We start from the raw sequence: 121,896 nt of genomic DNA on the forward strand, positions 1-121,896 counted from the left end.
GAAAATCTACCTTAGCATGCATAAGTAGATTTACTGAGACATAAAACACTCTAAGAGGAAGTAATTTGGTTTACGATTTCTCTGACAAGAATATCTGGACTGTGAAATGTGGTCTTCATGGTAAATAAAACATTTCACTGCACTTTGTAAAATACATATTATTTAATATACTGGTCTTTGTGTTTTCCTTCTACAAAGACTGTTGCCATTGTCCAACATCCAAAAGCACCGGGATGGGTTTGCTATGGCAAAGCACTGCATGAGGCTCTCAGCTGCCATAGATTGACACAGATTTCAAATGGCAGACACCTGCATTTTCCAGCAGAGGGGCTGGCACAGATCTAGAGCTATCATTTCAGATATAAATATAGACAGTTGGTGTAAAAGGCAGGTGTCTATATTTGAGTTAATCAGCTTATGCTTTCTGTAGAGCAGAGAGAGAAACAAGCCACAGCACCAGGTGATTTATCTCACCTCCCTTAGATACTGCTCCTGAACTAATATGAATCACACCCTAAACAAATATGTTTCTTTCCATGAATTGTAAAAAGACCTAGAGATGCCTGAATTGAAAAAGAATACCTAATTTTTATAGCTCTAATATTAAGTAAATTGAATCCTGACTGTATTATACTGAAAACACACCACATTACTTCTGCAAGGATATTATAGATGTGGTGAGATTCCCATAGGTAAATAAGAAAAAGAAATCAGGTTGATTGGAAGAGTACTCTAAACTTAACCCTAAGTGCTTGAAGTGAGTAAGGATTTTCCAACACAACATAGCTAATTATGGTCATCCCACTGAAAGTGGGAACGAACAGGAAGGAGAAAAAGAAAAGTGGGGTTTTTTTTCAACTATAGAGGTTTTGTACCCTTTATAAAATTGGCTGGGCAAAGCAAGAGTGAAGAGTATGTCTAGTCTTCTGAGCTGATCAGTGCTCCTTGGTGAGGAAGAGTGCTTTGTGCAGGCATGTACGTGCAGATGAAATGAATGCAAAGGAAGAATGAAGTATTGCAGCTTCAAACAGCCAGATTCTATACCCCCTGTGCAGAGGCTTAAGTGAATCCATAAGGAAAAAAGCCAGGAGTGATTTAGGTCAGACTAAAGCTATTATTAAGACAGGATCTCTGTATTAGTTCTGCCTTTAAGAAAAAATGTACATCTATGCAAGAAGATATTATACCCAGGCAAGATATGCCCTTAGTAACCTTCAGAATAATTTCAGGGTTATCTAGATGGGGTGAGCAAACATCAAAAGATTCAACACTTCTATTGACACTAGAGGCTGCTCCAATTTTTATTTTTTTTAATGGTTTTGAAAACAGCCTGGAAATTTTACAAGCGTGGGGGTTTTTTTCCACAAGATGGAGAAAACCCTGCATTTGATTTACTTCACCATCACCACTGCTAAGAAAATGTACTTTGTTAAGGAGAGGACTTGAAATTATTAATCAAAAAAAAAAAACGAAAGGAAAAGCAGGTTCGTGTTTCTGTTCTCTGTACATGTTCAATTTTACAACTCTTACTGCACAGAAACAGCTCTACTGACACTGATGAGAGAATTTCACTCACTGTGAGTGAGCTCCGCAAATTTGTGTGATGTGTGTAGGCCTGATTTGCAAATGCTAACTGTTACGACTTTTAACTTAAGAAAAAAATTTCAAAGGTTTCCATTTGGAGCTGCAAGTTCAAACCATTTCAATTCATAAACAAAACTAAAAACTTCTTTGAGATAGAAGAGGCAGCAAAACACAAACTTATTTTTTATTTACATTCCCCTCTAAAATAAATATATATTTTTTTATTTAATGTGGTAAAAGGCAAAATTAATACTCTGTGCCAAGTTTCAGACAAGTATGAAATTTCAAGACTTGTTATGTTATTACGCTTCTGAAATAAGGATTTATATTTATTAAAGAAGTGCTGACACAACCTGAACTCTGAGCAGTAGTAATGCCACCACAAGAGCATGGTTCACATGCAATTCAAACAGCTCAGATTACCTTAGCCTAATAAAATGAAAGATTTAAAACAGAGGAAATAATTGCAAAGTATCATATTTCTAGTACTGTCATGTTTGCAGTCACATTTGGGTTTAAAAAGATGGGAAAATGTGAATCTATTTATATATTCTCAAATTACACTCACAAAACAGGATCCCAGAGAAATTCTCACAAACAGGGTTTGCAAGAACACAACAGGAGTGTGTGGAGGTAGATGTGGGTGTCTGGATGGATTACATATGTAATCAACATGTAAAGCTCTATAATACTGAAAATAATAAATTGTTGTGAAGGGGTAAGGGTGGAAAGTGCATATTACATGGATTATCTGCCCTAGTTCCTGTTCTTATTTTTGGAAAGCAATCAGCTCTTCGTGAGAACTCAGCACCACGCTGAGCCACCCTGGGGCTTTTCATGGCCCAGCCCTTCACTTTGCATTATCATCTGTTAGCAGCCACATCCTGTGCAGACTGATTCATTACAGCCAAGAAAGGCTGCGAGAACAGGAGACCCTCTGAATCCTGAGGTCTGAAATCACACTAACATACTTCTCTCAGTATACTATATAAAATAAATCTACTTTTTCGAAGGCATTTCCTGTCATTTTTGTAATTATTCAAAATAAAAGCTTATTTTAAGACAATGTTATTTTAACTCAAGATCTTTGCAAATCACCTTTACTTGAAAATACTCATATGCCTGATTTGGAAGCCCATATGTTCATCCCAATTTAATTTAGACATAATACCAAATAATTTTGACCACTTTTGCTTAATAGCTATGGTCAAACGCAAACAAAAATCAGGTAATCATAAACTGATACAGTTTATGAATATTTGTTCATTGATGTATATGAAGTACATTATTCTTTTCAACTATGGTAATATTTTTGTTTTCTGTGAAGCTGAAGTGCATGCACTCAGAGATAATACAGTATGTTGAACTTGTATTTTTAAACTCTAAAATGCATTACTTTTGAAATGGTATGATTTCCTGATGCATAACTACTGAACACAAATACATTGCAAGTCAATTGAAAAATCTGAATTAATGTCGCAGTCTATTACTTTCCTCTTCACTGTGTTTCTAAATATCCTAATATCTCACAGCAGCTTTAACCATGAATTTAAATGTAAGAGCAATTATGAGATTCTTGTTTTACATGTAGATAAAGAAACTTCGGGAATAAAATGACCAATGATTAGTGGCTGGGCTGGATGTACCAATCTTCAGTCTGAAACTTCCAGTTTCCTGCATTAACTCTGGGACTTTAAATTACATTCTTTGGTGTATTTAAGTTTCAATGTACAGCTGAGTCTTTGTGTAGAATTTTTTCTGTCTCCTATCATGATTACAGCAACAGCAGGACATAAGCAAACTCTGTACATAAGCCAGTTCTATGACAGAGTGGCAGAAACAATTGCTGAACCGTGTAGAAGCAGAGTTTGCTGGTACCAGTGCTACCATAGCACACAGTGAGGGATGTATTGATGTGGCAATAGAAGAGCTGTCAGAAAGCATCAGTCTGGGTGCAGTCCATGAATCCCATTTGTCTCCAGTGTAACATGACTGATTACAGCTAAATTACAGTGACTTTAAATGTACAAGTCAATTTTCTAAGGTAATTAGAATCAGGGAGACTAGTACTTCGATGGTTAGCAAAATTCAGCTCCTATACAAAATACAGTATAATCAAGGACAACGGAATATATATACATATCTGATTCAAATAGAAGTTAATTGGCTGGAGTTCAAGGGAAACAGTGCTATTAATAATCCATAGATTGCCATTTTACTGTATCCTTTATAAGAGGAACCAAATAGGAATAAACTGTGTTTGCAGATATATTAATATATTGTGTTTCCCAAAGAAGCAAGGTTCTATTAGAAACTAAACTGACCCACAGGAATACCTCAAGACAGCTAAAAACATACATCATAGATATATATATTCAAAACCACTGTGGAGACTTTACACTCATTGTCTGCAAACGGTTGAAGGCATCTTAGAAGTCATCATGCAACTGGTGTCAAGAGAACAACAGCAGCCAATGGCTTCAACAGCATACAATAATTGTAAGACTAGTGTAGTTCAGTTCTTGTTAGAAACAAGAAGATATTTTTTGAAAATTTCCCTCTTTAAGGTCATCTCCATCCCGTTAAGCCTGCTTTACAAAAAGATTCGTTTTATGTAGCCAAGTCATTGAAGCACAGGTGAACACTCTTTCCTGATCCTCTCCATTCACAAACTCATCCTTCTGACACCCAATTCATTGATGCTCTAATATCAAAACAACCTGTTAAAAATTTCAAGGCAAATGACATTGAAACAGGAAAAGGTTGAAAATGTTAAACTCCAAAGGAAAAAATCCTAAATTATCAATCCTAAACTGGTAACAGAAGATAAGCAGTTACAGGGTTGGTGGTACCTCTGGACTATGTGCAGTGTCTGAGGTACCAGGCTTCACGCCTTTACTTTGTCTGACCTAAATTCTACCATTTGGTATTTTTAGAAAGAGCCTTGAAATACAGCAGCTTGTGAGCCAGCCAGGAGCCCTCAGCACATTCAACAAGGCTCAACAACCTTGCTTTCTCTTTTGTCAATTGAGATTAATGCAGTGATTAGGGGACTTTCTTAAATGAGGTATTGTTTCATTTCAGCAATAGGAAAACTACAGTGTATAAAATAATAAAGATTTTGAACCAATTAAGCAGTCTAAAATCATATCTATTTCCCTAGGGCTCAATGTGTCTTGAAAAGCTAGGAAAACCCAACAGTTTCAAATCCTCTCTCCGTCCACTCACCCCACAGGCAACAACTGTACTTGACCTTCTCCTTTCTAACTATTCTGTCATCTTTTGCTCTTAATTCAGTGGAGCAGCTTTGTAAATATAGCTGGAACTAAGAAACCGTAATCTTCAAAGCTCAGGGATTATTCTCTCTTACTTTTCTGAGCTGTTTGCAGGCAGGTATTTAGCCTGGAAGTACTGTCAAGCCTCCCTGCCTATTTCTTCTCCTTAGATTTTGGGTTTGCCTTTGAATAAAATCAGTGTGTGACTACTCAGCCCTGCAGTGAGCAGGCAGGCAGCATCACCCACTCACCCAGAGGTCCCTCTCTCACTCCCAGCCAGCACCAATAGAACAGGACACTGGCAGGGAGAAAACTTAAGTCCTTCATTTGCCGTGTGGGTCTTTTGTCAACTAGGTCTACAAAACTGCAGTTTTGCTTCTTTACAGCTGGTTTAAGAAGACTAACTAATGCTTTAAAGAAGGACAAGCTACCAGCTATGTATTGGCGCTTTATTTTGTTCTCAGATAAGCAGAATGGCTGTGGGAGCCCACATGACAACCCCTAGCATCATCCTGCTGTGAAGCCAGGCTGTGTATTTCCCTCCAGTTTATTCACACAGCTCTGCAGTCTCATACCGCTCCTAAAAATAATCACAGCCTGCAGAGCAGCATGAGGGGCAGGCCTTCACATACCTATGTCAATCAGGATTTAAAAAAAAAAGAAAAAAAAAGCCTTCCTCATCCCCCAGACTAAACAAACAGCTCCCTACACATCCCTTCCAGCAGCAACAAGGGTTGTTTTGGCTTGGGGACACAAATCTATCAGAGCGGGCTGTAAACTGTGACCCTCTCAAAAGATGAGTCAGTAAAGTGAAAACACTGATCCTAAAAACACTGATTCATGCCTAGATTTCTCTCTCAGAAGTTAGGCAGCATTATGAGCACACATTTGCCAGCCTTCATGCGCTGCAATCTGACAGCTGACTCACGACTGCATGTTAGGACTAGTGCCTTATATATAGTGGATGCAGATTGCCTATGTTTTCCACACTCTGCCTTACCAAGTCCTTTGTAGCATCAATTTGTAACATCTAAATCCTCCCTCCATGTCGAGAATGACACTCACCTTTCAACAAGTTTCAGCCAGACACTAATTAACACTCTGCTATTAGTAAACAAATGATCCAAGATACAGACAACACCCCCCATCAAGAAGACAAAACTGCCTTCAGTCAGACCTGCTGAGGTCCAGAAGGGCTTAGCTAGCCCCCACCTGACTGCTTTCAGCTCCTTGCTGGTCTCTGACCGAAAAGTCCTGGGTAATGAACTCCTGCAGGACCAGAGTGCTGCATCAAAAGGTACAGGAGCACCCAAGTCAGGCTGGGAAGCATGGGCTGGCTGTGGGTATTGCTTTCTACACAAAGGATCAATCATGTCTCACTAAAACATAAAAACTTGAAAAGCGAGATGTTTAACTTTTTTTTTCAAATATAAATGCACATTTAGTGCAATGCAACTTAAAAGTGATGTTAGAACCTGAAGCCTCATCCCACAGTATTTTTCCTAGTTGACAGTCCTAAGCTAACACACTCACAGCTAGAAAACAGAGACCACATCCTGAAGGCTGGTTAACTGTAAACGACTGCATGTGCATAAACAGCTGAGGCAATGCCATGCCAACTTTTGTAAGCTAAACCAAGTGATGAGGTGACAAGACCTTGTAGTTAGTTCAATAGCTCCAACTCAGATGCAATTCCTTACCTCCTTAAAGAAGCAGCTTAAGACAGTCACCTGAAATCTTGAAGAACAGAGTGTTTATGTGTAGCCCTTTTGGCAAAAAGTATTTTCAACTTTAAGATTTGTAACTCCAGCATTGTAACAAAATGACACCTGCTTATTCAGCTACTCTAAAGATTTTCTTACACCAGTATTTAGGCCCGAACAATTAATCATATGGAAGAAAGTGATCCCAGGCTGGCAGGACTGTGCCAGCAGAAACTCAATCAGTTCAGATACCAAATGCTCTCCTTGAATTGTTGTTTTGTTCATAGCTGGAAGACTTTGTCATAGTAATACAAAACACAGTTTCAGAGGTCCAGCTACATTTGTATACTGTACTCTCAGAACTGTCACTGTAAAATCCCAGCAAAACAGTTCTAGTATAGATAAAGGCATAGCTTGAAAGTAAAACTCATCCCTTAGAGTCTTCTACTTCCAAGTCGGTATTAACACAGGAAGAACCATGACATTTTAGAAACAGTGCTCTCTACCTTCTCTCACTTTTTCCTCCAGAGTGCTAGAGCACAGATCTGTCAAGTCTTTGTAATTAAAATCATTCAGTGCTGTTTTTATGCATAGAAGAGTTTAGGGAGACTGCCACCAGATAAAACACAAGCATGTTTAATATGCAGAACAAAACACAGTTCTTTTTTTTTCAAGCAGTATGCCTTTTCACCTATTCCCAATAGAAGCCTAATGAGTACTGAAAATGAAGCAATTACTATTTGGTATCAGTTTGTTTACTGGGTACAAGGAGCCAGCCTGCCATCTCACCTTCCTTAGCCTAGGAGTACAGTGCATCCAATAAGAAGGAAAATATTAGCCAGATTATACCAGTTATACACCACATTCATAGGACTCAGCATCACTAACATAGCTTTTTCCTCAGGACTACGAGTAACCTACATTTTGATGTGCCATCAGTTACATAAACAGAAATCAAAATATCAGGGTTTTGAGAGAGGATTGGGTATTCTTGTTCAAACTCAGCCATTTTCATTTGCAGGCTAAACAAAGCTTTTCTTGTCTATGCTTGCGTCCTGAAACTAATTAGAAGCTTCCCGTATCGACACATTCTACTCATTGCTGTAACATCCCAGAAGATTCACCCAAGGCTTAACTGCAGATGAATCCCTCAGACAGCTTCAGACACACGAACCTAAAGACACTAAACCATGTACCACCTGAGAGTACAGGTGATATATACCCAACATTGCCTATTAAGTGTTGCACATAACACAAAATAGGTTCAGCTATATACAAGATTTTTCAAATTATGCAAGAGCCATCACTTTGGAAAAGAGTCACTACAGCTGGTACTTCTTCCGTGAATATAGAGACGTACCATTGATCTAAGGTTTTCAGTGAGATACCTCCAACTTCTAACACCATGACATTTATAAGCCTCACCACATTTTAAGACTTTGGTTATTCGACAGAAATACTGATTCAAATAACAGTAGAACTATGTGCACAGAGGTTGGTAAGAATGTACCACTGCAGTACAAGAAGTCAGACGCCTCTCTGCAGGCTTGTTTGAATTGTTTATTGAGGTTTAAGAAGTCATCCACATTTCTATAAATATAGACATTACTTGAGTAAGTGACTTACAATGTCACCAGTGCAGGTACATATATAACCAACATACAAAAGCTCCACTGGAAGCTACTTCAGTTTATTCAAAAAGGACCAAGATGTCATTAAAAAAAACAAACAGCTGTCACTTTCAGTTATTGAAGACACTAAAGTGCATTTTTGGTTACCTCCTGGTCAAACAGCTGCTGGTTAAAAAGTTTGATTTTTTTTTTTTTTTAAACATAGCTAAATTACATCGATTGACATTCAGGTTTGTAGCTGTCATCCTCCTGATACATGGCAGCAGGTAAGAAAAATGTATTTCTTTGCCGGTTGAGAGGAGGAAATTGATTTTTCTATTTTTTACTTTTTTTTTAATCTGGTATTTCCAACAAAAGTTTAAAGATAATCTAACATTCTGATTAATTTCTACAGCACCACTAAAGTTAGTTTTAAAAATCCAGGCTCTGCTTTAGCCCTTTTAATTGCTAACCAAGTATCTAGAAAGTCACTTGAAGCTCTGTACCAGTAAGAAAAACTACCCTCCCTTTTCTGTCAAGCACTATCCTGCCCAGTTAACACTGTTTGCACACTCTGTAAACAAGAACAGCTTAAAGCGTAATTAAAGCAGAACACAGGCCCATCTTGAAAATCTTCTTCCCCCTTTCCCTCCCCCCCACCCCCGCACCCGGTAGTGTCTAATGTTTGAGTGTATAAAGCATTATTACATTCCTAACCACAAAATACTGTAAGAGTCACAACAAAAAAAGCATACGTTGAAAGTGACATAGCAATACCACTTTAATAAAATGGGGTATTTTGGGGAGATACAAGATGTGCTCTGCTAATTTTAACTCCATCTTTACTTCATTATAAGTATGTTATATTGCCAGGAAAGTCACCAATAGGGCAAAGAATGCTGCACTGGTTAGAACCACAGCAGCCATAGTTGTTCTTTATAGCTCTTTTACTGAAATTCATTGACTTTTGATACTAGGAGGACATAATACTCACCATTCAGAAATTAATTACTAATTTTGAGTAACAGTTTAAACCTGATTAGCACTGTATAATGATGAATGGCTACTTCTAAAAAATAAAAACCTTACATACCAAAAAACATGCTATATGTTGGGAAACCACTTTTTCATGCTCCATCGTGTTGTTTAGAGTTTTTACTTGTCAAAGTCTTTCTTTTACCAGTTGAAGAATCCACAGCACTTAAAGTTTCAAGTATATGAACTGAACATGATTCAATTTCAAAATGTGCCAAATTAAAAAAACCCTACACATGTAGCCAAGCTTTCATAGAAATCCTCAAACAAGGTAAAAAACCAGCCTCAACGAAATTACGGGTTACTAGCTTCATCCATGTTTTTAAAGCTGTATAATGTTCACCTAAGCACTCCACTTACGAGCAGTAGAAGTTTAAAAACACAGAACACCTCCAACGCAAATTGCTTGCAGAGGGCATCCTCAAACATATGAGTACAACACTAAGCAGAAAACCCTCATTTTATTTGGCTATTTAGACATCCATGTCACATATACCCACCCATCCATTTCCTGATAGCATTACATCATCTATTAGGGCATCTGAAATAATACAGAGCCAAAAAACTCAGAAGAGACTAGTTTAAAAAAAAAAAAAAAAAAAAAAGTTCCACAACTGCACAGCCTTCCTCCACACAGCAAGGTTGTGCAACTGATTGTTTAACATAATTAAGCTTAACGGCATCCAAACAGGCAGGCCTGGGTTTGGAAGCTGTCTTGCGTCAAATTTTGACCATATAACTACTTTAAAATAGATGGGTCAAAAAAGAACTCATCTTTTCTTTTTCTGCTGCCTCAACATTTTCCTTCGCTTAATTATCATATCATGTAGTTTCTCCAGTCCCTCTTTAAGTCCATCTCCAATGATTGCACAGGTAGGCTGCAAATGCCAGGGTGTTGAAGAACTCAGCTCACTCATTGCTAACATTTTCTCGATTTCAGAAAGGGAGAGAGAGTTCCTCAGGTCCTGCTTGTTAGCAATGATAAGGACAGGCACTCCTTGATTCTCAGATATCCTAGTAATCTTATGAAGTTCTGTTTTGGCCTCCTCCATCCTCTCAACGTCGACGGAGTCCACCACAAACACGATGCCATCGGTGCACCTTGTGTACGACTTCCACAGCGGCCTCAGCTTCTCCTGGCCGCCCACATCCCAGAAGTGGAAAGTGACCGTCTTCGAGTTGCCCAGCGTCACTTTGATTTTCTCCGTATTAAATCCTTTAGTGGGGACAGTGTTGACGAACTCATTGAACTGCAGTCTGTAGAGCACCGTCGTCTTCCCAGCGCAGTCCAGCCCTAGGATGACGATGTGAAAGCTCTGGAAGGAAGGCAGGCTGGAGAGGATCGGCGTCTGGTCCGAGAGTCCATTCCCCATTGCCAGAAGGGAAGGTGACAGCAGGCTGCCACGAGCAGAGGCGGCTCCCGCGGCTGCGCTCCGATCCTGCCAACGACACAAACGACGTAAGATCCCGCTCCGCCAGCACCGGGGCTGCGCGGCCGCAACGCGCCGGCCACGGCGCCGCCGCCCCGACTGCGGGGGCGGCCGCGGGCAGCGCGACGCGGAACGCCACGAGTCCCCCGCCCCGCCCGGCCCGGCGGCTGCGGCCGCTCCCGGCACTGCGGCTCGCCCGGCACCTGCGCGCCCGCCACCCCTCGCCGCGCCCCGCGCCTACCGCTGGTCCCTCAGCGCGGGGAGGCGCGCGCTGCCCGCGACCCCATGCCCACTGCTGCCGCTCCCGATCCCGCCGCCACTGCCACTGCCGCTCCCGCTGCTGCCGCTCCCGAGCCCGCCGCTACTGTCACTGCCGCTCCCACCGCCGCCGCCCGCACGCCTCTCCTCTGCATCTAGTGGTGGGGGCGCCTCCCAGCGCGCGCCTAGCCCCGCGCGCCCCTCCCCGCGGCCTCCCATTGGCCCCACCGCGCGCGGGGGGCGGGGAGCAAGGCGCGCTCCGCCTCGCCCATTGGCCGGTGGCGCCGGCCACTCATGGAGAACCCGAGGCGTACCGTCCGCAGCCGAGTGCTTCGGGCCGAGCCTCGCCCACGCCCTGCCTTGAACGGCCCCCGCTCCTCCTCTGCCCCCCGTGAGGCGGAGCCCCTGCCTCACGCGGGGTGCCCGGGGAAAGCCAGCGCGGCCGCGCCCTCCGCCCACGGCAGCTCCTCCCGCCCCGCGGCGGGCGGCACCGCCCCTCCGGCGGACCAGCGCCTCGCCCCTTCTCCGGGAGAGCGCGCGCTCATTGGGCGCGAGTGCTGTCACTCCATCGCGCCCGCGGCCGCCCTGGGACGCGCCGGGGCTGGCTCTGCGGTGCCCCGCCCCTTCCCGGGAGAGCGTGCGCTGATTGGGTCTGGGTGCTGTCACTCCATCTCGCCCCTCGCCGCCCTGGCGTTGGCTCTGCGGTGCCCCGCCCCTTCTCCGGGAGCGCGTGCGCTCATTGGGCGCGGCTGGTGTCACTCTAGCGCGCCCCCTGCCGGCCCGGGCGGCCGCCGGGCGGTGCCTCCTCGCGCGCCTGCGCCGCTGCCGGGGGCGCGCGACCCGGCCGGGGCGGGAGCGGCTCTGTGGGCGCGCCGGACGGCGCCGCTGAGGGCTCCGACAGCGCCCTCAGCACGGGCGGCCTCGCAGGTGCTACTTAAATAAAAGTGCCCCAGGCCCGGCTCTGTGCTGGCATCGTACGTGTTGTATGTGCCTTTGGCCTGTCCCCGCGAAACCGAAGACACAGACCGGGAGGGGCCGGGTGTAACGTAGTGGATGACACCGTCCTGATGGACGCCTGGCGCACAGGGATGGCAGTAGTGCTCGGGTCTGAGTGAACATGCAGTAATACCTGGCTTAGTTACAAGAAAGGTTTCCCACAGCACAGGGAATATGTTAAGTAATTCTGCATTTTCATATCTCAGACTGATTTGAGCAGTAAAGTGTTTCCCAGAACTAATTACGAGTGCCTGATAACACATTTACTACATTTACTGTTTCCAGAGCATACAGGTGTTAGAGGAGGCCTGGAGGAGTATTTTATCTCCACTCTTCTTGCTGTCTCACCGTGGTTCTATTCTTCCCACTGCTCTTTTCGCTTCCCACCTTTGCCACTGCCGTTTGCACAGCTGTGGCAATGCAGATGGTTACTTTTGCATGTGTCAGATGTACCCTGGCTCAGTGTAAAATAGCACACAGAAGGATCAGAGCAGAGCATATTACAAAAGTACACTTCATCTATAACCCTTAGATAAAAATTTAATAAACCAATGTTTATGATAAAAGCATATGTTTAACTGTTAGCTAAAGCTATTGTGCTGCTCTAGTCTACCAGTCCAAGTGTGTGTTTCTCTACTCGGTATCGCAATCATAGAGCCATAGAATAGTTTGTGCTGGAAGAGACTTTAAAGATCATCTAGTTCCAACCCCACTGCAATGGGCAGGGAGACATTTCATTAGACCAGGTGGCTCAAAGCTCCATCCAACCTGGCCTTGAACACTTCCAGGGATGGGGCATCCACAGCTTCTCTGGACAACCACCTAAATCTTCGACCAGCTGGGTTTCAGTAAAAGAGATGAAGCAGCATTTTCAATATTAGTCTTACCTTTTTTTCTAGAGGACTTTAAGATTTCTTGATGTGGCTGATGAAAAGTGTTAAATTATAAGAATATTCAGACAATCATATTTACTTTTTTTTCCTTTTAAAGTATTGTACTCCATATTTTAAATCACAGAGAATTTTGTACAAAAGAGATGTAATTTAATAATAACGGGACATATAATAGCAACAAAAATTCTACCGTGTGCTGTAGGCAATGTTTCCTATTATTAAAGTAAGATACCCATTCTAGTCCTACTAAAAATAGCAAAATTCTAATTTGCTTACATCTGAGATTAATATTTCACTGCTTTTATCTTTGTTAGTTATTTACATCCTGATCTTGCAGCTGATTCTCTTTGGAGGAAGTGGCCTGTTTGTATAGGAAGGTGATTTTACATCTATGGAAAGGAGGGGTAAGTTACTACCGCTGAGGCCAACTGGTACCTTTCTGATTTGGCAGTATTTTACACTACTTTTGCATAACATAAAGAACTGCACAGCATACAGTGTAATAGAAAAACATTTATAATGACAGTAAAAGTGGGCCTTAATTATTTCATGGATGGTTTTCAGTAATTTAAAATTGGAGGAAACCAGCTAGAAATACCTTGTTAAGGAATATTACTGCAGATAATAGATTTATTCATAAAGCTTGACAAGCTGAAATAAATCAAATTGACCTTTATCTCCACCTACAAAATTAACTATCCCCTGTTTTAAATGGAGAAATAAGCCAATTAGATATTACAGTCTTCTAAACCTTCATGTCTGATTGTTACCAAGATCCGTTCAAACTTTAACGCAGCTTCCTAGTAATACATTTTACAATTAATTCCATGAGGATGGATATTGGCTAGCTCCTACCCTCCCTGAAGGTATTTTGTTTTTAAACATAAAATGCATAAGGCTTGTTTTTAATCTCTTGTTCTGCTGAAAAGCAGTCAGTACATAATACTGTGTTGAAAAGAGAGGGATACAGAGCTGGTGTTTTTTTTTGAGGTGTAGCATATCCAGCACAGTAGGTGGAGAAGGAATCTCATAGATTACGCGTTTCTTTGGAAAAAGAGTTTTATGACATCAGGGAGGTCATTTTAAGACAGAAATTAACATCTTCAACAACATGAGCATACCTGTATTTGTAAATATATACATGTAAATAATCCATGCTCTCCAGACAATGCTTGGACACTCTGTACAGTTAATTTATCACATTTACCTGTTGTAACTTGCTATGAAGTGACTTATGATCTCTCTGGGGCTGAGACTATTTTTTACTGCAAGTCTTCATTGCACCTTGATCTTAATTAATGCCTGTAGGCACTTCTGCAAAACAGCTATTAAATAACAATCCAAGTGGATCAGCTCCTCCCATACACTTCCATGCTACTTTAGAAGTCAAACGTGCAGACTGGGCAGGTATTATGGAGTAATGGTATCTAAATTAGTGGGAGTGTAGTAGAGTTGACACATTCAACCTCTGATAATTGAAGGTAAGGTTAAAGCAAGGCTTTGATTATCCTGTAGAAGCCCTGAATGGAGGTGTACAGAAAGAAGTGTACTTACTTTCTTTTCAAGTGTGTAGCTAAATGGGGGGGAGTGGGCTGTTCTTAGATGACAGCTGAAAATAACTGCAAGATGCATGTAAGAGGAAACAATGGAAAACGGCTCAAGCCATGTGCAGAATTTTTAGTGCAAAATAAGGAGGTGCCTAACTTCTGTGTTGGGGTAATTTCGCATTCTGATACTTTTCTCATTTCCAATCTAGTGTCTACAGATCTGAGCTCTTTCTGGCTCAGCATTCCTTAGCTCATGAAAACAACTGCAACTTCAGATTCTCTGGGCTAAAAACCTTCTCCCCTTTCCTGGATACCAGTTTGCCAGTGTAAATCATAATATATTATTTTCTACACAGGTTTCATACATATATGCTGCAAGTATTTTCCGCACAGAAGAGGGCCTGGGACAAATCTTTGTGTTTCAAGAAAAAGAAGTAGTACCTGCATAACATGCAGCTTTTTCACTATGGTAAAGTAGTTTGGTTTTTGTTTTGTTTCGGTTTTTTTTAATTCCTTAATGGTCCAGGGGTAATTTTGTTTCAGGGCAAGTTTGAGAGGGCCAGGCTTCCAATGCCTTTGTGAAACTTAGATAAGTCCTTATTAGGGATATGGACCTTGAAATTGGTTGAAGTGTTGCCAAGAAAGAATTGGCATACAGTGGAAAGATAAGATTCTTGGAAATTTTAATATTATTACTCAGCATAGACTTAGATTACCTTTTAATACATATCACCTCCTTCACTGCAGGAGCTGTCTCACAGTACCCAGGTAACAAAAATGCAAAGGATCATCAAACATCTACTTGCAAGGCTGCGTGTATTCTTCACAATAGATTGTCTTTCATCTGGAAATAAAAATTCATGGAAATTAAAAGCTAGCAGTTCATGAGAGGTTCACTGTAGCAGGACATTAAATCAGAGCCTTCACTTGTACTGGTCATTTTAAAGTTAAATTCCACTCAAGTAGATATGACTGTTGTTATACAGCCACATCTAGTGATGCAGCAGATGAGAAATTCCTTCCAAAGCAAAGATAGTGGGCTTGAATGTCCATGGCCGGATAAGCACAATATTCCTTATATTTTCATTAAGTATCATAATTCTGAAGAACAGGCTAATAACATTTATTATCCAGGGCAATAGCTAATCACCTTAGAGTTGTTTTATAATAGCACCATGTGTTGTGTGTAGCAAATCTGATGCAAATCAAATGAAAAATGAAACATCAGACAAATGATCCTGAGGCTGCATAGTGCAGATGCAGAGGGATATGGCCGGCCAGAACTATAGAACAGTAAAAGACAGAAGAAAATGTGAACAAATGCTGAAGGAGGGATAGGAAGGAACCTGCTGAGTCAGAGAGCTGAATTAGTTGTCAGACACAAAGGAATGAAGTCATAAGAAGAATGGAATTATTGCAAGGACTGTGCACTGCCGGCTACTGGTAGCTGACATATAGCAATGGGATCCCAACGCCCCATCTTCATGAGAGAGATGTGTTAGCAACCTCTCACCACCAATTATTGCTGCTCCATGTGGAAATCGAGCAGATTTCTCAATATATATGAAAATCAGTTGCATTTCAGTACAATGACATAGCAGACCTAGGCTGGGGCAATATGTGTTAATGTTTGTGTAATAGCAATAATGTTTATTATTACAGTAACCAATTCTCTCTCAGTTGTACATTCAAAAATTGAAGTTACTTCTCTTCAACTATACCCTAAATCTCAAATTAGAGCTAAAAAAGTACTGCTTTGAATTGTCATATGGTTCTGAAATGCTTTGTTATATGGTATATAAAATATTACAGCAGTTTCACCATGAATTTTGAGAACCCCCTTGAATATGAACAGTAAGAACGAAATAGCTGACAAATTTCAACACATGAGGTTTTGCTCTTAAAAATTATCTCTAAATTGATGTACAAAATGTTTTGCACAAAGAAGCCTTTTATCATCTTTGCTACATCTGCTGAATTCTTTTATAACTTACGTGCTGCATGAATTACTTTGCTTTGATTATTAAAAAGTAGTTGGTGGTAGAAAATATAATTTATTTCCTCACAATAAATAACAAAGCTTAGAGCAGTAGGGAGATGGAGTCACTGTGTGTTACGATTTAAGTTACCACTCTGATTAGACCAGTTAATTAAACTTACTCTCATTTCCTACATACCTTTACATGAAGTCTAACATCTGTGTTTTGCTGCTTTCATTTTCATAAATAAACATAATGCCACATAGCAGGCTAACAAACAAACAAAAAGCCTCTTCTTTGATACTGACAGTCAGACTTCGTTGCATCTTCAATTCTGTTCAGGTGTGTTAGCTGAAAGGAAAACTGTAGTAGCTCATTAATGTTCTTAGTCACCCTGTGCAAGTGCTGGCTCAGGGTAACTGAAATTGTAACCTCCACTTTACAAGCTCTGTGAATTTCGGTTGTTTCATCCTCTGATGGGATGGCTGTAGTGGTGGTCACTCCATGTCTGCAGAACACGGGGAACAGTCTGACCACTTTGTGTACATGTGGTTGTGCAAGTAATGCAGCTTCTTCCTGTGACAGGGTGGGACAGCAGAAGGGTCGTCCCTGACAGCATCTTTGTGTTAAGGACTTGAATCACAAAACTCTCAGCCACACTGATTGTTCATTTAATAGCAGAGTGTAATTAATAAAGGTTAAACATAGATCCACTTTTCATATGATTCAAAGTTTATAGTCACAAAATCCAAATCTGGTCATAGGACTTGTTATGGGGCAGTTTTAAAGAGTAGAAAGAAGCATTTTTGTTACAGGAACCCCTGGTTTTCACCCCCACTTCACTAAGCAGCTGGTGCTAAAAGAACCCCATCAAATATGTTTATTTAATAAATGGATAAAATATGTCGTACTTTAATCCTTCAGTATATGAGGTAAGACTTCTGCACTGTGAGCAATTCCAGTGTTCAATGTGTGATACTACATACGACCTAGCCTTGGCTTGCATGTTTTCTTCAATGGTTGTATACTGGTCAAAGACTTATATTCACCTCAGCAACAGGTTCCCCACCTCCTGCCCCAGGTTTGTGACAGCACTTTTATTTTTATTGCTTTTTTTTTTTTTTTTTTCCTCTGGAACTACTGACTTGAGTCAATCTCACTCTTGCTGAGAATGCAGTACTACTTAATGCTACTGTTTGAAAATCTTGTCAGTTAGAGAATGGCTTCCAAGATCTTTATTTTCCCCCAGTATTTTTTCCCCCAGAAAAGCCACGGGCACTTTAGAGGTGGGGGTTTTTTTGTACGGCAGAGTAATTCTAAACAGTTTAAAATTCTATCAAGCTGAGATTTCAGTATCAGCTGCCATCTTCTCACATTGCTCCCTTTGAAAAGGGTTGCAGAGCTTTTAAATATATCCCTTTCTTACAATGGGAGCAGTTTGCAAGCAGATTAAAAGTACTACAAAATTACAAATACAAGAGCAGCATGTTATATTTTGCCCCTGCATAAGCAGATTTAATATATGAAGGTATTTTCCCAGCTCCAGAATAATAATGGAAATGTTAGTATAACTACTGCTGTTTGACATATTGCTAGCACAGAGCAACAATGAAGGAAAGAAAAAACTGCAATTAAATGTTTTTTCTTTTCTAAAGAAATTTATAAATATTATATAACTCTTTCGCATGTATAAGGGTGCTGATGTTTGCTGGAATTGTAATAGATAGGAAAAAACAAACAGACCTTGGACATCAGAATGAAGAAAGTTTTTCTCTGATAAATTTGTATCTCAGTTGATTTACTGTAGTGGAAAAAAAAAAGATACAAGTCCTGACTGAAGCTTCTGACTAAGTGTTTATGGGATGAAACATTCATTTAAGCCAGTTATTTCCTAACAATCCATCTGTTTGCAACAGTTACTTATTTAAAAGCTATGCTTTGTTCTTCAGGTGCTACATATATCCAAAAGGAAGTGCCAGGACAGGAAGAAGCACACAGCACTCCGTTCACAGAGTGGGGGTAAGTATAGGGTTAATTAAATACTTAAATGGCAAGTATAGTGCGCTGACACCTGCCATGAGAGAATTTCTAAGACAGTCACAAAAGACAAAGCACTGAAGCTTCACTAATTTGCAGGGTCTGGCCTGTCCCTATGGCTGGCTGGAGCAGGGAGCCTGTGCCTGTGTGGCGTGCACAGCTGGCTCTTGGATGTGTTCCCACACATCCCACACATTTTGGCAACAACTGAGAGGTGATGCCCACCCAATGTACAGGGTTCACTGTGAGAACGAGCAGGCTGTTGATCTGTAATAAGTTTTCGTGTAAATCAAGTTAAGTGCACGCCTTGGAGAGGAAATTCAGTTGCTCATCTCTCCTAAAAAGGCACAGCAGCAATAGAAACAGATTTCACAGAGATTGCACTGTATGGAAGTAAAATTTTATGGGAGATATGCCTAAGCTCTCAGGAGAGCTGTGAAAAATCTAAAGTCTCTGCTTCAGTGTATAATAGTGTACGTAATACAGTGATAATGTCACAGCTCCTTGAGCCTGGTGCTCAGAGGCAACAGCTAAGAGAAGTCCCCACTGAGACAATGACATAGACCACAAACAATCTGTTTGATATTCTCCAACCACTGTTTGGTAATTTATCAGTGTTCCTAATAATAGGAGTTTGCAAGTGCTCCTTATAACTCCTGGTCACATACAGAACAAATACTATGGAGTATAACTACTCTCTGGCTTTCTGAAAGCATCTGTTTTATAGATGAATGGAAAGAGAGACCTGCTGGCTCCCTAGATAGAGAGAAGGGTTTTATTTTAATTTTTAAAGAAAGAAACAATTTATTATTAATTTTAGTCAGATAACTGAGCTCAAATGTAATATCTTTAATGAGGTAATTAATAGATTAACAATGTTCTTGAAGAAAAACAACAAATGCATGCTTTAACAAATAAATTAACTTGGTCTTTTTAAACCACAGAAGTCTGGTAAAGCCCACTGAGCATCTGTGCAGTCCACTGTTCTCATTCTCTGCAGTGCTTGCTTCACTTCCTACCAGAAGTCTTTCCCAGGCACTTCATTTTAGCTCTATAGTTGTGAGGCATTTGTGAGTTTTCAAAAACTGTGTCACTGGATGGATCTTTAACCTGTCTTTTTAGTCAATAAGCATCTGAAGTGCACAGTGAAATACTTAATGTGGCCCAGCAAAATAAAACATAAATTTTCACTCAAAATTATATATGACCCAATTCTTTGCTTGCAAAGAAGGTCATAGTTCTGAGTGGATTTCAGTTGGAGACTCCCAAGGCACTAGGAGTTTTGAGCTAAGACTTACCTGCATTTGCCCCTATTCCAACAGCACTCCCAAGTGTAATACATACAAGCCCTGTTACAGGAGGTCCTACAGCTTTGCCAGCTGTGTGGCAACTGCATCCAGTCCCTTTTGGATTTTGACCAATACATTAAATTCTGTTTTGAAGCAAGAGAGTGTTAAAAATCAGCTTTACAGGAGGGAACGGAAAGAGCAAATACTCCTTTGCTTTGATTTCTGGTATGAAAAGTAAACTTCAGTCCACAGAATATGAGTGAGAGCTAAGCATTCTAGATTGGATTTTTCTCAAGCCCCAAGAGAGTTTTTTGGCTGCCAGTGATAAGAACTACAGAGTTTCAGTGCCTTCAAATGAGTTCTTTCCTCCAGGGCCATGGACAGTTTCACCAGCTAGCCTGAAATGTGGCATGAAGGTTTCAGTCTCTTCCACTGAGAAATGATGGACATCTTATACTTAAGTACTGGATATTTATTGCAGTTTCTAAAACTTAAGCCAAGAAAAAAAAAAAGTAATTCTTCTCAGTTACAATACTTACGAGTTTCAGTGTGAAATCTGAGCCTATTACAGTGTATTGTAGCAAAAGAGAAACCAACCCTTATCCTAGGGAGGTCCCAGGTTTGTATTTATGATTAGATGAAAAAGGGAAGAAGAAACAAACCAAGGAGAGGAGGATGAAAGAATAAGGTTTCGGGGAAGACAAACATTGTGTGGGTGGGGAGGAGTAATTTCATCTCCTTGCTCAGCTGTAGTCTAGATTTTTTAAATCTTATCAGCTCACCATGTCTTCTTTTTAAGTTAACAGTAAATCTCAAAATGACTTTAGTGATTGCAAGATTAGGCCTACTGTTTGCTAAACGTTAAAAGCTAAGTCACTTGAAAACTGATTTGAAAGCTAATCATGGGGGTGCTAGGCAGAAAGCTTTCTTTCACACTCCTAGGTTTCAATTCTTGGAGGGAAGCAACAGTAAACTCACTTTGAAGGCCTTATAAAACCTGTCCCTACAAAATTGTTTTTGCTTTCCTCTCCCAGGCAATATGATTCAAACAAACCACATCATACATTCCAATTCCATAAAACTGAAAAAGAGAAGCCTTTCAGAGAATTTGGCACAGCTTCTGCCACTAAAATTGTAAACTCACATAAAACTCTGCCAAAATATTAATTTTGAAATGCTTTTTTAAGCCTTTTGTTGATATCACAGCATTTTATCAGAATATAGGTTTCCTCTTCTCTGGCTCTCATGGCCACACCACACTACTTAGCAGGCTTTAAACAAAGTAAGGAAGGCAAATAAACAGACTTGTGGAGGAACAGATTATTTAGCTGAGATTTTAATTGTGTTACTGAACCCCAGTGAATGGAGGCAATACTGCAAGAGCCAGTAGCTGAAGTGCTGCAAGGGTAAGCTCTACGGTTTTCATCGCATCTTTGAAGGCCTTCCTCTTCACCTGTACCAGGACTGATCATAGATTAGGGAAGAGTCCGGGCAGGACTCTAGGGAGCGGAAGCAGCAGTAGGATACTATGAACATAATCATTTTTTTTTTCTAATTGAATTATTCCATTCAAAGCCTTTCTACTGCTGGAAAAGAAAAATAAAACAAATAATACCTCCTTATGTAAGATAAAAATAAGCATGGACATATCGTAAACAGAAAGAATCTATTTAAGGAAGTCTGCATGCTTTGAAAATTTTGTATTTCAGATTGCAAGTGATATGATAAATATGTGATACGTTCAGCACATGAGTAGATGCAACCCCAAACTGAATCTTCAAAGGAAGCATGAGAAAGCTTTAAAGATGACAAATGGTTATATCCCTTCCTCCTGGTTTACTGATGGAATGCCTCTGAAGCCATAGGTCATTCTGTGAAAGCCTTTTACTAAATCTGAGAGATCCTGCCTGCTGAGGGTCACTTAAAGAGCCCTGCCCTTCTGCTTAGGGACACCAGCATCTGTACAGTCTTTCATCTCAGCACAACTGCAGATACAGGGATTTTTAGGTTAGCACCGCTGTACTCCCTATAAATCATTCATCTTTGAGTCCTTGCTGAGGATTGATTGAAGGCACAGCAGTCTGGCACATAAAGCATATATGTGTTTCTGTATTTTTCAGACCTGTGATAAGTCAGAGTTGAGATAAAACAATAGCCATTAGCAGTCACCACAGAGGCCCTAACTCCAAGTTTTCACTGGGACAGTGATGAAATTGTGTGAAACCAACAGCAGCAGCCAGCAGATATTTGTTGAAGAATGGAGACAGCATTTAAATGTGAAACCAAAGCCTCAAAATAAACAAGAAATTTGGTAATCTTCATCCCTCTATCTGTAATCAGTGAGTACTTTTTGTTTCTCTTAGTTCATACCCATGACTGTGGACAGGACCCCTTATGCTCAGTCTCTGGATTGAAGCCATGTCAGTGGGTGTCTGTTACCCAATATAATTCAGTAATAATAAAAGAAAGATCTAGTACCTTATCAACAGCCACAGTCCTTAAGTCAACCACGAAACAACACTTGCCAGAAACAAAATGAGCTGTACTGCAGAGAGGCCTCCTGTCTTTAATAACAGCAGCAGAAAAATTTCAGGACATGGGAGATCAGACAAGATGCCATCCCTTTTAAAAGCAAATGTTCTCACTTTCCAAGCTGAAGTAAAGAAACACCTGAGGATTTTGCTATTTCTTTGTAAACACAGCAGAGCCTTCTCTTTGCTTCATACTTATAATCCCCAGAGCAGTTGCTCCCAATCTGGAGAGGAATTTTTATGGACCTGATGCAGACATACCCATAGCTACAGCTTTGATGGAGTGTCAAGGCTGAACAGCACTGCTGTGTGGGCGAGGGATCAATTTTAGCTTATATTGTGTTATAATATAAAAGCTTTACTTCTCAGTTGAACTGGCCTCTGCCCTTCCTCTGCTGCCCTAATGTCACTGCTGGTGGAACTGCACCCATTCTTCAGCAGGTCTCTGAGGCATTGCACTCGTCTAATCCTGCTCTGAGCAAGTCTGTGCAGCCTGGCACCAATAACCCGGGCAGCTGTCTGGATTATGAGCAATACCTACAAGACGACAGTGTTGAGAAGTGACTTCACTAGGTCAAGCGTTGTACAAACACACGGTAAGAGACAGAGCAGCTTAAATAAACAGGGAAAAGATTGAAGAAATCCTCATTTAATCGGTAGAGAATAGAAGCACTGAAATTCAGTGATTTATTTCACACTGACAACAGGAAATACAGGTATCAGAATTCCTGTTTGCTGCTTTGAATATCAGACAAGTCTTCATCACCTTTCCTCACACAATCTTAAAAAAAGATCACTTTGAGCTTTAGGAATTCACACATGAGATTATTTGGACGGTGAAGCACATCTGCAAATGCTAGGATGGGACAGTCTGGCAGCAGAAGGCTACCTGGGTGTCTTGTTTTGAAAGACAGGTGTCTGCTAAGGAAGGCAGGAGCCTCCCTTGGAATGGCAGATGTAACCTCCCTTCCCTCTAAAATTAAGGGGCTTTTAGGCAAAGATGTGGGAAATAGGAATAACAGTTCTTTACTATGATATATCTATATGTGTATAACCAGTCAAACAGACAGCAATAACCACGGCAGTAACAGCGAACAATCACAAACCCAGTGCCAGCCTTCTCGGCTGTCGGGCCCTTTCCCCTCGGGTGCAGTTCCGCTCGCAGCCGGCAGGGGCGCTGGCGGCTCCCGGTGAGCAGGGCAGGTGCGATGGTTCCCCCGCGGCTGCAGGGGGCGCTCCGGAGCGAGCTCGGGGAGCACGCGGCACCGGTGCCCTGGGATCCCGGGAAGGGATGGGACAAAGGCTTCACAAACCCCTGGGCAGCCGATCCTGCTGTCCAGCCGGACCCTGGGGAACAGCAGGCTGGAACAGCAGGCTGGAACGGCAGGGACAAGCACAAATCCCGGGTGGCAGACGAGGTGTATCCAAACGGAGAACACCCCCGGGGGTCTGGGCAGGCAGGACGAGCACGGCTACAACGCAGCGAAGGCTCGGAGCAACGGAGGGGTAGGGCGGCCACAGCCCAGCTCTCACTGGGGCAGGGAAGGCGGGCTGGGGATCCTGGGATTTCTCTGGCAGAAGGAAAAAGCAGCTGAAGGAAGCAGCTTCCCTCTCTGTCCAAACAGCCAGGGACCAACTGACCGCACACCCAGGTGAAACAAAAGAGTAGCCAGATGCACCCCTCCCCCAGTGGCTAGGTCTTTGTTTTTCTGAAGTATCCAGCAATTTGTCCCCCTAGCAACACGTATGGGGAAAATTCCTTTAACAGAAAAAACAAACCAGGAGAGCTCCTAAAACCCCAACACTGGGCCTATCTAGAAAGTGAGTAGGGGATTGTTAGAGTGGGCTTCTTGCCTGTCCTTGCTGGTAGGACATCACTGCCACTTCTTACTCAAGTACAGTAGGAGAGTAGCTGGTTAGTGTTGGAAAGGACAGCAATTTTTGGTGACATTAGAGATATCTGCAGCCCACTCAGCTGGTTAAATGGGGACTCTGATTGTGCTGCAAGGCCCATTACAGGAAACCTGTGACCTTTCTGAGACACCGCTGTGAAAATCTAAGCCCCAAAGGAAGTTTGTAATCTTCCAATCAGTGATCTGTTTTAATCACAATTGTTTTTGTCGCTGCTGCTGCTTCTTCTGTAGCAAGGGCATCAGACAGCACAAAGCATGGTCAACTGTTGGGCAAATGATACTAAAATCACCTGATTGCATCCAGCCTTGATGTTAATATTGCCAAATGCTGGTAAATCACCCTGAGTCACCTCATATCTGTTGAAGAGCAGCAAGGAGAGCTATGCTCTTCCAGCACTGGTCAAGAGGCTTTTTTTTTTAAATAATCAAAGCATTGTTGCTGCAAAAGCAAACATGTCTGTCTCTGGGCCTTTCAGTGGGATACTGTTCAGATTGTTTCAGTCTCCCCTGCTTGCTTCCATGTGGCTAAATTTTGAGGCAATGATCTGCAGTCTAACAAACAATAAAAATCAATGCCTTCACCTAATGCTTTAATTTCATGTGCACAGAGGCCCAGATTTCACTGCTGACGGATTAAATGTGGTGGTAAAATGTACAGTGTTGTGGTTCTCAGTACACTCATAGAAACCCTTTGAGGAGAGAACACTCACAGGGTGGTAGTGTGGATGTGTTTAGGAAGAAGCCTGGTATAGACTGTTTCACCTTTTGCTTATGCCCCTGGAATAATTCTGCCTACTATTATTTAAAAGTAGAAATCAGCTTACATATTCTGTTCTGTAGGGGCAATTTTTTTCCCTGCAATGCAAATATGCTTTAATGTCAAGAGGAAAATGACATGCAGAGGGAGAAGGGCCAAAACAATCATCCACTAATTTTATGCCATGGTGGGTCTCCCAGTTCCCATTGGTCAGCCCTTCTCCTCCTTGCACATTGATAGCTTTAATTGAAGTGAGTGTAGTATGTTCATTTTTAGCATAAAGTAATGGGCTAACAGGCAGAGAAGGTCAAAGTAACTTTAGGCCAGTCAGGAGAGGATGTATTTAGACATCAAGGACACGTACATAAAGATCTGATTGTGTTTTCAGAAGTTCCTTTGATTTTAGCATCAGAACTCCTAGCTGTAAGACTGGAAAAGTGCACTATTTCTTTATCTAAAGACAAAATTATTGTCTTTAAAAAAGAAAATGCAAGGATTTGTCAAGTCAGCCCAGCAAAGTATTATGCAGCTCTGGTTTTATCAGATAATAATTTTTTGGCTTATATACTTGCACTTGGCTCAATTAAGCCATAAAGGCAGAACTTCAGTGAGATGCTGATGAAGCAGCTATATCTTAAAGCAAAGTTTGAAAGTTTTTTCAAAGCTTTCCTATAGAGAAGTTGACTCTGCAGAAGAACTTCAGTCCATGGAAAAGAATAGGCTTGTTTAGGCCATTTTTAAAAAAAAATTCTTTTACATTCAGTAAAAATGAAGACAAGAAGATTACAAAGTTCATAACAAGAAGTGTTCCTGTAGCCTATAAAGATGCCAAAAGATGTCTGAGAGCATCTCCTGCTACAGTCTAGTGAGCAAAATATTTTCTGTATGATTCCTCAGTTCTCCTGTGAGAGATAGTACCATAATCCCACTGTCTACCATCTTCCATCTCCAGTATTTTCTTGCTGCAGTTGAAGCCTGTGTGAGTCTGCACTGGCAAGAAATCATACCATTCAATTTAATTCAGCTGCATTTAACATAATCATTTACAGCAGATGTAATTCTTTATAGCACTATGTGCTATGGTCAAAATGGGTATTTAGCACTGGTTCCAGAAGCTGGCTCCTGTCCTGTGCATAATCTGTAGTTGTGCTCTAAGATTATGGTATTTTGTGTAATATGAATACTACCTAGTACTATGATGTCCTGTTAGTTCTAAGGATTCCTAACACCTTTCTGTTGCAATGAAGTAAAGATGAAAAATGATGCTGTATTTACAACCAATAGAACATGAATGCTTTCTGTTTGGTAGTAGCATAATGAAGCTCCTAAATCAGGGTCTAATTTTGCCATTACAAGTAGAGTGAACATACTATTACTGTGTGATAATACTGCAAGACGTATCTTATTCTTGAAGGAGCTTGACTATATATAGATCTGCACAATTTTTTCTATTATGAAAACAAGGCAGATAGGTTTGCTATGTGTATTCCTAAAGTTATGTGCTTAAATACTTTCTTGAAAACAACTTAATCTTTAACATTTCCAAGCCCTCATAGTCTGTCTTCCTTCCTTCTTTTCTTCTTGAGAGAAAGAAATACATCTTTGTGTGTACTGTGCATATATGTATGAAAAATAAACTTCCTCACTGGCAAGTAAACCCAAGAACAATGTTGCTAGCAGCTGTTGTGCTTAAAGCCTAGTGGAGAACACTGTTCCCTTATGAGCTCTCAATGCTCTTCTCAACATCAGTAATCAACATGCCAGAACAATGTATTACGAACTCAAAAGCCCAGGCCAGGAGACCACAAAAGCTCCTCTGTCTCATGTGAGGGAACTGAAAAGAGGCTTTCATAGTGCTGGAGAACATGCTGGCAGACTGTGGCAGTTCAGAGCCCTCAGTGTTCCGGAAGATGTTTATGTACAAGAAGGGCAAATCTTGTCTAATCCTTGGTTCAGAAGCTACTATAACTGTTATTATTTAAAAATGAGAAGAATCATATGTATGTGTTGAAGACGACAATCAGATAATTACAGGCTACTCAGTGGCTGAGACATTGAAAAGGTCTTTGTGCTCCTTCCAGCAGGAGAAGGACATCTTATCTACTCTCACAAATGAAAAGCAAGACGTATCCTTTAAAAAAACCCATAAATCTATTTCCTCCTATTTTATAAAGTAGTTATTTCTGTAGTCAATTATTTTTGCAAGCAAAAAGTTATAAAACCGAAGAGTTGGATAACAACAATGGTGTTTTTTCTTAAGGATGAAAATAACAACCTAATAAGCACCCAGTTGTCAGATTTTCACTTAGGTTTGTAACTGTCAAGTTGCTGAGAAGAGTTAAGCTTCCATTGCGTAAAATGGCACCAAAGTAAGAAAAAGTAACTTCTCACTGCATTGTCCATCTAAAAAGGAAGGTACCTACTTGGGTTTTCAGGAAGTCTTGCTAGACACCACTGCCCTGCAATATGTCAGAGAGAGGAAGATCAGCTTGGCATATAGAATACTGGTTTTTGTAACTTTATTTTAAATGAAATTACATTCAGATACAGCTCAGCTATATTAGCAGACATTTAAACAAATGTTTAAAGCTAACTTCTATGATTAATCTCTTAGCTTCACAATTCTTTTGTCATTGATATTACAAGCTCAGACTAAATTCACTCTTTTGCATTACCCTGATTCAAAATCCCAAGCATGTTAAAAAAATACAAAAATGTCTAAAATTTCACTTTCCAACCTAACTTATAAGAATAATAAAACTACTAAAATGCTGTCATTAAAAAGCCCCATTGATATGATTTACAGATGTACAAATTGTTTAAAACAAGCATTACTGGATAAGTGATCAAAGCAGTGCTAAAGATTTGAAGAAGTTTTCCCACTGCCCTTAAGCAGACTTTTCTGGCTAAGTTACAAATAAAAACCACTTTGAAAATGTATTCTTAAATTCACCAGAATAAAAAAAAGCCCAAGTGTGCCTGAGAGAAAAGAGAAGGCCATATTCTATAGTGCATATTCACACTCCAAATTCCCAGAAATACTACCGAAACCAGGGATTTCCTTCCCTTTGATGTGCTTGATATTTGTCTAAGACCTGCACAGAAAATTAGAAAGACATCCTGCACCTGACAAGGTGAACAGTCTTCATGCTGAAGAAGAACTGAGTACTGCTGAGTAAGGCAACTGAGGTGAGGTATGGCTTAAGAGCAATCTGGTTAAGGCAGAGTATGTGTTTTTGAAGCTGTTACTTTTGCTTCCACTTCAAAGCACTAGTGCACTACAACGTGTTTAAGAGCTTTAGTTAAAAAGACCTGGTGGAGCTGGAGCTGGTTCAGAGATAAACCTAAAGGAATTCATTACAATACGCTAGAAAGTCCCTCAAAAAAACCTCTGTCGATTTCATACTCTAACGGTATTCAGTCTACAGCTCCACACATATATGTATTAACAAGGTAAACAAAAATGTTAAGCACAGCTTTCTCAAAATATCCATCCATTATTTGCCGCTTGTGAGCCACAACTCCTACTGTGGATCAGACATTATCTGAAATTTTCAGTGAGTGTAGCAATATGCGGGCCTAGTAATTAAATCAGGTGCTTTCTTTGCAACAGATAGTCCTCTATCAGGCCAAATACTGCACGGTATTATATCGGCCTTAATCTAAAGGAATTTATGTGGCATTAGTTTGGATTTTTAAGTGAAGAGAGAATTTGGTCCAGTTTAGCACATTAAAATAAACTGATCCACAGCTTCTCTTTGAAGAATCAATAGATTAAAGACAGTGTTTTTCTTTCTTTTAAGATTAAAGATTGGCAGCACTTTCTGTATTTACTACTAGGAAAGCCCACTTACCCCATTTGGCCAGTTTACAATTATTTATCCTTTCCAGTGCTAAGAATTTCTAGGTTATTCACAGAAATACATCAAAGCTCAGGAAAGTGTAACAACAGATGCACCGTATTGTTGCATAAGCTTATGCTTAAAAAGACTAGAAAGTAGCTGGGCTCTGATCATTCTTTGGCTTGAAGCTGGAGTCTCCTTGGAGAGATCAGTTCTTCCATTTGTTGGAGTCCCAAGCCAGGAACCAGCCTGTGAATGTGGGGGGTTCATGCCCTTGCTTCACAATTACAATGGGGGTTCCCTTATCTCTGCCAGAAGGATCTGTTTCGATATAGCGTTTGGCTAAAAACAGAGAGGAAATAAAACATGGACTATATTAGTTCATTCCTTTGGTATAAAAAATCCATAGTGAAAGAACATAGGGCTGCTATAATACAGTATTCATTTAATTATTTCAAAGGCAATGAGATGATCAGGTAATTGCTGATTTTTCCCAGCTGGCAGTGAAGGAATTTTCCATGAAGTTAAAACAGAGGGATTGCTCTTCTGATCAGTTCGTTGCCATACAGGTGGGTTTTGCCTCTTAAACAGGAGAAAGCATTTGCTGGTGCTGTGAGGATGCACGAGCTTCGTTCCCATTTCATCCATGTAAAAGCCAGTGTAGTTTCCCTTGACATCCCAACATGACATCAATACAGAAACACAGCCAGGTAACCCTCGCTGCTCCAGGGAAATACATGCAAGGGTTTTCAGCACAAACTTCGTCAGAATAGCTCAGCTATGTGAAGTCACACCAAGGATGACACATGGTTTTTCAAGGAGGCACATGCCACTTAAGTTGTCTTGATTTGTTTTGTATTTGTTTTGTAATTGGAATTTCCTCCTGCAAATTTAACTTAGTGAAGGGTGGCACTAAAAGAACTTGCTGGCAAACCTTTCTCAGTATACGTTATTGAGGGTGGAGGTTAGTAGGGACCTCCTTTTAAATTCCTTCTCTTTTCAGTGCAGTTACTTTTCATCAGGCTTTCCTACATATTATTTAAAAATCTCTGCAGCCCAATAATGCTATCTTGATTCATTTTATCCTTCATAAACTTACAGGGTTTTAAAGTGAATTTAAAGGTGAAAATAATCATCTCCTGTATTAAATCCTAGTAAGCTCAGTAACACTTTTAGACACAGTAAACATAACTAGATTTCTTCTACATCATATTTTCCTCTTTGTTAAGTAATATTGATGCTACTTCACTCAGAAATCTGCCAAATTGATTTGATTTACCTGATTTAAAGGATTCCTGACGCTCAGTTTCATTAGCATCCTTCCCAATCCAGATGAAAACCTGCAAACAGATGAAAGATATAACGTCCCTGGTGTTATAAAGATATTGTGTACAGCTGGTAAAGCACGAAATAGTTGATTCCACTAGAAGAAAGAATATACACTATGAAAAGACTGAAGAGATACAGAGCTCTCACAAACCACAACTGATGTTTTTTTTCTCCCTTGTGAGAAAGTGTAGTTAATGCCCTCTATGACACTGGAAGACCAGACCTTTATTCATTCTGATGAAAGGAACTCCAGTTACCTTTTCCATAGATATCTTTTATACTTTGCCAAGGAAATTGCTCTTTAGGTGCCGATAGTAGTACTGTCTCTGGTTTGAGCTTTGTGTGCACATCAACATTTTTGCTTTGTGATCTGTGCTACGCTGGGTGACTGCTAGGTAGCCCACTGAAAAACCCAACACCCAGAGCCTTGATCTGCAATCCCCCACATCCCCTTTTTTTTTTTCTCTGAGGGATTCTCTTGGAAACCAGCTACATGTCCCAAGACTTCTTGAGTCAGTATGTCCCAGCTATCCATCCAGCTCTTCCCCCACCATCTCCCATCACTCCTTTCCACATGGACCATGGACGTTCCTCCTTATTTCCAAAAACCTCAGCCTTTTGTTCGTTAAGGGTTAGGCTGAAGAAGACAAATAGGGCATGGGCCTTCTCCCCTTTCCCTCCAAGAGGAGAGGAGGGGCAGAGACAATGTACTGTGAAAACAGATGCATTCCCTAAATCTGCAGTGAGTTTGCCTGTCATTCAAAAAGCTCTCCACATTTTCAGTTTTCAGTGAACTGGGAAACGATAGAGATTATTTCTGTCACCCTCCATTCAGTTTCTAGTACGGAGTAATTTTTGTAAGGGTCTAGTAGGTTTCCCCTTTCTCTCCTAGGGCTTTTTGTAGGTGCTCCTGCTACATGGATTTAGTGGATTCTAAATACCTTTAATGCAATAACTTTTTAAAAAAATCAATACATTTTTGTGATAAAGTCAAGAAAGCTATTAAGAACGCAAAACACTGCTGGGTCTTATATACTTGTGCAGCCTCCATTGGTTTAAATAAGAAGTGCCTGCCATGGCCTCACATTATGCTTGGAAATTCAATCTCATGTGTGCACACTAGCACATCATATAGCTCAAAATGTATAGCTCCTTTTGGTATAATTTAAAGAAAATAAAACTCTTTCCATTCTGTCAAGATGATTGTTCCTCCCATCTTATGAACTAAGTGATTAAGAATAAACTATCCTTGTTATCACAAAAAGCAGTGCTCAAGTACACAGCTCACCTGCTCCCAAGCATCCAGCAACATGACATCATCTTCAGCCAAATCGTCCTGAGTGAATTCTCCTGGGACCTCTTCAATCTAGAAAGGATAATATGTTTAGAGGGGCTTTTTTTGTTGTTTTCAATGATTTATCAAGACATACAATTTTGCAAAGACCTAAGATATTTTTATAATGTGCAGAGGCTGATGAACCCTTCTTTTCACTCCTACAGGATCAAGCCCTAAACTGATTTGATGAATGCATTAAGGCTTCTCTGAAAGAAAACAAATCACATAATGTCATGTCCTATAAAATCAGCTCTCCGTTTCTCAGAATTGGTAAGATATCCTAAGGAGAGGCAAAGACTTACACTGTAATTGTTGACTACTGTTAATTGGGACTGAGGTCTGCCAGAAGAAGGAGACAGGAACATTTCCATAGAGCACCTTGAACCAACCAAGCTGATATCAGCTGATACATTCATGCAGTTTACATTCATTAATTAGGAAAAGAAACTGCTTTGAATTTGCAGTGGGTGAGCTCAGTGATGAAACTCACATCCAACCAAGCTTCCTGGCCACTTGACAATGGGACATTACAGTTGACTAAGCCATTGAGGATTAGTCCCCAAAGAAAAGGCAGACTGCTTGCTTCTTCCAAGGGTGTACATGCAGATAAAAAGGCAGTTTATTATTATTCGGTATGAGAAGGAGAGATAATAATGTAGCTAATGGTTCCAGCTCTTAAAGGATTGTCAAGGGTTTGGCTATGTGTGGTCATGTGGGAGTGCTAAAGGGACAATAAGCAGATGGTGAAAAAGACATTCCTTTTCCCCACCCTGTGTTATGGTGGCCAGAAAGTCAGAGTGGTCTGACCTGCCTCTTCTGGGACCTCTCACGGTGGTGATTCAGTTACTAGGGAAATGCTACAGGAAAGAGGGGATTTCACAGAATTTGGAGGGAATTTAAAATAAAAAGTACGTCCATAGCTCCCAGCAGACTACTACAGAGAGGTTGGTTCCTATTACTGTATTTCCCAGGAGTATTTTAGAAGCTTGTTAGAATACACTTTGCTATTCTCCTAAGATTTTAAAGTCCTTATTAAAGGATCCTATTTGTTTTATCCCTCTCCAAATGACTGGGCTGTGCCTTAAGGAGACTTCCAGCTATGTCTCCTACCTAAAACTGAGCGTGTCCTTGCCAAATGGTGACACAGCATTGCCCTCCCAGAATACAGTAAGTAATTAAGCCTGAATCACAGACTTAATATCCAGTGCATAGCTCTGGGTGTTTCTGCCACGGAAGTAGGTCTTCCTAGCTCCTTGAGCACAGGCCAATACCTTAAAGGCATAATTACACTCTTAAATCTCTATGGAAAATTTCAGACTGCTAGAGATTTTTGGCAAGCAGCATTTATTTTCCTTGCCACCACTGTCAAATGCATAAGGGGCAAGGCACTGAGCTGCACTTCCTCAGCAAATTGATAGCAATCTGGTGATGCTCTGCAAGAATTAAATTGCTTTTGACTGGGAAAATACCTTATCTTTTTGCATCTGCAAGCCTCTATTTCCAGGCTGGAGCAGGCTCTGCATGCAAACTTCTGCTGTATTAATTATTCTGTTCATTCATTGCATTTTGACAGTTTAAAGCACCAAATGTCCACTCTCTAGCTCTTGCCAAGCCTGGCTAACTAAGCCAGTTCCCCAAATTCATTTAATGACCACTTATTTCCAAGGCAAAATACACCAGAAACTATATAATTAAACAGAGAGGAAAGTACCCATCATATACTCACAATAAATCTGCCAGTCTTATTAGAACAACCATACAAGCGAGGGGGATGATCTTCAGCCTTTGTCAAGAGTTGTGCTGAAGTCTGGTATTTTTTTTTACCTCCAAGTGCTTTCCAGAATTCCTCTAAAATACAGAATATATAATTTCTTCACCAGCTGATTTAACATTTGATGTTTTAGCTTGTTAGATAGTGTTCCAGAAATTCCCAAACAATCTCAAAGATGAATGCATTTTCTTACAGTACTTCCTGCAGTTTGTCAAAATACCGATATCAGTCGCATACCTAGTGATGCCATGAAAATTTTTTGCCCTTTTCTTTTATACCCCTTTTACACCTTTTTATAACTTCTGTATTCTTAGTGCTTTTTGCCTACATTCTTGGACTTGTTTGTCAAGCTAAGAGATTAAACATTTTAGAAGCTCCGTAGCTAGGGATCAGTGTGCCCCAGACCCCAAGGTCCTCTCCAGAACACATTCTGTAAACCAAGATAGAACCATCCAGGAGAAGGTTCCTTGGGGAGGGGGGGCTCACTTGAGCCTCTCATTGGGGAATCTTTGATAGATATGCTAATTAGTAAAACCTATAATATTATACCTGATCTTTTGCAGGTATACTCGGCGGGGTGCATCTCAATGCATATGACCAGGAAGTGTGCACCTAAGGATCCTTAAAATAAATACCAAAGTAAAATCCCTTTTCCCCTTCTAACCGTGTTTGACTCTTGATTTTAAGACCAGGAAAAGGCATCACTAGAAAGATCATAGATTTTAGAATGGCCTGGGTTGGAAGGGACTTTAAAGATCATCTAGTTCCAATGCCCCTGCCATGGGCAGGGACACCTTTCAGTACACCAGGCTGCTCAGAGCTCCATCCAACCCAGCATTAAACACTTCCAGGATGAGGCATCTACCACTTCTCTGGGCAATCTGTTCCAGTGCCTCACTACCCTCACTGTAAAGAATTTTTTCCTAACATCTAATCTAAACCTACTGTCTCCCTGCAGTGCTCTGTATTCTCAGCTGTCTATTAGCAGCTACGTGGCCTCATACGAACCTGGTTCCTGGCCTTCATTAATCTTAGCAGTTTGGCATTTGAGAACATTGGCAATGTATTGAGCTCCTTGTTCCTCTTCTTTGCTTGCTCCTTTTCCTACCCAGGTGTAGCCAGAGTTGTTTGGCAGTTTCAGAACAAAGACATCATTAGAGTTTAGTGACATTGCGTCAACATCAACCTAGATTAAAAAAGAGATTGTTTTATTCTTCAAATTTTCAAATAATGTAATTACTATTTTGCATGTTTATATAAAATGTGTAGACATGTGTTAATCTGCTATGCTTTTGGTCTTCAGTTCTTCCCTAGTTTTATATTGATACAAATTAGAGAAGAACTTAAGTCAGGGAACTGACTTGCAGGGCAAAACTTGGGACTGTTTGCAGTAGGAAAGACAATCTCATAGGGGTTGCTGACTTCTTGTCTATTCTTTGTCAACTGACTGTTCACTGTGTGTATTCTTACAGTTCCTCTGAACGATGTAGACTGGTTCCAGCCAGCTACAGCATATTCTCTTTGGTTTATTGGGTGGGTTTGTCAACTAGAGCAGTGGATTGGATTTGGAGTTCTGTGTTCCGAACAGATGTGACTCCCCAACAAGATTAGTTAGAGGAGCTCACGGCAGCTGTATCATTTCCCACTAGGAATGGCTGGTTTACTTAGCAGGTGACCTTACCTCTGCAATCCTAGTAATGGCTGCTAGGTTCCTGCGGATTTGGAAGAGTCGTGTTGGTGGAGCAGGTTTCTGACCTTCCTTCTTGGATGTCCCATCCTTGTAGACAACAAGTGGTTTGTTTTTGAACAAGCTCAGTAAATGTGCAGGCTCTTTGCCTTGACTGACTCGGATCTGTACGTATGTAGAGAAATGCAGTAAAAGAAATAAAAGGACACAAGTGGTTATTTTTGGTCTTTGCTGAATAGCTTAGGGGATCTTAGCCAACAATGCTAAGTATGTTAGCAAAAATGAGAAATAGCAAGCTGAGGAGATCTAAAAATATAGTTACAGACATATAGAGTTAGAGCATTTGTGAGATTTTTTTTGTCAATCACGCTGACACAAAGACGAGATTCAAAATTCTAACAAAATATTTAGCTGATTAAAATGGCTGCTATCTACTGTAATAAGAACGTCACTCATTTTCAAAAGAACTGTCATTTTATAGTGTTTTATAGAATTACTTAATTCTCCTGAAAAACTATCTTGGAAGTTTAAGTGCCCTGTATTTAAGCAGAAGAGAAAGTTTGTTCATTTTATTCATTACTTCTGTATGTATTTTATCTGCAAGAGGATGAAAAAGAGCAGCATAAATTTCTCATCCAGAAGATAACGTGGATGATGAAAATAAACTTCCATTACAGATGTAAAAGATGTTGTGCCATGAAGAATATGAAAAATGACTATTTTTAGGTTAATGTATGGTAAAAGTTATTTGTATGCAACCATTTAATCTTCCTTTGTAACAGTGCCACTGGCCAAGGTAGAGGGCTGCAAATCCCTGCCTTTCATTCCCAGAAAGAAAAGGAAAAAAGGGAATGAGACATGCTGTGTAGCCAGCAGACTAGGAGATGTGGAGAACCCTCAGTGAGGCCTGGGGCAGCTGAGAGCCAGGGTGCCCAGAGAGGTGGCTGCAGGTGGGCAGGAGCAGGTGCTTTTACTGATTTCACAGGCAGAGAGACTGCTACAGTTCTCTGGTAAGGATAACCTAGGATACATATACTTGTAAGGGACAAACTGCAGCAGGATTTTACAAATGGGAAAAAAACCCTCAAACCACAAAAAAAGCCTCAAAAACCGAAAACCCAAATAAACTCAAAAAACCCCAGTTCCCCCAAATTGCAGTGAAACATTCCTGCAAGCCCAACTTTTTAATAGTCATTTGTACTGTTGTGCCATCTAGTGACCACACAAAACAGCACACTTAAAGCTTTCAAATAATGCTGATAGAGATGTTAGGCACAGGTAATATATTCTATTTATTTGCATAAAAATACACACATACATACATACATACATATGTGTATATATATGCACATAGGGATACGTACACATATATATTCCTAAGATCATTGCAGGCTAAAAGTACTTTTAGGTATCACATCTACTGCAGTGAAATGGATCTTCTTCAGCTTTGATAAAAACACTTTTTAAGCACTTTAATATTGCAGTTGTTAGTAGTAATAATGTTATTACTTTAAGATTAACACTGGCCTTGGGTATGAGACAGGACCACATTGTGCTGGACACTGTCCAAATATAGAACACACGTTAGGAATATTTCAAACAGTAATTATCTAAAAGTGTTCTAATCCTTAATATAATTTCAATCAGAAATCATAACTGATTAGAGGCTAAAAGTATGGGCTGCCATCTGAATTAACTGTACCTTGGTGGGTGGGGGAAGCCTTTTGCTTTTGTAAATAAGAAATGGGAATCACAGAATTATCTCCTGCTGCCTAGAAAATCTCTGCTTGTCCCTTGTCATCTTACAGTTCAAGCTTTTCTGTGAGAAGAGACCTCTCAGGTCTTCACCTACCGACCACTTCTCAGTAGTGATGTAAGGAGAGCACACCTAGTCAAGCTAAGGACTACCTTATCTACACACACCTTTTATTTGCCAGTGTCCTGTGCCTTGCCTTGCACACCCCATTTCTGCAAGTGAGGATGTGTATCCTGCTTTCATGGAGCTGCAAGCACTATGGGATGGGAAAGCCCAAGTTATGTTCCTCACTGAGGCAAGGAAAAGTCAGGACCTGTTGCACAATTCCAGCAGGCTTTCCTCTTTTGTCTGTCATGTGGCTTTCATATCTCCCAGTTTTGGCCCTCTAAAAGTCAGGTGTCTTGTCTGGGCTAAAGATCACAACTTCCTCCATAATGAAAAGGAGACAGGGGAGCTCCCACAGGGCTATTGACTTGTCAGAATCCTGCTTTGGAGTGAGCTGCCCTGGGACAGTCTTATCATTCAGTCTCCACTGGCCATGCATAGGGTCTGTAGGTCTTGTCAGGACGGAAACCTAATTTTAAAAGAGTGGAAATCAAAGGAAAGAAAAGGCAGTTTTAGGTTCTGGCATATCTGTGTTCTTTTAGACAGCTACATCCAGGAAGGATTATTCAAGTGGGCAATCTCTGGCACCTTTAACAGGATCCCATGGTGCTTGGCTTGATACAGACCTGAGCAATTGGCATTTCCAGTCTTTAAATGCTAGCTCCTCCTTTCAATTCTCATCGAAATTTGCATATATCACATGCTCTGCTTGATTTTATCCAAAAGACACAAACCTGCACAGCCTGATCACCTAATGACCGATCCAGCTGAACAGTCAGAAATGCAGAGGCAGTCAGTTCATCTTTTGTAGCGTGGGCTCCTTGCCTGAGGAAGACAAGGAGAAAGACAATGGTTAAATTCAGCTTCAGAATAACCCAGAGTTTATGCTGTATGACAAACTCACAGTGAACAATCTTACATTTTCATGTGTTCTACTCAAAAGGACATAAAGCCAACATAAAATAATATCCACACACCGCAGGCCTGTGCAAAGGCAACCAAGCATACCATGTATAGATGATCTGCCCTCTAGGGTAAGTGTAGAGGATAATGTAACAGTCACCCCCATAGAACTGTCCATATGTCTCAGGTCCCACAGGAACTCGGCCACTGCTTTCCACACGCCAGATCTGGGGAAATAGGGAAATCATTGGAGATTGCTGAATTTCATCCTGAGACTCTTCACAAAGCACTTTACTGTCTTATCCCTTGAGTGTCCTTTCTGTTCCCAAGTGTTATTGAATAGAAATAGGGAGGATTCTTCATGAAGGAGGTAGATACACCCTGCCCCCACTGAATGAATGAATGACAAACATCAACAAGGGACTACAATATGCTTTTCTTTGTCTTGATGCTTTAGTGCCACATGATCACTTCGTAATGTTATGCTGAACTTTCTTGACACCTTAAGGTGACAATATGACATGGCACAACATTATGATCCATCATAAAACTAATGTAGCATTTTGGAGAGGCACGCTGCAGTAAGATAACACACTGTTAGGCAGATTTCTTCCTATTTCATTCACTACAGCCCAGTCCAGTCAACAATAGGCTGCTCAAGCCTATGGACCATCCCAAGTGTGAAGTCAGAAACTAGAAAATACACCAATGAGACTGTAGGTATTCATCCCTTCTTTTCTTCCAGAAGCCCAACATGCAATTTTCATTCAACAGGCCATGTTGATACAATGCCATACCAGCCCTGTGTAGTCCAAAGATAGTCCTGAAGTGGGAAAAAGATGGAGAGATCTAGAAAGACTGTACAGTAATCTTTCCTCTTCAAATCCAGGCTACTTGAGAGACACACTAGGGACAAAGAAGGTTCCTCTAGAAACCAGATTGGATACATACATAAAGACATAGAATGGATTTCTGACTCCAAGAGCAAGTCTTCCCATTCCAGATTTCAAACTGATATGAGCTTGAAGTTTCTTCTTTAGACTAAGGATCATATTTAAAGTATCTATTTACAAGGTATTGTGTAGAATGGGGAATATTTCTGCTGTTTGATTTCTCTTGATGACTGGTACATCTTTCATAGGCACCAAAAGAACACAACCCAGCATACAGCTGATATTCACCGACTACTTCTAAGTATCTTTTCTGATGCTACAAGTAACACTTCCACTAATGTAGCATTAATGTAAACAACAGTATAAAAATTAAAACACAGAGTAGCAGCTTATCCCATTACAAGTAGCAGAATACATTAGTTAGATAAGATACAATTTATCACAACACAAACATTACCTCTACTTTCCCTGAACCGTCATCTACCATGTTATGCTGGGCAGCCATTTGTGGAGACTCATGTAACTTGGTAGCATCAAATTCAATCTGCTCGATTTTAGCCACCCTCTCTGTGACATACACTTTGCCGAAGCCATCGCTTTGATCTTTATCCTTCCAGTCTTTGAAAAACTGTTTGAAAATTGGTGTTTCGCCTCCTTCAGGAAGGACTTGAATCTGAAATGAAGGCAGACACATCAAACAGAAGGAAAACAAAACTGGCACAGTTACTCAGAAATTTTGTAGGTTATATGTTAGTGAAATATTGCCCTTATGTCTTATAAGCCCTTAAAAATATTTTTTCTGGTGACTTAAAAAAAATGTCTTTAACAGAGCTCATGCTCTCCTGGTATCACCTCCATAAATAGATCGCACCTGTGTGTTAGCAGGATAATTCATCTGCTGTATGAATTGTTCAGCATTCTTCATGGCAGCTTTTCTCTCTTGAGGGTTAGCATCCTTGCCTGATTAAAACAGAAGGATAACAGTACGTGGGAAAGGGCAATAAGCTCACAGAACCTTCAAAAACAAGAGGTCCTGGAGCCAGGTTCTCTTTGACATTGCTCTTATCTCAGTCTTGAACAAACACAAATGCTGGACATGGCATGAGCAAGAAGATTCACATGAGGTTGAATGGCCAAAACAGTGCTTCAGTAGCTTTGAAAACAGTCAATTTAAAGGAAGAAAAAAAAAAAGAAAAAAAAAGGGAAAAAAAAAAGGGAGAAAAAGGGGGCATTTTGTTTTGCTTAGTGTTTCTACAAGAATAAAAACCTGTTAATAAGTTAATAATACCTGCTTGGCTCAAGGTATCCTGGGTTTTTTCTCTTCCTTTGCTGGGCAGCAATATGGTCAATAAAGCTGAACTGCCTCCACTTCTTCAGGCAGTGCAAAAGAGTAAAAGAAACCCCTGTTTTGTCTGGCTGGGCTTTGCAATTTATCCATTTCCCAATCCACTACTCCTTGTTCAGCCTCGCTCCGTGTTAGACATCTCTGGAAGTCTCTGTGGGATGACACTGTGTACCAGGTCTGTGTCCCAGCAGGCTGCAGTGACTACATTCCATAGACCTCTTGGTCTAATCAGGTGCTCTGATAAGGCATTCATTGTATCCCATTTTGAATGAGACCATTGCCGAAGTAATTCACACTTCTCACCTTTAGTGGCCTGAAGATTGCCAGCAGAGATGACAACTGCAGTCTCCCGTGCAAGAGTGAGTCCAAGGGGGGTTTTTCACATATTATTTTTACTGGCAGTGGCAAAGTGAGGATGCACACAGGAGCACACAGGGCCACAGCCAAAGAGCCTAAATCATATTTTATTTATTTTATGCCTGAGCCTGTTGGCTTGGTTCTTCTGGAGCTGTCATATACAGTTACAATAGGGAATCAGGGGGTCAGCTAGACCATAGGCCATCTGAGCACAATGCTCCCCAAATGTTTTCTTTTAAAGGATGGTTCCCTAACTGCAAATAAAGTTTTCAAGCAAAAGGCTTACAATGCTTCCTGGGCTGACTTGAGAGGCTTGACAAGTGTATAAAGTAATTACTTGGTATTGCATGCAGTAAAACAAAACACAAATGCCACAGAATAATTAATAAGCTGCCTCGTACCAAAAAAAAAAAAAAAAAAAAAAGGAGGTACTTAGCACTGGATTTTAATGGCAGCACTACAACAATTCAGCTATAAGGTGTCAAGACCTCATTCCACAGTAGTAGTATTCTTCTTCAGGGAAACATTCAGACAAAGCAATTGCAGACTGATGATACCTCAGAGATATATTTACAAGAAAAAAAGAGACATCAAAGCATTTGCAAGCTTATGATTTTAGTTTATGCCTTGGACATGCACCTTTCAATTTCACACCTCTGTGGAGAGATCTACCCAAATGGAATGTTCAGTGTCCAGATTTTGTCCCAGAAGATAGGGATTTGATGACAATATACAGAAGTCATAGAATTATTTATATTTGCTTTGTACTTGCCACTTACATAAGCGTTTAATCTCCCAAGCTTACAGATGTCTCAAAAATAGGATCCTTAGAAAAGACTCAGTCTTGAGGCCCTTATAGAAGTGAGCAACCCTTGTTCACAGACTGCACCAGGCAAGAGCTGTGTGCAGGGCTCTGTGTCCAGCCAGTATTAAATCCTTGCTAGTGTCCCAAGGGTGTTGTGTCAACTCCTTAGGTATCTCTGTGTAGCTTCTGCATTTGCAATACAAGTGACCTCTTACCCTTCCACACAAAGATCTTCCTGGCAGCACCATTGTCCAAAATGAAGCACTCCTCAGACAAAAGCATAGCCATAGAGAAGGGGTTTTCCTCTGCTACCACGGACACTTTCATGGATCCACTTGCATCTGACACCTAAGAAAACAATAATTTCAGATTTAGATCAACTCTGGCTTTTACAGCCAAATTAATTTGTGCTCCCAAAAGTACTATAAAAATCAGTTGCCATTCCTATATAACTATATGGCTATATGAAATTTGTGTACTGCTGGAAAGTAAAGTAGGCTAAGGATTATTATTTTTTGTTTCATTTCATTTTACATCCAATAGAGGGAGATATAGTGTTAATTTTAGGAAGTTTGTTGGATCCTTGACTCACAACTTCTTAAAATAAATCTGTTTGTCTTCCACTTCCACTTCAACAGCTCAAAGTTAAAAATCTGTGTTTTCTTCAGCCCCCCCTACATGCTCGGCTGAACTGGTATAGTCCCTGCTGCCAAGCAACTCACACGGAAGCCAAAGGTACATGTACATGCTGAACAACAGCACTTGAAACTATAATAAAATAGTCCTACACTGACACTAACAGGTGAAATGCCTACATTTATAACCTACTGTTCTTTAATTGGAAACTCTAATGTAAGACCTGTTGCAGAATCTGCTTTGTAACCTCTACCACCACCATAAGTTCATGTAGACCTTCAAAACCTTTTAAAAATCACTCCTGTATAGCTGAAAAGACCAGTTGTTAGTAGAGAAAATAGATTATTGCTATTGTAATTACTTTTCTAGTAGTCCTTATTTCCTTTAATAATTAAATATTAATTTTAAATATGCCATTATATCTTACATTTTATATTATGGAAGCACAAGGAGGAAATTACCACAACAAATAAAAATCAGCTATTATACCTACTCTGAGGGCTCACCATAGACCCATCTCCTGCCTTTGACATTGACTGTTATCTTGCAACACATTTAAATCTAGCTAGCAGAGCTCTGTTAGCAGGACCTATGTACTTAGACTAACTTATTAGATATCCACAAAAAGTTCAGAGAGTTTTCAGGATTCAAAGATTCACTTTCCCTTCTCTAGTTATGTTTTACTACAATGGTCCTGATCATCTATGCAGGCCTTCTTCTTTTGTTTTCCATTTTTGTTCCCTTAAACCGCTGTTAGGAAGAGAAATATGCACCAGATTTTTGGTATGAAAGGAATAATTAATGTGAACTAAACACAACACATAGACAACTATGACAAAAAACGGCCTTGTAACAATGATCACCACATTCAGGCTTCTTGTAAACCCCAGGTACACCTATAGGTAGTGGAAAAATCATGTAAGAGGCACGTAGAGAGGCGGCTCTATCCTGTGGTCGGTGTGGTGCAGGAGCTGCAGAGGGAGTGACTGATCCCCTCTCACACTTCACTGCAGCTTCAAAGTCATTGTAAACAGCACCTAAAAAAGGTCACACACATGGGGATCCAGTAGCACTCCATGCTGCCAGAGTGTTGCCCCTTGTTAGCCAAATCCTCCTTGGTAAGCGATGATGGGGAAAGGAATAAAGTTATAGATATATAAAATATAATGTAACTGTCTGTCTCTTAAACTCTGCTACGAATAACTAAACCATATATGACTATTAAAACTCTTCCTGTTAGAATTAAGAAGACAGGATGATTTTAGAGCAGTTAGTTCTTCTTTGACCTGCACTGAGTGGTTCATAGGCCATGCTTGTTTCCTGAGTAAACAGAAATGTAATCCATTTTTTTCCCCTCAAATTACCTGGACCATCTTGATTGACATCCTTTGAGAAACTTGTCCATTGGCTGCAAATAAACTAAAATAACAGCCATTCTGTAAATGAAGCCAGAACTCCATATATGAGGAAGGAATGAATGAAATCATGACTACTGTTGAGCATACCTAACTGTAAGTAAATAAATAACTAACTTACCATATATAGTTTAGCACTTCTCCTGTTTGTGATATCAGCCAGCTCATCCTCATCATCACCACATTCAGGCAGCTCTGGCTTGCTCCCTAAAACCTGTATAAGGGAATAAAATTCAAAGCAGAGAGAGTAGGTGCAGTAGCATAAATGCCTAATGTATTATAAATGTCTAATGTAAATATTGATGTATTGTTGCTGTAATCGAATAATTGGGATCATCTTTATATATAATACAATCTAAAACCAAACTCATGGTTGACACAAACATACAGATAATTTTTAAAAACTATGTCAGATCTCCAGCAACTTTATACCTACATGATTTCTTTTCCACAGGTCAACTTGCTGGTTGTCTATACTCCACTAAATACACTTAGAGAGGTGTATGTGATCCTATTCTATGTGTGTGTTTACATGTCTGTCTTCCCTTTTTCTTCCCAGTAACTTCTAAACTGTTGACAAGCACATCTTATAATTTTTGGAATGACATTACTCTTAAAATGTTTAACAATACTAAAATTAAAACCGACAGAGTGAAATATATTAGTTGACATTATGAAGTATTTCAATTAACAGTATAAAAGATCAGATTATGAGTACTAATAATCTTAAAAGTTACAGATTCTTAATCTCATTTTAAGGGGAAAAATTTAGCTAGGGTCTTGAAAATAATTTATCGTGTGAGGAAAACATTTTCTTGCTCTACCACTAGAATATCAATTTTAACACTGTGGTAGTTTTACACCACGGGCACTATTGTAACAACTATCACTACAAGAAATGTACAGAGGTTCATCAAGAATATGTTAGGTCAGGTAGTCTTTATTAAATCTTAGTTACCCTTTCTTAATGATCTTTCCTTATTGATTCATTTATGGCCAGATCCAAAGGTTACACACAGAATATTATGGATTTCTCTGAAATTATGTCCCAGAGTGAAGGCAGTAATTGATATGTCTGAGAGACTAAATATTAACATAAAGTACAGGGGCAATGCCAGCCTTCCTATGAACTTGTGCATTTTCTGTATAACATGCTATGCAATGTAACATGGAGACACGTGCAAAAACATTGTAAATATTTGATAATGGGGATGCCCAACAAAGCATACAGCTGCAAAGAATATGGAAAGAAAAACAATACAGAATAAATATTTAATAGAAATCTGCCATCTGTTGCGTATTCTGACCTGGTAAAGTCAGTAAAATAGTAAAATAAAATAAAATGAAAATAGCCTTTTCAAGTGTGATTTTTGCAGTTTAAGCTAAAAAATTTTATCTGTGACTCACTGAAGACAAGAAAGCAATGCCCTAAGTGTTTAAGAAAGATGTTACCCATAGCTCTTCAGTATCTAGCAGTCAGCATCTCATGAATTTACACTACATGGCTGCAGATTTGCTACCGTGTAGGCCAAGTCGGGCTCCATGTCCACAGCAGAGTGCCACTGTGCTGCTGAATGGCTAAAACAGTGTGCCTATGCGGTTTATTGGCACCGGCTTTCTAAAAATGTTTCCCTTCCTACCTGTCTTTGTAATGCCAGGGTCACAAAATTGCCAAGTAACAGGCACACATCTTTACCTTAACAGACACTGAACAAGTCTGAGGGTTTTATAACGTTTGACTTCCAGTAGCAAATAAGAGGGTAAAAGAGCCCTGTTAGTAAAACTCTCAGAAGTCTGTACTAGTTCTCTCCTTAATTAGGCATTTACAGGAAAAGAAAAAAAAAACACAAAAAAACCCCAACCAACCAAAAAAAACCCAAAACAAACAAACAAAAAACAAAACCCAAAAGAAACAAACAAACCCCACAAAAAATTTGATTTCTGACACAGTTAAAGTCAGTGTTTCCCCTTGCTGTGCATATAGAATACCTGTGGCACCACAATTATTTTGCAGCATCTTTGTCAGTCATGCAGAGTGATATAAAATGCCTTTTTTGTTTTGTTTAACTATGCAAGTGTCATTCTGAATATTTCTAAACAAATAGTGCCTGTTGGTGTTTGTGAAAACATCTCAACAGAAGCAGCCTCTCTATTCACAGCAAGGTCTAGGTGCTGCAGTCTGGCAGCAATTAAAGTAAGCAGTCCCTCTAATTTAAAAATTGGGCTTTGAATTTGGGCCCAGCACAGGTTAGATTGCTGACCTGACCTGTTGTTGTCTTAAAACCAAATGCAGAAACATTTTTCTGAACTAGATAGAGAATTATTGTCAGACTCACAAAGTTTGGTCTTAGGAAATCTCAGTGCATTGGTACTATCCAGGGAGCGGGGTCAGAACCTCCTTTGCACAGGTGCAGTTAGAGGTATGAGATGATCTGCCCTGGAAAGGGTAGAGGCATTATGGTTCCAGGGAGACCCATCCACAACTCATTAAACAGCAGCTTGCACAGCAGCTTCTCCAGCCAAAGAGAGCTTCTCAAGCCCTGTGCTTCAGCACAGGCAAGCAGAAAATACAAGTGACTAATTTCTGTCATTCTTTTTCTCAGAAGAGCCCAAAAACAAATGAAGAAGGGCTTTGAGAGTGTCCCCTTCTCCTGCATTTTAAGTCGCAGTTGCTTGTAGATCCTTCTACAAGCATTGTGGTGACCCTTTTAAGAAGGACACACTGCGCTTCTCTTCCCACCAGGTAAGAAAACACAAGACTTGTGAGGAGGGCTGTGCAGCCAACACAGCTGTCAGAAAATGCCTTGAGCTGAATCCCTAGTGGTACCTGCATGTGTTGCTATCAATACCAGAAGATGATACAAGGTTAAAGTACCTAAAGCCTGTGAAGGCACCAATTGTGAAGACATGTAGCATATATATATATATATATATATATATATATATATACACGTATATACTCAATATATGAAGTGATATTGTATGAAATATATATAGTCAGTACACATCTGTATTGCTAGGAACAATTTATGCAGTTTCCAACATGCATTTGTTTCCAGTTTGTCTTATAGACTGGAGGAAGAGACAGATCATGGAAGGAAAAATTCTGCGCTTAAACACGAAGCACGAAAAAATGCTGAAAAAATGTTGAGTCCTTTCCCAAAGAAATGCCTTCTGGTGAAGTTGTCTTTTCTCCTCCTAAGGCAGATTCCCATGCTATGTCTCCACATGTCTATGTCTGCATGTTACAACCATAAATAGTTTTATCAATAAGATTACAACAGTATTTAAACAACAGCTAACTGCTATGCTGGAACTGGGTTGTATCATTACCTAAGCACATGCTGGCTGAGCTCCGGGACACCTCCCTTTCTACAGATAATTCTCATGTGATGGATCAAAAAGAAGACAAGTCACACCAGCTGAGACTGCAGTCAAAGGCTCCCAAAGCTTTGCAGCAAGGTACCCCAATAAAATGATTTATACCAACAGACCATTTGAAGGACACTGGGTCTTCTGATACTTCACCTACATACACTCCTGGCTTCACACAAATCTTGTGGTAGCTATATACACAGGACTTAGCTCATATCATCCTCTCTGTACAGTCAGGCAGCTCCTCTGGGTCTTGACACTGTTTGGCCCAGTGTACTGACAGCCTTAGGCTGGCTCTCCTTTTTGCTCTGAGGTGTGAGACCCTGACTTACAAACATGCCCGGAACTCAGACCCACAAATCCACCTTAGACACCTGGAAACAGCAATGCCCTCCTGGGGACACAAGACAACCTAGCCACCCTTTTCCCCAGATGTCCAATCATATCAGCAATCTTCAGCCTTACATCTCATAAATACACAGGTGCATACACAGGCCTTGAAACCACTTTTTAAATCATCATTATTATTATGTTTATCGTATTATCATTATTCACTACTACAGTAACAATAATATAAAGAGTAATTAGGGGCCCTGAAAGCACATCCATGCCCCATCTTCTTCATTCTTTGGGCTTAGCATTGTTTTAGCAAAAGTATTCATTAACTCCATACCTTCAGATCTTGTCTGAAGGTGTATAACAAGAAGTCAGCCTGCATTAATCTTAATATTTTGGGGTTTTTAAGCTCTGTGACACTTTTGTGTTGACACTCTTAGGTTAGTACAAGAATACCATTATGCAAACCAACAAAATATCTCTTCCTCTACAATTGCTCAAGTTCACTCTTGTAGTAAGTGCAACGTAGCTTATCCTGCCTGCAAAACCTGTTTCATATTTGCATGTGCACAAGCTCTTCTCTGTGAATATCTGCACCCCCTCAGAGAAGTGCAAAATACTGAGCCAATGTTTTTACTCAGAGGTGAAACTCCACCCTTAAAAAAGAATAGAAGAAATCACAGACAAAATGTTTTTAATCTAAAAGAATGTGTCAAGGTAAATAATTTAAAATAAAGTAACTAGAAGAAATTTGGCAAATATTTTCATCATAACTGGAGAAGCCAGCTCTGCATCATAAAATAGTTGATATTGATTTAATGGGAGCAAGAGGTTTAAGGAGTTCAGTGAGGCTGAAAATCCACCTTGGAAAACAATACCTGAAGAACATGTCAAGTGAAGGTTAATTAAGAGAGAAAACCGGTTTTATACAGTTTAACTTGTGTACACTAGCATTGTGTTTGATTTTCTTCTTCATGTACACAGTTTGGGTTAGGTTTCTGGGTCTGAAACTGAACTGTTTGTTGTGGCTGTGATCCTGAATGTCAGATCTCAATACCACTCGAATTCCCATCTTTATATGCTAAGAGCAATAGAAAGAAAAACAAGACATTTACATAGCTCAAAGCTGTCTAAATGACCTGACAGTTTATTTATTACTTAATACTTTTGGAAAACAGTCAGGGTAGTTAGTTCATCATTTACTTTCTTGTATGGTTTGACATAAGCAAGTATATCCTGGTCCACAACTTCAAGGCACACATGTAGGCTGTGAGAAAGAATGAAGCCACTATGAAAGTCTGAACAGATGCAGTATGAGCTCATTGGTAGATAAAGGCTTAGACTTTTGTTAGCCTTCAAAGCAGAGAAGAATATTACACGGAACATCTCTGAAATAAGTATTCTCTCAAGTATGTACTTGAGCAGCCAATAAAAGGAAAAAAATCCATCAGAGAGAGGAAGGGATAAACAAGATGCAAGCTAGTAACCACCTGGCTGACCCTGGGTACCAGTGCAGAGGATCATCAGGCAAAGGTGGCTTTAGGGCTTTGGTGCTAAAGTAGCTGGCCACAGCTTAACTTCTAATTGTTTTGGGTTACTGGTTCCTCTGCCAGAGCACAACCACTGCTGATGAGATTCTGTGCCAGACAAAAATGACTTTTGACATTGGTCAGATTATGAATAACCAAATATGCTTATTTTAACTGGTTATTGTAGCCTGGAATGCTTCTCATCAATTTGAACAAACATTCATTGTCTTACAAAAAATTACACTCCCAATGGGAAAAACTTCTCCTTTCACTGAACTGCTCACAGTGTTTCTGCCTGAAATTGCCTCTCACTAGCAATTCCAGAAACAACAGATCTCATCACATGCTCACCTTGAGCAGACGACCTCCCACCCTCCTGAGCACAGATTGAAAATAAGATGGAAACAGCCATAATGCACTGAGAAGTGGGCAAAAGGATGGTTTATGGCAACAAATAGTTCTGGAATGCTGTTAATTTCTGGGTGTTTACCATGTAATTTCTCAAAAGGACTTTCTGGAATTAAGGTCTAAATCTGATCTGTATGAATTCAGATTGCTATAAAACAGCAAAACACATCAGCTGCTCATGGCACTTTTGATGCATAAATTATGGCCTACACTTTTAGCCAGTTTCTGTTGTCTCAGGAATTTCAAATGAAAAGCATAATTTTTTCAAAGCTCTGTGCTTAACTACCTAAAAATAGGCCATTAGGCTTTGGCAGCTTTTAATAAAATATTTCAACTTTGCATATCTGTCTGGGATAATTTGAATATAAAGCCTTTACTCACATGATAACAACATTCTAACATTATTTGTCTGTTCTGTGAAACTGGCCATGGATAACATGCTCACAAAAAGGTGTCTAGATCAGTCTTAAGAGTACAAATTTGATTTTTTTCATAGTTTTGCTCTGAGGTGAAACAGGCTGCTTTCTGTCATGCTGGGACTGCACAGCTGGCAATATCTAAGCCAGTTATTTACTCTGAGACTGGGTGTGCATGAAATGAGGAAATCCCCTATCTATATTATCTTCAACTATCTGGCTTTTAGGATGCCTCCAAGATGAACAGCGATTCCATGCTAAAGAAGCCAGGAGGGTGGATGGCAGTAACCATGCAAATGCAGCAGTCTTTTTCTAACCATTACTGCTGCTGGATGAACATGGGAGAATTGAGCTGTTCGTCACCTGCCTACCTGCAGCATAATTAAAAATGAACTAATCAATCACCTCCACATCTTTTTTGCATATGTACTAATCCTTCCTACCTAAATGTTTAATCTCACTCCTTTGTTAACATCATCCTCTGATACCAGGAGTAGTATTAAATATGGGACCCAAATCCTGCAGAAACTTGCACATGTACTTGAGATGCCCATTTTTTCTGCTTTATTGGAACATAAATTTAGGCACACACTGAAGCCTTTGCAGCTTTGAAGATCTCTGTTTGGAGGCCTTGTGGATAAAATATCTTATGTGCTGCATGACAGTGCATGCTTATGTGTTGGATAATAATGAAATAAATCAGTAACTAATGCTGACAGGGAGCCACAGACATAAAGAATATTTATCTGATAAAATCCACAACACTCTCAGCTTTTCATTCCTTAAGTGCCTCCAGTTTTGCAGCTGGTCCCAAGGCTGTGGCAGGCTGGACCATGCCAATATGGGAGTAAAAAGAGGAGTATGGCAAACCATGAAACGAGCTGGAGGCAGCAGCCCACGATTGGCAGCCAGAGACCCTGCTAGAAAATCAGTGTTCCCAGGGGATGCACAGCAGTTAAGAAGAGCAGCAGGCAGCCATGATACACAGCAGCATCAGGGTGAGCAGAGGAGCTGCAGCAAGGTGTTTCAGCACTTAATCCATGAGACAGGAAGGTAGAAGAAGCTACTTGAAGGCATTGGAATACTTTTGCAGGGCAGCTCTGACTGTATTCACAAGCTCAGCATTTCCAGTCCCATACAGCAAATGGACCAGGTATGCCAGGGGATCCACTGTGATATGACATCAAACTATTCAGTCCAAGACAAAGCACAGATTGAACTCTAAGAAACCAATTCAGAGAGTATTTTGATGGATTTTCTCTAATGACTCCTGCTGATGCTTGAAATAAACTAAATATTTATCTGGACAGAAAGAGAGAGCAAGAATGTTCGTTTCACCTGGTTGTCTAGGAGATATATCCTTCTTAGCTCTTTGAAAATAATTCCTCCTGCTAGTTTAGGTGCCCTTTACAAACAGATTTATGTCTTTAAGTTCCTACATGTCCCAAAATTTTGTGTAAAGGAGCCAAAATGTTCACCTATGATTTACAGCTCTTTGGAGTTAGAAGCTGCAGCACTCAATACTGCAGTATTAAAATCCATCTTAACTTACCTACCTTTTATTTTTAAAGATAAAGCCAGATAATATCAGTCATAGGCAGTTGTGTAAGCAGAAGACATGGCCCCAGCAACCTGCTCTGCAGTACCTTCAATAATTATATTTACATATTTCTTCAGCATCACACACTCAATGGTGGTGAAAATACTGAACTGATCCCACAACACATGGGATGCTTTTTTCCATACAGCTGTGCTTCACTCTTGCCCAAATGTGAGAGGACTTTTATTCCAGTTTTACATGGTCTGGACATGGAACAGCAATCTGTGCACATGTGGAGTTCTTTTTAAAAAACTCAGCAAAACAATTTACATACTTTTTCCTCCCTGAGCCCTTCCTGCACTACAGAACTTCCACTTAAGACAGTTCAAAGGCAACCTTGCACACAGATGCCAGTTGCTCTGCAAGGGGTTGAGAGGACACAGGCCTGCAGAAAAAAAAAGGAAAAAAAAAAAAACCTTCAAGCTGCATTTCTGTTAGGGAGATACAGGATTCCAGGAAAAAACTATCTCTGAGCTTTTTATACAGCAAAGAAAATCTACCCTTTCATATCTTCTCCATGAAATTCCACTGCTGCAAGACAGTACCTTGAAATAAGAACTAACAACCCCACGTGGAGATAACTGCTATCAACTCGTCTTTAGCCTTCTCTTAATTATGCTCATTTAATAACTGAAAATTATAGTACTTTTTCATCAATAGATTTCTTGATAGTATAGCACAGAAAGGAAAGAAGCCATTACAAACTCTATTCAGATTCTAACATGTAATTATAAGATTATAATTGACTTACGTGGTAGGCCTGCAAGTACTACAGCTGCTAAAGAAGGAAACATAACAAAGATGAGTGGTTTTCTCACTCACAAGAACTCAAATGAGACACTGCTATAATTTGATCGCAAGCACTTCCAGAAAATCATTAGGATCTTAGAAATTCACTGGAATACCTAGTATAGAAGCAACTTTCCTAGCATAAGAAATTAGATTTTCAACCATCTGCTAGTAGAGCTGTTCATAAAGAATTTAGCTCATGCCATGCAGTATGATACACCTGAACATTTTCTTTTCTGAAATTAGATTTCTAATGCAGGCATCGAAATTCATATTTAGAGACTTAATTAGAAGCCCAGCTTTCAAATGTGTTTGCCACCTGCAGCTCCTATTCAGTTTCCTGTCATTTAAGTACCTGGCTTCGGGCAGCCAAGACTGAAAACTGCAGCTTGAAGAATATTATGGGTAACTCTCAATGTTTTGGGAGATTCCTCCTTACCAGCCTCTGCCATTCTCTGGCAAAACCCCTCTTGATTTTCTATCTGGGTCCGGGGAAAACACTGGGCCAAATGCTCAGCTGGTGCAAAGCAGCTAAGCTGTACTGGAATCCAGGCCATGCATGTTTTGTCTCAGTATAAGTTGTGTAATTTAATCATTTATATGCAAATTTGCACCAAGAAAAGGGATGGTCCTTAATGAAGGAGATAGGCTCAGTGGCTGTAAAGAAAACAGGACTCCTGGTTTTTACAGCTTGAAGCCGGCACCCTGCAGGGCAGGTGTTTGTACTTTGTATCCACATTCAGGGCCCGTCCCATCATAAAGTTCATTTAAACACAGGAATGTTTGGTAAACTGCCACTACTCAGACTGAACAGGTGTTGCTATGAAAGGTGCACAGTCAGGTGTAGGATTTTTTACCCCTGTAGATTTATTCTCCTGGACTATTTTGAGCTGTATCCAACAAACTCTTACTGCTCGAAATGATAGAACCCAAATGCTTGCTGTTACCTGCATATATCCAAAATCACTCCAGTGAAGAAGCATATTCTCTTCCTGAGGGGTAAATTTGACCCATAGATTCAAAGCAGCCTGAGAAAGCTATCTGTTCATTTGAATAGCCAATGCATCTACTAGAAACTACAGCTAGTAGTTCTGCTATTTGCTGTGCATTAGCTTTCTTAAGCCTTTGCATTCCCATGAAAATGTAGTTAACTTCTCTGTGTGCTGTGTTACTGAGTCTTTGCACTGGGGTGTAGTACAACTTCCATTGTCCTCACCCCTCTCTCAATGCATTCATTTTCCTTTGTATGTGACTGTTTAATACTGCCTCTACCCTGGGACTGAACTTCATTTCTAGTATTTCACAAAATTCCCTGGAATAATGTCTATTTTTTCCATCTGTCTCAATTTAGATAATAAAAGACATTGCTTTGGTTTACATATTTCCAAAGCCATAGATAGGAGTTCCTTACTTTTCATATTGGGCATTTTTTTGGTGGTGAACAGGTCAGGCTGAACCAGTTATATGCAATTCATAGTTTATGAGCAGGTAGCATTTGAGTAAAACTGTGTACAGGCTACATGGTTAAACAATTGTTTAATCCCTAACAAATGCCTGGAGTTTTTAGTCCACAAAAAGATAGAATATTATTCTAAGAAGCTACCCCTCTTCCTCCTCTTGCATCACCCTGACTCCCACTGTTCCTCCAGTCCTCCGTATACAAAACAAACAAACCTCCCCTCGGCATGACTTGAGCTCATAATGCAACCAAAAGCAAGGGAACAAGAAGAAATGCTAATGCTGAGAATAGCGAGAGGAGTTTTTGCTTTTGCAGAGTTGTGATGACATATCCTGCTCTTGCTGGCTCTGGGAAAGGAGCAGGTACCAAACCGGTACCTTCACCAGTGGGGCACATGCTGCTCTCCCAGCCTTATGTAATGATCCATGTGACAGGGACAGAGACTGCAGGAACCTGCCCAGCTTCTTCAGAGCAACACGTCCTTGCACTCTCACACCCACTCACATGTCACAGCAAGCCTCATTTTTCCCCAGCTACCTCACTGTGCTCCATGGTCCCTTGGAAATTATCTTCAGTTTGTAAAAAATAGTTTTTAAGGGCTGCTCTTCTGTCCATATGGGCAGATATCTATGCAGTTAATTTAAGGATTACTGGAGCTTCATGTTTTCACTGTTTGCATTATTTGTGTCTCTAGAGAAACAGCCTCTGGAACCTGCATTTGCAAAGGGATCTCTTTATTGTCTGTGCTCTTGGGATTTTATCCACAGGGCTGAGTTAGCACTGTGTAGTGCTGCCAGTCCCTTTCCAGGTAGAAAGGTGTGACTGGCTGACATTCGATCCGACCATTCACATGTAGTATTTATTCACACTATAGGCAAAAAACAATCGTCACTGAATACAATGGCATTCAGGAATTCTTGTGATTAAGCATTGCTTAGGGGCTTTAAAGAAAAAGCAGGGAGGAGAAAGGCTGCTTTATCAGAAAGGAGGAAGAGGTTCCCCCTGTTGCTCAATATTTACACTAGCTGAATCTTTACACAGGTATTTTATGAGAGGTTTGGACCCACCTGTTGTAAGGGCACTAGAAGCTCACAAAACCAAGCACACGACAGCTGCAAACGTTGAGTAAATAAAAGTGGAGGAGCTTTACATTTAAAGGCAGAGGAGTGATTCCAAAGATGCATACAAACATGATGATTCGTTTTCTTGTGGTTTTGGACCTCAGCTGTCACATTTCTCAGGTTTCATTGTTTTCAATCATGAAAATCACAAACCTTTACAAAACCACAACAAAAAGTCTCAGCAGTAAAATGCACAGCAATCATGTAGTACCAAGAGCTGCAGTTTTAAGGGAATAATTTGTAGGGGAACAATGAAGCAGTTCTATGAATCAGACAGGCTCAGAGAAAACAGAGCCATCTTGACAACTGTTAGCTGAATATGACATGTTTAACTAGAAGGGGCAGACGCAGGCTCAACACTTAGTTTAGGTAAAACTCAGTCTATCCTACTTTTCCATTGGCTCTCATACCCTACAGCCTGATACACCTCCATGGCATACTTGAAATGTATCCCAGGGAGATGAGTCTATATAGGCAGAAAGTACTATCAATATAAAAATATTCTAGGGTGTCTAATATTTCAAATTACAACAACATAGGAAAACAAGTATACTAAGACTTTCTCCTCCCCGCTACTTCATCCCTAGAGTTAACAACACCAGATGAAGGGATTGGTGCATTATGAATGGAGGATTGGATGCTTTGCATCTTTCCCTTGGGTGACTTAGAACTGAATTTCTATGTTTCCTGCATTACTGCAAGCACCTTCAGCTTGCTGGCTGACTAGAAAACTTCACAAATACAGTCATTTCTGATTCCTTGTTTCTCCAGTTTGCCACTACTCCACAACATTAAATAACGAGATTATGGTAAACTTTTTTTAAAATACAGCTTTTCCAGTTTTGTTCTCTCTTCAAACTTAGAGCAGAGATTCCAGCTAGAGTTAGAAAATTGCCCATCCTGAGCATGGCTGCCTATTACTTTGGCCGCTCTCTCAGTCCTCAGGGATCTCTTGGGTATCCAAAAGAGGTGCTGTGAGATCTCTGCTTACCACTGCAAGCAGCCAGAAGGATGAGTATCAGTGTCAGCACAGTGGGCCCAAGGGGGCAGACAGGGCTAGCAACTGACACTAGAGGATTTTGGTCTTAGGTTATCTTTGAAATCATACATTTAGTCTTCCTGATTTTAAAAAAAAAAAAAAAAGAAGTGTAGGTAGCTCTAAGCCTAACATGGTCACTCTACAGCTACCAAACTCTGTCAAGCACTGCTAAGAGTTGTTTTTGGATTGGTCCCATGAAGGTGAAAAAATTCCTGTAACACAAATCAAACATTCAGGGCTATGATTCAGCAGAATGGGAAACCATTCAGCTGTTTACACATGAAAATCAGAGCAGAGCTGGCATCTGGTGAATTTTATTGTGTTCTGCTGAGACTGGTGACCAGTCACAGCAATGGCAGCAATTTGTCCAAGGTGGTCTGTTTATCTCTTAATTTTCCAAGGCAGCAACCCTATACAACACTGCTTATTTAAACCTGCCTGTCAGTACCTCACCTAAAATGCAAACATGGAGGTGAAGCCAGATCCATAAATGTATTTGATGTGCTTGGACAGAAATCTTCTGCCTTGTCTTCACAGTCAGAGTTCTAGTGATCCCTGAAGTATCTCATGAGAAATTTTGCGCACCCACTGCAAGTCTGAGCTTTCCAGACATGCTGTGTTTCCAGACTGCAAGCACAGGATGGTCACTCTGTTTTCCCAAGTGGCCTGTGGTGGCTTGCTGCTGTCAAAATTACTCACATACCCAGCTTCTAGTAATTTTCCTTTCCCAGGGTGAGCGAGCTGTATCCTGCTGGTCTGCCACAGCAATTCATCCAGTCCTACAGCAGCTCCAGACAGCTCTCTCCCATGGGCAAATTCAAGCAGTGCAGCCAGTTCCCAGTTCTTGCTAAAAATGGTAGTTGGGAGCAGGTAACTGCCCTTGTCAGACAAGTTCAGCTCACCCACGGCACCACAGCTCCCAGGAGGAAACTAGGCTGGCTGGGAAGCACTCCTCATCACAGCACTGCTGCCTCTGCTACTCCTGTGGCAGGACAGAAGTGTGGCAGGGTTAGTTCAGCCAGCCTGTGCCTTGCCTCCATGGTGGGGTGTAGGCACTGAAGTCTTGATTTTCAGGTTGGGTGTCACAACTCTGCTTATGGAGCAGGAGTCAGATAACTGCTGGCTTTTTCTGCTGGTACTCGTGGTGGGTATGTCAGCCCATGCCTGAAGCTTCTACTGGCACTGCATGAGCAAGTTTGGCCACTGATATGGAAGCAGATCTCTAGCTCACAGGAAGGGGAATCATTCCTGACATTTGTCAGAGAAAATAATTTTAGGAATTCTCATTCTGATTTCAGTGGCATACTGGATGACAAAATGAGTATTTAAAGTATGCAATTCTTTTCCCTAGAAAATAAATCAACCTTGGTCTAAGAAAGCTGGAGATGCCAAAAATCCACCCTTCCTGATGTGGAGGGAAGAAACAAACACAATTTTAGCTCAACAGCAGTTAGCCTGGGAGAGTGTAACAACAAGTCAAGAGACAATTTTGTGGGAGGAAGGAGAAATCCAAACAAAGAGCATCAGGAACTGGATACAATTTGAGCAGGAATAAGGATTAGGTTTTACATGTTTGTGAGGTTAACTACCCTCATGACTTATTAGTAGCACATTTCAGAGCTTGGACTGGGCCACAGCTGAGCTGCAGACCCTGTTATGGAAGCAGCATTTCCAAAGGCAGGGCTAGCACAATGCAGGCTAGAAGGTAATCCCTGACTGCAGACACACTCACTCAAACTTGGCTCATCACGGTGGTGGCAATAAAAGCAATGAATTTAATTGCATTGAACTACCCATTTTTGTTGCCTCTATATTCACAATCTGAAAGGAAAAGCAGAAACTTCTTCATACACTGCTGCACAAGAGAAGAAAGAATTTATTCCCTGATACCAGAACAATGCACTACAGTATCCAAATGCAACCTTGATGTTTTCCTGCTCTTAATCATGTGTCAAGGTTGCTACAAAACAACAGTTACACACAAATGAAAGTCTGGCAAACAGATGCAGGGGTGAGGGCAGCATATCCCTGCCCCTCAGGGCCTATGGAGGGGGGCAGCAGGGAGATAGCCTGCAGCTGGCTCGTGTCCTTGCTGGGGTGGCATAGAAGTCCAACTTCTCTGCATCTGCACTTTAGCCAGATATGAGGAGCAGAGGGAGCTGCTCTGATCAACGCTCCCAAGTCACACACAAGCTTATCAGAAGCTCCGTGCAGAGCCTCCAGTGGAGGCCCACAGGATGGGCTTGGCAGTAGCAGCTGTGGCCAGGGGCAGAGTCCCAGTGCCACCCAGACGCAGCTGCAGCAGGATGCAACCCAATGCTGTGATTCAAATCAGGAGCAGGAGGTTGCTATCTAATTGTCAACCTGTGCTCTTTCCAAAAGAGTTATACATGTAAAATACGTGCTGCACCAGAGCCAGTGTGACAAGTCTGTACAAGGAAGTAAAAAACCAGATAGAGGATTGTTTGGTTGGGTTTTTCCCCCTTCAAAAACCTCCAGTACATTGGGTGCCACCTCCTCTACTTCTGAACACAGCCACATCTGTACTCACAGGCACAGGAAAAAAGGTCTTTGCAAGCATATGGACAGTCCACCCAAAGGGGTCACCACAGCCAGCATGACCATGGCCTGGTAGCTCAGCACCTGTTTTGCTGCTCAGGCAGTAACCAGTTATGACCACACTGAATGTAAGCACCACAAAAAATAATTGCACACCTGCATGCACCATTGGCTTTACTTCCTGAACCTAATCTGGAGCACAAGACAATATCTTGGCTGTACATAGTCTATTTTATTGACGGACTGCTTTGAGACCCTGCTTCCCTCTTCCTTCTTTTTAGAACCAATGGAAAAAGCTTAATTTAGGACACAAATGTCAAGTGACAATGCTTTTATTAGTATGTGGCCTGGGAAATTTTTTTCCACTCTACTTTGATCAGCTCATTGGTATCTGAAATCTGGGGGTTTTAAGTAAATGGTTTAACTTTGTAAACATACAAGGAAAGGGCTCACTGGGGTTACTAGAGGCTAGGTGCATACAATCTTGAAATAGGAGCAGAAGTATGCAAAGCAGTGTGCTTGGCCCCTGCATCAACATGTAATTTGCTACATTTCTTACTTTCAACCCACAGTAATCCTATGTCTTTCCTTGTTTGGTGCTGTCCCAGATGGATGCTCATTCCTCACACAGAGCAGATAGTGTGCCTCAGGTATGAGGCATGCTGTTAATTCAGTCACTGTACAGCTAACTCAATAAAGCAAACATTTAGTTCTGGTAAAAGTATTCTCAGATGATTCATTATCTCAGACTCTAATGACCAATTAACTTAACACTGCTTGGATAAGGAAGGAAGGAAAAGCTATAAATTGGCCTACTATAGCCTTTATCTGTATTCCTAGTGTCAGCCTAATCCAATTTAGGTCCTGAGGTGCAAAAACTTTTAATTCAGAGCTATGTCAGCAACTGGTTTGCACATTACAATACCTGTATGAGCTGGTCTGGCTCACTCCCTTCTTCCACAGTAATTAATTTAGACCTTCCATTTCGCTCATTGTCCCGAATGCCAACAGCAACCTGAGTAGCCTTCAGCCGCTCGTATTTATTGCATGATGAGCCACACCACTGATAGATTTCCTGAAATAATGAAGAGAACACACACATTAGCAATAGGACTCAACACAACAAAGTTATAAAATTATCCTACTGGATCTAAATCACCAGAACATCAGTGAATCTAGATCTTTCAGAAATGCTTTCTAGAAGTCACGTAGATATTTGCAGTATCTATGACATAGTTTCAAACTGCACCAGGAGAGATATACGTTGGATATTAGGAGAAATGTCTTCGCAGAAAGGGTGAATAAACATTGGAACGGGCTACCCAGGGAGGTGGTGGAGTCACACCCCTGGAGGTGTTTAAGAAAAGATTGCATGTGGCACTCAGTGCTGTGGTCTGGTTGACAGGGTGGTGTTCAGTTGAAGGTTGGACTCAGTGACCTCAGAGGTCTTTTCCAACATATTTCATTCTGTGATGCTGTAATATGCAAGATGTTTACATAATATAATTTAGCTTCCACATACTAGGAGATCACTTGAGCTGAGCTCACAATAGTCAGAGTTTTGGTTTGACTTAGTTTCATCCCAATTACAGATACAGCTTCAGCTAATTAAAGAACCAGAAAATCCTAAATTTGCTACTGCAAGTTTTACATGTGTCAGCTCCTCTTCTATGGTACTTCAGCAGTGCTGGTACTCATCTGTGTCAAGAAACAAATTAATTTCAAAATCTCAAGGCATATCCTGGTTGTATGTGTTACTCAAAAGTACAGTTAGACCTTTCAATCCAGTTTTTATTTGCTGACCCTTTGCAGAATGCAGCATGTTCCCGAGGCTCCTCTCAGGAAGGAGAGCCACCAGAATCAGCCTAAGACAGGTCACCTGATTCAGCCATACAGACCAAGGACACCCATTGGCAACTCCCATTATTCATCCAGAACTTGAAGCACTTCAGAATGAAGAATTTAGATTTCAGTCTTGATGAAAATTACTAACAAAAGGCAGAACATAAGGGATGTTAGAGGCTGGGCTGGAAGGAGCCAGTCCAAGGAAATTATTCATCTTGGCTGGTTGCTTCCACCACGTTCTCCTGGAAGAAGGTAATTTGATTCTTCACATGATTCTATCAAATAGCTTAAATAGTACAGCAATAAAGGTATACAGTCATTTTCAACTTTTAAAAAGGTTGAATTGGTTTGTGCTCATCTGCAATGCAAATTTTAATCAGAGGCATCACTGAATAAATTACTGGGGCTTAGTTGTTTTATGCTGTATGTACAACTGTATAAAACTTAGATTTGAGATGAAAATCTGTTCCATTAAAAAAAAAAATCTATCTCTTTCTGCTGACCACTGTTGGTCTTTAACAGTACTTGGAATGGTGGGTTGAGACAAGTGAGGGATGAAGCACAGCTTCTCATTGCTAGCAGATGCAAATTTTTGGAAGACAGCTAACATTGATGGCATCTGCATGCAAAACAGTGCTAGGAACTTCCAATAGTTACTTTTCACCAGTTTGGACACAAAAAACCCCACAATGAGATCTCAGTGATCTCACTGTGCCCTTCCAACCTCCCTTCCCCTCAAAAGCATCTCTTCAAAGTTTTAAGCTTCATCAGGATTACACCACAGATTCACAGAACTGTATCCCTTTCAACTTGCACATGTCATGCAACAAAAGCTGTGAGGTTTTCAGCTTGCCTTTAACAACTTGACTGTAGGCTTAAGTAAAAAAAATGCTTCTAAGTTCTGGTTTAAATACTGACAGTTAACCAAGTGTCCAGAATCTGGAGACATAGCTGGCATCAGGTCTCAACCTTATCTTAAATCCAACTTTCTACATTTCCCCAGGAAAACAAAATGTCTGTTCATACTTAGGGAAATAATTTCCTAGAGAACTGAATGTGTAGAAAGTAAAACATTCCAATCTGAGCACATTTTTTAATACATTTGTAATTGCCATGCACAGCTTCAGCCATTTTCTTCCAAATTCATGCAGACTTTCCACAACACAGACTCCTTAGCATCATTCACATCTTGGCCTACATCCTACTAATTGAGCTGATTTGCAGCTATGTGAGGAAACAGGAGTCACGAAGTATAGCAGCAATAAATGGGAATTCTTTATTTCCCATATTCTATAGAAGAAATAAGGAAGAGAAAGAAGTCATAAAATAGAGAACTAGAGGAAGAGGTAAGGCATCTATTGCCTTATCTCAGTGTTGATGCAGCAATTGGTGGAGATTGCTCGTTCAGAAAGGTTAAAAGTGCAGCTTCAGTTGTACCCATCGGCCTTTTCTTGGTTTTTGCTAACTGGTGATGGAACCTCAAACAAGTAGTTGCATCTACAAAATAAATATTTTTGCTGTACTGACCACAAAGGATATTGTGAGACTTAAATTGCCACTGCAAATTACGAAGACCTTTACTTCTTGGACAATAAATTCACATTTTCTTTTCCTAGTATCTCCTAAAGGCCCCACTACACCCAAGTTACTCCACATTCACAGTTTATTCTCCCTGTCTGACTAAACCAAGCTCTCCTACAGTCCACAGGCTCTAAGCTTCAAATGAGCCTGAGGAAGGAGAAGGATCTTTAAAAATCTCCAGTAATGGATTTCAGATTTTTAAATTTGCAGGTTTCATTATTTTCCTCATGGAGTCCATGTTCCACGTTTTCTTCTCCGCATAAACCACCACTTGAATCAACAAGTAGTGTCTGAAAACATTCTTGATCTGGAGATTCACAAGCTCCATCGTACACGGTTATTTAAAAAACACATATTGTAAAAGCTCGAGAAATAAGAATCTGATTCTTTTTATCACTAGAGAATAAAGACGCTATTCTTTATTAAAAGCCTGAAAGTAAAACTTCATGTACTGTATAATCAAATAGAAGGAAGCGAGCAGCCACAAGTCATGAAAGTGTCCTGAAGTATACAATATTGTCATATATTTACTATGATCACTAAAATATCTTAAGCATTCAGTGCTAGAAGCTTTCAGGACCTTGGATTTAGTTAATTTTCCCTTCTGAACTATAATAATCTCATTTTCAATGTATCTAATTTTGAGGCCTCACAGTAGAGAAGCCGAATATCTACAAGTTTGCCTTCCTGATAACTTATCCATTTCATCCTCTAGGTAGATTGGGTTTCTCAACAATTTAAAGCCGCAAAAAGATTTTTAGAAGTTAAAGCCGCTTCTTGAGAAGGCTAATATTTAGATATGGATTTACCTGAAATACAGTCATGTAGTTATCTAACCATGTCCAACAAATCATTTAGCTTTTGGGACATATTTTATTAATTATGTATTTCTTTTTTAGACATATAAAGTGCTCAACTATGGGCAAAATATGATATTTAGCTTTAGCTCACTCACTACTTTCACAATTTCCTAGCTGTACTACACCTTCACTATTTTTAGGCTTGTTTTGCTAACTTTATTTTGAATTGGCAGGTTGACAAAAAATGTTTCCATTAAAATAAAAACAGACTTCAAGTGTTCACTCCTCTCAAAATAAAAGAGCTTCATTCATCAGTAATTCCTGTGCCAAGCCCAGTTTATTTTCAGAAGTTTGCACTAGCAGTATTTATTTTTTTAAATCTCTTAAAGAGAATTCTGAGAGAGATGCCCTATATTAATGTTTGTTGCTATCAATATGGTTATCAGATCACAGTGGGACAATTAACAACTGAGGGCAAGAAAATGTTATAATGAATAACCACAATGACCACCCCAGAGCTCCTGAGTGGGCTTGGGAAGGCAGGCTGGCTCTGTGCCATGCACACCGTCATCAGAACAAAGTCTCCCCACAAATGCACATTTTGGGGACACAGTTTGGTCTTTTAGCCATACAGTGTCAGAATTCACTGCTCTTACTCCTAATAGCTTCTGGCCTGCAGAGTGACCTTGTGCAAGTCACATGAGACTTCTACAGCACATTAAAAATGACCCAACATTTAGCTTCTATACAGAAGTTGTGCATCAGGATGATTATGCATGGCTCATGTGTAACCCTGAGCAAGAGCACCTTGGCACTTTTCCCTGTATGGAAGGGGACTGTGAAAGCACACCTCCTGCTTCCTGCTCCAGCCCCAAATGGCATGCAGTGCAAGAGAAGGAAAAAAAAACAAAAAAAACCACTTATTTCAGAAGTGACATAAAAAACAATTTTTTCCCTTCTAAACTATAGCCACCTCTGTATTCAACTGGCAGCCTCCTTAGTCTGGAGGCAAATGAAAATATACTCTCTTTTCTGCATCTTTTGTGGTCATTTCTGTGGATCATAGGCAGGACAATAACAGCAAAAGCCAAGAAGCTTAAATCCATGAAGAAGTTTTTCTCTAGTTAAACATGCCCTAAACATGCTAGTGTTTTAAACCTATAAGTCTGTTGCAATACCTACTAATCTCCAGGCCCCTACTGTAATTGCTGATTTGCATTCTCTTACATGAAGAGACAGTTAAAAGCTAAATAAATTAAATAGGTTTCAAAACTCTAATTTGAAACAAGTTTGTGGTGAAACTTCAATTTAGGTGGAAAATAACAGTGAAATATTTGTCTCATTAACTTTAAAATATTGAAATAAACTTTAAGCTTTCATTAAGGAAATAATTTAAGTCAAGTATCACAAGCTGGTATGCCTCTATTCTTTGGAGGCCCTGATACACCTTAAACCTGCCCACCTTTGCCCACATATACAGCAGAACACTCTCTCAGAATGTAACTGCACCTCAGTTAAAAAAAAGACCACTTTTGGCTGAGAGACAGCTAAAATCTATAGTGTGTACCTTTTCATCTTGTCATGATGCAAGTTATGCTGACTCAATGTCTGTCAGTCAGGATGTCTTTCGTTTCTCTAAACCACACCATTTGGTGCAGCAGAGGTACAGCTCTAATGCAGAGGGACTCAAAGCAAGAAAACTCTTCAACTAAATCTGCTCACTCCTGTGAAATGCCACACTACATTCTCCTTACCCCCACAACTCAGACTAAAGGGCTGAAAGCAAGAAAAGAATGGTTGTAAAAGTTATAATTGCCTTAATTCCTCTTTTCCCTTTGGCTTAGCTGCTGCTGTTCAGAAGCAGATCAGAGCCTGGGCAAATAACCACATCACAGAATGCCACTGCAGTGGTTTCACAGCAGGTAGAAGAAAGGCTGATGAGGCGTGTAAGGAAAGGTGGGTCAGGAGGAGAGCAGCTGTGATGTAGGGGTCCCCAAAGGAGCCAGCACTCCTAGTACTCACCTCCTGAGGGAAGTAGAGGAAAAAGCCCAGCAACACTAGAGGCAGATGGAACATACATGTATATTGGCAAAGCTTTATAAATATCTTATCATGATATTATCAAAATAATTGGCAGGCATTCAGCTGAGACTCTTCATGGTCATTAGCGAACAGCTGCTCTGATAAGGCACAAGTTCCTTTTAGCTAAAACTCTACTTTGTTAAAAGTCTAGTCCTGTAATTAAACTTAATACGTTTAAAGGAGAAATGACAACACAAAATAGAAATAAACTTGGAAAAAGTTCATATATGAACTGCAAACAACAGAAATACTTCTAATGCCTTTAATTTTAACTATCTGTAAAACAGTGGCATATTACACTGGTATTTGTATTTCAAACACCAAGTTTTTGGAAATAAAACAGGGAGCCCTAAAGCAAGAGTGTGGAGCTTTTTAAAAAAATTTTTTTTTAAGTATAGAAAAGTGCTAAATCAAGGAAACAAAGTCCACATGATGGGGAAAATAACTGAACAAAAATAGCTAGAATGCAGCTCTTTTCTGTCAGTTCATTGACATTCAGGCTGTTTTTTAGGAGCTAATAATATGTATTAAGAAGAATGTTTGGATTCAACTGGATTAATATAGACCTCCGAAGGCATTTTTCTCCTTAAGTTATTCAATGTTTTTCTTTCTTGAGTGTTGAATTCTTGATAGAGGCAGAGAAAAAATCTCTCTCATTTCACATATCCATCAAATCTACCTTTTACATTTATTGAAACTGTAATACAGTGAACCATTGAAAGTTGTGGAGTTTTGATAATCCAAAACAAACTTCAAATTCATTCAGTCAGAATACCCCTGAGGCCACCATGAGCCTGGCCCTAGTAAAATTACAATAGTGTCTTTGTAACCAGTCTTTGGAGTCTCCCACTTGACTCAAATGGAACAAATTTTCAGACTAAAAATAAGTCAGATATAGCACAGTCATGCACTCAGTACCTTCATGTTTCCTCTCCCACCTGTTTTGCTAGTATGCACTAGGAATAGCCCTTGCTATACCACAGTGGATTAAGGCATTAATACCAGGATGATCTTAATTCTAAACAACAGCAGCTCAAGCAGCAAAACATCTGGATTTCCTACAACATCAGGAAGTAAACTAACTTAACTGAATCCTTGTGGATACATGTATGTCCAGTTCACCTGGAGCTTAAAGGATGACCTCTGGTTCAGCTACTCTTCTGTGTGCAAGTGGGGGTGAGGGGAAATTTTCCAGTCCATAGAGTATGAAGAAAAAAAATCCATACTCTGAATACTTTAACTGAAGGCGGGGGTGGGAGGGTGGGGTGGGGGGGAAAGGATTTCCTTTTATTTTTCTCCATCTGATGACTTTGAGACTATAGCAACTTCCAGAATGCTGGCATTTACCCTGCTGGAGTAACTGGTTCACAGAATTATAGAAAAATTAAGATGCTTGCTTATCAAGATACACATTCTATAGATAGAACAATATTTTAATGCTGTTAATAAGTCTATAAAGTTAATAAAGAACCAAAGCACTTTAGTTCTTCAAGCTCAGCTACTTCTTTGGCAGCTCCCTGCTACAGCATGAGCAATAGTTTAACTCTCAGTGGGGGAAACTGGGGAAGAGGTTATTTGTAGGAGAAACATGTGCATGGAAAAACAACATGAGTCAGTTGTTAGAGCCAGGGAAAGCAACTAGAAACATACAGTGATAAAATGCAAGAATCCACTCTTCCAGCCCTATTTATACCTTAACAGTGACTTTATTAAAGCAATTAATATGTCTGTTGTGAACTGCTTTATCCAATGGAAGAGAAGAAAAGAAGCTAAAAGAGATAGTGAGGGAAGAAGATTACAGAAGCCACCAAGACAACTGTGCTTAAGGTTGCAATGTGATGCTGAATCATACCTCGTGGTCTTAATCATAAAGCAAGTATCTGTTCTCTTGCTCTTTAAAAAGCAGAAGTTACTTTTCTTTTTGTAAACATAATTTAATCTATACCAAGTTAACAGTTGTTATGAAAAGCAGCTGTCATAAAAAGCCAGCCTTTTTGCCTGATGTATTTCTTCTAGTGTCTTTGTTGCACAGCAGCAGTTTTTCTTCTTTTGACCTGCTTATTATGCCAGGTATTCTAGTAGGAACATGCTGACAGATACATGAGAACTCTGTTCAGTCTCATACTTTTGAGTTCTAACTTCATAATTTTCATTTGGATTCATGAAGCCCTTGAGAATTATACGCATTGATTGCTAGATAGCACAAGGTGTTTCTAAGAACATTGCGGGTTCTTAAATTTCAAACCAGCAACCTCTTGGCTGTTTATAAATCAGTTTATAACCACCATTATGGGAACAGGAAGAATGGACAACTGAGTACAGTTTACCTTCAATTTTCATTTAGCTTGAGCTATAGTTATCACTTCACCCATCTGCACTCTTCCTTTGGGAGAAGGGTAATGTTCTGTCTGCAGAACTTTTATTGTACTGACAAAACTTTCCAGCTGCAATCAGGCCCAAGCTCAAACCTCAGTGGTAGTTATCACACATCGTCCTTCACCCCCTTATTTTAACAATTGTCTCTTAATTTCTTCAAGGTGGCTGAGCAGTGCGCATCCCTCTGTCTGCCCTCTGCAGTCGCCTAGCTCATGGCACTGCTGCTGTCTCCCATTAAGAGATTAATCAGACAATCAAGCCTTACATTTTACAGAGCTCTATCCAAACACACGCACAGAGGATATTTTTGCTGGTCACTAAGGATACAACTTCAGACAGCCTTCATACAGCAGGGCTTCCCATAATGAGTTGGGAAGGTTTCAATAAAATCAGCTGATCAATTCACGTTGCTTTATTTCATTGTTATTCCCATTACTTCTGCTGCATGTTTTGATAACTACTCAAATTATTAACAGATCTCAACATTCCAATTTTGTATATCACCAGTATACGCCAATATTTCACAATACGGACCAGTTTCCTTCCCACTTTAAACCAAGAAAATTGACAAAAGATGACAAAAAGATATGAAAGACTTTAGCACATCTTATCAGAAATACACACATATACAGTATATTTACATATGCATTGAGATAAGAACTAAAATAGCCTGGAAAACTGTATGTACATGATTCATTAAATGCCACAGTGATTCATCCTTTTCCTTGCCTTCTGTGATCACTTTCCATGCCCTCTCCTGCTCTTTGCTGTTTTGAGAATTGTCTTGGTGATGAAGGAAGAAAATGGGTTGTGCCTAAGGGGAGGTGGCTGGAGGATGGGGTGAAACAGAGAGAGCTGCATCTGGAGGTAAAGAGGAGCACAGAGCAAGGTGAGGCAGTTTAAGGCCACCAAGAACTGTCAAACCCATCCTGGTGCCTCTCAGGTGGGATACCAGCAATAGCTCAGGACAGGATTGGAAGGGTCTTGAGGGGAAGCCGTATGAGGAGCAGCTGAGTTCACTTGGTCTCTTCAGCCTGGAGAAGAGGATGCTGAGGGAAGACCTCATTGCAGTTAAAACTTCCTCATGAGGGAAAAGGAGGGGCAGGTACTGATTGATTCTTTCTGGTGTCCAGTGACAGGACCTGTGGGAGTGGCTTGAAGTTGTATCAGGGGAGTTTAGGCTGGGTATTAGAAAAAGGTTCTTCATCCAGATGGTGGTTGGGCACTGGAATGGGCTCCTCAGGGAAGTGGTCACAGCACCAAGCCTGACAGAGTTCAAGAAACATCTGGACAATGCTCTCAGGCACATGATGTGACTCTCGGGGCTGTTCTGTGCAGAGCTAAGAGTTTGACTTTATGATCCTTGTGGGTCTCTTCCAACTTAACATATTCTGTGATTGTGTGGCAGAAGATAACAGCTCCTGGAAGGCCTTGAGCAGAGCTACACCAGGACAAGATGCACTGAGCAGCACCCGACAAAGCAAGGTGTGCTCTACTCCAGGCCTTTCAGCAACAGCCCTGCTCTTGTCTTGCCTGCCCCAAAGACTCCCTTACAGAGAGGTTCCCAGGTTCATCAAAGAGGTGTTGTGGAAATCCCATGTAGAAAAAAACCCCAACTTAAATTAGGGTCTGGCATGCCAACACTCTCCTGACTCAGTCACTGTACAGGAAGATCAGTACAGTCACAGCTCTCAGTTCAGAGTGTTACAGAAGACTGCTTGACTAAAAGGTCTTCACACATTACCAACAGATAATAACTCCCCTCATATCACAGACAGTGCTTTCTCTGCCTTTTGCATCTATTTTCCAGCCAAGAGAGTTCAAAGGAGGCAAGATGAGACCTGGGCATGGTATTTGAAGTGCTGTAAATGTGGTTTAGTAACAAATCAGCCAAGGTGCTGTGTGGGTTGTGCACACTGGATACGGCCCCATGGGATCCCAACCACTTTTAAGAGAGGGGTCAGGAGACAGGCAGTTACAACACTATTTTTTAATCTTATTTTTAGCCAAGGTTTGAGTCCAATAACTTAGAAGACTGGATCAAGATAGAATAACCTTCATTCAGGATCAGGCTGAACAGGGCTCAGAGTAACCTGAACTTGTTGAAGACATCCCCGCTCATTGCGGGGGGAATTGATCTAGATGACCTTTAAAGGTCCCTTCCAACCAAAACTATTCTATGATCTAGGTATAGATAAACATCAGAACAGAGATAAACATCAGAACATGAACTGTAAATATGTGAACCTAGCTGGAAATGCACACACATACTTTTTGCTTAAAGCATTATCCCTATCAAGGAAACCCTAGTGATTAGTAATGACTTTATTCCTAATCATTATTACCTTTCATAATTTCCCCTTATCTGTTCAAACCATGAGTTTAAAATACTGCAGTAATTGAACTCCGTGAGAAAAGTGAAACAATTTTTTATTATATTAGGTAAGTGGCTTGATAAAATATAACAGGAAATGAACAGCACAAGCAATTTTTCAATGCCATAGAGACCATCCTTCTGGTTAGCTAAGAGACTGGGGAAAGTAAATCTTGGAAATTCATCTTATTTGATACACTACAGTAATTTGATATTAAAATCACTGACCATAAGCTCATTATTTTATGAAATTACCGCCCATTATTCTTGGACAATGAGTCTGTAGTGCTCTGCAATAAATCCCAAGACTCAAAAGCAATCCTATTTAAGATTAATTTTATTTCAACTGTTAAGCAAGGGAATCTACTTTAGCCAAAATACTTTTCTTTCTTCAAAGGAACCTTAAATTCAATTAAGAGCTCCTATAAAGACTCATAAAGCCTCGCCCATTTACAATGGGCCTCTAGTCATGGAAAATTTCAATCTGAAGTACAGTTATTTCAGCTTGAAATATAGCTCTTAGAAAACTTGAGCAAGATTTCTCCTGTGACATTGTATTTTCTATCACTCCCATTTATTTAGAGGTATTTCACTAGACTTGTATATCTTAATCCTGAACTATGGCACATATGGTCTTTTCATCTCCCACAAGCACGGTCTGGTTTATATAATAACCTACGACTATGAATATCTAGATGCTAAAACACTTTTTTCGTTAACTTGTCAGTACATCTAAGAAAACCCTTCTCCCTTATCCAAATGACATGACAAGACTAAGACCTGTCTTAGTCATGTGATTTGACTGACATTTCCCATAGAATGGCAAAAAAAAAAAAAAAAAAGGGTTCTAGATATTGTTCACACCTAGTCTTTCTCCCTACAAAGGCACATTGTTGCACTGCTGCTTGACCTCTGTCTTGTCAAACAGTGGATCAGAAGCCAGTGACCTTACACTAAAAAAAGTAAAAGGCTCCCAATGTACATTCAGTATCAGGTAAAGACTATAAAGCCATATTACATCTAAATTGCTTGGTGACAGCACTCTCACTGAAAGGGATGGGCCCCAAGTGATACATGTAAAACTGCAATACACCCATAGTGCATTTTCATCAGTGTCACTGCCACACCTGCAGTGTGGCCTGAGTCATTACTCAAGGCCATCTGGGTAACTGCAGCACAGTAAGGGTCAGGACAAGTGGAATTCATGGAGTATACCCAGTTCCACATCATGTCCATGGGAGGTTAACTCCAGAAAACTCAAGCCCGATCACAGCCTTACTGTAAAAGCAGCATTTTCTAGCAATGTTTAGTTCCAAACCTTGCATCTCCCATGGGTTAACTCTGAAAGGGAATAGATGATTTGAGTTTTCTATGCAAAGTGGCAAAATTGAGAGATTACTTTGGATATTGATCGCCAGGGTATTCCAGATGATTAAACCATATTGACATATGAGGACTAGGATAATATTCAAAAAACACTATTTGATGTTCCATCTGAAGGCTGTGAAGCATAATAAAAATCAAAGACATTTTGGTATCAAGTAGCTATCCTGATTATCTTCAACTGTCACGCTAGGGGCCGCTTTTCAGAGGAAAAAACCAAATGAACACCATAAATTCAGATGAGCCCATTTTTCAATAGGTCAGGAGAACACTGAAATCTTGAAGCAGCTGACCTCTTCCTTGTGAAGCAGTACAGTTAAAATCAACTGCAGATAAGCTATTTCCTTCCACATGCTTTCCATTACATGTGAGCATATCAGGCATGGGAACAATTTCAAATTGGTAACTAGCATCTAATTAGTGTGGTCTACATCCCAGCTGCTTCTCTTGGTATCAGAAAGTCTTAGCATGTACTCTGAGGTGACAGTACTAAACTTTAAGTCATTTGAAACAAGCAAAATTGTCTTATCTGTCAATATTCTTCTGTGCTGTCTCTACTTGTTTTCAGCAGAAAGCCTTGAAGCATGGCATTGCTTCTCGAGTGATCTCTTGAAATACTCAAGTAGTTTTATAACCACTTTTGCATTTATTTCTTTAGGGTCAACTGTCACTATCAAAGTTTGATGACTATGAAGAAATGCTCTTAAGAGAATGGTTGAATCTGTGTCCTGCTCTGAGCACTAGCACTGATCCCATTCATCTGGTAGAGACTGCAAAATTCAAACTGGACTTACAGTGAGCTGTTTAAGCTCTTCAAACACTAGTAGTGAAAAATCACAATGCCTTGAATGGGAAAGAGAACTGTTTCTTGATGGATAATCTGTTGTACACTCCAGGAAACATTTAGGGCAGTCTGAAACATTTCAAGTGGTGAGACACTAAAACTAATTTTCTAAAGTAGATTCTTTCTGCTGGTTCACATGAGTGACAAAATCAGTTTTGCATTTTAGGGGATAACTCAAACCTTAGAAGGGATGCAACTTTTACTTCTCAGTGTTTTGCTCTAGAAAATACTCACATTTCCGAGGTCAATAATGAAACAATCTCCTTTGTTGAAGCTAGTCCAAGCCAGGGGGACTTCTGTGGCTCTTACAACTCTCCGGCCCTTGATATGCAGCAGCCTCTGGGCACTCAGATCATTAGTAATGACATGATTAAATCCAGAGGCAACACCACCTGCCTGAATAAAACAAAACAAAGCAGCCAGCTTTATTTTCAGTTTGATTTCTGCAAAGTTACTTTTTTTTTTTTTTTTTGGCTACAGATGAGGAGCTAGCAGTGGAAAAAATAGTTTATGCAGTGAGAAGCAAGCCAAAGTAACGTACTGTTTAAGAGTGCTAACCACAGACCAGACAGACACCACTGCTGCTGAACTGGCAGGTGTGAACATTTAGCCAAGGGAACAGAAGTCAGCCTCCTTCAAAGGCTTTTCAGATAAACAGGGAAAGTGAAAGCACAGAATTTACAGCACTCTCCAGCCACTGTCAGAGGATGAGGTAATACTGAACCCCATTGTCAGGACAAAAGTCAAGGACAGAGGAAAAGCAGAGAAATATGGAGCTCCTTTTGAAGTTTTCCAAACTTGAATCTCAGAGGTCTGGGTGGTTTTAGTCCCTGGTTACATGTAGATGGACAGACAATTCCACAGCAGCTCTGTAATTTTATGGAAGGAATATTTGCAACTTCAGAGTGAACCTGGCAAGGAGTACCACACTAGGAGAAGTGAGAGCAAACTGTTGATCTGTGAGTGTAAATATAAGCATAATCCTGTAAACTGGCTTGGATGTCTGCCTCTTTGAGGCAGCATTCTCCCCTCCTCTGGGAGAACCAGACCTTGGGTTGGAAGAGAAACTGGCTCTTGAAATGACAAAGAAAAAAATTAAAACATAAAAGTTTGGGCATGTCACTGCCAACATCACTTATGCAGACTTAAAACCTTGGTTGTGTAGACAGTGAGAAGTTATAAACCTTCATAATGGGGAAAAAAAGGCTGAATGAGCCATGGCTCCCAGAACTTCTACTATGGAGACATTCTCAGGAGATACATTACTTTATTCTTAAAAAAAACCCCACATACGTTTAAAAAAAAAGTTACCTTTCAGTTACTCAGCTTCTGGAAGTGACACAAGGACACTGACATTACACCTTTCCAAAAGATAAAATTTTTCAAAAACGTGTTTGGGAGATTGTAACTGCAGTAGGACTGCAAAAGCAACATTTTTAGATCCAAGTGAGCTTCTGGTCTTTTCCACTCTCTGCATGTTTCTAACCACTTGAGCACACTGGGTTCTGCATTTGAACACAATTATTCAGTCTACAAGACAGAAATTATTTCTGTGAGATTTAACACCTCCCAGACACAGAGAGTCCCTACTGTAAGCTCTTAGACACACAAGTATGAAATTTCAGGACAGCTTTATTTTGTGGGAAAAAACATTGGGAAAGGTTTTCCTATATCAGAAAAGGCACTGACAAACAAGCTGCTGCTTTCTGTACAAACTCTGGGACTCCTACAGTTTAAGATGGGTGATTCAGATCTAAACCCACAAAGCATTGAGAAACTATTTTTAAAATCTCCATTTACAAAGAAAACCATTTGATTTTTATGTGGGGAAAAATGTTACAATTTCATGTATGAATGTATTTTGACAGACTCTTTACCTTGTATTTAATTCCTCCTTTGAAGTAACCCACAAACTCAGTAGACTCATATCCTTGAATTTCTCTACTCTGCACAGGCTTTCCTCCTAAATAGTCATCCATTTGAACAGCAAAGATAGCTGCAGCTGTGCTTTCATCCTGGGTGCATTCTTTCCCTGAAATAAGAGGAAATATGTCAATAAAGCATAAATATAATTTTGAATTCTGTTGGAGAAATTATTTCTGCAACAATTGGGCTCTGCCTGCAGCAGGTTGTATAACCCATGTTTATGTGGCAACAAAGCACTGAATCATAAGCTTGTTCACCACCAAATAACATGATCTTCCAGGCCATTTTTTGACTACTTGCAGAACTGCATTCATAAGGAAAAAAGAGTGAAAAGTAGCGAAGTTCATCTTCTCTTAGAATCTTCAAACAAAAGAATAATTTAATTGAGTTTAGCACAGCAAGTGTCAGCCATAATGATTTTTGGATTTTGAGCTGAAGTTCAAAGAAAGAAAGGTCATGTCTGGATGGTAAACCATATATTTATGCTAAGAACAACTCACCAAGCCAAAAAGCTGAAATAATTCAAAAGCAGTCCTCTTGACACTATAATGCAAGCAAGATATTTTGCCTGGTACAGCTGGGAGAAAGCAAAGCAGCTTTGGGACTCAGATATCTGCTTCATGAGGTCACACTTTGTTTTGTACCTTATAGACATTAGCCTCTTCCCAGGACTGTGGCAAAATAGCCTCTTGACATTGTGTGCTGATGCCTGTACATGCTGAAAACAGGCTGTATATTAAACCAAAGCTTTTAATGAGTGCCCATACATTTTTGATGAACATTTTCAGCAGTTTTAATTGTTTCAAGGAAAGCACAAATAGAATCAAGTCTAAAAAACCAGGCTTCTCAGTAACTATAGAAGAATAAGGAATCCTTCCATTTAGCCCTCAATCACTCCATGACAGAAGAACTTGCTATGTTCCAACATGCTTCCTCAGACCTGGGTACCACCTTAAAGTTGGTTTTGGAGGTTTTAGGGGTGTTTTGTTTCTTTTTCTAAATAGGGGTATTCATATCCATTAAGACTAGATCCTTCTAAATTATTACTTGCAATTGCATTAACAGGGTTCAGGGTTAAAGAAAAATGGTTTTTGAACAGAGATAAGAACTACTATCAGACTTGGTCTCATAGCTGTTATGCAATAAAATACTCGGTAAAACTCCATTAAAAAAAAAAAATCAAGACAGCACCAGTCCAAGCATAAGTTATTCAAGCTTGCATGAAAACCAGATTTACCTTACAGTCTAAGGCACAAACAGCTATGAGTAAGCCAGAGCATAAAGTAAAAAGAATAAGTTTTTACCAAACTAGATCCTGGTTCACATGGACAGATCTTATGACTTCATCTCTGGGAACAAGGGTTAAAAAATAGTTAAAAGACACCATGAATGATTTTATTAAAGATACTAAGTGGGGTATATAGCCAATCTCATTCCCACAAGTAGTCTCATGCTGGCACAGTGCATGCTGTTTGCACCAGTGATAGTTTCAAGTCCAGACAGCTCCCTTAGGATTAGTTCAGCTACCAAGGCATCCCTCAAGTGCCAATAGAGACAACTGAGCCAGGATGTCTGGGCAACCTCAAAAATGGGTACAGCTGCAGTGACACAGATCCACACTGATTGCCTGCCCATGCCAACAGTGTCGATACACCCAGGTTAGCTTGCTCACAAATTATCCAACCTCAACAGCCTGTCAGTGTATGTGAGACACTGGCTTTCCCACAGGAAGCTTCAGCATAGCAGAACAACTGTGTGGGGTCACTTTACCCATAGAATGCCAGTCACAGCTCAAGATTCAGTACATCGAGGTCACAGACCATCCTTCCATGGTCTAGACCTTCTTTTAATCCCTTGGATGTGCCTAAGCAAGGAATTAGGAGGACCTTTACCACTATGTCATAGGAAAATTTGATGTTGGGGGTCTTTTTTGCTGGTCAGAATCCATTCACACTCACAGCCACTGTATGCATCTGCCACAATAACATACTACAGATGACTAGCAGGAGTAGGACTGTGTCACCAAATGGCAAGGCCCTTGTTCTTCAGTGTTTCCCCCATCACAAGAATTCTTTCTTTACATCCCAAAGTCTGAGTGATAGTCACTGCTGCAGCTGTCCAGAGACACTTACGGGAAGTCCTCAGAAAGACCCTATTGTGATCTTCTGGCCCACAGGTTATACAATCTTTGCTTACAGGGGAAAAGTTTGGTGCATGAAATAGCACTGTGAATCAGTTAAAAATACCAAAATAATTCTATAGTTCTTACCCTGGCTGTGACTGGCCCTCCCTACACACCTTGTTTGAAGTTCTGGTCTCCTGTTTCTATTAAGTGTGCAGCAGTGTTTGAGATTTTACCACCCTGCTGCTGAAGTATCTTGCAAGCAGGAAGGGGTTTGCCAGCAGTGAGCCTCCCTGCTGTCACCTTGCCAGCTGCACAACAACAGTGGGTGCCCAGATCACCCGAAGCCATTTAGAGTATCTGGATAGCACCGCATCAGCACAAAATGTGCATCAATGTGAACAACTAAAGCTCTTCAGCCACCAGCAATGAGGTTTTAATTGCTGCAAATGTCAGTCACTGGTCTACCTTCCCTTCCCAAAAGCTGCAAACAGTCCTTACATCATGTCCTTGTGATGTGTCTACTAGACCTTCACTAAGACATGAGTAGTTCCATCTTCATTAACAAAGGTCTACACAGCCAAACCTTGCCACTAATTAGCAGCACTACTCACAGAAAAGCCTCTGCCAGAAATTCATTTACACTGCCATCTATGATTATACTCTTACCAGAGACAGACACTATGTGCTTGCCAGCTGGAAAACTCCTAACACATGCAGAACTCAAGGCTCAAACATTTATGCAGAAACAATCCCAGCTTTATCTGCAATTATTTTTCAGTGCATGCAAAAGTATAATGAGAACTACAGCAACTCAAGCATATTAATGTTAATACACCTATCGTTATTTGTATTCATTGAGATGATTGCCTACAAACACAAACTTGTTGGCAAAACAAGAAAAAAGTATTAGGTTTCAGGCAGCTAAACAGTAACCACTGTGGCAGGATGACTCTATGGCCAGATGGGGAAGTCACAAGAAATCTCCAGGAGATGAGGAAGTCACGCAGAACACATCCTTGTGTCAGACTTCAGTTTTTATGTAAAGTGTGCTAGTCAAGGTGGAAGGCAAAAGACATCAGCTCGGTTCCAATGCCAGCAGGCCGTCAGATTGATATTAAAGAAGTTTTAAAGAAAACCTGGTGCCTTTGCACGTGATCTCTGTATCATCAGAAAGCAAGATTAATCTAGCTGAAAAAGACAACACCCAGACACTAATCAGGGCAACAAGACCACAGGGAAATGCCCAAGAGGAAATTTTCATCCAGATGGAAACAAAGGCAAGAAAACTCTTCACGTGAGTGAAGGCAGGATTTCACTCCAGAATCTCTGTCGAGTGCAGCCAAGATTTGACTTAAACACTTCAGCGCTTTTCCAAACTAACACGACAAAGAGAGCAAGCTTTCACCTTTCTGCCATACCCCACTGTCCCACCACTTAGTCCCTCAGCATCGCAAGGGATGACGCTTGGCATCACCCTGATCCTTGGCGGCAGCCCTACTCCTGCCTCCATCTCGAGTATCTCCGCTTGGAAGCCGCGCACCCGCAGCCCTACTGAGAAGGGCGGGGAAGCCTGCCGCGGTTCCCTGGAGCCCGGCAAGCCCTTCAGCAGCAGGGTGGGCACTGCGGGCTCCCCCCGGCCCGCCCGCGGCTCCCCGCGCTCCTACCGAGCCAGTAGTGCAGGCGGTAGGCGACGCTGGCCCCGCGGCGCTCCGTGCGCAGCACCAGGTACGCGTCCCCCACGAAGAAGTCGCCGTGGCGGCTCGGGGGCACGGGCACCAGCTCCAGCCGCTCGATGCGCCACACCTGCAGCCCACTCTGCTGCCCGGCCTCGGCGAACGCCGGCGGGGGCCGCTCGGGAGCCATGGCTGGAAGCGGAGACTCCGCGGGGCCCCCGCGCCGCCTGTTTATAGCGCTGCGCGTGGGGCGGAGCGGGGCCGGCCCCGGGCGGGTGCGAAGGGACGCGTCTGTCCCACCCCTTCCAGCGGCTGAGCCGCCGGTTACTTATTCGTTTTTAACACCCCTGTGAAACAAGCTCATCCAGAATCCCTTTTGCTTCTGTGCCCAGCGCCGTAGCACGGCGTTATAAAAAAATCAGCCACCCTCACTGCAAACAGAGAAAGTTTCACTATTCTAAAATAATAGGAGAAAACCCCATAAAGGACAAGAAAGAAAAGTACAAGTGGGCTAATCCAGTGTCTGCGGATGTTGTAGCACTGTTCGGTTGGCTTCTATAATTATCACATCTGCCTTGTTTGTGTGAACTGCTCATACCAGAGTACAAAGAGTTCCTACAGCTTGCACTTGCGGCAGAGCGCTTTTTCATCCCCGGCTGGAATGGCAGCTTACAGCTCTCATTCACCCAGTAATCTCATTTCTTTTGTTCAATATTGATAGGAATCTTTCCGGGGGGGAGAAAAATCTTTTTGAAGATTCCAGATGAAGCCCAGAATTTATATAAATTTCCCTTTCTCAGAAAATTTAAAGAGTTCTGCTGGTGTTTTTCCAAAACTACGCAGCAGCCCAAAAGGTTTAAACCCACATCCCGCTTGTCTGTCTCCTTTATAAATGTTTGGTACATCAACATGACAATTGCAGTTTTCATTGCAATATGAAAATTACAGCAAATCACTGTTTGCCATCTGATATTGATGGACAGTACATCAGTCTGGGTACAATACAGGTAGACACAGTGCAAGCTGTCAGTATATCAAAAGATAAATTTCAGAAAGGGTTTTGTTTAGCTTCATCATCTTATCCACCTGGATGAGTTTTGAAGCTCATCATTTCCCCACTGGGTTGCTTTATCAAATTAATACAAGAAGAGTGCAAGTATCCACCCGCAGGCAGATCAGAGCTTCCTCGGCAAGTGGGAGAGGCACTGCAAAATGCAACAAAGCAGCTGGAGAGCATCTTTGCTGACAAAAAAAAAAAAAAAAAAAAAAAAAAAAAAAAAAAAAAAAAGCACACCACAACTAAGAAATTTGTGTAACTATCTTACCATCTTCTCTTTATACCTTCTTGAGGAAAAAAATGACCTTACACTGTGTGTACCCACTATCATCTCCCATTTTGGTGGGCACCCTACCATCAGTTTGCCAGACAGACGTGCACAGGCACCCTTCTGCTTTATCCTCACTGTTTAAGAAAGTGAGCTGCATGTGCTCTGTTTTGTCTAAGGTCCAGCTGAACATGGTGCATCTTCAGAAGTTCATGGCCAAGTATTTTATCCCTCATTCTCCCAGGGTTGTAGTAAGCCTGTTTGATAAACAATATAATTCCCAAATAAAATACCTTTCTCAAGATGTTCATCATGTGAAGAAGGAAAAAAAATTAAGGAAGAGTATCCAAAAAATTCCAGCAGTTTCAGTTTCAATATGGTATCAGAAATATTTTGAAATATTCAAAAGTGATTTGTTAAATTTGCCTTCCCATTTATGCCAATTGTTCTTCTGCTTACTCATTTAATTACACTAAGCAGTTTTTCTAATTGCATGCCTTTTTGCATTGTTGAGCATTAGTTTGCTTCAGCCAGTGAGGGTAGAACTTACCACATACTCTGTAATTGTAGGGGTTTACTATTTCTTCTGAAGTTGTCCAGGTGAACTCGCTTTGCAATTGTGCTGCCTTGCCCATACAGGAGCTCAAACCAGTGTAGTGTTATGCAGCCTCATGTCTCCTACAAGTTCTACTTGTCTTGCCAAGATAAAATTGTTCATGCACAGATTGCACAGGACAGGTTTGTTAAATTTATATCTCCTTATTACAGCGTTAAATTTTAAATCTACAGGCTGCTGTAAGTGGAATGCCTCTTGCTGGCATGGGATGCATGCTAATGCTGTTTAGCATTGACCATTCCCAGTATCACACACCAATGGACAAAGGTTAAAGACACAAGAGCAGTTTAATTGTTTTGTCTCAGTGTCTGTGGCACTACTCAGACACAAAGGATGTTAGTACTGACAGCAGAGCTTTCTCACGCCTGAGCTGGTCTTACTAGGATTATGTAATCACTTACTGGCTGCTGGAAAAGAAAACCTTGGATTGAAGTTTGTATTTTAAGTGCCAGGATACTTGTTTGTACTCTTCAATGTAATTTTTCACTGTTTGCAAATCTTGCTTTTGCAATCTCACTTCTAATGAAAGTTGGACTGTCTTCTATCTTGATCCATCCATTTTTTGTAGCAAAAGCTAACATTGTTAACATAACAGATTTTCATAAAATTTTAAATAATTAAAAACTTTCTAACATGGTTAATCAAAAGTAAAATTTTGGAGAAACAAAAGAGAAGTATCTTAGAAGTTGCACATTTAGAAAGAATATTCATACTTAGTTTTTATGTGCTTTTGCACGTCCTTTGACATAGTAATTGAAGTGGAGAGGACTAAAAGTAACATTGTTTTTGTGACTCAGAAGTCAATTACTACGCTCATTAGAAATTGCACTGTAATGGAATTTTAGACTACCTTAAGGTTTCAAATAATTTTTTTCTAATTTACTATGGATTATATCTTGCTGATAAACTGTGGCTTTCCCAGAAGGATGGCAAAGGCCTAGCACTGTTTTATCTTTGTAGTAGCAAGGAGAAATAATTTTGCTTCACACCCTTTCCTCTGGGGGAAGGGTGGATACAGCAGTTGTCTGCTGTCACAGCCCAGGAACACAGTTATGGGGTAAAGATGCAGCTTTCTGCCTGCTCAACTGCGCTGTTTGAGGTATGGCCATCTTTAAATGCCTGTCTTGTTCCCAAGTCCTGAGAGATCACACAGGACTGTTGGAAGATGTTCGTGCTCCTCATCTAGTCCTTGAAAAAGCAGATTCAAATGTATTGAATTTAAAGCTTTGGCATGACTCAGAGAATTCAAGGATTTATGAAGAACTTTGCCATTTAATTTTGCTCACTTATTTCCTGAGTATTTTGTTATATTGAGTAAGGGATCTTTTTCCCTCAAAGTATTGTTGTCATAGACTGCATATATGCAGGGCTCATGTGTGTACACCACAATACCATAATGCAATGTCCTGAGTTCTGACTTTTGTCCCAGTCAGCAGAAAGGTTCACAAAAACACAGGGTGGTGTTTCCAGGTGACATACACAAGGAATCCAAAAAGGGTCCCAGAAGTTAAGCCCCAGCACCTTTCCCAGCAGGAATAACTTTCAGTCCATACAAACTCTAAGGTTTAAGCCCTTCTACAAAACCTGTATTACAGTTCCAGGAGCTCACAATGGAAGGAATGAAAAGGAATGTGGGGAGAGAATATTTTCAAATATCACACGTATTTCCTTCTACAAAGCTTATTTCTTCTTCACCACAACTGGCAAATACCCTCCTGACCTCTATAACCCTACCTAAATAAGGAGATTACAAAAGTTTAGTTTTGCCTCTTGTTTCACAAGACGAAGTTTGCTGTATGCAGAGTATGTGTCTCAAAAGCACACTCTTGTCCAAAGAGTCACAGAAGTCAACCTCTCTTCTCATTTGTTCTGTTGCTGAATTAAGAATTAATAGTAATTTCAGATTTATCCTGAATACAGTAAGTCAGTTCAAAGATCTGAGCTAAATTCTTATTCCAATATTAATCTAAAAAATAATGATTATTGATAATGGAAGAGCTGAAGGAGAATTTGACCATCCACCTTTAAAAACCAAGTTATCAAAACAAGCTGTAGAATTAGGTTACCACTTGCTAATTCTCTCTGTTCTTTCATCATCCTTCCATCCTGTGTGGTAACTCAGCTTCAACCAGAGAGAACATGCTGAAGAAAGACTGAAACCTAGCTTTCCTCCTTAATTGGCAAGGTTTGAGTTATGAGGCTGCCAGATGAGAGGTATGAAAAACCTGGCATAAAAATATCAAGTCCTCCTTTACCTTCAAGACAAGAATCTGGTTTTAATCCTTGAAGTCTAGAGCAGAAAGGGCCTTAGTGTGTAGCTCTGAGGCAGGTGTCTAAGACACAGAGAGGGTAGGATCACAGCTACACTGTGTGCACCACTTGGCAGCTGGCTGGCTCCTACCTGCGTCCTGTTCTGCTTGCCTGGGCACTCTCACTCTCTGTGGCAGTCCCTGTGCTGCCTGGACAGGCCACGAGGGATTCTTCAGTGGCATCCACCACTCTCATCTGTGCAGGCAAGGACACCACATGCCCAGCAGCTGAGAAGCTCTGACTCTCCAAATTCATTCTTCAACAGTGGGATTAAGCGGGGCATGTAGAGAAAGCAATCTGAATGTTGGCTCCAGTCAGAGAATCTAGGCAAACATTTTTGACAGTGGGGTAGTGAGAAGTGAAGTGTTAATTATTAAGCATGTTATAGCTCCCTGAATTTTTCTTATGGTCTTCTCTTGAAATATTCAATGAGCAGCATAAATTTTTAATCAAGAAATTCTGATTTTATGTTCATCTCAAGCCACAGTATTATAGTATTATATATTATATTTCAAGGAGTAAGAGAGAGGGAATTGAAGCACTCCTTCAAAAATCAGAAGGTCTCCTTTATGTTCCTATGACATGACATTTCACGTGATGGTCATGGGAGTAGAAAAGATTTAGCAAAATATATTTTCAAGCTCATAATTTTATCCACCTTGGCTATCTAGACGGAGAAGTGCTGCTATGATTCCCATCTATGATTAATCATCCTGTCCACATTACGTGCTCATTTGGTCTACCAAAGGAATAAATCATGCTGTTCTCTATGTGGCCCAGTAAGTTTCACCAAGACCATCTCAATGATCCTTAGGTTTGCTTTCTTTTATTTAGATATAGTGGTCTCAAGTTCCATGGGGAAAATATCCAGCCCTTTTCAAAGAGTTCAAATTTTAATGAATCAGTGTATGTTTATTGAAACCAAAAAAATGGAAAGGCCATTATTTATTAAGAAATATTCAGAAGTACTGACCAGAAGGTATTACCCAGAAAATTTAATTAAAACAAGACTATTTTATATCAGGTGATACCTTTGATTATTGCTACAAAACCTCTTTCACACATTTTTATCATTTTCCACAGTATTGCTGGGACTCAGGCACACACTGCTTTGTGAAACAAACATTACAAAGGATGGATGGTAATTAAACCCTGATTTCTCTATTTATGTATTTAATTATTTAGAAAATTTCAAATACATAGCCTAAAGAGGCCTACTGTAAGGTAACTACAGAATTTGTCTGCATAGACTGATATTCTGTAAGTGTCAAAGAGTATGAATATCCATTTTGAATTTGAAAATACTCTGAATTTGTTCTGATTATAATTTCCTAATTATATTTTGCATGCTAAGAAGTGATAATTGAAGTTTCTTATTTCTATATTGCAGCTACAGATTTCGATGATGGTCTAAGTTATTTTTGAATACTTGGAAAAGAGGGATAAGGAAACAGCCACACTTCCATTTACCATCAGTGCAGTAATTAAAGTTAAAAGCATCTAAGTAAAACTGAAGAAGAGAGAAGAGGAAGAGAATTTTACTCAGAAACAAGAACTCAAGAAAAATTTGAAGAAAGCACAGTCATCTTCTGGACCCATTTATTAAATATGCAACATCTATTAAGCTCAAATTCTTCATCAAGAGGTCCTTAAATCTGTTGAAGGAGTGCCTAAAATATTGGATATGGCTATATGGAGAGTACAGAGAACCCAGGGAAAACCATCTTCTCCATCTGTATACACCAGTGGCTCTTCTAGGCATCTACTCAGAAAGAGGGAAGGGATAACAATCAAATCTGTAGAAAAGTGGCAATAAGTAAAACTGATGGTAGTTATCTAAATGGAGGGAAGACTTCAGTTTTATTCATTTCATTGCATTCTTAGAGAGTAGATGTTTCTCTCACTATTTCCTTGATACTAACTTGTCTGAGAAGGTTACTGAAATCAATACAGAAAGGAGCAATCTTTGTGTGATGTTAAACTAAGATCCTCAGGAAAGGATATATTTTTTTAAAAGTTTCTAATTGCAGTTGTGTTTTGAAATAAAGTTTTTCTGAGATAGCTTTTTTTCTTGCATGAAGACAGTATGCCAATGTTTTTACGCATTTAGAGGTGCTGGGTGTGAAAAGCAGAGTACTCATGACATGTGAATCTTCTACCCCCATTAAGCAAGTAGTATCTCTAAATTCTCGAAGAAGGAATAAGATCATTCATTGTAACTGATTTCAGTGGTAGATATGCATGGAATAGGCCAGATTCTCTGTTCTAGGCAAAACAGTTGTAGGATTATTTAACCATGAATATAAATAGGATTTAAGCTGCGTTAAGCTTTTTAAAATTTTCAGAATACCACAGTTCACTGCAATGGTATGGCTGTTTTTTAAATACAGAGTAGCTCCTCATTTTCATCAAATCTCACACATAAACTTATTCTGGATTTCGAAACCGTGTATTGAAGCTAATTTTTTTTAAAACATTCATTGACATTCATGTAAAATTTGAAACAACTTCTAAAATTTTGCATCAGTTTTTAATTCACTGACCATGAACACTCACCTAAGTCACTCAAATATCTGAAGCAGAAAAGAAGGGGAGGAAGAGAAGAGGAAGACTTTCTATATTCTGACTTTGTGAAAAAGTCTGCTTGAAGGTTTCTTGAATTTGGTACACCAGCTTGAGAAAATAAACATTTTCTAGACTTCAAAATATCCAGTTCTCACTAAGCCCATATAGGAAAGTGTTTATGCCTCACATTTATTTGCTTAAAGCACAAGTGTATTGTTATACTTTCATTAATGGAAGTGGTTTTAAACTCTCCAAGAACAACACATTTGAGAATTATGAACTTTGTTACTGTGTGTCAGCATTTATGTATTAGCCAAGTTGCCAGCACACTAAGATAACTAACAAAAGTCCTCTTACAGCATTTTAAAGTTAATAGTCTCAGCACTGCTTCAGTTTCAACAGGGCAGCAAAACTTCCTTGATCAGCCCTCTCCAATTAAACCAGTAGTTTCTAAGATCATAGACATTTATTGGGGATCAGCTCATTGAATCTAGCAGATTTGAAAGCAAACTTCTCTGAAGAACAAAGGCATTCATACATCTGTTTCTACATCAGGGGCACCAGATTTATAAAATTAACTTCTTCCTTTTCTCTGAGGTATTGAAACTATACTAATTTGCTAAAAAGCTGCTGACATTTGCAATCCTGCTGGAGGCAGCTTTTAAAAAAATTATCTCTTGGTAGCCCATGTTCAAGATAGGATCTTAATATGGATCAAGAGGTCTACAGAAAGATCTATTTGAAATCAAAACTTGGGACTGATTCCTGTTTCAATAATCTGAGACATACTTACTGGAAAAGAACCCAACCTCTTTGTTTTCTGATTAGCATTATACTGAGAAAACATGGAGGTGCCTTGACCTGCCAACACAACATTTATTTTGAAGTTGATTTCATAAGTCTAAGTGACAAGGAAAGGCATGGGGGAATATACTGTTAGGCTTTTTTTCCACTCATCAGGAACAAGAGAGAAAGTCTGAAAAACACAGATTTCCTATCAGCTGAAGTCTGATTGGTAAATCATACACTTCCCTCAGTCCTAGATGCCAACGAAAAAGTTAATCTTATGGGAATCAGTACACTTTCCTAGTGCCTTGTTTTAAGAAGCCTGTTATCCTCAGGGACACAGTACATTATCTTTGCAGACCCTGTTCTCCTGATTCCTCTTCCTATGTGATTGTCCACCGACAAGGGTGGACAATCACCAGATACCAGATAAAATAAAACTTAGGGTAAAATACATAACTGATTTGAAACAATGAAATGTGTAGTCTATTTACACACTCTCAATCCTAGCTAGCATTAGGCATAGTTCCCAGAATAAATGAATTTTCTCACTAAAAAAGTCTTAAAACCTAATGTCTCCGATATCTGTCATCCCCTTATTTCCTTCACGTCAATAATACATGAGAGACTGGGATGTTAATGGTAATGACTCAAAACAATTGGCCATTTGCAAAAGCAGCAGAGTGCTCTGCTGACCTTGGGCAAAGCAACCACCCGCATGCAGAAGGGATGCACATCCCCCACGGAGGCTACAACCTGGGGTTTGAGCCAGTTAAAGGAAGAGGCCAATAACAAGCAGATCCTGCAAGGTGAGATAGTACTTTTTATCATGCCAAGGTTCTCTCTTAGGTACTTGGCTCAGATGTGAAAACTCCCCTCTGGGGAAGTACCGGGACATTCACACAGAGGCCATAATTCACTCAACTACGCTGACGAGAGTCAGCTGTAATGTCTTAGAAGGGGTCATAAACCATCAAAGACCAACAAAGTGCCCCATGATCCACAGAGTTACATCATACAGTGTAAAACTCCTTGGCTCAAGAAGAGGTACCTGGGCACTTCCACCAAACCCAAGAGTATGTTAACCCATTGACCTTTGTGTTTTGTGGGCTTCCCCCATCCCCAATGGATCAGGACTGCCACCATCACTCATCAAAATTGCAACCAAGTCTTGCTGCTGGACCCACAGATGGTAGCTACATACCTTTTTACTCTTATCCTTTCTTTCTTTTCCCTTATAAATTTTCTTAAGTGTTATTTGTATGCTTTTATATTATTATAGATAGTAACCAAAATGGTTTCATAGTGCTTTCCATTGCAACCAAACTGTTCTAAAATAAACCCTATAGATATATATTTATAAAAATTGGTCATGCAATGTTGTTTCACTCTAATACACCCCAAGGGATCTATTATCAAGTACCTGGTTTACTCTCCCTTTCTGGGGCAGGTTGTAACAAAGACTGTATATGCTTGTGCTCCCAAACAGAACTACAGAATTCATTACTTCCAGAATAAGACTGTTGAACAGATACCAAGCAGCCTTTAGCTTTTCTTCCAGATCAGTACTTTAGGTCTTTTCCCTGGTTCTTCAGTTTATCATACTGACTTAAATCCCATCCCACCATCTCTGTGCAATGCTCTGAGGTTTCTGGCATTTCCTGTCCCATTTCCAAGCCTTCTTGACTACACCTGCTAGAAGCCAAACATAAATGTTATCTCTATCCCAAACATTCCCCCTTCCTATATGACTTCTGAGGCTACATTTCTCAGATTCCTATTTCTAAAAATAAAATCCTGAACAGTACCACAAAAGAACGAGCGATGCCCACTCTTAGAGACCTACAATGTTGTGAAACTGTGATATCCTGTGTGATGTTAAGAAAAAAATAAACCAAAACAAAACAAAGAAACAAAAACCCCCTAAGCCCCATCACAGTAAAGTCAATAAATAAATTTATGAATTTTGTGCTCTTTTTTGTTCAATGACACAGCAACACAAAACTATGTGTATGGAGAGTGTTGAAATTGCGGATATAGAAGGCATTTGAGGCTTTGTCCTTCCTGGATTCAAGGGAAGTATTTTCTTTGCTGAATCCAAGGTAGCCAGTATGACGCACTTACACAGCACCTGCATGTTAGGGTTCATGTATCACACGGGCCATGCCAGCCAGATTTTAAAGACGCAATCAGAGGGACGGGTTTATACTGTAACATTCATTCCAGTACAGGCCATCATATCCCCTTTCCTTCCTTGCCTTTTAGACAAGGTCAGAAATTTCCTCTGTTGGGAACAGAAAAATCCCTTTGCTATCCTTTGACTTTCTCTGTTTTTAGTTACTTTCACTCGTAACATTTTGTTATTTACTTTCAAAAGTACGTAGCCATCAACAAGAACAATTATCCTCACAGGAAAAACACACAGGAACATAGCTTTTTATGTCTCTGAGTTTTGACATTATGGTTGTTAGGTGATTGCTGTTTTCCTATCTGTTTCTTGAGATGAACATCAAAGATGTACCATCACTACTTGGGTACCATTTTCTTCAAATAAGCAAGTAAGAAGCAAGTGAAAATAAACTGTTTCTCTTTACAAAGTAACAAATGATAGGCAACGAGTCAGTTGAGGAACACGTTACTACAGATAAGTTTATTTTCCAAAGCATAATTTTAGTACAACCTGCATGACAGACACTTCCTTGATTTACTTTTTGCATCTAAGAAAAGGCCTCTGTAGAGGAAAAGTAGCACTTTGATGTTATAAAGCTCGATGTTTTAAACAGTTATATAATAGAGTTTCTGTGTTTCACACACTGTCTGTTGGTTTGTAACTTGAGGAAATCCCAGGGTACTAAGACTAAACTGGCTCTTTATGAAAAGAACCCTCTACAGGCAGCCTGCAGCCACAGCTGCCTTTCCAGCTGTGCACATCCCACTACCTCTTCCAAAGCTCTCTCCTCATGACTCCAAGGCTCCCCCTTCTCTCCAGTCATATCCCTGCTTGTGGTCCTTCACCATGGTGTGCACAAAATTCAGCCAGAACAGTCCCAGCACTTCCTGAGATTTATAGTGATTGGTGTCAAAGGAAAAGAGGATATTAGTCTTACCTAAGTCAAAAGAGGCATCCCACAACATTTTTTATTTGGCTTCACTCCTTTATTTAGCCTTGCACAGGTTTCTATGTGTCTTTTGGGATGCAGTTAGTGCCTTTTTAAAGACAGTCCCTTATTTAAAACAAATTAATATTTTTTCTTCCTTATATGAACTAAATAGTGCAGTGTTAGCTAACTGCAGTTGTGTTATTAAGGTAATAAAATTACCCCACTGCTATCAGCACAACATGATAAGGTATAATGCAATGCTCAAAGCAATATTCAATGGAGCTGAGAAATATCTAGCAGAAAATTATTTGTTCCATTTTTTCCAGTACATTAATTTTAATTATGGTCAATACAAGATTATTTTTATTGCAAACCAACCTGCTATCTTTACCATCTTTTGTAAATCAGGTCTCAGAAAGATTTTAATAAATAATTCTTTAAATGTTAGATTTTTAGACTATTGTTTAGTTGATTACTTCATGTCTTTTTGATTTTGTTCCACAGGAAAGGCATAAAATTTGGTATTTCAAAGGCTTAGAGTAACAAGGATATTAACACTTTCAACATGACCAGTATAATCCTAGAACCATTTAAAGTACTTAAAATTTAATGACCACCTGAATGCTCTGGGTGTGTGTTTCAAATATATGTTTTCAAATATAAGTTTTCAAATATATGCGTTTGAGATGGGGAAAGGATATAGAGAAGTGTCTTTTAGTTGAACTTGGGCATAAATTCATGACAAAGAATATAATCAAAGTTACAGAAGTACTGACATCTTAGATGAGAATTAAGAGTCATAGAATCACAGAATCACAGAATCACAGAAGCAACTAGGCTGGAAAACAACTCTGAGACCATCAAGTCCAGCCTATGACCTGGCACCACCTTGTCAACTAGACCATGGCCCTAAGTGCCACATCCAGTCTTTTCTTAAAGTCCTGTGTGTAAATCAAACAGTGATTTTAGTCTGCATGGTAATAATTCGTGAGTTCCAGAAATCACAGAAGATGCAATCTAACCCAAAGTACAACAGTTTTAGAGATAATATCGAATATGAAGTATATGGGGGATGGCAGAGGATGTCCTCAGAAGAGACCTTGAAATCTGTTTTGTTATAAAGTTTGTTTTATAAAAAAGATATATAGCGTAAGTTCTACACATACGCAAAATATTAGTATTAATAACTTACAGAATCTACTCATTTGTCTTTATAGAGTCAGTATGTGTGGGTGACAGGTCTGAACATACTTTTGTATAACACTTGCTCCTTCTGGTCATTTATGAAATCACAGTATTTACAGTTAGCCTGTAAACCTGCTCCTTCCTTTTAGGATTTCAGAAAGTATCCACATTCTCTCTGCATCTACATAAGCTGTAGATGTTTTCATAAAGCAATTTATAAAGGAACAAGCTCATAGTGCTGCCTAAAAGCCTAAACCAGAAGAATTCACCTCCATTAAGCCTGTTTCAAATCACACTGAAGGTAATGGAAAAATACTGACTGACTGGAGCAGATTTTAGGTCAGTGACATTTTTGGTAATGGCTACTGTGCATTTCTCGTACACTAGGCTGAGGGGTGTTCACACTGAAGTTGACTGTGTGCCCAAAGGCTGACATAGCTGTCAGCAGGATTTACAGTGCACTTTCATCCCCACAATGAGCACGCAAAAGTAAAAAGGATGAAAAGATTTTGCCTGTATCTCTAACTGCTGAGGCATGAGAACACCCCTTTATCCAGCCCTTGATACAAAAACCACACTCCGCTTCCTCTGAAGTTTAACACCTTTGCAAAGTGTGTCAGAGGAGATGGAGATCAGCCTGAATAGCAAACATCTCTGCAGGGCAGTCTTGGGCCCCTTTGGGCTCTGAAAGGATTTAAGTGTGTAACAGGGGGACAAGTTGATGCTAATCTGGGGCCAATGTGAAGAGTTGTCTCTGCTCGGGTGCTGTACTTCTTCCACATGTACCTATAAACCGCTGCAATGGGCAATGGTGCAGAGACACAGCAAAATGTCAGTGACACTGCACTCTTGCTGGGCTCTGCTGGATGCTGCCATGCACCAAGCCAACATTGCAGTGCAAGCAGAACTGCTCTCTGGAGAGCCTCTCAATCTCCACGTTGTAAAGCAGCATTACCAGCATCTTCAGATCAAGCTACTGCACTGTACTGGTAAGCCTGGGAGGGTAATGGGGGCTCCTACCTGCACAGCTGGGTAACAGCACTGCAGCTGCCTTCCACAATAGCTAGAGCTGAGTGTCACACCCCTGTAGGAGTGTGGAAGCAAGATATCTGTCCTGTCAGTAGCAGTAATGCTCTTAAAGCTGCTTTCTTGCATGGATGTGCCATTGGAAGAAAAGAAAACACTATACTTCTTCACAGTGTTCTTAACAGGAATAGTTGGGTTTTTCTTACTTATATATATCACATATGGTAAAGGCATTTAGCATAAGCAAGGCAGGTAAACAAAACAAGCCAGCATTTCCAAGAAACTCTCAGTTTATATTCTTAGGATATTTCTTATTGTATATTTGAGAGTAAAGAGGATTATCCATGCATAGATTTACTGTAGGCACTTTTGTTTCCTTAATAACCTTTGTACCCCTGGGTCTCCAGCAACTTGCACTCTCCTCACTGCAGAGCAGCCCTGTGGTGTTTTCCTGACTCTTCTAAATGAAAGAGTAAAGTTGCCTAAGCCAGGAAATGAGTGTCTGTAACATGTGCATGCATCTCACTCTCCACTGCAGACTAGCACAAGGGGCTACCTCCATCTTGTGGGTCATAACAAAGACAACCACATTTTTAAAGACACCCACATTCTTAAAGATGAGGTGTCATGCACAGAGGTTAAAGACAAGTTCATTCCTCTTTTCCTCAGGAGCACTAGAAGCGCCTTCACATGTGTTATAACAGATCAAATTTACTTGCAATAGTTTGTCTGAAATTGACTCTTCCCTCATGCTTTTGGGGTAATTAATTTACCTGCTCTCTGCCTCCTTTTCCCCATCTGTAAAAAGACCAAATCAATAGCACTCCTTTGAAGGACTTCCAAGTGTATCACTTGATTATACTGTCACTCCTATCCCTATGGGGAGGCCCAGCTAAAACTTTATCATTATCCATGTTTATTACAGATACTAGGCTATTATGTCTACCAACAAGAGATCAAGATCCTAGCAACCTCTGGATTTTAATTTGTCCCGAGTCTTTCATTTGCCATGCACAGAGAAAGCACATGGGTTTGCCTGGCATTCAGGAAATGAGTAATTTACAGGCAGACTGGGGACTTTATCCTTTCCAAACTGAAATTTGGGGAACTTCAAATTTCAAACAATGTCTGGAGATTCAATGCATTTGACAGGAAGCTCTCTTGAACAAAAAATATGCCCTTTTTTATTGTCAACATCTTACACCATTTTTATTTTCAAGTGCTGCATCTGGGAAATCCTGGAGAAATGCCAACCTCCACAGCAGTGCACACAGAGCCAGAAGATCTTTACATGAGGGATTCTTACTAGTGTCCCTAGCTTTCCACAGTGGTGTATAGCTCACTGTCTTTGGAAAAGGCAAAATGATCCAATATGCAACTTTCTATGCTAAATCACTTCCTGGGTGCATTTACCACACAGCTTACACACGGTTTAAGTCTAGAGATTTGTATCCAAATATGGCTCTGGATACACCTCCAAAGCCCTCAGCAATGCAGACTATGACTAAAAAGTGCTTCCCCCCTGTTGCATTCAACACCCACATGCACTGCTTAGAAAAGGAATTGAAACTACCTGACGGCGTGGAGCTTTCAGTACTCCATTCCTAGTAACTAGAATCAAGAGCAAAGCAGATGTGTCTATTGAAGGAAGAGGGGATGTCTGAGGGTTTATTTTGGCACAGTCCGCTGATCACCAGCTCCTGGGTGCAGAGGACAGGCAGCTTCCAAAATAAGCTCATGTTGGCACTCATCTGTAGTTACCAGAAACTTCATGGGCTGTGCCATTTCTTTTATCTCCAGATAATTGAGGGGCTGGTTAAGGAAAAGAATTAGTGAATTGGAAGCGTTGGTAAGTAATTTTTAACAATAGAGAGGGAATTAGACAGGAATTTAAGTAGAAATAGATAATAATATTGATTTCCATGCTATTTCAGAAACTGGGACCTAAGGGAAAGAGGTCAAATACTCACTAATATACCAGACGAAGTGCATTTAGAGTCTTTCTGCTCCATGCTGGTATTTACAATTATATATAAGTTATTTTCCCCTCAATGCTCTATTTGTTAATCCTCAGTAATGTAAGTGGGAGCTGTTTTATAAGCAGAGGTATTGCAGTTTGGAGATCTCTACATTTAAGAGTTTGGTGTATATATGTAAACCATAAAAACATCCATCCAGCACCTGCATATTCTGAAATAGTCTGTCTTTGAACAGTCTAATATGGACATCTTGATTCCTGAAAATGAATTACCACATGCAATGCTGTGTAGTTTTCTGCTAAAGGATGAAATAAGAAAATGTTCTACAGCAGACTATCTTTCCAACTCCATTGAAGCTCCCAACAAGAGCTGGAGAAAGAATTACACTCTTGAAAATCTAAAGGAAATTAATGGTCCGTGTCCCTAGATACAATGTAGTACAACGACATTTCGCTTAGGATATGCCAGCTGTCCTCTCAAGACTCAGTGATTCAAAATATTCTGAAATAAATATAACTAGTAATATATTATTGTTGTTGTTGTTGTTGTTATTTCAAAATATTTTGATGCAGAGAAAAGCGAGAAGCTGTCTTTTAGTTCGACTAACTGTAAATGAAGCAGATTTAGGTGGCTGGGGACTCCTAGGTAGTGGCAGCTGTGGATCCCATTTGCTTTCATGAGGTTTGTATGTAAGAAATCTCCTATCAGGGTCCTTTTGCTTTCCTTTCAGTGGTTCAAGTCTAGGATCTGAAAATATTAAGCAAACAGTATTTATAAGCAATAGGAAAAACTGTCTGGATTCTAGGATTTGAAAAGCTATGCTTATTGTTAATCTGCTAGGATCCAGAAAAAGGAGCCTTCAGAAATATATAGTAAACGTTATAAGAAAAAATATTCTGTCCATGGCCTTGCTGTGGATGAAGCCTTGCCTTTGCCTTTGTGTACAAAGAAAGTAGTGCTTTAAGCTGTATGGTATGTATGTGTGTGTACTTTAACTTACATGTAGTTAATTATTTTCAAAGAGGCTCTCCTTATAAAAGGGGAAGCTATAGCAACACTAGAGGGCAGGCACCCCATTATGGACCATCCACCACAGTAGAAATGAAGATATGGACTGTTGTATCCACAGTGGGTACAGCAGACATTGGACTTGAATCAGTTGCCTGGCAATAACCCCCCCATTACAAGGCTGAAATTGCAGTCTTATCAGAAAAATCAACATTAACGAGCAGTTTTCAGCTAGTAATCCTGCTTGTATCGGGTGTCCTTAAATCTAAGTGTCTTTGCATGAGTAAACTAGTGTATTTCCTGTGATCTGAGTCTGTTATTTAGAGCCTGGAAGTGGACTTTCTCTGATATTGAAACTCAGGTGAAAAATTACTGTTTACTCTTCAAGTTTCACCTAAAGCCACTTAAGACAGGTTGGAGGGTTCTGCACTCTTATTTCCACTCCCTACTGTTGAAGTAATGTTACTCAATTCTCTAAGACAATAAATGTGCCTGTTGTGAAGGACTCACCTCTGTTTAAATGCCGTGGCTTTAACTTCAGATTGAAAAGATCTCTGGGGTAACTTGTCACAAAATTTGGTAAATTAGCTTCATAGTGCAGTTGTAAAGGAAAATATATTTTAACATCAGAAAAGCCACCATGCCTAGAACAAAGACCATTGAAGTTAGCTGTAGAGTAAACTTTACATGCTGTTTTTAGGTAAGGTAAAAATACACTTGTACAATTTCTGTTCAGAAAAATGCAAGATTTAGGAGATTTAATTAATTGTTAATTAATGGCTGTTGAGCTGACAAGAGTTACAGTTTTTCATTACCCTAAAGTTCTTTATTTACACAACTCCTATCACCTGCAATCTCAAATGAGTGCAGTGGTCCCTTGTTACAATACAGGAAAGGAATAATAACAGAAACAGAACACCCTTCTAGAAAAAGGAGCTGTGATACTAAAATCACATGGGATGCAGTTTCTTGGAATATGTATTGCAGAATCATAGAATCTGCTGAGATGGCTATTTGCATTATTTTTCAAGTCTTTCCAGTGAATTTAATTAATCATTAACATACCTTGCAGTCATCTGCATTACAATGATCTTAAGATCTCTCTGTTGCTGGAGAACTCATGAGAGGCCTAACAGGAAAGCTGAAAGATGATGGTAATTTAACATCAATGACATATCATCTCTTTGATGTGTATTCTCCTTGTCTGGAAGCAAAAGTGATTTTGAATTCAAAGTGGATAGGATTTGAAATAGCTGGTAATATTTTCTGCAAGTTGCAAAAGGAATTTGTCAGTTTGGCTGTGGGTAGTGCTGTTCTTCAGGAAACTACACTTTGCAGAGTCAGGTAAGTGTAGGACAGGATACGACACCAGCACATTGGTCTTAAAATCTTTCTGAGACAAGGCTGACTCTTAAAAGGCTGACTACATTGCTAGTTATGCAGATTTGACTAACGATATCCCCTGATCTTTGCAAGTTGAAATGGATATCTTAATGGTTTCTTGCGAGATACAAGATGGAAAATCCACAACGGTCATGTTCTGAAGGTATCAGTATCATCTGCATGAATAGGAAGATATGTTTCTTTGATTAATTGAACAAGATAAAATGAAAATTCAGGGTTTAGACAACATAATGAATGCCCTGTGAAATCAGGGAGGGAAGAGAAATGGTATGTGAAGATACATGTCGAAAACTTGATTGTATTGAATATTTATCTGTGAATTAATAGGTGTGATGCACATCAGAACTGCACAGGAGAGAATTACACACACAGGAGAAAACACAGTACACTGGTAATTTACATACTTTATTTCTTGCCTTTCTCTTCTTATTAGCCTTTCCAATTCTTTTCTGATTGAGTTCTGGTTTCCATTTAATAAAGCATGTCCCGTTGGCCTGAATGGTGAGAAAGTCTAAGTGAACATAGACATTGCCCTTTTTTGTTTGTTTAGGATCAAGCCTATACTTAAGAATTTTGGACCAGTGCTGCAAGTCCTTAGGTATATTTTTGATGTAGAGATCTTCCACTGAGATTGATCATTTCCTTTTAAACTCCAGTGTTACCAGGAACTTATATTGGAAACTTTTGGTTGCAACTTGCTTTTTTCACTTTTTTCTTGTTTCTTTCCAGAAATGCTGACTTACAGATACTTGTTTCACTCAGGTAAAATTTTACCAAAGAAAACCTTCAGTCCTGAGATTAGAGCACTGACTGGTGACATTAAAATTCTCAAAATCTCCTGGTTTGTAACAAAAGCCTGAAATGTGATTTCACATTCACAGCTAAATAACTTGGTCATGTAGTTATCAGACTTTCTGGAATTAGCTTCTGGATCCAGTCAAGTTATTAAAGCATTCCTGATATGGAACTTGGGGAAAGTTCTGAAACCTTGAGAACATTTCCTGTATGGAAAGCTATAAAAAATGTACGGAAGCTATAAATTATCCTGCTAGAGTCAGGACATTTGAAGTGGTGATGTTAGAAAGCATAACACTGGGGTTGTGGGAAAAACATTTTTTTTTTTTCCCTTCTGCTGGTTTTGCAAATTTACATTACTGGTCAAGACTTGAGGGAGAAAAAAAAACAACAAAAAAACCCATGATTACTCAAAAAGAAAAGTTTTGTTGGGTTTTAAGAGAAATTAGCATTTATTTACTATTATGAAATCTTGGTCATCTTTTTTTTCAATTGCATTTGATTTTATCATATCTCCTTTCCAGAGTGTTTGTTACACTTTGTTCTTTGATTGCAAGATTTCAATGAGTTAGCAATTTGACAAGGTGTCCTGGGTTGCAGTGTATTCTATTACCATCCCCATCAGCTGTTGAAATCAGGTGGGGCAGTGTTTCCTTGCCTCCTCCCCCCAGACTATCTTTCTGTTAATTGCCCATCATTGTCCTGCCGCCTGACTCAGAGATAACTCCCTCCGGACTATCTTCTGTTAATGAGCCTAATCAACACTTTGCCTCATGACTCGTTACCCCATTGTGAGATGCTCCACCCAGAGGGAGGAACCAAGCATCCCATCGTGGATATAAGCTGAGGCTGAACACCAGAGAGACGGGCTTCCCACTGGATTTCCAGAGGACAGGAGCTACACAGCCACCACTGGACTTCCAGAGGAAGAGCAGACTGTTTCACTACAGGATCACTGCTTCAGAGGACTGCTACCACCACCCTGCCTAACAGGGTGTCAGGTTGTACCTTGACTCTGTCAGTTTGATAGTGTTTTCTTTTACCTTTTTTTTTCTCCTTTTCTTTAATTTCCATTAAATTGTTATTCTGACTTGGTGCCTCCCACTGGTTTGTTTTCAAACTAGCACATAATTTGGCGCCCAACGTGGGGCAGCTCTGAGAGAAAGTCAGAATTACAATTTTGTGTTAACGGAAACCTATTCACCATGGTGCTCAGCTTGTCTATGTGGGTACTGTATCTTGCTCTCTATATTTTTCCTCACATGGGGAACTACCTGCCTGTAGTATTACTCCTGTTAAAACCAGGGAATGGTATGAGAATTGCTTTAATGGTTTATTATGTCTACAGCATAATAACCTGTGAGGCGATGAATACCATTTGGAGTATATACTCAGTTTTGTTTGGCTGTCCTAGTCTGGGCTCCTATGTCTGGGATCTCCTCAACAATCGCACCCAGCCCCTGGTGGGAGGAGTAGAGAGTGGTTTCTTCCAGCCTTTCAGGCCAGGCACAGCAGTTTTTGAAAATATTGAATTCCCTCTGGATGTCAAAGACGGCATAAACTTGCTGTCAGTTCTGCTTTGTCTTCTCTGTACAGCCTGCACCATGTACACCATGCTTAGAATCAGAGCTATGGCACAGCATCCTCAGGATGAGGGAGGGAAAAAGAGCAGAGCAACAAACACCATGCCTACGCAGACTGACACAGAGGAGAAAGGAACCAAATGCAAAGCAACAGCGTCCATGTCTACGCAGACTGTCACCGAGGAGAAAGAACCCAGATGCAAGACAACAGCGTCCATGTCTACGCAGACTGACACAGAGGAGAAAGAAACCAAATGCAAAACAACAGCGTCCATGTCCACGCAGACTGACACAGAGGAGAAAGAACCCAGACACAAGACAACAGCGTCCATGTCCACGCAGACTGACACAGAGGACAAAGAACCCAGACGCAAGAAAACAGCGTCCATGTCCACGCAGACTGACACAGAGGAGAAGGGAACCAAAAGCACTGTCAGCGTCCCCACGCAAACCATCACTGAACCAGAACAGCCTAAACCGATTGCAGTTGCCCCCGTGCAGAAGAAGAAATCAAAAAGCAAATCAGTCCGCATAGTGACTGACGAGGATGCAGCAGGACCTTCGCACCCAGCAGAAGAGGCAGAGCCAGAGATCATCACTCGGTCGCTATCCCTGGGTGAGCTGCGAGACCTGCGGAGGGAATTCACCCGCCAGACGAACGAGTCTATCCTGACCTGGCTGCTCCGCATCTGGGACGCTGCAGCCAATGACACCATTCTGGACGGAAGTGAGGCCAGGCAACTGGGATCTCTGTCCCGGGATGTGGTCATTGACCAGGGGATCGGGAGAACCCAAGAAACCCTCAGCCTCTGGCGGCGACTGCTTACAAGTGTAAGGGACAGGTACCTTTGTAAAGAAGACCTCCAGGTGCACCAAGGAAAATGGAGCACAATGGAACAAGGTATCCGGTGCCTGAGGGAATTGGCTGTGCTGGAGATCATTTTCTCAGAAGATGAGAGATTTCCTAAGAGCCCAGATGGTGTCCAGTGCACGTCACAGATGTGGCTGAGGTTCGCACGCCTTGGACCAGAGATATACTCCCGTTACCTGGCAACACTGCAATGGAGGGAAGGCGAGGACAGGGTGGGCGTCTTGGTGAACAAACTGAGGATTTACGAGGACACCGTCACAGCCCCGTTTCGCACCCATGTCTCATCCGTGGAAACAAGTCTTTTGGCTGAGCAAGTCCGGAGCTTGATTGAAGAAGGCCATCAGAAATTGAAAAAGGAACTTAAGGAAGAGATTTACCACATCCCACCAGAACCAACAAGAGTCTCTGCCATTAGGAGCCGGCGACCCCCAACCAGGGAGAAAGGATACACCCCACGAGGTAATCTCTGGTTTTTCCTTCGGGAACATGGAGAAGACATGAGTAAGTGGGATGGAAAACCCACCTCCTCCTTAGCAGCTCGGGTACGTGAACTAAAAAGAGGGACAACTACCACAAGAAGCGCATCTAGAGTCAACATTGCTCCGGTCTCCCGCACACAGAACTCCAGACGGTACCGGAATGATAATATGACTGATCCTCTTGAAGGGACCTCAGGAACGTATTCACCGGAAGGGAGCAACATGCAACATGACCAGGAATAGAGGGGCCCTGCCTCTAGCCAGGTAGAGGAAAGGGAGAATCGGGTCTTTTGGACTGTGTGGGTCCGATGGCCTGGCACACCTGACCCACAAAGATACACGGCTTTGGTTGACACCGGTGCTCAATGTACTCTGATGCCATCAAGGTATGTGGGAGCAGAACCCATTTCTATTTCTGGGGTGACAGGAGGATCCCAGCAGTTGACTGTACTGGAAGCTGAAGTGAGTTTAACTGGGAACGAGTGGCAGAAACACCCCATCGTGACTGGCCCGGAGGCCCCGTGCATTCTCGGCATAGACTATCTCAGAAATGGATATTTCAAGGACCCAAAAGGACATCGTTGGGCTTTTGGGATAGCTGCTGTGGAGACAGAAGATATCAGACAACTGAGTACATTGCCTGGCCTCTCAGATGACCCCTCTGCCGTGGGACTGCTAAGAGTTGCAGAACAACAGGTGCCAATCGCCACAGCAACAGTGCACCGTCGGCAATACCGCACCGACAGAGACTCTGTGGTTCCCATCCATGAGATGATTCGCAAACTGGAGAGCCAGGGGGTGGTCAGCAAGGTCCATTCACCTTTCAACAGCCCTATATGGCCAGTGCGTAAGTCCAGTGGAGAATGGAGGCTGACGGTGGACTACCGTGGCCTGAATGAGGTCACGCCACCATTGAGCGCCGCTGTGCCGGACATGTTGGAACTTCAGTACGAGCTGGAGTCCAAAGCAGCGAAGTGGTATGCCACTATTGACATTGCCAATGCCTTCTTCTCCATTCCTTTGGCAGCAGAATGCAGGCCCCAGTTTGCTTTTACCTGGAAGGGTGTGCAATACACCTGGAACCGACTGCCCCAGGGGTGGAAGCACAGTCCCACCATTTGCCATGGACTGATCCAGACTGCATTGGAAAAGGGTGAGGCTCCAGAACATCTGCAATACATCGATGACATCATCGTGTGGGGAAACACAGCAAAGGAAGTGTTTGAGAAAGGAGAGAAAATCATCCAGATTCTCCTGGAAGCTGGCTTTGCCATCAAAAGGAGCAAAGTCAAGGGACCTGCCCAAGAGATCCAGTTCCTGGGAGTAAAGTGGCAAGATGGACGACGTCAGATTCCCACTGAGGTCATCAATAAGATCACTGCGATGTCTCCACCGACCAGCAAGAAGGAAACACAAGCTTTCCTAGGCGCCATAGGTTTCTGGAGGATGCACATTCCTGAGTACAGCCAGATCGTGAGCCCTCTCTACCTGGTTACCCGCAAGAAGAATGATTTCCACTGGGGCCCCGAACAGCAGCAAGCCTTTGCCCAGATCAAGCAGGAAATCGCTCATGCGGTAGCCCTTGGCCCAGTCAGGACAGGACCAGAGGTGAAGAATGTGCTCTACTCTGCAGCCGGGAACAATGGTCTGTCCTGGAGCCTCTGGCAGAAGGTGCCTGGTGAGACTCGTGGCCGACCACTGGGATTCTGGAGCCGAAGCTACAGAGGGTCTGAAGCTAACTACACTCCCACAGAGAAGGAAATCTTGGCAGCCTATGAAGGAGTCCAAGCTGCCTCAGAGGTAATTGGCACTGAAGCACAGTTGCTTCTGGCACCCCGACTACCGGTGCTGGGTTGGATGTTCAAGGGAAAGGTTCCTTCCACGCATCATGCCACCGACACCACATGGAGCAAGTGGATCGCCCTCATCACACAGCGTGCCCGTATTGGAAACCCGAATCGCCCTGGGATTCTAGAAATTATAACAAACTGGCCTGAAGGTGAGACTTTTGGATTATCCTCTGAAGAAGAGGAAGAGCAAGTGACTCGTGCTGAGGAAGCCCCACCATATAATGAGCTACCGGAGACTGAAAGACGTTATGCCCTCTTCACTGATGGTTCCTGCCGAATTGTAGGCGCTAACCGGAAGTGGAAAGCTGCAGTATGGAGCCCCACACGACGAGTTGCACAAGCTACCGAGGGACAAGGTGGATCGAGTCAGGTTGCAGAGCTTAAAGCCGTCCAGCTGGCTTTGGATATCGCTGAACGAGAGAAGTGGCCGAGGCTCTATCTCTACACCGACTCATGGATGGTAGCTAATGCTCTGTGGGGATGGCTGGATCGCTGGAGAAAAGCCAACTGGCAGCGCAGGGGGAAACCCATCTGGGCCGCTGAGATTTGGCAGGACATCGCCGCCCGAGTAGAGAAGCTGACCGTGAAGGTTCGACACGTGGATGCGCATGTACCCAAGAGTCGGGCTAATGAAGAGCATCGCAACAACGAGCAGGTGGACCGAGCTGCCAAGGTGAAAGTATCACAGGTGGATCTGGACTGGCAGCACAAGGGAGAATTATTCCTAGCTCGTTGGGCCCATGATGCCTCTGGTCATCAGGGGAGAGATGCAACATACCGATGGGCCCGTGACCGAGGGGTGGACCTTTCCATGGACAGCATCTCACAGGTCATCCACAGTTGTGAGACCTGTGCTGCAATCAAACACGCCAAGCGGGTGAAGCCTCTGTGGTATGGTGGACGATGGTCAAAGTACAGGTATGGTGAAGCCTGGCAAGTTGACTACATCACCCTTCCCCAAACCCGCCAAGGCAAGCACTACGTGTTGACCATGGTTGAAGCAACCACTGGATGGCTGGAGACCTACCCTGTGCCTCATGCTACAGCCCGGAACACCATCCTGGGCCTGGAAAAGCAAGTCCTGTGGAGACATGGCACCCCTGATAGGATCGAGTCAGACAACGGGACTCATTTTAAGAACAGCCTCATCAACACCTGGGCCAGAGAACACGGTATCGAATGGATATATCATATTCCTTATCATGCACCAGCTGCTGGAAAAGTTGAACGCTGCAATGGACTACTTAAAACTACCCTAAAGGCACTTGGTGGGGGGACCTTCAAAAATTGGGAAGTGAACTTAGCAAAGGCCACCTGGATAGTCAATACCCGAGGGTCCATCAATCGAGCTGGTCCTGCCGAGTCTGAACCCTTGCACACAGTGGATGGAGATAGAGTCCCTGCGGTACACCTGAGAGGTATTTTAGGAAAGACTGTTTGGATTAATCCCACCTCAGGCAAAGACAAACCCATCCGTGGGATTGTCTTTGCTCAAGGACCTGGTTGCACTTGGTGGGTAATGCAGAAAGATGGGGAAACCCGTTGTGTACCACAAGGAGACCTAATCTTAGGTGAGAACGGTGTGTAGGTTTCACTGTGTATATATATATATATATATGTGTGTGTGTTTTAGAGTTTAAGAAGGTATTGATTTGGGATAATGTAGATGGTAATAGAATAAGGGGTGGATAATGTCCTGGGTTGCAGTGTATTCTATTACCATCCCCATCAGCTGTTGAAATCAGGTGGGGCAGTGTTTCCTTGCCTCCTCCCCCCAGACTATCTTTCTGTTAATTGCCCATCATTGTCCTGCCGCCTGACTCAGAGATAACTCCCTCCGGACTATCTTCTGTTAATGAGCCTAATCAACACTTTGCCTCATGACTCGTTACCCCATTGTGAGATGCTCCACCCAGAGGGAGGAACCAAGCATCCCATCGTGGATATAAGCTGAGGCTGAACACCAGAGAGACGGGCTTCCCACTGGATTTCCAGAGGACAGGAGCTACACAGCCACCACTGGACTTCCAGAGGAAGAGCAGACTGTTTCACTACAGGATCACTGCTTCAGAGGACTGCAGCCACCATTCTACCAGACTGCTACCACCACCCTGCCTAACAGGGTGTCAGGTTGTACCTTGACTCTGTCAGTTTGATAGTGTTTTCTTTCACCTTTTTTTTTCTCCTTTTCTTTAATTTCCATTAAATTGTTATTCTGACTTGGTGCCTCCCACTGGTTTGTTTTCAAACTAGCACACAAGGTTTGGTCCATTTCCCTGCACTTCTTGTCATCCCATTCCATTTCGTTGTTTTCACTTAGTTTCAAATTTTTTTTTAAGACATTTAATTTCTTCAATTTCTTCTCTTACCTCTTCACTTCACTTGATTTCAAGTTTTCAATGAGTATAATTTTGGCAATTTTCAGTCCTTTTCACTGCACCTCATTTCATCCCAAGACACTTGGTTGTAGTCACTCCTTTTCCAAATGTTCTTTTTTTTTTTCCAGTTGCATTTGATTTTATCATATCTCTTTTCCAGAGTGTTTGTTCGACTTCCTGCTCTTATTTCAAGATTTTATGTCCTTTCATAAATGGAAATTCTCCACAGACACAACCCTAACCCCTAACCTTAACCCTAAAATGGCATTGTTAGGGGTGGTGCTGAGGGTGGGGTTAGGAGCGGCACTGGAGGCAGTGTGAGGGGGGGTCTGAGCTGTGGAGGGTGGTGTGAGTGGAGGAGAGAGTCTGAGTGGGAGGAGGTTGGTACCCTTGACCACTGACCCTTGAGCTTTGATCTTTGACCCTTCACCCCAATCTTTGACCTCTTGACCTCCTGATCTTTGATGCCATAATCTTAGACCTCCTGACCCTTTTTGACCCATGACCCTATGACCTTTGACCCCCCAGGCCCTTGGCCTTTGCCCTCATGACCTTTGACCACATGACCTTTGCCCCCTCCCCCAACCTTTGACCCTTCGCTCCTGACTCTTGAAACATGACCCCAGGTCTGGATCCCAGGCTCAGGACCTTGGACCATTTGATTTTATCATATCTCCTTTCCAGAGTGTTTTTTACACTTTGTTCTCTGATTTCAAGATTTCATTTCCTTCCATGAAATGAAGAATTGGGAAAAAAATTGAAAAAATTGAAAAAAAAGAAGAAAATTTGGAAAAGGAGTGACTATAACCAAATGGTGTGGGATGAAATGAAGTGCAGTGAAAAGGACTGAAACTTGCCAAAATTATACTCATTGAAATCTTGAAATCAGGAAGCAAGGTGAAGGGACAGAAGAAATTGATGAAATGAAATGCCATGAAAAAAAAAGAAAATTTCAAATTGAAGTGAAAACAATGAAATGGAATGACATGAGATGGAATGATGTTTATTGATAAAGAAAGATATATGTTCCTACTGAATGGGTATAGAACAGTGTACAGAGAAGGAAAACAAGAGACGAAGAGAGAAGCAGAAGACAAGGACAACATTGCTGCTGCACCTCGGGGTGCCCCATAGGTGTCTGACCGGCACATGGACCGTGTGTGCTGCGAGCAGCTGTGAGCCTGTGCAGCTCTTGTGAGCAGCTGGGCGCTACTTCCAAGCGGCGGCAAGCCAGGATGTGGCGTTGGCCAGGATGGGCTGGCTGCTGAGGGCACTGCAGGAGACACGGCGGTGGGGTGGGCTGGGTGCAGGCGGCGTCTGTCCCGTTGGGGAAATAGCAGAGCACCGGGTTGTCACAGTGACGAGCTACCTCTGGGAAGCACCAAAGCAGGGCAGGACAGGTGCAGACAGGACAGACAACTAGGGAAGAAGCAGCACCACAGAGAGAAAGAGGCAAGAAGGAGGCAGAGCTAACCCTCCAAGCGAGCCCCCGGTTCCTCTAAGAAAACCGGGAAATGGCAGCCCTAGGGGTGTGGTGCAGGTAACAGCTTTTATGTGCTAAGGCTCCTCCCAAAGCCCAATTTACCTGGCATTTTTTCTGGGGAAACAGGTGATCTACCCCACCTGCAAGGGGAAGTCGCTTAAAGCCCAGTCGTGGAAGCTTCCTCTCCCTTTTGGCTGCTAGACAAAGTCTCCCCAGGACTGGGCTCCTTTCCATCTCAAGTACAGTGTCTAAAGTAAGTTTTCACCTCATATATAACATAAGTTGAGGCATAAATAAAAATCAGGTTATTCCCTTCGTGCATGGGTGGTGCCAAGAAGATGTGGAAGGAGCAATGTTTGGCCAGTGCCATGCTCTCCTTGGCATGCCTTTTGCAGTTGCAGTGTCCCTGGAGCTCTGGGCTTTGTGGTTTTCTCAACCCTAACCCTAAGCTCAACCCTAAACCTAAGCGGAGCAGTAAAATCAGCATTTTCCTAGGCTGAGGTGCCCAGCACATGGATGGTGCCAAGGAGCAAGGTGTGCAGGAGCCATGCTGGGCCAGTGCCGTGCCCCCCCGGCACGCCTTTTGTAGTTGCACAGTCCCTGGAGATCTGGGCTTTGTGGTTCCATATTGAGGCAAGTCCCTTTTCTTTTCCAGAAGAGGAGAGAGCAGCCTGGACCTAAGCCTGGAAAGCTCTTTCATGCCTGTGGCCTCAGAGCTCCTTTTTGGCTTCCGTTCCCCTTTTCCCTTTCCTTGTGGCTTCTGAGGAAGGTTGGATGACTTATAGAGCCAGTAGCTAAGATCAGGAAGTTGCTTCAGCCATAAATCAATATTGGCTTTGGATTGCTGCACTGCAGTTTGTTGTGAGAAAGGCCTGTCAAGGCTTGCAGAAAATTTTCTTTGAGTTTCAAATAAAAATTTTCTCTCTTCTTGGTGGAGGATGAGCATAATGGCCTGATGATTAATTTTTTCTTCTCAAATATTGCAATCCCTGGCAAAAAGAAAAAGAAAAAACCCAACACACACACACACACACACAACAGAATGTTGTTACCGATTGTTACTTTCAGTCTGGCTATGCCTGTCTGCGCAACCCAGCACGTTCACTGAACATAAAGGTGTGGTTGTAGTTTAATATTATGTTGTACCTGTGCTTAGATGAAGAAGTACTGCTTCTTGGTTCTGTCTTTCACTTCTGCAAAGTTACCTGCCGAAGCAAACTCCTGACCCTAGGGAAAGCCCACCTGAAGCCAAAAGCTTGGATGTTAAGAATTTAAACATTCATACCAGCCTGTAGGAACAGGACCTCTGAATTTATTTTGCCTGAAATACTCATCACTATGTAACAACTCAAATACACCCTTTTTTCATCTTTTAATTCTTGTCTCATTAAACAATACATCCCTGACAGGAGACTAAACCTGTGCATATGCAGGGGAGCACAGCACAGCAGGGGTTTGGGGTTATAGTGGGGCACAACTGGGTGCACACTAGTCTCACTTTGCGCAAGTAGAAGTGACAAAATGAACCTCAAAAGAAGGAAGTGTTGAAGCTCTGCTCTCCATTCTTCCTGACGCATTTTCATCTTTTTCTACATTCCTGGGCACACCCAGGACACATTAATTAGAGCAACCCCCTTGCTATCCTAATATGTGCCCAGGTGTTACATCCTGCCATGGGCTATCTCATCAGCCAGTGCCACGAGCTTCATCTTTTTGCCCAGAGGTAGAGGAAGGCCCTTTCCTACACCCAAGGATGCCCCTGGGCAGGATGAAAGACAACTGGAGCAGCATTAACACTCTAAATAGGCAGTAAAGTATTTAGCTCTGTGCATGAACTAGGCACAGATACTACCTTATCCATGTTTTCTGTTTTATCTCTGTGATCTAAAAGCCACTCCCAGACTGTTACCTTTCTTACACAAGAGCCCCTTTTATGCCCTGAAAATCTGGAAGAAAGACATGGATCAGAGGGGTATTGCAGCAGGCCAAAACACAATACAAACCATATTTTCTTATTCTAATACTCAATGCTCAGGAAACCTGAAGGAAAGCTCTAACATTACAACTTTCTCTTTTTTTTACTTGTTCATTCTGAGAATAGAATGGGTTTCTTTCTAAAAGAAGGTCATGGTCCATTGAAGGTTAAGGGCATATGGAAATATGTCCTAACCAATAAAGCTGTGTTTCTGAACAAGGATTTGAGAGGGCAGCTTACTGGAGATAAATCAAGTACCCACAAATTACTTCTGGAAGGTCACATTTCTGTGCTCTTTTTTTAAGGTGATTTTGGTTCCCAGACCATGCCCAGATGTGCTGTGCTGCCAAGACAGGTTCCTTCCAGCCTGGGACCATGCGGCTGGAACACTTCCCGCTGCAGCAGATCCCTGCTGCAGGACAGCCTTTGGGAAGGGGCCAAAACTCAGTTTCTACTTCACAGATTACACTCAGGCTATCCAAACACTGAAGCACAACCCGGCCTGGTTCCTGCTTAGGAGGAGGTGAGTAGGCTTAGGTGGGCACTTTGCCTCTGCGTTCTAAGGTGGCCCAGGCTTCCCATCAAGTGTGTATGTGGGCAGTCTACAGGAAAACCAGCTGTCCCACCATAGCCAGCTGCTGTGTTTAGCTCATGATTTAATAAATTGTGGAGAAAAAATGACAGTTTATAATTTATACATGTAAGGCAGCCTTTTCTTGGTTTTCAACTAAACTGAGATACTGGCAGACTGACCAGGCCAGCTTTAGGTCCAGGTAAAACAGGTACATGCCAAGGTCAACAGGACAAACAGCACAAGTGCTTCTGTTCATCTAGTCTGTGCCAAAATTACAGCATCTGAGACTTTGCATTGTTACCGTTGCCATCATGAGAAGACGATGTACGCACCTGGCTCTCCACAGGTGTCAGGAGCAGAAATGTTCAGCTCTGCAGAGCTGTGTGTCCTTCTCTGCCCCTTTTCCTCTCCCTTGTACTCCTCCCTCTCCATGGCAATGTTAGTACCACAGTCTGGAGGCAGCAAAATTCAGAATTTGCCTATGTTGCCAAAAAGACTCAAAACTGCCTAACACTTTGCAGGGACTATGTTAAAAGGATAACTTTTCTCCATTTTGTACACAGGGTAACACACCACTAACTTGTTAGTTGCATGAATACCCATTTCCTCCTTACCTCTCAATCCTCTACCCATTTTCTCCAGCCCTAGTTTCCTTCCTAAAATCAAGGTATTGCACCCAGAGGTTCTAAAGCCATGCAATTCTATGACTCTCCATTAATTTCACCGAATCTGCATACTTTCACACATCCCACCTCTGCCAGCTTTGTTACCATTGATTTTGATGCTTATGTTTGTATCTTAGAAACTGAAACTCACTGATCCAAAGTACCTACAGATCCATATGCACAGTGGTGAATACAGACCCCAGAGAGATGCAGAGAACAGAAAAGATAGACTCACCACTCTTCAAAGACAGGGACTTCCAGACAAATTTCATCTGCTGAATTTCATCAACCACAGAAGGCTTCCCTTTCCTCTCTTCTAGGGGGAGGTAAGTGAAGCAATGAACTTGCAGCACACCCTTACTCAGGGAATTTTTTATTTTTCCATTGTACAAAGGAGCTGGAATATACAGTCTACCCATCTGTGTTGCTAAGAAACAGGGTACTGTTGCCTTGGGACTTGATTCAGAATTCAAAAACGAGAAGAATGTCTCAGTAGACTGCATAAATGCAGCTTGAAACCTAGCAACAAGGCCACAAGTTCAATATGCTTTTCTTATATGCTAGAAAACAAGGGTATTAGAAGGAAAATATATGGCTGAGGGAAAGAAAACAGTAATTTGAAAACAAAACAGTGGTGTTGTATCGCCAGTTATCCTAAGGGATGGAACTATGTTTTACTAAACATACTTTTATGACCTCTAAGATCTGATGATGTCCTGTGTTTTGAGCAGATTCATATTTACTAAAACAACTGAATACAAAGCAGCATCAGTATTAACCCCAGTATTTCCTAAAAATTCATCTTGTTCAGTATAAGTCACAGCACAAGAGTCAGGATAGCAGAATTAATTTCCAATTGTATTTCAGTTTTCAAGCATCCTGCCAACAGAACAGTTGAATAGTTGCTACACATGCCTTGAAATAGTCACTTGAAATGGCCTGGATTGTATAATTGGGTGTGATTACTTAGCCACATACACACAGACTGCTTTCTCTATTTGCTTATGTGCAAGTGAAGTATAAATTATAAATCAAAAACACATTATACACACTTTCACCTTAACAAATGGTCATTATGTGCTGTTGGACATTACATTGGTTCAACCAGCTATTTCACTGTAAAACCTGTTCTCTCTGGTTGCAGAATGTCACTGCATCACTGAAACTCTGGCCAGCACTCCAGCAGGGAAGGCCAAATTTGAATTGAGTTATGGTTCTCAGCTGATTAAACAGAGCCCACTTGGGTTTTTTTCCTTTTTGATGTTCCATCATGAAATTATAAAGAGATATCTTCAGATGATATGACAGTGTACATAATGGATTTAACTGGAGATGAAGAAGGAATCAAAATTCAGCAGTACAAATCACCTACAGCCTATCACATTTCTTCCATTGTTTTTCTTCTTAAAAAATATACTATTTCAAAACCAAAGAAAAGAACAAAAGTTTTTATCCTTAAATGTTTTGAAGTATACAGCACTCCCATGCAGGTCCTTCTACATTTATATTTTTACAGTTTTTCAGAGTCAGGACCAAAAGACTATCTGAGAAAATACATTTTTGTTTGGTTGGTTTTGAGTAACATTCAAAATCCTTTGAGAGGGTGCACATTTTTCTGTGTCTTTAAGGAAATTCATATTTTTTCAGGCTTTTAGCTGAAAATGAATTTTCAGGTCATAGTTGAGCTTTGTGATAGGACTTGGTATCAGTTCAAGTGAGAAGGATTTCACAGGGATCCTGAAGTAAATCGTAAGATACAATTGAACGATCCTTTGCAAGTTTATGCTGCTCAGATACCTACAGTTTAATTGAAGAAAAAATAACATCAAACAAAATTCCTTAAGAATTTAAAGATTTGTATTCCTTAAATCACTTAAGAAATAAAGTAATTTCTCATTGCCAACAGATGGCAGCATGTTACTTACTTTGCAAAATAAAAGCGTTTTAAAACCCAGGATGGCCAAAGATTAAGCCTTTTTGCACTACCAAGCAAGAAGGCTTGACATTTTCCTACACAAAACCACCTCATCTTTTCAGCTAAATATAAGCTGTTTGTAGACTTAGAAAAGATTAAGGAGACCTTAAGACTTCAAGCTGGAAAAAGCAGTAAAGCTAGTCAGGATCCTAGTCTGAACTGCAGAATCGTCTTAGGGACAAACAAGCACAGATGGAGTATCATACCAGATTTAACCTTGAAAACTGGAGCTGTAGCCAACAGTACCTATACTTTTTTACCTTGAGAGAAGGTATTTCAGGGGGAATAAAAAGAGATAAAAAATCCAGAAAGAAAGAGAGAAAAGAAAGTAAAATCTTCCCATTCATTATTTCTAAACGGTGAAAGAAAAAGGGATTAAATATATTTTGTTCAATAACATTATCAGTCAGACCAACAGTCTAAGAAAAACACATCCCTTGACACGACCATTAGCATGACCTTTGGAGCATGGTGTGTTCTTTGATTTTTAGGGTTTTTTCACTTCAATTGTTCTATGCTGTGTTGATTCCAAAGAATCAGCAACAACAGAGAAAGAAATAAAGAAAAAAAGAAATTTACTTTTGATTTTGAAAACAGCTAATTCTTATCACCACTTTCCAGCCTGTGTTAGAAATAGAATCTTTCCTCAGGCTCTCAGCTTTTTGGGGTAGTGACCTACTTTTTTCCTGTATTTCTGTGTCAGCTAAGACAAAATGATTCAGGGTCCTTGTTTGGGATCTATCCTAGCAATGCTCAAAAAAATCAGAAAAAAAGGTGTTTGTAGTTCTGATTAAGTCCTTGCACTCATGCAGAATCTGAGTATGTCCACTGAAGTCATTGTAAAGGCAATGTGAATCAGAATTAATTCTTGAAAACCACTGCTGGAGCAACAGGAAGAAAGATTACATTATAGCAGTTTGCATTCTGTGTAAAATGCTGATCAGTATGTGATAACAGGGTAATATTTCATTGTTCCTTAACTAGGATATACAGTGGTGTTTGAAAGTAAATGGGGGCTTAGTGTTCCCTTGCTATAACTCATTTAAGTAAGGAACAAGCCTACAGATTTCATAAATCCACTTCTTAATTCTCAAATCTTATTAGAGACTGAGTAGAATGAATCCTGGTTTACACTAAAATAATTGCTTCATTTCCCTCACTCTGAGTAGTTGTTCATCAAACCAGGCAATGAAACTCTGAAATATCCCAGCTAACTCCAGGATCAATGCCTACAGGCCCAGGCCAAGGTGACACATCCGTTGTCTCTAATTAGTCTTCATATTCAGTGTCATGCAAATACAGCTCTTTTGCACTTCAGTGCCGGAGTTGAGAAATGTAAGCCATCTCAGAGCTATTTTAGGCTTTTCTGTGCTGCTCCTTATCATCATTCCTTTCACAGAGATGAAGGAAAAACAGAACAGTCTCAAAGTCTCGGCAGGGCAAATTCCTATTTCTTGAAAATGCAATAAACATGAAAAACAGCCAGGATACCTAGAATAACAAACCAAACAATAACAAAACCTGAAACCTTAAAACTAGCACCAACACTTGTCAAACTTGAGTCCTTATAAATTTCTCCTTTTATCTGGGTATGCCTTCAAACATCTTCATTATAGTTTACCTTAAGATATTGTATGACACAAAGATAAAAAGTCTCATCAGGTCTGACTGTAACAATTACCACAAAATTATTTTTAATGGAAAATTTAGAAAGAGACTCATTAAAAATAAAATCATAAGAAAAATTATTTTGTTTTTCTAATCCATTCTGATAGCGGTCTTTCATTCTGCTGTTTCCAAATGACACAGAACTGAGAAAATAAACACACAATAAGTCAGCAGTAGAAATAATAGCAAAATATTCTCTTATGATTTGTAATGTCCTTCTACAGCTCAATTTAAACTGGACAGCAATTTCCTCCCCCTTACACTTCTCCTCTCCAGTAAGAACCACAAATTTAAGTGTGTGTATATGTGTATAAAATCAGCTTGTATATATTTGGTATTTCTACACCTTAAAATAATTATCACCTGTACATATTTAGTGTTCCTACACCTTAAAACAATTATCACCCCATAACCTCAGTCTAAGCCAAGTTACAGCCTTAGCCTTTATCACCAAGTTCTAAATCTTTCATGAACAGGATTTAATTTAAAATTGCTGACAAAACCAAAACAGGGAATCTACATTGCTATGGATTTGAGTCATTGCATTAGTTGCTGCTGAAATGTTCTCTTTTCTGAGTTGGAGTCAGCAGCATTGGATTCTCTCAATTTTGAATTAGTAAAAAGCTACACCCTATAACAGATAGGCACAATGATTCAGAATATATAGATTATATTTATTTGATTAAATAATTTGACAGATGAGAATGGTGCATCCACAGCTACTCTGGGCTGCCTGCTCAAGTGCTTCACATTCATGCATGACAAATAGTTTAATGAGTTTAAGCACAACATATGAACTACATATAAAATATAATAGATGTTCTGAAAACCTGCTAGTCTATGAGGGTTTTATTTCAGTCAAAATTACAATGTCATTCCCACCCACTGAAATAAGTAGGGGAGGGTTGGGAAATATCTGTAAATACCCAGGAAAACAAGGGTTTAACATCTCTTTACAGACCTTGTCTTCTTTAAACCTCGCAGAAGTGTATATCTGTATCAGATATTTATGACTCAGACCAACTTCCACAAATTAGGAGCAATTTGTAACAAAATAATAATCTCAAGGAAATATATCCAAGAATGATATTTCTTTTTAAAATAAGAAAGAGAACATTAGAAGAAATGGCTAATCCCATTTCTTGATTTAGGTGCCCCTACAGCCCACTGGATTGTTGCAAATTGAAGTCCCTGCTCCATATGCTCTGTCTCAGTCTTGTGAATCACATCTACAGCCAGGCACCTAACCTGAGGGTGTTAGAGCAGTATGCAATATAGTTCCTAGAATATTCTGTTGGATACATCCTCGTGATTCTTCACACACCACTATCTTTAACAGGCAGTACACTGGGCAGAGGAGAGAGTGGGTTGCAAGAAAAGCAAGAGGGAGTGGCCGAGTCCCAGAAAGCATCACAGGCATAGACATGTGGTATGGGAGGAGGGACTGAGACCAGCCTTCGTTAGCACTGCCTTCAGACTTGCAGACAGTAAGCAAGAGAACACCTGCTGGTTCTGTCCACTGTGAATAAGTAGGGACCTAATAAATGTTCTATGCAAATTGTCTTTGAAAGACAGTTTCAATCATTAATTTGTTGTCATTTGCTAAATACAAATGAAAATAATTTTCTGCAAGATGGTTTTACTGGTAGGAAACTAATTTCTTAAACAGCAGACAAAATTTTCTTTTACTAGAATTCAATAATTTCTTAATAAAGATAATTAATTATATAAGTCCTTTCCTCTTACAAATTAATTTTCCAGTAATCCTCATATTTCTCTAACAGATGAAAATAATTATATTGGCTCTGCTGAATAACTTTAAGTCGTTAAAGTCCTTTAGCTAAGCAGAGTTTTATGGCACAGACAAATGAACACTGTCTTTGTAATGAAGATCTGCATTCCTGAATGCTCTATAGTATAAACAGGAAATTCTACCATTAGAGGTTAGATATTATTTCAAACAGCCAGGACTTTTTCAGGTAAATTGACTAATCATTTTTCAACACACTAAATTGTAAACCACACAGTAAGGATTTAAAAGTTCTGGATTCACAAGAGTCTTTTCAGTTTCAGAAGCCAAATCAAGTATAATTTGCATTACTAAAAAGGTGTTAAAAATATACACTGCTTCCAAAGGCTGAATATAAACTCAGATTGTGCATATGCACAGCTCTAAATCAGATTCATTTATAAACGGAAATCATTAATTCAACCTCTCTATTACGATAATATGTCACATTGCAGGACCCGCTATGTATTCACATCAAGGTGGATGGAGTCTGTTTTCATTATTCAATAGGTTTAGCCTCCAAATATAAATGGAAAACAATAATGAGTCAGACTGATGTGAGCAGATGATTGCATAAAAAAGCCAGGCTTTTATTTATTTAGCAATAAAATAAATTTCAAAAGAAAATACTCATCTAACAACACCCAGATGTTACTTTTGTTCTCTTAAAATATCTCTCTGCCAGGCTTTTCTTGTTGTGAAAAGAGTGTTGGTGAAAGCACCATCTCACTTATGAACTCTGTATTAGAGTTCCCTTGTGACAGAACCATGAAAACACATAGTCTTTACCACCCTTTGCTGAAATGCCAACTTTAACATATTCTTCTATTAATTATTTAAAGTTTTATTTCTCCATCTGTCTCTGTTTTAGTCCCTTGGTTTTTGTCTTCTTTTACTTTATTCTCTCCCCCCACAGGGGTGGTAGGACTGTGTAGCATCTGTTGGTGGCTCTGCAGAGGTTGGGCACCTTTTCTCTTGACTAAGCTGAATGTTGAGATATTAGATGTACAGCATTTTTTAGTGAACCGCTCCAGAATTCATGTCTTTATGGGCCTTTATACAGGGACTGGTGCAGATGCAGGAAGGGAAAGCAAGAAGCTGTTCTTCATAACACATTCGTACTTTGTCCTATCAAATGCAGCTTTTTTCAGAGAAAACACCAGATTCTATGAATCTCCCAAGTGAACGTTTTCCCTGTCTGAAACTGTTCAATTTCAATATTTCCTTGTATCATCTCAAAGATGTTGATGTCACGTGGAACTCGTACACACTTCTTTGTACACAAAACTGCATCTACTACAGTTTCAACTTGTATCCTCCTGACTTTCCTCTATCAAATGTCTCACTCATTAGCTCTCACTGAAAGGAGGGACCACTTGCTAGAGTAATTTGCAATTTGATTACAACAGCAACACATTCAAAAAATTTTGTTATTATCTATTGTTTTATCTTACCAGTCATTCAGCAATTAGCTACTAATTTGAGAATGTCAAACCCATTGCTTGGTGAAATGCAACCATGTACTTAAGAGATTCTCTGAATAAATATGAGTTTAATTACACAGATAAGGGCCTTAATGAGTTGAGGTGCTTGTCCTAAAACATGAGCCTGTGTGACACGTGATTAAAACCTGCCCAGTGCCCAGTACTGGCACTGCTGTGCCAAATCTGGTAACAGCGTTCTATGCCTGGTATCTCTGTGTGTGCTCTGGTTCCAAATGCAACTCCTGTAATGCAAGTACAACAACATACACTAGAGTTTGACTTTAGTTGTCTTGGCAAAAAGGTAGTGAAAAATTCGGAAGGAAAAGCTATCCTTTGAGCATCTTTATTTCTATGACTTTATGAACGCTATCTATATAAAAATAAAACAGGGCAGCATCTTTGGCACTCACAATACTGCGTATTTATAGTCAAAAATAAAGTTAAAATTTTCCCTTCAAACCAAATGATGATACACGCTCATGCTAATAGAGATCAAATAAAAATCAAGAGTCTATTGTAACAAGAAACTTTAGATCTTGTATGGTTGGCTGAAAAACTCCCTTTAGTAAGGACTGATGCAGAGGATTAGGCAGTAAAGCCAGGGCAGTGAAGCAAAATTCAGTGGAAGCTTACGAGTGAAACCACAGGAGAGTAACCCCTAAATCCAGATTGGGAAGCGTCATCTGGCAGGCAAGGCTTATCTGGGTGTGTATCCCTCACTAGACACAATTTGAGCTGCTGTTCTTTAAGCAAAAGATCAACCGCAGATATCCCTCACTTTAAAAGACAAGCAATTCATGTTCTGGGAGCTTCAAATGATGTCCCCCAGCTAGAGATGTTCTGGAATATTTCCCCAGTGCTGCATCTTGAAAAAATAGGTTGTACTAATGAATGCTAGCAATGAATGTTAGTAATGAATGAAATTACTAGCAATGAGGGAAGTTACTACATATCAGTAATCATCTGAAAATTCATAACAGGCTTTATGCAGAGCTTCTGTGACAGCGATTGGTATGGCAGAAAACCAAAAGCTTCTCTGAGTTCAAATTGCTTTGAATCAGGACAGTTGGATGTACAGATGAATAAGATATTAACAGAGCTTTGAAAACAGCTGGACACTTCCATCTTGAAATGAAATGGAAACAAAATCACTTTCATAAAGTAAAAGAGAAAATAGAAGTTAGCAAAGGTGGAAGTGCTCTTTTATGTGCATCTGTGCTGAGGTCTCTTCACCTGCATGAACTACTCTTCATCTGCACAATATGACTGCAGAGAGACCTGGCTAGAAAGAGCTGTGAGTATAGCCATGTAGATAAGTGTTGGTGCTGGAATGAATATTAATACCTGAAAACCTCATTTTTATTGTTAGTTCACTTTCCCAAGAATAATGGTGGTTAGCTTCTGGGAGGAAAAATGCATTGCATAATCAAGTGGAATTGACACAGAAGTAGAGATACCAGAGAGCTCGAAATCAGCAGTATTTATTGAAGACAATGCACGGGCAGGTCATGTATCACAGGTCTGACGGATGCAGAAAGGCCCAGATTTCTTCTGGATTATAAATCTGGAGGGCATAGATAGAATATAAACATTCATAAGAAGTATTCTGCCTAGATTGTGTGCTATGATGAGGTCATGGTGGAAAAATTCCAACGCCCCAGAAAAGCCAGGATAAAGTTACAGGAAAACCTTTTTTGTCTCCTAATCCCACTCATAACGACAATCATAACTCATAATGACAATAAATTAATTTGCTGACATGACTGATATTGACTTAATTTAAGGATGTTGAGATAGATAGATTATATTTCCACCTCAGAAAATTCCTTTTACTGTTTGGTCAGTGTAGTATTCCGAGAATCTATTTCAGACTGACAGAGCCTTTGATCTGAATGGTATCACTCTGCCTCCAGCTGCCACCGAGGGTTACTGCTGGCCTTACAGGGAACAACAGAGATGTTTTTCCTGATCTGTAAATACTGAAAAACAAATTAGAGACGGACTGAGTTTCTAAATCAGCAGTTACCATTACAAAAGAGACACAAGAAAAGCCTTGTAGTGACTTCTTATTTCAGTCTGGTTTTTGACAGTAAAACACCTGCTTTCTGCCCAGTTTCCAGGTTTAGTGTCTAGGTGTCAGAACATAATTCTGACCTCTAACAAAACTGAAAAAAGTCAACAGATTCAAATAAGTCATACTTCCATTTGGGGTAGGGGTATTCTCTCACTTCCCCACCCCATGTATGTTGCAGGATGCCCAGGTCTGGAGACATATTTTATTGATATGATGAGATATGTGAAGAGGATTGTAACACTGTGGTTAAGCCTCTGGAAAGGTCAGAACCTTTAGCTTGCTTAATTAATCTCATTCACACCTGGCTCTGTGCCAGCTTCAGCTCAAGACACAAGTGCAGTTGCAGACAGGATGCTGCCTTACACGTACAAAGCAGAAGCAGCATCCACCAAAGAACTTGTTGTGCATCCTCACCATGTGGAAGGGAGGAAAGAAGGGCAGAGCTGAAGCCATAGTTCCTAATTTTTAGAGAAGTGCTGCAAAGGATGGCAGCAGAAGAGCTCTTTGTTACTTCTCCTAGTGAAGCACAACCACCAAGAAATCATCCTTCCTGGAAGAACCAGGAATAAGAGATTAAAAAACTAATGGGCTGCCTCCATCACTCAGCAAAGGTCATTGTCCTGGAAGATGGAATTGTGAGTCCTCTTACGGAGGCCATATATGTGTCTCCATACCAGTCATTGTAGTAATATGTTTCCTGTGCCTATTACTCAGCCTCACTAGAGGCACAAATACCCTTGTGCTCCTCCTGTCATATCTGCCCCAACCAGGCATGAAAGTGCAGTAAAAAGAACATGGGTTAGGTCTGAAGGCTGAAAGGTCTTTATAGATTTGTGCTCAAGCAAAATCAGTTTATTCCCAGTCCAAGGCTTCAGAATTTGTGTTACATCTAAGTAAAATATGCTTCCCACGTGGTTACTCAGTGATAGACAGGAATCAAACAGGATAGTTTTCCAAATCCCACAAACAGCTGTCTCGACACAGCTGGATAGACAAGAGCTTTTCAAGCCAACCTATTATGAAATTATGGTTTACCATGTCAGGAATTAATAGGTTTACTCAAAAAAAGAGCACAACTTGTTTCCTATCACACAGGTCTTGCAGCTTCCTTTCTATTGGCTCATAAATCCAGAATTTCACACAATGTATTTCAGTTGAATACTCTTAAGGACAAGTTGCATGCATAGAGATGGTAGGGTTATGTTTTTCAGCTCTGTGGCAAAACACAAGTCCTGAAAGATATATCTGGAAATCACAATACAATCTTTATATTCCTTTAAAACGCACTGCAGGCTTTACATTATGTATATTGTGTAATTTTGAAATAAATCGACTATCCATTCCTTTCCTTTCAAAGTTAGAAAGTTTTCTTGTATCATGATCACTGGAATAGTCAAACCTTCCCTATGTCAAAGACCTTAAAATCAATTAATTTTGTTAAAAGATTTATGACAGGTCACTGCCTCATGGCTGAATTCAGTTCACAGCTGAGTAATTCCTGTTCTTGCCTATCTGTGTATACAGCTGAAATCCACATAACTAAGCCCTGTGAACATCAGAAAAAGCTTTTTACTGCTCCATGGCAAAGGGCACTTCAAAAATTAGTCCTCAGTAACCAACAGCAATGCCTGGTCTGACGTCAAACACCTGTTAAATGTGAACTTAATTTGTGACAAGAATGATGTATCTGAGATTTGCTTTTTCAACTTCCTGAGGCCACTTTTTGACTTGTTAGCAAAGTTACAGACATATAGTATGCCAGGAAAGATACAGTTCAGTACATAAACCAGCAATATTTAGTTTTGAATAAAAGAATTTGTGATTTACTGTTAGTCTTTGATATATCCCTAATCCTAGTCTAATTATGGAGTGTAACAATATAGTTTGCTTTTTCTAATGACTGTTTTTCCAACTTCGTTTACAAAATCTAACCATCCATGTATTTTAATGCAAGGAAAAGCCATTCTGATTTGACATCTTACAAAAATAGGATTTAAGAACCTCATTTTTTTCTTGCTACCTATTCAAGCTAAAGGTTAATAAAATTATTTTATATTGCTTGTAATTTTCTGTTAGAGAATTTTTGGGTTTGCTATATGGTGAGCTGTCTTAAGAAGTATCCTCCTTTACAAATGGAGTAAATAAAATACGTATCTGTTTAAAACCATATCTTATCACAAGTCTGAGACAAGAATGGGAATGCTAAATTTCACTTCCAAATTGAAAGCAGCTGTTTGCTTTCATGAGGAAACATTGTAGAGGGAGCACAGGTTGACTTATAGCACAAATAATTTAGATTGAGCAGAACATCACACTAATGCCACTAAAGGGTTTCCAGAACTTGACTCATTGATTTTCAGTTGTCTCTCATATTTCAACACATGGACATTTCTAATGTCTCAGTAAGACATCTACTACCAAATGTCACTGAGATTAAAACCTGCACTTTTTCACCAAAGCTCATCTCAAGCAAAGTCTGGATGATCCCTGTTAGCATAAAACTGCAACTTGCTCTTTCACTTTGGTGTTTCCACCTGTAGTGTCTGACTGTCTTACATCTTATTGTAATCAGGCACCCCAAAGTCAGGGTGTAGCTGCCTACATTTTATTTAAAGGCATTTGAGACACAGAATGTCTTGGTCAGGTAATGTAAGAGGAAGCATACATTTAGGTGAGGTCCAAAGTTTCCAGGAAAATTACGGATATATGCAGAAAATCTTGTTTCTAGCAGGACTAATAAATTGCATAAGAAAAAAATGGGATGAGTTTAAACTGACACTGTCCTTGGTATATCCTCCTAGTTTTGTCAGTCTTAACATTGGGTGCAGCAGATGTCTTTCAAATCTCTCACTGATGGTGCTCAGATGGGTTTCTTTGACAAATTTCTAGAATTCATTTTTTGAACTATTTAAAAGTCTGGTAGGCCAAATATTGTTTTAATTATGCAGCTCAGAAAAAATACTTCTTTCTTCTTTTTTTTTTTTAACTGGAAACTTGGTTATTTGACCAAAAGCCCTCTAGTCCTTGTTTTCTGAGAATTTTTTTGCTATTTGTTTTCTTCATCCCACACAAGTTTGATAAATCCTTACCAAGTTCCTCACCTGAGTCACTTCATCTCCAAGCAGTAGAGTCCCAGCTTCACAGGGGCTGTTCCCTGATCAGAAAGCCACTCCTTACCCTTCACTGTATATGAATGCACACAGACTTCATCACCCTTCACTGTACATGAATGCACACCGACTCTGAAACGTGGGCACCCATGCGCTTGTGCACACTCATAGCAAGGTCTTCTGCTCCTTTCCCAATAAAGCTAATATCCTGTTTGCTGCTTTTTGACTGCAAGTGAGCTTTAAAACTGTGTTTTCAGAGAACCATCTACAATAACATATTCTCTTTTCTGAGTCGCAATAACTAAGAACCTTTTGGGTACAGTTAAGATTGTTGCCTTGTCCCATGTTCATTCCTTGCATGTATCAAAGCAAAATTTCATCTGCCAGTTTACCACCCCACCCAGACATTCCCTATATTTCCTGATGGTCCATTGTTGGAGTGAAAGCTTCTCTGGACCCAGGCCCAGAGGAAAGCCAAAGCACATGGGTTGAATTAAAACCTTTGGACAAGCTGAGATGCATGAAGCCACACCAAAGTGAAACAGAAATATAGATTTTTAACTTTTTGTAGAAATATATGCTAAGTGCCTTAAACATTAAGAAGCTGCAGCAGAGACCTTAAAACACAGTTGTTACTGCAGCAGTGTTACCTTTTCACAGAATTTCTTTACTTTAGACAAAACATAGATAGAACTGTACTGTTCAAGTTTTTTAGATAGGGTGTTCACATAAACAATAAGAGCTGATAGAAACTGCATACACAAATCTGTGTAATACCTATGTAACTTGTGTAAGACTTACGACTGTTAGAATTAGACCAGGATAGGTTAATAAAAGGAAAACTAGAATCATGTGTTAATCTTACTGGTCAATTAACAAATATAATCCACACTTCTGTAAGAAAAAAATATTAGAAGAAACTAGAATTAGAAGAAGCAGCTGTTTTCTGCCTGCTGTTTGCCTGCTGCTGCTGTTGCCGCTTGCCTTTGTCATGTAACCCCCTTTGAACTCTGCCTTCAAGAAAGCTATAAGACTATGAAATAAAGAACTTAGCAGAGAACAGCAGCCTCCTCTGCTCTTTTACCCTGGTCTGAGAAGGAAGGGTATCCCATCAAAAGCTCAACAGTTCATTTCATTTTGACTACCCTGAATTATCTGGATCATCAGCAAACTTTCATCTTCCTATTCTCCTTTTTATTTCCTAGTTCATGCTTATATTGAAAGTTGTGCAGACTTCTGTGTTTCTTACCGATAACCTCTGCCTCTTAAAATTACTAATTCCTGCCCAGTGTTTTTTCAGCCATTTAAAACAGTTTGTATTGTACAGAAACTCAGTTCCTTCAGAACATCTGGAGATATGACCAGAGCACCAATCACAAGAACCCTGTGCTCAGCTTCAATTGCCACATACTCCTAGGTGCTCAAGCATCTTCAAACAGCAATAACGCCACAAATTTAGGTCAGCATTTTTCCAGCCCTTTTGGAAATGATCAGTTGGAGATCCAAATCAGGGTCCACAACACAGAACCAATATGCCTAGGATATTAGTAGGCTTTAGCTGCCAGATGTTCTTGCATATGTCTAATAATATTTTATGAGATGGTTCCCTTTGAAATTCAGTAGCACCTTTCACTTTCCTTTGAACGAAGGTATTCTTGCACTTTTTATTTGATGAATATGTGGATTATATGTATGCCATGGGACAAAAAAGTAGTGCAAAGCCCAGGGCAAGGGCCAGGTGCTTTCAAGTGAGTGCTCCCCATAAGTATCAGCTGTAAACACAGGCTTGCACCTAATCCCTAGAACAGTAAGGTTTTTCAAGCAAAGTCTTGTTTTCAGTGTTTCTCAGTGCCTCTAAGCTCAATGCATGTCTCCTATGCAGAAGACTCTACATGTGTTTTTTGCTTTTAGCTGTCAGGCACAGTGCCACAGCCAGCACTGTAACAGCATTCAGCAGCACTCCAGGGTTACCTCCCTGTTACTCTGTTGATTTCCAGCAGTTTAGCCTATACCTTCTACCTGTATTCCATTAAGAAGGGGAAACCTTTTTGATGGAAGCAGAATTATTTCTGCTCTCCCACTGGCATCACACTAAATGAAACATGAAACCAATACTGAAGTGATAAGGAATAGAGATTGTCAGAGCTTCAAGGGGCTGTTTTATATTAAATGTTACAAAAAATATTTTAAGAAATCTAATTTCCATTTCAAATGTTTATATTTTGCATTGGATGAGCCTGATTCAGTAGAACAAACACTGTTTGTCTAACAGGATGTAGACTCTTGCAAAGTGTTCTGGTAAAAAAAGCCCATTATCTGAGAACCATGGGGTCCATCTACTTTGTTAATCCCTCATTCTTTCATCTTCGACCAAAGACAATGACTCTGTCCCAGCAAACACTACTCATTCAATGAGCCTTTTCTTTGGGAAAGAGGCTATACAAAAGGAAAAAAGCACCTTAATCCAAACCAAACATTCTTTCTCTATCAAGTTCCTTCCTGCCATCAGTGTCAATGTCTGTTTTCACTAAATAAAGATTAGATATTACTTATATAGGGTAAATGCAGAACTGCAGAAACGTTTTCAATAAAGCCAGTGTATTTGGCATCTCAGAAAAGAAACTTATTCTGCATCCTATTTCAGAATTACAACTGAATATTACAACTCTTCCAACTAAATTGGTGGAGTTGGGGAGCCAAGATGTGCTATATACCTGAGGCACCATTAAAACTTTTCAACTTGTAGATAATATACACATTTTATGGATCAGCTCTTCTTACATATGAGAAAAATGACAAATATGGCAGAAGCTCTAGAGAATTTAGTGATCACTACCAAAACAACAAAGATTGAAAGATTAGGTGCTGTGAGTCCAGGAGGAAACCAGTATGTCTCTTTTACCTTCTGTCTTGGTTTCAGGACACCTACCAAGGTTTTGGGTCCCAGTGAGAGGAAATGGGCTCCATAAGGTAGCTCATTTTTCTTAAAGATAGTGCATAAATGCCATTACAGCTTCTCTGTGATTACAGTTTGTGATGTCATGTGATTATGATGCATTTCAGAAACTGCATATTAGCATATATCAGGTAAATATATTGCATATTCATTAAATATAGGTAAATACTTTATTTTGGAAAAGAAAGGTGGACAATTACAGTTACAGAAATCCAACCATAAAGG

General features: G+C 40.5%; 2 protein-coding genes across 5 annotated transcripts; both read right to left on the reverse strand.

Annotated features, from left to right (window-relative positions):
• Nucleotides 1-8,102: 8,102 nt before the first annotated feature.
• ARL4A (ADP ribosylation factor like GTPase 4A) lies at nt 8,103-11,291 on the reverse strand. 3 transcript variants are annotated; one of them, XM_032110910.1, is made up of 3 exons: nt 10,967-10,985; nt 10,879-10,932; nt 8,103-10,646 (listed from the first exon to the last, which is right to left on the reverse strand). In XM_032110910.1, the coding sequence occupies exon 3, from the start codon at nt 10,578-10,580 to the stop codon at nt 9,978-9,980; it is 603 nt and encodes a 200-aa protein (XP_031966801.1). In that variant the 5' UTR covers nt 10,581-10,646; nt 10,879-10,932; nt 10,967-10,985; the 3' UTR covers nt 8,103-9,977. The 3 variants fall into 3 exon arrangements, with proteins under 3 accessions (XP_031966801.1, XP_031966789.1, XP_031966779.1); XM_032110898.1 differs by lacking the exons at nt 10,879-10,932; nt 10,967-10,985 and adding an exon at nt 11,210-11,291; XM_032110888.1 differs by having other exon boundaries at nt 10,879-11,039.
• Nucleotides 11,292-27,334: 16,043 nt separating this feature from the next.
• Nucleotides 27,335-107,049, reverse strand: SCIN (scinderin). 2 transcript variants are annotated; one of them, XM_032110926.1, is made up of 16 exons: nt 106,851-107,049; nt 72,811-72,965; nt 71,168-71,329; nt 58,574-58,723; nt 43,139-43,231; nt 41,182-41,314; nt 39,331-39,419; nt 38,917-39,132; nt 37,672-37,793; nt 37,398-37,488; nt 34,797-34,967; nt 34,124-34,301; nt 33,071-33,192; nt 31,297-31,374; nt 29,959-30,019; nt 27,335-29,021 (listed from the first exon to the last, which is right to left on the reverse strand). In XM_032110926.1, exons 1-16 carry the CDS (start codon nt 107,032-107,034, stop codon nt 28,888-28,890), a joined length of 2,139 nt encoding a protein of 712 aa, XP_031966817.1. In that variant the 5' UTR covers nt 107,035-107,049; the 3' UTR covers nt 27,335-28,887. The 2 variants fall into 2 exon arrangements, with proteins under 2 accessions (XP_031966817.1, XP_031966827.1); XM_032110936.1 differs by lacking the exon at nt 106,851-107,049 and adding an exon at nt 76,649-76,885.
• Nucleotides 107,050-121,896: the final 14,847 nt, after the last annotated feature.

This window comes from Corvus moneduloides, chromosome 1, assembly GCF_009650955.1.
Source record: "Corvus moneduloides isolate bCorMon1 chromosome 1, bCorMon1.pri, whole genome shotgun sequence".
Taxonomy (NCBI): domain Eukaryota; kingdom Metazoa; phylum Chordata; class Aves; order Passeriformes; family Corvidae; genus Corvus; species Corvus moneduloides.

Coding starts and splice junctions, on each gene's coding strand:
- SCIN (XM_032110936.1), bottom strand. CDS start 76,847: ATGGCTCCCGAGCGGCCCCCGCCGGCGTTCGCCGAGGCCGGGCAGCAG. Junction 39,133..39,330: donor ATTATCCTGCTAACACACAG/GTGCGATCTATT, acceptor CCTTCATTTCAG/ATTCAAGTCCTTCCTGAAGG. Junction 34,968..37,397: donor TAGGTGATCAGGCTGTGCAG/GTTTGTGTCTTT, acceptor ACATACGTACAG/ATCCGAGTCAGTCAAGGCAA.
- ARL4A (XM_032110898.1), bottom strand. CDS start 10,580: ATGGGGAATGGACTCTCGGACCAGACGCCGATCCTCTCCAGCCTGCCT.